General features: G+C 40.8%; 5 protein-coding genes and 2 pseudogenes across 22 annotated transcripts; 1 reads left to right on the plus strand and 6 right to left on the minus strand.

Moving 5' to 3' along the window:
* Positions 1–8,824: 8,824 nt before the first annotated feature.
* LOC138420300 (tripartite motif-containing protein 5-like) lies at positions 8,825–16,202 on the minus strand (annotated as a pseudogene).
* LOC138420299 (tripartite motif-containing protein 5-like) lies at positions 15,780–43,046 on the minus strand. Of its 4 annotated transcripts, none has more exons than XR_011445944.1 (9): positions 42,877–43,044; positions 34,454–34,936; positions 33,794–33,889; positions 32,616–32,846; positions 29,590–29,612; positions 28,288–28,388; positions 22,982–23,208; positions 22,471–22,652; positions 15,780–16,263 (listed from the first exon to the last, which is right to left on the minus strand). XR_011445944.1 is itself a non-coding variant. In XM_069553414.1 (7 exons), the coding sequence occupies exons 2-7, from the start codon at positions 34,874–34,876 to the stop codon at positions 27,922–27,924; spliced, it is 1,041 nt and encodes a 346-aa protein (XP_069409515.1). In that variant the 5' UTR covers positions 34,877–34,936; positions 42,877–43,046; the 3' UTR covers positions 25,957–27,921. The 4 variants fall into 4 exon arrangements, 1 of the variants encoding a protein (XP_069409515.1); XR_011445946.1 differs by having other exon boundaries at positions 29,590–29,846; XR_011445945.1 differs by lacking the exons at positions 15,780–16,263; positions 22,471–22,652; positions 22,982–23,208 and adding an exon at positions 25,957–28,088 and having other exon boundaries at positions 29,590–29,846.
* LOC138929762 (endogenous retrovirus group PABLB member 1 Env polyprotein-like) lies at positions 42,890–51,821 on the plus strand. 9 transcript variants are annotated; one of them, XR_011445948.1, is made up of 4 exons: positions 42,890–43,150; positions 43,820–43,948; positions 50,401–50,445; positions 50,527–51,821. XR_011445948.1 is itself a non-coding variant. In XM_070289331.1 (3 exons), the coding sequence occupies exons 1-3, from the start codon at positions 44,817–44,819 to the stop codon at positions 50,887–50,889; spliced, it is 423 nt and encodes a 140-aa protein (XP_070145432.1). In that variant the 5' UTR covers positions 44,698–44,816; the 3' UTR covers positions 50,890–51,821. The 9 variants fall into 9 exon arrangements, 2 of the variants coding, with proteins under 2 accessions (XP_070145433.1, XP_070145432.1); XR_011445951.1 differs by having other exon boundaries at positions 43,045–43,150; positions 50,401–50,429; XR_011445950.1 differs by having other exon boundaries at positions 43,060–43,150; positions 43,691–43,948.
* Positions 51,822–59,696: 7,875 nt separating this feature from the next.
* On the minus strand, positions 59,697–78,749 carry LOC138420345 (tripartite motif-containing protein 5-like). 3 transcript variants are annotated; one of them, XM_069553536.1, is made up of 7 exons: positions 78,606–78,749; positions 68,483–68,965; positions 67,817–67,912; positions 66,639–66,869; positions 63,265–63,287; positions 61,646–61,672; positions 59,697–61,433 (listed from the first exon to the last, which is right to left on the minus strand). In XM_069553536.1, exons 2-7 carry the CDS (start codon positions 68,903–68,905, stop codon positions 61,343–61,345), a joined length of 891 nt encoding a protein of 296 aa, XP_069409637.1. In that variant the 5' UTR covers positions 68,906–68,965; positions 78,606–78,749; the 3' UTR covers positions 59,697–61,342. The 3 variants fall into 3 exon arrangements, with proteins under 3 accessions (XP_069409637.1, XP_069409635.1, XP_069409636.1); XM_069553534.1 differs by lacking the exon at positions 78,606–78,749 and adding an exon at positions 61,971–62,071 and having other exon boundaries at positions 59,703–61,433; positions 68,483–68,974; XM_069553535.1 differs by lacking the exons at positions 61,646–61,672; positions 78,606–78,749 and adding an exon at positions 61,947–62,071 and having other exon boundaries at positions 59,703–61,433; positions 68,483–68,974.
* Positions 78,750–85,925: 7,176 nt separating this feature from the next.
* LOC138421231 (tripartite motif-containing protein 5-like) lies at positions 85,926–102,894 on the minus strand. Of its 4 annotated transcripts, none has more exons than XM_069555229.1 (8): positions 102,698–102,894; positions 94,699–95,305; positions 94,064–94,159; positions 92,885–93,115; positions 89,510–89,532; positions 88,202–88,302; positions 87,863–87,889; positions 85,926–87,649 (listed from the first exon to the last, which is right to left on the minus strand). In XM_069555229.1, exons 2-8 carry the CDS (start codon positions 95,119–95,121, stop codon positions 87,021–87,023), a joined length of 1,530 nt encoding a protein of 509 aa, XP_069411330.1. In that variant the 5' UTR covers positions 95,122–95,305; positions 102,698–102,894; the 3' UTR covers positions 85,926–87,020. The 4 variants fall into 4 exon arrangements, with proteins under 4 accessions (XP_069411330.1, XP_069411329.1, XP_069411331.1 ...); XM_069555228.1 differs by having other exon boundaries at positions 94,699–95,190; positions 102,698–102,884; XM_069555230.1 differs by lacking the exon at positions 102,698–102,894 and adding an exon at positions 101,433–101,618.
* A 1,794-nt stretch (positions 102,895–104,688) lies between these two features.
* LOC138420999 (tripartite motif-containing protein 5-like) lies at positions 104,689–112,059 on the minus strand (annotated as a pseudogene).
* An 8,002-nt stretch (positions 112,060–120,061) lies between these two features.
* LOC138420009 (E3 ubiquitin-protein ligase TRIM34-like) lies at positions 120,062–140,519 on the minus strand. 2 transcript variants are annotated; one of them, XM_069552975.1, is made up of 8 exons: positions 140,378–140,519; positions 134,533–135,013; positions 133,850–133,945; positions 133,069–133,299; positions 123,894–123,916; positions 122,414–122,514; positions 122,109–122,135; positions 120,062–121,901 (listed from the first exon to the last, which is right to left on the minus strand). In XM_069552975.1, exons 2-8 carry the CDS (start codon positions 134,950–134,952, stop codon positions 121,267–121,269), a joined length of 1,533 nt encoding a protein of 510 aa, XP_069409076.1. In that variant the 5' UTR covers positions 134,953–135,013; positions 140,378–140,519; the 3' UTR covers positions 120,062–121,266. The 2 variants fall into 2 exon arrangements, with proteins under 2 accessions (XP_069409076.1, XP_069409075.1); XM_069552974.1 differs by lacking the exon at positions 140,378–140,519 and adding an exon at positions 139,952–140,128.
* Between the last annotated feature and the right edge of the window lie 3,328 nt (positions 140,520–143,847).

Consider the following 143,847-nt stretch of genomic DNA (forward strand, 5'->3'; position numbering starts at 1 on the left):
GAGAGTCCCTTGGACTGCAAGGAGATCCAACCAGTCCATTATTCTGAAGGAGATCAGCCCTGGGTCTTCTTTGGAAGGAATGATGCTGAAGCTGAAACTCCAGTACATTGGCCACCTCATGCGAAGAGCTGACTTATTGGAAAAGACTGTGATGCTGGGAGGGATTGAGGGCAGGAGGAGAAGGGTTCGAGAGAGGATGAGATGGCTGGCTGGCATCACCAACTTGATGGACATGAGTATGAGTGAACTCCAGGAATTGGTGATGGACAGGTAGGCCTGGCGTGCTGCGATTCATGGGGTCACAAAGAGTCAGACACTACTGAGCGACTGAACTGTACTGTACTGAACTGACTGATTCCTGTGGAAAGAGCCTCATAGGGTTGGATTAAAGCAAAAACGCTCTTGGTGCATAAAGCAGTTGGATCCTTTACATCAGGCAATAGGTTGCAGAAATGCTTTAAAAGTTCATATTGATTGATGTGCGGGAAAGCAAAATTCTATCCAAAATATGCCTGTTGAGCTGATTATTTATTAAAAACAAACAAAAAAAAAAACACACTGCAGACACAGTACAATCTCTGAAAATTGGGTAAAAGTTATCTTGCAGGGAGGAAGCCAATTTTGACTACATGCTGGAAACTGTTTTTTTGACTTGCTTTTATTATTATGATTGTATTCAATGATTTGCCTGAAGGACCCTGCCCCTCTGCTTGACTGTAAATTAAGAGCCTTTGTTCAGCTCTGGGAGATAGCTTGTCCCTGCCCACCTGTGAATAGAAGAAATTAGCACACCCCTTCAAAAGGCTGGGCATTCCCTTGGAGATGTTTTGCAAGACTGAAGACCCTTTAACTTCTCTTCCCCACTGCATCTCCTTCTTTATTCTGCCTTTTGACTTTAGTTCCTCATTGCTTCTTTCTCTCTGATCTATAAAATACTCTGGCATCCAGCCCCCAATAAGATGGTTATTTTGAAGTGCTAGCCTGCCATCTTCTCGGTCTGCTGGCTCCCCAGTTAAAGTCTCTTTCTTACCTCAACACCTTGTCTCTCAGATTCATTGGCCTGGAGCACAGCAAGCAGAGTGAGCTTGGAACAGCTGCACTTCTGGAAGAGATATTTACATTTGTGAGGGACAGTCCATTTGTAACGGTATCTTCCTCTCTGTATGAGAAGAGGAGGATGAGTAAATCTCTGGAAACTCTTATCAATAGACAAGGCTAGGACCTATATCTACATAACAATTTTTGCTGTTGTTGAGTTGCTAAATCATATCCAACTCTTTTTGACCCCTTGGACTGCAGCATCCCATGCCTCCCTGTCCCTCATCATCTTCTGGAGTTCACCCAAGTTCATGTCCATTGAATCTGTGATGCTGTCTAACCATTTCATCCTCTGCCCCATAACCATTTTTGACCTTGTATTCTGATCTTGTTTACTGTGCTTTCCCTGTAACCTATTAACAGACCCCTGGTAATCTTTCTTTGTCTTTAGGTGCAGAGTTATTTAAGGTGATGGCTTATGCCATTTCTATGAATTACTCAGTTTTCCTTGGTGTGTCTCATGTATACAGGATGTATGCATGTTCTTAAACTTGTTTCTTTCTCCCTGTTAATCTGTCTTTTATTACAGAGGAGGTTTTGTCAAGAACCTAGAAGGATAAAGGAAAAAATCATTTTATTCCCCTACAGTTATTTGGATAAACTATTTCATCAGTTTGTTTTATAACATTGCTAGCTGGTAAAACTTTATTTTTTTAGCTGGTAAAACTTTCTTGTGCTTTCTCTAATCTTGCAGTTGAAAAGCTCAAATCTTGCTATTTCAGTCCTCCATCAGAAAGCAAAAATTGGTACTCAGCAATCTCCAAGTGACTGAAGGTCATAATAGATGTTATCTTAACTAATATGAAGACTAGTAGATTGGGGAGGCAGGAAGAGAACAGGAAAGGAAGAAGTCCCAGATGATGGAAGCCAACATCTCTGCAGATTTATTACTATCCTCTCTCTATACTCAGAGGTCCAGCAGCTTTCTCATCATTAATAAATATTTTCTTTGGTGCCCTTCCTCCCAAAATAATGTTACTCATAAAAAATTTCCTTCAGTAATCAGTGCCTTGGTAAAATTTTTATGCATTTGTAGACCATGATCTTCCAAGCTCAGTCATCCCTATTCTTCCTTCACTTATCTCTTTAGTAATGAACCTGAGCAGAACCCTGTGGGCACCATGTGGGTACAAATCCTTTTCATGTCTCTGATTCTTGTTTGTAGGAAATGGACTTCAGGCAGCATCATAAGACCTTCCATGAGTTCCAAAAGGCAAATTCAAGCAGTTGCTAACCAGAACAGTGAGGGACTGAAGAAACAAAGGAGAAATCATAAACAATAGTGCAATGATAAAGCAGGATTGTGGTTCTTCATCAAGGGAGAAACATGACAATATCATTGAGTTATTCGGCAGGAACTAAGGCCCTTACCCAGGTGGAGGATGACAACATCATGCTAAGCATGAGTCCTGGAACACCTCCCTCATCACCAATAAATCTGTGATTTATTGTGTAGAACAAAGTCTGCACACAGTGGAAGATAACAAAGACTCTGATCTCTTTCTCAAATTACTAACTGCAACTAACTTCTTTCTCCCTTTAAAAACTTTTACAGTAAAGTAAAATTTTCAGAGTTCATTCTGAGCTGTGAGTCTAGTCACCTTCTCCCCAGGTGGTCAGCCTCCAGAATAAAGCGAACTTCCCTCTCCATGCAACACTTGTTTCTTGAGTACTGGCTTTTGAGCAAAGAGCAACGAAACCCGAGTTCAGTAATAGTAATACATGCTTGTCCAGTTCATAGAAATAACTCTCCCTCTTTAGTCTTACTTCTATCCCATTTTTCTGGTATTCTATCACTGTGTTATTTTACCTGTGTCTTCTTGCCAGTGCCTTCAGCTTTCTGTACAACTTCTTACCCTGCTGAGTAGGATTTATATAGGTTCCTACAAGTCCTCAAGGAGCTGAATAACATCACTGTTTATAGGAACCCAAGGGACAGAAGAAAAGATTTGTGTGGCATAGACTGCTCTGTATCATGCCTAGGTAAGAAACAAGGAGAAGTACACAAAGATTTCAAGCTGATTCTCTGAGCAAAATCCAAATCAAAACCAAAGCAAAGAAGCAAACAAAAAAGATTTATGTAAATGCTTTCTTTAGTCATGTTTTTGACAGACAACTCCTGGATTTCTTTTAAAAGAGAAAAATTATTGGGAGGGAATTCTCTTTATGAAGTGTTTATCATATAAAAGTCTGGGAAGTAGAAACTTTCCAGAAATTCTATTACATTCTATGTCTTTGTTGTTTTTTGTTTGTCACTAATTGTAAAGATAAATAAACTTAGAGTCGGGGGAGTATAATGATTAAAGGTGAGATTAAGAATCAGCTAACCCTTTAGTCTACATTAGAAAAAAATCAGAATTTTTCTTTACAAAATGGACTTGTTTTCAAACAACTTTATACCCTTCTCTTCAATATAATTAGCAAAGCTTTTTAAAAGACAGTACAAATATTGCTTTTTTCTCCCTAAGTGGTTGTGAGTGAGGTAAATTTCAATTCAAAATCTGATTTGAATGCTCGCTAATTATATGACTTTGGGCTGGTGACCTTAAACTTCCTTTGACTTAATTTTATTTTCACTTTGTCAAGGATAATAATTGCATTTGGGAAGTGCTTTAGAAACTTGTCAAGACATTTCATGGCCTAAATAATCATTGGTTGCCTGTATGAGCAGACTTTCTCTCTGGATTATCCTCTGCTCAACCATTCTACATACATGAATGTACTTTCCTTACATTCTACACACATGACTGATCTTCCTCTTAAACTTAGAGCCTAATCGGTAAAAACCTGTGTACTTCCTTCCCCCTGGCCCTTGTTAGTGATTGTTCTAATCCTTAGATCAGAATGACTCCACCAAAAAAAAAAAAAAAGAATGACTCCACCATGCTAGTTTTTCAAAGGGAAGATTTTACCCCATGAAGGTCTTTAGCCCCTCTGCTGGTTTCTCTGGTAATCGAGAAATCAATATTAGGGATGCTCTATCTTTAAGGCTTCCCTGGTAGCTCAGCTAGTAAAGAATCCACCTGCAATGCAGGAGATCCCAGTTTGATTCCTGGGTGGGGAAGATTCGCTGGAGAAGGGAATGGCTACCCACTCCAGTATTCTTGGTAAGAATCCACCTGCAATGTGGGAAACCTGGGTTAGATCCCTGGGTTGGAAAGATCCCCTGGAGAAGGGAATGTCTACCTACTCCAATATTCTGGCCTGGAGAATTCCATGGACTTTATACTCCATGGGGTCGCAAAGAGTCAGACACACCTCACTTTCACCCCTCAGACAGCTTCCCTAGCCCCTCACACTGCTGTTGGCAGTTCTGTCCAACAGCAAGACTGCTGCTGTGTTCTGTCTTCTATCTGCTACACACAGTGGGAGTTGCCCCAGGACCTTGCTTCACACACAAATGTTTCCTCTGTCTATTGAACATGTCTGTGTCATTGACTTTGGGCTTTCTCTTTGGTCTTGAGACTCAGCAAGTACAAGGCTTGCAGGCTGGAGGATGCAGCCCGATGCTGCTGTAATACTAATTGTTATTATATTGCTATTATTATCCAAACTTCAAACACTCAGTTATTTTAAATACTTTTTCTGAAGTTATCTTTTTTTCAAATCTTTAGGCACTGGGTCAGGATGTTTAATAAGTAAAGAAAATTAGATGATTAAAATGATGTTTTACACTGCTGTGTTCAAAGTGGATAACCAGAGACCCATTGTATAGCACACGGAACTCTACTCAATGTTATATGCCAGCCTAGATGAGAGAAGGTTTTGGGGGAGAATGGATACGTGTACATGTACAGCTAAGTTCCTTTCCCGTTCACCTGAAGTTATCACAACATTGTGATACAAGAAGAGTAGATTAGTGACAGGATAAAAAAAGCTCTGTAATTCTCTGGTTCTGTCTCTTTATCACCTTGCTGAATGTTTTGTGTATTTTTGCCATTTTGATTCTGGTAGATTCTCCTTTTAGCATCTCTTGTAAGGAAGGTCTAGGGTTCATCTACTCTCTTAGCTTTTTCTTGCTTGGGTAAGTATTTCCCTGCCATATCTGGTGCGGGAATACTAACTCTGCTGGATAATAACTGAATAATAGCTGAGTAATAACTCTGCTGGATAGAGTATTCTTGAGTGACAAGTTTTATCTTTGAGTATTTTACAAATGTCATTCTTCTCCCTTCTGGCCTGTTGGGTTTCTGCTGAAAATCTGCTGATGGTCCAGTAAGAGCTCCTTTGTAGGTTGCCATCCCTTTTGCCCTGGCTGCCCTTAAATTCTTTCTTTGCACTGAATTTTGACAATTTTATTATCTTGTCCTGGAAAAGATCTTTTTGCAATGAGGTCTTTAGATGTTCTCTTAACTTCATAGACTTGTATATCAAGTTCTTACTCCCAGTTTGGGAAGTTCACAGCTATTATTTCTTAAATAATATTTCTTCTCCCTTTTCCCTCTCTTCTCCTAAAAGGATACCCATTATGCTAATGATGCCCTTTCTAAAAGTTTCCAGTAATTCTTGTAGGATTTCCTCATTTTTTAAAAATATATCTTATTTCTCTTTCCTCATCTACTTGTATTATTCCTAGATTTCTATTTATGAGCTCACTAATTCTGTCTTCCTATGATCTGGTCTATTTTAAATGCTTTCTAATGAATTCTTCATCCCATTTAATGTGTTCTTCGGCTCTAGAATTTTTGTCTGGCTCTTATTTAGCGTTTCAGTCTTTTCGGTAAAGTATTCTTTCAGGTTCTTTAATTTTATTCCTCAGCTTATTAAATTACTTTTCTGAGTTTTCTTATAACTCTTTGAATTTCTTTATGGCAACTATTCTGAATTCTCCAACAGTTCGATCATACTATTCTTATTTATTTATTTATATTTAACTCTGCTGAGTCTTCCTTGTGGTGCTCGGGCCCTTTGCTGTGGTGTCTGGGCTTTCTCTAGCTGCAGTAGTCAAGTGCTTCTTTTTTCTTGGATCATGGGTTCTACAGCAGGCAAGCTCAGTAGTTGTGGCACACGGGCTCAGTTGCTTCCAGATATATGGGATCCTAGTTCACCTTTCACTTTCATATTGGAGAAGGAAATGGCAACCCACTCCAGTATTCTTGCCTGGAGAATCCCAGGGATGGGGGAGCCTGGTGGGCTGCCGTCTGTGGGGTCGCACAGAGTCGGACACGACTGAAGCGACTTAGCAGCAGCAGCAGCAGTGCCCTGCTGAGCCCAGGGGTTGCACCTGGGACCCCTGAATTAGAAGTCAGATTCTTACCCACTGGACTACCAGTTATTTTAAATTTGGCATCTAGAAAATTATCTTTTTCTTTTTGTGGTGTGGTGTTACTGTAATTCTTCATATTGTTTGATCCATTTTCCCTCTGCTTGCACTTTTGAAATTAAATGACAGATTCAATATAGTCTATTTCTTTTTATTTACCAGTAGGTGGCAACATCACATAAGCTTTTGGCTTCTAGTATCTGCGGTTACTTGTGATTGATTGCATTTGCAAGCTGGCACTTTCCAGCTTCCACCGTCTCTGTAAGAGATGTGGGTAGTTCCACATTTCCATTGCTCTATCTTGTGACAGCCGTGTCATTGCTGCCTTGTTTGTGCCAGAGCTGCTTTCTCCATCAGGATGGCGGGCTCTTTCCTTACATCCGAAATCCCTTGAAACAGGTTCCATTGTGGGGAAGAGGGGCAGAGCTGGAAGGACCTGGACTGAGCTGGACTGAGCAGCCCATCCCCACCTTGACTTTTGTTGTAAAGTTCCAAGGGCCCCACCACCATGGATGAGGGTGCAGGAGCTGGGGTGCTCTACGCCTCAGCAGCAGGAAGGGTGAGGGTGTGGGCCCGGTCTTCACGGACACTATTGTCAGGTTTCTTTGGAAGTGGGGTTTGTGTGTCTATGCATGATGCCAGAGTCCTGTGTGCTGCCTTGCCTGCTGCTGCTGGCTCCTCTGGAGCAGTGGGCTCAGTTTTCATGGTCAGAAGCCTGGGATCTCAGGCCCCACCCCCACCGTTCCCTTGGTTCCACCTACTGAGTCTTCCAGGCCACCCATCTTTCATGTTCAGAATTCTTCAGTGTCACCCTATGTTGGATGGAGGTCCCTTTGTTGAGCTGTGAATGTTTTAATGGTTGTAGATTGAAGGAGAGAGAGAGAAAGGTAGTTTTCCACATGGCTACGTCTCTGACCCACAAGCAAATTTGGAGCATTTCCATCACTTGAAAACAAATCTAATACTATAACAGTCATCCTCATTGTGACCTGAGCCTTAGATGATCACTGATCTTCTTCATATTTTTACAGATTTCCTTTTTGATCAGTCCATAAAAATGAATACCTTAATACACGATATTTGCAGTCCGGATTTGTTCACTTAGCATACTGTTATCTAGCCTGCTCTTTTTCCCCATGGCCATAGCACATACACAGAGTCCACTGCTGCTCACAGATTTTATACCTGCTTACCTCTGCATAGAGTAATTCACCCATGATGTCAATATATACTTCAGTTCCGTTCAGTCGCTCAGTCGTGTCCAACTCTTTGTGACCCCATGAATCGCAGCAGGCCAGGCCGCCCTGTCCATCACCAACTCCCAGAGTTTACACAAACTCATGTCCATCAAGTCGGTGATGCCATCCAGCCATCTCATCCTCTGTCATCCCCTTCTCCTACTGTCCCTAATCCCTCCCAGCATCAGAGTCTTTTCCAATGAGTCAACTCTTTGCATGAGGTGGCCAAAGTACTGGAGTTTCAGCTTTAGCATCAGTCCTTCCAAAGAACACCCAGGACTGATCTCCTTTAGAATGAACTGGTTGGATCTCCTTGCAGTCCAAGGGACTCTCAAGAGTCTTCTCCATCACCACAGTAAAAAGCATCAATTCTTCGGCACTCAGCTTTCCTCACACTACAACTCTCACATCCATACATGACCACTGGAAAAACCATAGCCTTGACTAGATGGACCTTTGTTGGCAAAGTAATGTCTCTGCTTTTCAACATGCTATCTAGGTTGGTCATAACTTTTCTTCCAAGGAGTTAGTGTCCTTTAATTTCATGGCTGCAGTCACCATCTGCAGTGATTTTGGAGCCCCCCAAAATAAAGTCTGACACTGTTTCCACAGTTTCCTCATCTATTTCCCATGAAGTGATGGGACCAGATGCCATGATCTTTGTTTTCTGAATGTTGAGCTTTAAGCCAACTTTTTCACTCTCCTCTTTCACTTTTATCAAGAGGCTTATCAGTTCCTCTTCACTTTCTGCCATGAGGGTGGTGTCATCTGCATATCTGAGGTTCTTGGTATTTCTCCCAGCAATCTTGATTCCAGTTTGTGCTTCTTCCAGCCCAGCGTTTCTCAAGATGTGCTCTGCATATAAGTTAAATAAGCATGCTGACAATATACAGCCTTGACGTACTTCTTTTCCTATTTGGAACCAGTTTGTTATTCCATGTCCAGTTCTAACAGTTGCTTCCTGACCTGCATATAGGTTTCTCAAGAGGCAGGTAAGGTGGTCTGGTATTCCTATTTCTTGAAGAATTTTCCACAGTTTATTATGATCCACACAGTCAAAGGCTTTGGTATAGTCAATAAAGCAGAAATAGATGTTTTTTTGGAACTCTCATGCTTTTTCAACAATCCAGCAGATGTTGGCAATTTGATCTCTGGTTCCTCTGCCTTTTCTATGTCCTTTTGATGAAGTAAGGAGATTTAAATTGAACAAGAAGGAGAGGTGGGGCATTAGTAGATAAGCAAACGTGTCTTCGATGCACATATATCAAGAGAATACAAAGAAGTGAGTGTGAATCTAAGAAAGTTCAAGAGTTTGGCCATCACAGAGTTATGGGAGCACTGCATTGCCCAGGATTGAAATATGGAAACATTTTCTGAGTAAAGGAACATGAAGAGAGTTTATAGATGAGAATTCCTTGCTTTGTGATATTGACAAATAAGACAACATCAGTATTATAGTCTAGGAAATCTCTAATACAATGGGGAGGAACACTCAGAGAGAGGGTTTAGATCAAGGGACCTGAGGAAGAAGACTCATCAAAAGCATCATATTCAAACTGAACATATTTTTTAACCCTCTAATCCAGTAGCTATATTTAGGTTGATATCTCCAGTAAACATATTGACAATTTCCCTTGTTTTCAAACAGAAACTTCATCTTATATCCATGCTGTTTGCCACCATATACACCCAGGATCCAGGTAGCTTTTTCTGACACATCTTCCTCCCAGTGATTATTCTGTGATGTGATGACTGGGGAGCCCAGGACACCATAATCGCCAAAATCATCATTCTTATGTATATTTGGTTCCAAATTGCACAGATATCTCAACTGCTTCTTGTCCTCAGAAATGGCAAGGTCCTAGCAAGAAGGTTCAGGAACATGTGAACTGTGGAGAAATCACAGGGTTGGCTTAGGGCTACGATGTAGGTTTATTTGTAACCCTGTAAAAGGGACCTTTAAAAAAACTTGAATGGAAAGGTAGTATGTTTCTCTGTGTGTGTGTGTGTGTGTGTGTGTGTGTGTGTGTTGGGAGTGGAAACAGACATCTTAAAATATGAGACCTAATAGAAGATGAAAGCATCCAAAAGATGATGAAAACAGGGTGGCTTGATGATCTTGTGATGTTTCCTTACCCCAGTAGCGTTGCACATCTGTCAGCCCTGAAATAATAATAATAAACCATAATGTTACATATAAACAAGGGAGTCAGCTCTGCAATCTGTTTTTTTTGAGGTTAGGGGAAGGGCTGAGGTGAGGTACTGAAGTGATGAAAGAGAAGATGAGCAAACACTTGGTCACTTCCCATAAATAGGACCACATCGTCAGATACAAAGTATCTGGGCTTTGCTGTCTCTATCCACATCTAGAAATTGGAGCCTCCTCCCCGTTTTACCCCCATCACAAGAATTCCACAGACACCCACTTAGGTAACACTCCTCACCGTTATACACTTGCTGAATGTCTGTGAGATCAAGAGCTGAACACATTCTCCTCTGTCCCTTGGGGAGAGTTCTGGGCTTCTTCAGGGTTAAGGTTTCACTCCTAGGGAAGACAAAGATTGACCCCCACACGACTGACTTCTTGTTCCCCTAAAACTAGTGACTTTCACTCCACTGATGCGCTGAACTGTCCTGGGAAAGGAGAGACTGGACACCTGACTTTTGGCGCCAGAAGGAATGTGTTAATGTCCACCTTCCTAGTTACCCTCCGTGCGACCTGGGACTGTAGTGACCTGTCAGAAGGACAGTTTCTTCCTTCTTTAGTGAGGTCATTAACTTCTCCCTCTCTAGCTCCTAGAAAGCATATGAAATTATTTGAAATAATATTTTGGCAACACAAAAACTTAATTTGTGGAAAAATCCCTGCATAGATACATGTTCTAGGGAGGTGTCAGAAAGTTAGGGAGCAGAACCTGGCACCCAAGTGTTTGAGACATACCAGGTATGAAAACACTGTCTAGAGAGTCCCCAGATCTTCAAAGTCTGCTCCCCAAAACAGAGGCTCTCAGAATACCCCGACATCCAGGTTCTTTGGGAATAATGGCAAACCCTTGAGAAACAGGACATTAGGAATACTAAAGCAACAGTGGTTGACATTTCATGTGTTTGTAACAATCTTGCTGTCACCATGTACACGTGCAAATTCAAACACAAGGATGCTACCTTTCCATTCTCCCTTCTAGACTATGTGAGGAAGAAGGAGCAATTGTTTGCAGCACAGCCATAACAGTCTTTGATATTCAAGTCTGTTTTTGGACATCTAATCAGAAAGATATAGAAGGGCCAAGTCTCTTCTATACCCAAGGCAAAATTCAAATATAAAGGAGTTGTCTCCAGTTTGGGTGCTTGAGAAGACATGACTCTCCCAAGGTAATTCAAGCACCTACTAAATATGAAAGCTGAGTTGCATAAGGACACCAAGTGTGCATTAAATATTTGAGGTCACAGGAGTCTGTTATTGCAACGTCTTATTCCGATTATGGTACAGACTAAACTCTATGACTTTCAATGACCGCAATTATCTACAGTAGAAGTTGGTCCATTCTTAATCATTAGGAAAAATTTAGCCTTGATTTGTGAACAGAAATTGAAGGGAAATCTGTATACCATTTTTTCTGCCTTGACCATTATTTTCCTCTAATTGGCCACCAGATAAATCTAGCCAGTGGTTTTAATTATTTTTATTCCATAAATGGACTATCTCTGATCTCCCACACGTACCTTTTCATGATGTCGTTCACATCCTAGTAAGGAAAAAAACATAAGTCAAGAAGTAATAGGTCCTCCCACTTAGAAAGCTTCATTATATTCCCACCAGCCCCTGACTGTGTGAATAGGATGGTCTCAATGTGAGAGCAAAAATAAAGACAAGAGCAAGGCCATTCATTCTAGAAGACCCTTGTAACGGTGTCACATTTTCAACAAAGGTGAAATAACTTTGACACCTGTAAAAGCAGGAGGCTTTTAGTATGTGCTGATGAGAGAACATAAAAACCAACATATTCACTTTCCTGCAAAGGCATAAGATGTCCCATGAGGCTATTTGAATATTTAATGGCTCTTTAACATATTCAACAAAAGTATCAAGTATTATACTATTATTTGCCAAGCTTTAAGTCACGCTTTGGAGAATCAACTATGAATACATAATGCTAATATTCCTAAAGCTATTTACATGGCTTTTATGAGGCTGGAAGTAAACAAATGTCTTAATGTACGTTTTTCATGCGTCTCTAGCCTCATTTTACACACTATCCGTGATCTCTTTCACTCCCTTAACTTCAGCATAACACACACAGTTGATTTCCAAATCTTTACTTTTACTCAGTTTTGACTCTTCAGTTCAGTTCAGTTCAGTTCAATCGCTCAGTCCTGTCTAACTCTTTGCAACCCCATGAATCACAGCACGCCAGGCCTCCCTGTCCATCACCAAATCCCGGAGTTCACTCAGACTCAAGTCCATCAAGTCAGTGATGCCATCCAGCCATCTCATCCTCTGTCGCCCCCTTCTCCTCCAGCCCCCCAGTCCCTCCCAGCATCAGAGTCTTTTCCAATGAGTCAATTCTTCTCATGAGGTGGTCAAAGTATTGGAGTTTCAGCTTTAGCATTGGACCTTCCAAAGAACAACCAGGACTGATCTCCTTCAGAATGGACTGGTTGCGTCTCCTTGCAGTCAAGGGACCATCAAGAGTCTTCTCCAAAACCACAGTTCAAAAGCATCAATTCTTCGGCTCTCAGCCTTCTTCACAGTCTAACTCTCACATCCATACATGACCACAGGAAAAACCATAGACTTGACTAGACGGACCTTTGTTAGCAAAGCAATGTCTCTGATTTTCAATACGCTATCTAGGTTGGTCATAACTTTCCTTCCAAAGAGTAAGCATCTTTTAATCTTATGGCTGCAATCATCATTTGCAGTCATTTTGGAGCCCCCCAAAATAAAGTCTGACATTATTTCCACTGTTTCCCCATCTATTTCCCATGAAGTGATGGGACCAGATGCCATATCTTCGTTTTCTGAATGTTGAGCTTTAAGCCAACTTTTTCACTCTCCTCTTTCACTTTCAGCAAGAGGCTTTTTAGTTCCTCTTCACTTTCTGCCATAAGGGTGGTGTTATCTACATATCTGAGGTTCTTGATATTTCTCCCGGCAATCTTTGTCTCTTAAATGCTTATTTATCTATTCAGTAAAAAATAAGTCACAAGAATCGGTAATTTAGGACCTTTAATCTGTAACTTACTATTCATCAACTAAACTGTCTCCTCTCTTGTATCCCATTTTCATAATGTTACCAATAAGCACTCAATCATTGTCCTATAACTAGAGCATTTATCTGCACTTTAGTTTGTACTGAGTCAGTTTTGTTCAAGTCCTTAACAGTTTGTAGCCATCTAATCTTCTTAATCATCAGAGATGTTGTTTTCTTTGAGCAGATATTTATCAGTATATTTGGTGTCTTTAATATTAGACTTATTTCCATGTTGCCTAAAACTAGTACAGCAGCTGGGTCCACATACAAAAAACAAAAAATAAAAATCTCTCTACTATTTTTTTTGTATATGACAAAAATCAAATAAAACTGCAATAAGTAGAACCTTTTGTGAATACCGTTACAACTTTAATCAATGCTTAATTTTGAAGCTCCAGCCTTGTCATCAGAATCTGGTCTGTGTATTTCTCCAATCCTATTTACTTCACCTATGTTGACTTTTGGAGAAGGAAATGACAGCCCACTCCAGTATTCTTGCCTGGAGAATTCCATGGACAGAGGAGCCTGGTGGGATATAGTCCATGGGGTTGCAAAGAGTCAGACACGACTGAGCAACTATCATTCATATTGACGTTATTCTCAGTTACTGAAGAAAGCAAAAATCTCCTGACAGAAACTCCAGAAGAAAAGAGAATTTTTCTTCCCCTTATTCTGAAAAGTTCAGATGCTTGCAGGCGTTAGCCTGTAGGATTGAGTGCAATATTTAAAACATCATTGTGTTGTTGCTGGAAGGAAATGAAGTAGTGGTACAGGAAGTTCTATTTTTACTGAAATGAAGTTGGTTATAGTCAGGAGTAGATCATGATGGGAGAGGAAACATTCTAATCATTAGAGCAACTATTAGGAAAAAATGAAAAAAATATACATAGTTAGAAAGTAAGAAAACAATATTTTATACCAGAGATATTTAACACAAAAGAAGCTAGTTGAAGTGAATCAGAAGAATGAAAACTAGCCATATGGAATGCAAATAGAAAAATGATAAATTTAAATATAACCAGATCAATGATTGCATTATTAAATGGCATTGTATTAATACCCCTATTAAAAGGAAGATTTTTTGACCTGATAAAAAGTCACAATTGCCATCTACAGGCCATATATTTTACATTCAATGATACAAGAAGAGTGAAGTTAAAAACAGAGAAAGCTATATATCCTATGAACAGTAAAGCTCAAGTGTTCGTATCACAGACGCTGGGGTTTCTTGCCCAGTGTTACCTGCAGCATCTCCATTGTTGACCCTTTCAGACGATGTTCCACATCTGAGATGAGATTTCTCACCAGCTGGCTCTGCTGGATTAGCACATGCTCAGAGCCTGCCAGGTTACGTAAACCAACATCCTCCTTACGCTTCAGTTTTTGCATTTCCTTCACCTCCTCATATTTAAGGTTCTTTCTCAGTTTTTGAAACACTGCCTTGACATTTTGTCTCTCACGTTGTATTTGATCCTTCAGGAGTAAGAGAAAGAGAGAGAGGAAGACAGGGAGAGAGAAAGGAGGGAAGCAGTGATTAGGGAAGCTCACAGGATAGTTCTTTTCTCTCTACATCACATTTCAAAATAATAGTCCCAAGTCTGCATTGTTGAAGACCACTCACAGCCCAATGGAACCCCTGGCTGTGACTCAGTCTTCACACAGCTGTCCAGGATGCTCGTTCCTTCCTGCATTACTCTTGACTCCCTCCCACCACCTTCTGCTAAGGTTGAACACTGAGGACAGGGGTAAGTGGCTAGTAGGGTTTGACAGAACTACGAAAGTGAAAGTGAACGTCACTCAGTTGTGTCCAACACTTTGCGACCCCAAGGTCTATACAGTCCATGGATTCTCCAGGCTAGAATACTGGAGTGAGTAGCCTATCCCTTCTCCAGGGGATCTTTCCAACCAAGGCATCAAACCTAACCCTAACCCTAACCCCAAGACAGAGCCGTGAGCTATTGCCAAATATCTCCTTCCAAAGAGTCAAGGACAGAAGCACGTGGCGGGAATGGAATAGGAAATTCCCTTGGTATCCTCATGAGAGATGCCCTCTGGTAAATACCTCCCTTCCATTATCTATGTTCATGTGTGATACGTTCCCTTTTTAGCCCACCCCATCAGGGATAGGATGAAGGAAAGGACTAATCAAATGACAACTGTAGGGAAACAAAGAGGAAGGCCGCTACTTGTGACCACCCAAGGTCCTGTCCAAGATATCTAACTCCCTGAGGAAGTGCCTTCTCCTACCTTCCAGGCGGCAAGGTCTGCTCGGACTTTAACTTCCAATTCCTCAGCTTCCAGCTGCTTCTCCCTCAGCTTTTCTAGAGCTTCCTGGAGTTTCTTCTGTGAGAAAAGAACCACACCAGAGTCAAGCTATGGGCTTTCTCAGCATCACTGCAGAAGATAAATGAGAGAAATGAGGCTGATTTCCAAAGAGAATCTACTTTACAAAAACTGTAGAGAACAGCTATTAGAATATGTGACCTGGGAGAAAACCCGAGGTGGGGAATGTATTCTTAAGACTCAAGAGATAGGAGTCAGCATTCTCTCTGCAAAGAAGACTGGTTCTCTTTGCTCTAGAGAAACCTGATCCTGCAGCAGGGAAAAAAATTGCACCTCAGTGTCCTCATTACTCTCCTCATTACCCCATGTCCTCATTACCCTTCTGTTCAAAGTCATCATGAGAGCTTCTTTGGGCATCAGATCTCCACCTACTTCTGACCTAAAGTCTGTGTGTAAGATCATTACTTTGTTATTGGGGGGATTCACAGAAACATCCATCAGCATCAGAAGGTGGGCATAGGATGAAAAGAGATCACAGGCCTTGAGTCTATGGTGACCAGGTAAACAAAGTCCAGTGCAAAGTGGAGATTTCCCCTCAAGTAACACTTTGTGGTCTCTCTTTCCTCCATTCTGCTCTCTCACCTGATAGTCCTGGGCAACCTCTTCCATGAGGAATGTGTGGTGGCCATGGTGCTCCTGGGACCGCTCACAAAGCCAGCAAATGACTTCCCTATCCTCCTCACAGAAGAGCATGAGTTTCTCTCCATGGCGCAGACAGAGATTTCTCTCTTGCTCCACCTCTGGGCTCAGCTTGACCTCTCTGAGCCTCTGTACTATGTTGGCCACATGCCTATTAGGCCTCAAGTTCCCAGGCTCATAACTAATTCTGCACACAGGGCACCTTCTGTCCTCATCTGGGTCATTCATGGACACCATGTTGTTTGCAGTGATGCAGGCTTGGCAGAAGCTGTGGCCACAGTCAAGGCTCAGGGGTTCTGTCAGAAGCTCTAGGCAAATGGGGCACGTCACCTCCTCCTGTAGGCTCACCACAATTCCTGAAGCCATAAGAGTTGCTCAACTGGTCCCACTTGTCCTGACTTCTGAGGGTTCTCTTTCTCAAAGATCCCTGTGTGTTGGAAGGTTAAAAGGGGACCGTGTTAGAAAGACAGAAATGCAAGATACCAGTTGTCAATAAATCAAGTACAGTCCAAGACCAGATTATTGAGGGACAAAAATGAACTGTGAAGATACATGATAAGAAGCTTGGTGACCTGGCAAAAAGGATATTTCATGATACTTTAAAATTTTTTATTTATTTTTTTAATTGAATGAGAATTTTCTCTATGATTCAGGGAACACAAACTAGGACTTTATAGTAACCTAGAGGGGTGGGATGGGGAGGGAGGTTCAAAAGGGAAAGGACATATGTATATCTATAGCTGACTTATGTTGATATTTGGCAGAAACATGGAAAAAGCAAGAGAGTCCAAAGAAACATCTATTTCTGCTTTATTGACTATGCCAAAGCCATTGACTGTGTGGATCACAATAAACAGTGGAAAATTCTGAAAGAGATGGGAATACCAGACCACCTGACCTACCTTTTGAAAAACCTATATGCAGGTCAGGAAGCAACTGTTAGAACTGGACATGGAACAAGACACTGGTTCCAAATAGAAAAAGGAGTACATCAAGGCTGTATGCTGTCACCCTGCTTATTTAACTTCTATGCAGAGTACATCATGAGAAACGCTGGACTGGAAGAAACACAAGCTGGAATCAAGATTGCCAGGAGAAATATCAAGAACCTCAGATATGCAGATGACACCACCCTCATGGCAGAAAGTGAAGAGGAGCTATAAAGCCTCTTGATAAAAGTGAAAGAGGAGAGTGAAAAAGTTGGCCTAAATCTCAACATTCAGAAAACGAATATCATGGCATCCAGTCCCATCATTCATGGGAAATAGATGGCCAAACAGTGGAAACAGTGTCAGACTTTATTTTTTGGGGCTCCAAAATCACTGCAGATGGTGACTGTAGCCATGAAATTAAAAGACACTTACTCCTTGGGAGAAAAGTTATGAGCAACCTAGATAGCATATTCAAAAGCATAGACATTACTTGGCCGGCTAAGGTCTGTCTGGTCAAGGGAATGGTTTTTCCTGTGATCATGTATGGATGTGAGAGTTGGACTGCGAAGAAGGCTGAGTGCCGAAGAATTGATGTTTTTGAACTGTGGTGTTGGAGAAGACTCTTGAGAGTCCCTTGGACTGCAAGGAATTCCAACCAGTCCTTTTTGAAGGAGATCAGCCTTGGGTATTCTTTGGAAGGAATGATGCTAAAGCTGAAACTCCAGTACTTTGGCCACCTCATGCGAAGAGTTGACTCATTGGAAAAGACTCTGATGCTGGGAGGGTTTGGGAGCAGGAGGAGAAGGGGATGACCGAGGATGAGATGGCTGGATGGCATCACCGACTCACTGGACGTGAGTCTGAGTGAACTCCGGGAGTTGGTGATGGACAGGGAGGCCTGGCGTGCTGCGATTCACAGGGTCACAAAGAGTCGGACACGACTAAGGGACTGAACTGAAGTGAACTCAATAGAAATCTGTAAAGACATTTCATAATAATTTTAAATACTTTCCTCTTGATTCATGTTACATGACAAATTATATCCTTATATGTGGAATTATTTTTATTCTTTAATTTTACTAAACAAAAGGATGACCTGACACTTTTTCCACTAAGATCCTTATGGGACCCAACATCTTTCCAAGGCCCGTATATCCTCAGTATCAAAATATCAGTATGACTGTCTCTTGTACTTCAGTAAACTCTCCTTAAGTGTTCTCTTATCACATAGACTTGCTCTGAAGACTTATCACAATGTAATCATTGTCATCATTTGTTGGATGTTTGCAGTGATTTCTCTTATTGTCATGACATAATTTTAATATAGGACAAGATTTCCCAGGGGGCTTAGTGGTAAAGAATCTGGCTGCCTGCCAATACAGGCAATGCAGGTGACCCAGGTTCAATCCCTGGGTTAGGAAGATCCTCTGGAGGAGGAATTGGCAACCCACTCCAGTAATCTTGCTGGGAAAATCCCATGGACAGAGGAGTCTGGCGGGCTTCAGTCCATGAGGTTGCAAAGAGGCGATCACAACTGAGCACACACATATAATATTTGATATGTGTGTCTGTACATGGTGAATGCAAACCCATATTCAGATATGTAAAGAGAAATGGTGACTACAAAGATCACATATCTTCAATACACAGAGTGGAACTAAACCTAATGTGTTAGTGGTCCTTCTTCAGGGGCCTGTCTCCTACCCATTGAGCTAATCAAAGACAAACAAAGGCAAATTCATGGACTGAATTAATATCAAATGCACTGGGGGTGTGGAAGTGAAGAAGTGAAGAGCTGCATATCACTTGGGAGGTACTGGGAAGTCTTAGTGGGTAAACAGAGATTTCCCCTTGGCCTGGAAATAGGTCAAGGATACTGATAGGAGCCCAGAGATGTGTGTGTGTAAGAGGATTATAGGGAGGGAGGTAGTATCAATATACTCAACCAATCACACAAATCAGGTATCTGAAAACATACAAACACAGGTGAAATAAATGTCAGTCTTGAAAAAAAAAAAGTCTCAGTATATTGGGCAAGATTATTCGACTAATTATCACTAATAAGTAACATAGGCTAGAAACTAGACTCATATCCATAAAAAGAAATATGAGTCTAAACAGAAGATTTAAACCACTACTAACTTGATATTCACCTAGAAAGTAATCGTAAATAAAAATTCAGCCTTAGGTGCATATATATATATACTTGTATACATACAAAAGAACAAATGTGGAAAACATTACCAAAAAGTTGCAGATGTTGTTTAGAAATGAAATAACTGGAGAAAATAAGGGTTATCCAAGAATTTCAGTTTGAAAACACAACAGAGAAAGTGCAAACTGAAGAAGACAAAGGAAACATGGAATGATAAAGAAGAAGAAACCTACCAAGTAGAGGAAATGAATTGTGTGCAGAAGACACATCTTCTTGTATGAGTTTGAAAAGTCCAGTGTGGCTGGTGTACAGAAGCCTGCTGGGCTTTCTGCAGCACAAGAGGCTGCAGTGACATCAAACATGACACTTCCCAAATGATGTAACGTTCAGGGACCCGTCTCCAAGAGTCAGGAGAAGTTATCAATGTTTTCCCATGAGAGAGGAGTACGGGCATGACAAGCTCTGCCCTTGGGCTGTGAGATGTTGGATGGACCCAGTGTGCAATTGGGAGGATCAGGTAGGACGCAGGCACAGTTGCTCAGTGGAGAGATGATGATAGCTCGAGCGACAGGGTTATGAAGGAAATGCTGGGCAGCAAGTGAGAGTGAGAGATAAGAAGAGGTATAAGGACAAGACTGGGAGTTGGACTAGATGTGTGGGGACAAGGGGCAACATCAGTCCTGGACTCTTTCTTCCTGTAAAGGTAGTATTGGCTTACTCTACGTTTTGTTATTGTTGTTGTTGTTGGTTTTGTGTTGTGCGTGTATGTGTGTGTGTTTTGTTTTTCTGGGAAGTCTACTGGGTTACAATAAAGTGAAAAGTCAGCAGACTTTTGAGAGGGTAACAGGCAGGAAGGCCAGGGATCTCCAAACAGAGGAAATAGGCTGCAAGTGTCAGACATTGTTTATGTCTCCCTTAAGAGGCAGGAGGAAACACACTACACGTGTCAGAATGTTTTCCTTCTCTATACAAAGTTAAAAGAAGGTTTCTCTTAAAATTCTGTTTTGACATGATGACACCTTGTTCCACCTGAACTTGACTTTTCTCAAACCTTGAGTTTTTCTTATGAAAATGTTTTTCATAAACTATGTTAATGAAACTGTATTTGCTTTGGAATTTGCCTTTCTTCAGACTTCCCTGGCTCAGAGGGTAAAAGTATCTGCCTACAATGCGGGAGGGCAGGGTTCAATCCCTGGGTCAGGAAGATCCCCTGGAGAAGGAAATGGCACCCCATTGCAGTACTCTTGCCTGGAAAATCCCATGGACAGAGAAGCCCTGGTAGGCTACAGTCTGTGGGGTCACAAAGAGTCAACATGACTGTGTGACTTCACTTTCACTCTCAATTTGCCTTTCTTCAAAGTGGTTCCACCTTAGACTAACTTTTGTGTTTTTTTTTTTCTCAATTCTAGGGCAGATAATAGCTCAACAAACCAGTATTCGTATCAATTGTTTTATGGCTGGGGGATGATACACCTCATGCCATCCTATCTCAAAAACGCATAGTGTGGGAGAGGGGCCTGGTGAAACTCCCTCAGCCTTGAGGTGTCTCTCTTATCTGACTAATAGCTTTCTAACAGACATAAAACAGCTTGCTAAAACTAGCAAGAGGGGCGCTATTTCTTCTCCCTTCTGATGTCTATGTCTGAAGCTTTGTCTATCTCTTTTATACTTTAATAAAAATTTGTTAAACAAAAGCTCTGAGAGATCAAGCCTTGTACTAGCCCCAGATTGAATTCCCGTCCTCTGGAGGCCAAGAATCAGGGTGTCTTTCATGGCTCAGCAGCAACCTTTCATCTTAAGGCTACATTTTTGACAGTAAAACTAGTCTGGATGTATTAAGTGCCTTTTGGTAGGTGCACAAGAAAACACGTTAATGAATATCAAGGTCAGGGGTAGACATTATATCATTTTATGGCTAAAGCTTTGCTTAAAATATGGTGCGGGGCCTCCAATTATTTCTCATCCTATTCGAGATCCAGCTACTGCTGAGATGCATCAAGAGCCTTTCAAGAAGGGAGGCTCAGAGCATGCATTCAGACATGAAATGGCAAAATGGATTTTCCTTGCAGTGCTCCAAGGACCTAATATCAAAGCAGCTAGATCCACAAGAGACATGAAGGAACTGGACCTCATACCTGAAGGATGACCCCCCACCACTCTCTAAGCAGTGATACAGGCTTTCCTTGGCAACAGGAGGATAGATGTGGGAACAGGAGTGGCATCTGCCTGATGAAACTTCACATCATTTGACTCCCATAATGGCAGAAGGTTGATCCTTACCTTTGATCTTTTGACTTGGAGCTCATGAAAATACAAACTGAAAACACCTCAGATATAACAGCCAAAGATAAGCATAAATGACATAAAAAGACAATATTTGCACAAAAGGGAAAATAGTAAGATCATAGAGATGACTTTCTTCTTTTGTGGCTGCGGTTCAACTGTTTCTCTAAACATAATATAGCCATCACAAGTTGTGAATGTTATATGAGAAAACTTCACTTTTCCTGAATAGAATTGGAATGTGAAGTTGGGCTTTGTAATATTTCCCAGGAAGTCATCTAATATTATTTAATATAAATACCTTACAATACTAGCAAAGTAAAACCTGAAAAACTAAAGTAACAATTCTAAAACAGTTCTAAAGCCTTGTAGCAATTGGCCTGACAGAGGTGAACTGTATGAGTTCAGAAGACAAGGGTCTAACACTGACTATGCCTGAGAGGGCGACAAGAATAGGTAGCAGAGGTGACTGTCTCCAAAGTCAGCCTTGACGAAATAAGACTTGGTCAGAAGAAGGGAAATCGAGGCGAGGAGAAGAATTTGACTCGCGTCATCTTGTGCCTGAGAAAGGTGGGTGCAGATGAAGCTTCTTTAGGAAGGAGGAAAGGGGGGAATGCAGAGACTCCTCTAAATTACTTTCCATGTGGGTCTCAAAGTGTTGTTATGAGAATACTTCTCTGACATCCTTTGAATGAATGAATGAATGAATGAATACCAATCAAGTAAGATTTTAAAAATAAAAGTTAGATATCACTGTTATTAGAAGTTAGATGCTTCCAGATGTCACTTCTAGAAACTCTTCCCATGTGCTCCCTTGCCTCTGATCTCTTAGCTGAGTTGGCTCTAGGTGGCCGATCCGGCTCAAGGAGAAGGATGAACAGGTTAGGGATGTACGGAAGTGCAGCAGTTCCCTGTGTCTGGACAAGAGAATTCACGAGAGGCTGCAGAGCCTGCCAGATGCCATAGCATCCAGGCAAGCCCAGGCAAGCCTAGGGAATGAGAATGAGTCATGCAGATAAAGAACTGTCTTCAGCAAGGTGCAATTCACACTCACAGAATGGGAAGGAGCTGTGGGTAGATTCAGCCTTGAGAAATAAACATCTCTTCCAGGGAAGAAACAATAAAGTCATTTGCTTTATTCCAACCCTGCTTCTTGTAATAGTTCCCCTCCCCAGACATATCTTCAGTCAGCACTCTCAGCAGGAAGTCTGCAAGTTGGCTTTACCCTCCTTAGAACAGCTTTCACACAACAAATAAAACTCACCCAAGAAGATTTAATTGTTTCTACTGTGTCTCTCAAACTCTGTCCTCTACAAGCCACACAGCTTTCCTCAGACACCAGTGGAGAAGTTGTGATTCCTTGGAGAAGAGTGAAGGCAGGACCCGGGCAGATGTTTTCAGGATTCAGTCACCACATCAAAGGCCTGAGCACCCCTAAGAAGAGTCCTAGTAGAAGGTGAGGGGAAATGAAAGTTAAATTCAAGGGTGTGGAATAAGGGCAGGAAAGGACAAGATAAACTGCAGACCAATGGAAGCTCTCCGAATAGGTTCTATGGGGCAATGACAAGGCTTTTGTGCCTGAGCCTGGTGGGGCAGTGATAGGTTTTTCTATCTCAGCTCTCCTCCTGGAAACTCTTCTGTCTCTTCTATCCTTTGGAAAACTAAATTTACCGAGCAAGTTAATTTCATAGACACCCAATTTGTCTTGTTTCCTTACTAAGAAGCTGTCTGGAGGAAAGAGTAAAGTACGCCCCTTTACCCCAGTGAAGACCCACCTGAGGATTTCCCTGAGGCAGCAACACTGCTGTGCTCTCCCCCGGCCCGCGTCCATAAGCTAAAGTAAGTGAATCTGGCCGGTCGATCCTATTAGGTCATGTTAGAGGAACTGGCTCAACATATCTGAAATCACGCAGGTGGTCGGTCAGAGGGGGACCACAGAGCAGTTGTTCACTGATGCCGACTTTCAGGAGATGGATATGATATGACCAGATTGACACTTTTCCTAAACAGGCGGAGAAAGATGAAAGTGTAGGAGTGTCATTTATTGGTCAATGTCATCTAATATTATTTAACATATAATCCCTATGACCTTAACATCATAATGATAAAGTAGGAAAATTAGTGAGATGGTTAATTTTATGTGTCAACAAGGGGCTTTTCAGGTAGCTCAGTGGTAAAGAATCTGTCTGCCTATTCAGGAGACCCAGGAGACATAGGTTCAATGCCTGTATTGGGACGATCCTCTGGAGTAGGAAATGGCAACCCACTTCAGTATTCTTGCCTGGACAATTTCATGGACAGAGAAGCCTGGCAGGCTACCATCCAAAGGGTGGCAAAGAGTCAGACACAAGTGAGCCCACATGTCAGCAAGACTAGTCACTGGGTGCCCAGATTAGACATTCTTTCTGGGTGGGTCTGTGAGTGTGTTGTTTACAGACAAGATTAGAATTGCAGCTGAAGGCTCAGTAGTTTGCTTTCCCCAAGTTGGTTGGACATCATCCAATTTATTGAAGGAATGAGAGCTAAGATATGAGTATGTGCAAACACATACAGACACAGAAACGGGAAAAAATCCTCCTGAGAATCTCTTGTCAAATCAAAGGTTGTCCAAAGTTAAAGAAACTGGGACTTTTGGGGAACAAGTAGGGATGAGAGCAGATATCCCTGATCCACTTTATTTTTGACTTTGATTCTGTTGGAGTGTTTAAATATTAAGAAGAACCTCTGTAGTGTTCTATAAGGCCTACACCAATTACAAATTTCATCCATACTGTACCAGTGTTCCCTGTTTTTCCTTCCTCCTGACCAACATTTGGTATTTGTGCTATTTATTTTCTCTTTATATTTGTGGTGTTTTTTACTATAGTCATTTTGACACATGTTAGGTGATATTTCTTTGTAGGTTTGATTGTCATCAAACCTGATGATTAGCAATGTTAAGAATTTTTTCATGTGCCTGTTAGAAATCTATGTCTTCTTTAGAAGAATGTCTATTCCAGGCTTCTATCGATTTGTTATTGGGGTCTTGGTGTTTTTTTCTATGAGCTATTCATAAATTTTGATATTAACCCCTAGTGGTCATATCATTTGCAAATATTTTCTCCCTTTCCATATGTTGTCCTTTCCTTTGGCCAATTGTTTTGCTTGTTGTGCAGAAGCTTTTAATTAGGTCTCATTCTTTTTTTGTTTTTGATTTTGCCTCTATTTCTTTTGCCTTAGGAGACAGATTCAAAAACATATTGCAAGGATTTTTTATGAAAAACTGTCTTACCTACATTCTCTTTTAGGAGTTTTATGGTTTCAGGGCTTACATTTAGGGCTTTAATCTATTTTTAATTTACTTTTGTATGCGGTCTGAGGAAATGTTCAAATCTATTCTCTTACATATAGCTGTCCAGTTTTCTCAGCATCCGTTATTGATGAAATTTCAGGACACTTTCTTTAGTCTTTTACTGAGAAGAGAATCTGTAACTGGGAGAAACTGATAGATTTCTATTCTTTTCAGCAGAAGGTGGCTTCATTTCTGGGGTCAGGAACCTCTGTGAGAAAGTGAGTGCCACACAGTGAACTGATCTTTTCTTTTGTATATAGACATTCAGATCTTCATTTTCTCATAACTAGGTACTTGATCCTGAACTGGACAATGGGGCATTTCATTAAAAGAAAAGGAATCAATGTCCCTGGACAGTCACTTGTCAGTAATTCAAGAGTAGAGGTTTTCCCTAGTAAGTCAGAACTTTAGTTATAGTAGCAGTGGGCAGACAGGAAGGCAGAGGTCAAAGAGAAAATTTAAAAGCCCAAGTTTTTTCTGTTTTCAAGAATCAGTACTAAGATATTGATTCTGCATACACACACACACACACACACACACACACACAAACACACAGAGAAACACTGGAAAAGTCCTCCTTGATAACCCTTCTCTCATCAAAGGTCTTCCTAAAATGAGAAAGTTGAGAATTCCTGAGAACAAACAGGAATAAAAGCAGTGATAGCTTAAACAAATAATCCGTTTTATTTCTTTAGAAAGGAAAAATGAACTATGATTTGGTTGGAGGAAGACTGGGGAAGAAATTCCAAAAGACATGGGGATTCCCTCAGTCCCTGCAAGAAGATTCATTTCAGAAATAATTCTTTCTCTAATCTCACTAAAGGAAGATAGCAGATTTTTTTCTTCCTTCTTCCTCTTCCTCTTTCTTTCACCTCAATGCAAACGTCGGACCAGGGCTCAGAAAACATTTATCTACACCACTGTTAAGAGATCCCATGACTACTTTTGAGAATTAATGTATCACTGTGAATCCCAGGGATGGGGAAGCCTGGTGGGCTGTGGCCTATGGGATCACACAGAGTCAGGCACGACTGAAGTGACTTAGCAACAGCAGTGAATGTAATCACTGTGAATTTTTTTAAAGCTGAACAACCATACCATGGGTTTCCCTGGTGGCTCAGACAGAAAAGAATCAGCCTACAATGCAGGAGACCTGGGTTTGATCCCTGAATCAGGAAGATCCCCTGGAGAAAGGCTTGCCTACCCACTCCAGTATTCCTGCCTGAAGTATTCCATGGTCAGAGGAGCCTGGCAGGCTATAGTCCATGGGGTTGCAAAGAGTTACACGTAACTGAGCAACTTGCACTTTCAAACAGACCACTTCAATGAAATAGAATTACTACAGAAAATGTTTAACATGTGAGATAATGTGGCTATCCAAAAACATTTATTCAGCAATTAGGTAAGACTCAGAAAAAATTGCAATTTTTTCAATCTATTTATTCTGTTTCTTAAAAGAAAGAAATAATGTGGAAAATAAAGTAACATGCATAAACGATTTATTTCAATCACAGTGAGAAGTAAACAAAAAGGAATAAACATTTATACTGGGCTTCCCCTTATGGCCTCAAAATTACAAAAGTTATGGTAAATGTTGTATTGTTTAATTTTCACAATATTAACCAGGTGATCTTTTAAATGAGAAACTGAACTCCATAGAATTTAGTTTACTTGATAAGAGCTATTATGTAGAAACATAAGAATTATAATAAAATTCTGTGATCTCACACACACACACACACACACAATTTTCTATGGCAGGAAGCACTAGAGTAGCCTTGATGGAGCAAAAAGGAATCTAGGATCTGAAAAATGAGACTTCAGTGAAAAGAGCCATAGTATTCCCGAAGGAACAAATCTGTTTAATGAGACATTGGTGTAGGTTATGTCATTTAATAATTAATAGATAAAATATTTATTATTGAGACAGTTATATGCTTTACACTTAGTTGAATTTATTTTTTCACAATGATCTTGTGTGTGGTACAATTTAATAAAAACGTTATTTTAAGAAAATAAACATATCAGTTAAAATGTTATTCAAGTTTACACTTCTAATATGTAGAGACAGGGCTTGAACTTAGACCCTCTGAACACAAAACTTTCATTCTTAGTACATATCATTTATGATACTTTTTCCTCAATTTCTTAATGAATATGGGCATCATGGATAAACTGAGACACAGCTCAGCACTCACTCTTTTGTGAAGGACTCCTATAGTAGGTCTAATATTCAAACATTGTTGAAAAGCTTTCTGTCATTTTCTCAGTCAGGGGCAGAGTAAATAAGATTGTAAAATTTGGCAAAGGTATTACATCAATACTGCTCTTTCTTTATGGGGCATCCATCATTTTACCATGCAATATGGAAAATTAATAAAGATTTTCTAACACGTACGATATCGGGGAAAATATGACACAAGGGAAACTGTTCACCCTCCTAATGAATGAAGGATGTTCAAATGGAAAAAAAAAGAGGCAGCAAGGAAAACCGGTACGAATGTTGCAGAGAAGCACAGGTGTGTTAGATGCACCTACAGTAAGGGGCACTATAGAGGGGTGGGTGTGAGTGTAAGAAGACTCAACAGCTTGGTGAGCACACAGTCATGGGGGCATCACAGTTCATAGGATTGAAATATGGAACTACTTTCTGAGGAAAGGAACATGAAGAGAATTTATAAATGGGAAACCCATGGTTGGTGACATTGAGAAATAAGGCAGTGCGAGCCTCGTAGTCTAGGAAAACCCAAACACGATGAGGAGAAACACTCAGGGAGAGGGTTAAAATCCCAGGAGTTGAGAAGGAGGACTCAAAGGCATTATATACAGAATCCTGTTTTAACCCTATGACCCAATAGCCATTTTTAGGTTGATACCTTGAAGAAATCTTTTGCCAATTTCCACAATTTCCATTTTTAGGTTCATATCTTGAATAAACATTTTGAAAATTTCCATTCCCACAATTTCCAAGTTCTAATGGTAACTTCACGATATCTTCACATTTTTCACCACATATCTGCAGGATCCTGGAGAAGGCAATGGCAACCCACTCCAGTACTCTTGCCTGGAAAACCCCATGGACAGAGGAGCCTGGAAAGCTGCAGTCCATGGGATCGCTGAGCGTCGGACACAACTGAACGACTTCACATTCACTTTTCACTTTCATGCATTGGAGAAGGAAATGGCAACCCACTCCAGTGTTCTTGCCTGGAGAATCCCAGGTAAAGGGGAGCCTGGTAGGCTGCCGTCTGTGGGGTTGCACAGAGTCAGACACAACTGAAATGACTTAGCAGCAACAGCATCCCCATGATCCAGGCACTTTTCTGTGACACATCTACCTCTTAGTAATGTCTCTCTGATGTGATAACTGGGGAGCCCAGGACATCAAAATCCTGAAAAGGATCCCCATGAACCAAAGCGTTGGAAACTGGATGCATCAGAGAGTTGGCAGCGGGATGCATCATAGGGTTGCCAACTGAATGCATATCCTACTTGTCTCTGATCCGGAGAAATGACATTTGCACTCTTAGAAGAATTCAGGGTCACCTGATCTGTTGAAAAATATAGGCTTGGGTTAGGGTAATGATGTAGTTTTCTTATGACATTTTGAAAGGGCTCTTTAGAATGACCTTACTGGAAAAGTAATATGTTTGCATGTGTTGGGAGGGAAAACATGGGTTAAAGTGCCTCCTACCCATTTTCCCTCCATCAGAGAAGCTCTCCTAGACCCATTTGGGTAGCATTCCTCACCATTAAACACACGCAGTATCTCTCTCAGATCAGGAGCTCGAAACACTCTCCTCTGTTCCTTGGGGAAAGATTTTGGCTTCTTCAGAGCCACGGTTTCACTCCTAGGGAAGACAAATTTGGTGCTCACAAATGTGATTTTTTCCGCCTCTAACCCACTGGCTTGCTATATGTTCACCCTGTTTATGGGCCTGAATTGTCTTTCCTGGAGACCTTGGGAAAGAAGAGAGTGGATGCCTCATCTTGGAGCAAGAAAGAACGTGTTCATGTCTACCTTCCCAGCTACCCTCTGAGTGACCTGGATGGTCTTAAAATGTCAGAAGGGGAGTTTTCTTCCTTCTATAATGAAATCATTAACCCACCACACTCCACCTCCTAGGGATCATATGAAATTATATGAAGCATGGATTCAATAAAACAAAACTTTGGTATCTAAAAACAATAATTTGTGGAACATTCCCTGCACAGATATGTGTTTCTAGGAAGGAGTCAGAAAGTGAGGTTGCCGAATCTGGCTCCTGGGTATTTGAGACATACCAGGTAGGAGAACACTCTCTAGAGCCCCAAGATCTTCAAAGACTGCTGTCCAATAGAGAGGCTCTCAGAATACCCTGAGATTTCATAATCACTAGAAATAATTACAAACCCTTGGAGAAAAAGACATTATGAATAATAAACAAAGTAGTCTGACTTTCCTGTGTTTGCAAAGATCTTGATGCTGCCATGTAGGTACAAATTCAGACACAATGATGTTACCTTCCTGTTCTGGATTCTAAAGTATGTGACCAAGATTGATCAATAGTTTGCTCCAGGGCCAAAATATCCCTTGAGATTCAAATTTGTTTTTGGAAACCTAAGCTGAAAAACATACTAGGACTTTGTCTCTTCTGGGAGCAGAAATTAAAATATAAAGGAGTTGCCTCCAATTCTAGGTGTTTGGTGGGAAAAGAAGACTCAACCTTCACATGACAAGTCAAGCACCTATTAAATATGGGATCCTGAGCTGCATATTGACACACAGTGTGAATTAAATTTATGAAGTCGTGGGGATCTGATACTGTAATGCCTTGTTCTTAATAGTGGTACTGACCCAAACTCTGCAAATTCCCACAATCAGTATTCTTTAATATAGAATCCAGTCCATTATCAATGTTTATAAAACAATCTAGCTCTGATGTATGAACAGAAATTTAAAATAAGACTATCCTCCATTTTTCTGCCTTGAGCATTGGCTATCAGATAACTGTAAGGGATTTATTTTATTTTCACAGCATCAATGGACTATCTCTGGTTTCCCACACATACCTTTTCAGGATAACATTCACATCCTAGTGAGAAAAGAGAAAACATGAGTCAAAAAGTAATAAGTCTCCCCACTTCCCAAGCTTATTCACATCCCCATCAGCCATCAATCGTGGGAATAAAAATGGTCTCATGTGAGAGCCAAAAAGTAGAGACAAGAGTGAAGTCAGTCATTCCAGAAGACACATGCGATGTTGTCAGATTTCCCAAAAGGTAAAAGGCTTTGACCCTTGTAGAAGCATGAGGGAGACTTCCAGTATCTGGAGATGAGACATATTTATGGGAAAAACAAAAAGCTTGTAAGTTTGGTGACCCGTGAGATGATTTGAATAATACAGAGTTCTTCCATTTATTCAACAAAAGTGCACAGTGATGTATTATTATTTGCCAAGCATTCAACCAGGCTTTGGAGAATCAAAGATGAATTCATAATCCTAATATTCCTCAAGCTATTTATACTGCACTTGTTGAGAGTACAAGCAAACAAATGTATGATTGTAGGTGGTTTTTTGGTGTCTCTCATCTCATTTGATACACTATAAGTGATCTCACACTCTCTTAAATCCAGCATACACACAAGTACAGTTGATTTCTAATGCCTTAGTATTACTCAGCTTTGTCTCTTAAATGCTTGTTAACATATTCGGTTAAACATAAGCCACAAGAATCAGTAACTTAGGATGTCTAATATGTAACTTACTATTCATCAACCAGACTGTCTCCTCTCTTGAACCCCATTTGTATACTGTTGCCAGTATGCATTCAGTCACCGTCCAAAAACTAGAGCCTTTGTCTGCACTGTAGTCTATACTGAGTCTGCTTAGTCCATGGCTTAACAGCTTTTAGCCATGGAATCTTAATCATCACATATATTATTAGTTTATTGGTTCAAATAGATATGCACTATTTTATCTGATCTCTTTTTCATGAAGCTTTATTTCCTTCATGTCAAGAGAACTTTCCCTTCCAGTGTAACCAAAAGTTCAGAGGCCTGCAGTGATTATTGAAAATAAGTTACTTTTAGTGTGAAGTAGATCATGGTAGGATAGGAAACACTGTATAATCACTAGAGCAACCACAGGGGGGAAAATTTTTTTTCAAATACAGTTAGAAAATAGGAAAGCTTCAAATTTTATACCAGGAATATTTGTTTAACACAAAAGAAGCTAGTTAGGAAGAAAGAGAAGAATGGAAACTACAAATAGAAAGCAAGTAGTGAAGTTTAAATACAGCTATATCAGTATCTGTATTAAAGCTATCATCTTAATACCCCAATTAAAAAGTTAGAGATTGTTGGATGGGATAACAAGGAAGAATTAGTGATTGTCATTTATAAGAAATGTATTAAAAAAAAAGAGATGTATTTTAGATTTAAAGATACAAATAGGCAAAAGTAAAAAGAGAAAAACTATAGATCATGCAAGCTCTAATGATTTCAAGTTTTTCTATTCTTATTAGAAAAAAATTGACTTTAAAACAATACAAATTATGAACTAATGAGAGGATAATTTTATAATGATAAGAGGTTTAGTACATCAAAAAGATAAACCAATTATATATGTGCATACACCTAACAATAGAGCTTTAAAATTCACCAAGCAAAATTAAAAGGAAAAATGCAGAATTTAACAATAGCAGTTGCAGATTTTAACTCACTCTCAATAATGAGAGAGCAGTTTACATGGAAACCACGCAATTATAGAAGACATGGACAATACAATCTACCAACTTGACCTGACATCCATAGGCCATTTCACCCAATGAATGGAGAATATATAATCTTTTCATATGTACATTTTTCTCGACATACAATATCTGAGGCCATAAAGAATTATCAGTGAATTTAAAAGTTTAAAGGAATAAAATATATACTCTCTGATTACAATTGAATTAAATATGAAATCTACAGCAGAAGTAACATTCAAAAATCACCAAGTATTACTAATTAACAACACATCTTCAAATATCTACATTTTAACAAAAAGAAATTGCATAGGAAATAGGAATAAATATCTGAATAAAAACAAACACTGAATCAAAATGAATGGAAAGAAACTAACACCGCTGCTTATCTTATTAAAATGCTCTCAAATAACTGATCTACTAGGAAAGAAACATTATTAAAAAACAGTGCACACACACACGCACATATCACAGATGCACACGCAAAAGTGTACAAACACACGAAGAAAACAATACAGGTGAGAGCAGAAATAAATGCATAAGAAAATTTACAAAATACACAAAATCAATGAAACAATGGTTTTGAAAAAAATGAACGTAATTGACAAAAATAACTAAAAGGAGTGTGGAAAAAATGAAAGAGCAAATCTGGAATACAAAAAGGGATTTGCTCTGAGTGTTATAGACATTAAAGGTACAATAAGCAATTGTTATAACTAACTTTATGTTTACAAACCAGACAACTTAGGATAGACAACTTCCTACAAAAATACACAATAAAGGACTAACAGGTTGCAAAAATCTAAATAATCTTAATACAAGTAAAAAAGAAAGAAAAAAATATGTATATTTTAAACTTTTCCAATAAGAAAAACCCAGAATGAAATGGCAATGCTGGTAAATTATGTTGCGTATTTAAAGATAAATAACAGTTCTTCATAAACTGTCTTCAAAAACAGAAAAAAGGTAGAGAATCTCAGCACATTGAGGGAAAAAAAAAACTTCTTGGAATGTGAAGTGAATTTGACTGTGATAATCTGAATCATGAAAAGGTACTTGATAAATATTTAGCACTGAATCACAGAAAACAAGGGCTTATGGAAAATCACTGAATACAATAAATCTTCTCTAGACAGTGAAGTGTTTGCAATGAGCTTGACGACAATAAAAATAGAGCTTTCCCTTGTTTTTCCTACATTGAATAATTCACGTATCCTTACAACCTCTGAAACAGATGCAGAGAAGGTATATTGCGGAGTCAAAGCAGCCTCTGCGAGGGCATCAGAAGGATCACAGGAACATATTTCTCTCATGCCTCAGAGGCTGGGGTTCCTTTGCAGTCTTACCTGCAGCAGCTCCATTGTTGATCCCTGCAAACGGCGCTCCACATCTGAGATGTGACTGCTCACCAACAGCTTCTCTTGGACCAGATCATTCTCAGATTCTGCCAGCTCTTTGAGAATAACTCCCAACTCATCCTTCAGTTTTCTCAGTTCCTTCGCCTCCTCACTGTCCAGGATTTGTCTTAGTTTTGTAAACTCTCCCTGGACACTTTGCATCTCAGTTTGTATTTGAGTCTTAGGGAAGGAGAAAAAGACAGAGAGAGGTACTTGGACCAGTAGCCTGGGACTGGGAGCCAGAACAATAACTATTCTGCTTGGGAAGTTCCCACAAGGAGTGAAAGTCTCTCAGTCATGACTGACTCTTTGCAACCCCATGGACTGTATAGTCCGTGGAATTCTCTAGGCCAGAATACTGGAATTGATAGCCTTTCCCTTCTCCAGGGGATCTTCCCAAGCTAGGGATTGAACCCAGGTCTCCCGCATTGCAGGTGGATTCTTTACCAGCTGAGCTATAAGGGAAACCCAAGAATACTGGAGTGGGTAGCCTGTCCCTTCTCCAGGGGACCTTCCCAACCTGGAATTGAAACGAGGTCTCCTGCATTGCAGGCGGATTCATCACCAGTTGAACTATCAGGGAAGCCCATGACGAAGTAAAATAGAAAGAAGAAAGCAATACCTGGGGTAGGTGACTTTTTTAATATACTTTCCTCTACACCATATTTCAAAATAATGGTCCCAAGTCTGCACTGTTGAGGACAACTCAGAGCCAAATGGGATCTCTGGGTGTGGGCAGCCTTCACACATCTGTCCAGGATGCTCATGCCTCCCTCCATTACTCCTGACACTCTCCCACCACCCTCTCCCCGAAAGTTGAACACTGACGACAGAACCAGGAGCCATTGTCAGATATCTCCCTGAGAAGACTAATAAACATGCTAAGAATGGAATATAAATTTCCCTAGCCATCCTCATCAGAGAGATCCTCTCTATATACACTCCCCCTCCAGTAGTTGTGTTTACTTGTGATATGGTCACTTTTTAATACCACACCGATTACGGGAAGGCTGAAGAAAGGATGAGCCAAATGACTGAATTGTCAAAGAAAAAGGCAGCTCCTTGTGACCAACCGAAGGTCCTGCATGGATACCTGTCTAACTTTCTCAGGAAGCGTCTCCTCATACCTTCCAAGTAGACATCTCTTCTCTGACTTTAATTTCCAACTCCTCAGCTTCCTGTTTTTTCCCGTTCAGCCTCTGCAGACATGATTGGAGCATTTTCTGTGAGAAAAGAATCACACCATTGTCAAGATATGGGCTTTCTCAGCATCACTATAGTGGATGAATAAGGCTGATTTTCAAAGAGAATAGACTTTACAAAAAATGTGACTAGAATCTGTGCCTTGGAAGAAGACCTTGATGTTGAATGTGTTCTTGAGACTCAAGATATAGGAGTCACTGCCCCCTCACCAAGAGAAGACTGGATCTCTTTGTTCTGGAAGATACTTGATTCTGTAAAGAAGAAAAACTTGCTCCTCATTTCACCCAGCATCCTAGTTACCGATCATGTTCAAAAGGGTAATGAGAGCTTCTCTCTGCCCCAGATGTCCACGCACTAGCACAAGGTCCATGAATGTCTACTTCTGCCTAAGAGTCCATTTGTTTGCTTATACTTGGGTGGAATGTACAGAAATTTTCTTCACATGTCAGAAGGTAGGCATACGAAGGAAAGAGATCACAGGCCTCAAGTCCCTGGTAGCCAGGTAATTAAAGCCCAATGCAAAGTAGAGATTTCCCTCAAGTACCATCCCCTGCTCTGTTTTTTTCTGTATTCTGGTCTCTTACCTGGTACTGTGGTGCAATCTCCTCCATGAGGAATGTGTTGTGACCTCGGTGCTCCTGAGATCGCTCGCACAGCCAACAAATGACCTTCCCATCCTGCTCACAGAAGAGCTGGAGCTTCTCTCCGTGGTGAGCACAGAGATTTCTCTCTTGCTCCACCTCTGGGCTCACCTTAACCTCTCGGAGCCTCTGCACTATATTGGCCACATGCCTGTTAGGCCGCAGGTTCCCAGGCTCAAAACTAACTCTGCAGACAGGGCAGCTTTTCTTCCCCTCTTGGCCAATTATGGCTTCCTTGTTGTTTGCAGCGATACAGGCTTGACAGAAGGTGTGGCCACAGTCAAGGCTCTGGGGTTCCGTCAGAAGCTCCAGGCAAATGGGGCAGGTCACTTCCTCTTGTATGTTCATCAGGATTCCTGAAGCCATGGCAGTGGCTGACCTGCTCCTCACTGTCTAGATTTCTGACAGTTGTCTCGTTCACAGATCCTTGAATGATTGGAAAGGTTACAAGTGTAGAGTAAGACAAGTAGAAGCAAAATGACACTAGTGATCCAGAAATCAAGGATGACCCAAGAACAAATATGGAAGGATAAAAAAAAAATAAATGGATAAAAAATAAAAAAAAGAGCTTTCTGACCTGGTAAAACGATTCTTTTTAAATAATTCTAAACATTTTATTTCCAGTTCATGTCACATGACAAATTTCATCTCTCCTTATCTACGCATTCATATGTCTAGGAGCGGGATTATAGGATTATACAGTAACTCTATTTTATTTGTTTTATAAAACCTCCATAATTTTTTCCATAGTGGCTGCAAAGATTTACATTCCCACCAAGAGTCTAGAAGGATTCCTTTTCCTCTACACCCTCTCCAGCATTTACTATGGTAGCCTTTTAAATGATCGCCATTCTGACTGGAGTATGACTCTCTCCTACTTGAGGTCACTCTCTCTTTACATGTTCTTTTATCACATAGACCCTTCTGATGACTGATTACACTGTAACTCTTATCACCATCTGTTGAATACTCACAATGATTTCCCTTATTATCATGCCATAATATATGACAATAAGCTTGTGTAGACAGTAAAAAAAATTCCTTTATCAGATGTGAAAATAAAGATAGTGACCTACAGAAATCACATATCATCAATACACAGAATGGGAATTCAGGGTCCTCCTTGAGAGTTCTCCTAACCCACTGAGTTAGTCAAAGACAAACAGAGGTGACTTCATGGACCCAATTAAACCAAGGTACTGAGGATGTAGAAGTAAGGAGACCTAGACCAGCGAAGAGGTCTTGGGTAGTCTCAAGTGTGTAAATATTGATTTCATTTTGGTCCAGAAATATGCCAACCAAGGATGTTGATAGGAGATTAATAACATGAAAGTATGAGGATAGTGAGGTGTGAGATGGTACAAATAGATTCAGAGGATCACATGAGTCAGATACACAAAAAAATAGAAACACAGAAGAAATTAATGTTGCTTTGAGAAAAAAATTCTCAAAATATTAGGCAAGATCATTCAACTAATTATCGTTGACAAAACATTGTGTATTGTCAACTGGACTAATATCCATACATAGAAAATGGAAACAAAGGATTTAAACTACAAGAATGGGCTTACTATTCGCTTGGAAAGTAACAGCAGATTAATATTCAGTTATATATACATATCCCAGGCTTCCCTAGTGTCTCAGATAGTTAAGAATCTATGATCAATGTAGTAGACCCAGTTTCGATCCCTGGGTTGGGAAGATCCCCTGGAGAAGAGAATGGCAGCCCACTCCAGTATTCTTGCCTGAAGAATTCCATGGTCAGAGAAGCGAGGCAGGTTACAGTTCAGGGGATGCAAAGAGTCAGACACAACTGAGCAACTAACTCTTGTGTGTATATATATATTTATATAAAGAGATAGAGAAAATATTACTAGACAGACATATGTGTTGTTCAGAAATCAAAGACTGGGGGGAAACATGGAATTATCCCAAACTTCCAACTTAAAAACTTAAGGATTGAACTGAAAACTGAAGAAGATGAAGGAGACAATAAAAGACAAAGAGAAAAAGTGCATATTAGGTGAAGGAAATGATCTGTTTCTGCAAGATATATCCTCTTGTATGAGTTCTATGGGAAAGACCAGTGATCTCTTCAAGAAAATTAGAGATACCAAGGGAACATTACATGCAAAGATGAGCTCGATAAAGAACAGAAATGGTATGGATCTAACAGAAGCAGAAGATATTAAGAAGAGATGGCAAGAATACACAGAAGAAGTATACAAAAAGGATCTTCACGACCCGGATAATCACGATGGCGTGATTACTCATCTAGAGCCAGACATCCTGGAACGTGAACTCAAGTGGGCCTTAGAAAGCATCACTATGAACAAAGCTAGAAGACGTGGAATTCCAGTAGAGCTATTTGAAATCCTGAAAGATGATGCTGTGAAAGTGCTGCACTCAATATGCCAGCAAATTTGGATAACTCAGCAGTGGCCACAGGACTGGAAAAGGTCAGTTTTCTTTCCAATCCCAAAGAAAGGCAATGCCAAAGAATGCTCAAACTACTGCACAATTGTACTCATCTAGCATGCTAGTAAAGTAATGCTCAAAATTCTCCAAGCCAGGGTTCAGCAATACGTGAACCGTGAACTTCCTGATGTTCAAGCTGGTTTTAGAAAAGGCAGAGGAACCAGAGATCAAAATGCCAACATCCGCTGGATCATGGAAAAAGTGAGAGACTTCCAGAAAAACATCTATTTCTGCTTTATTGACTATGCCAAAGCTTTTGAATGCGTGGATCACAATAAACTGTGGAAAATTCTGAAAGAGATGGGAACACCAGACCACCTGACCTGCCTCTTGAGAAACCTGTACGCAGGCCAGGAAGCAACAGTTAGAACTGGACATGGAATAACAGACTGGTTCCAAATAGGAAAAGGAGTACGTCAAGGCAGTATATTGTCACCCGGCTTATTTAACTTCTATGCAGAGTACATCATCAGAAACTCTGGACTGGAAGAAACACAAGCTGGAATCAAAATTGCCAGGAGAAATATCAATGACCTCAGATCTGCAGATGACACCACCCTTATGGCAGAAAGTGAAGAGGAACTAAAGAGCCCCTTGATGAAAGTAAAAGGGAAGAGTGAAAAAGTTGGCTTAAAGCTCAACATTCAGAGAACGAAGATCATGGCATCTGGTCCCATCACTTCATGGGAAATAGATGGGGAAACAGTGGAAACAGTGTCAGACTTTATTCTTTTGGGCTCCAAAATCACTGCAGATGCTGACTGCAGCCATGAAATTAAAAGATGCCTAGTTCTTGGAAGAAAAGTTAGGACCAATCTAGATAGCATATTCAAAAGCAGAGACGTTACTTTGCCGACTAAGGTCCGTCTAGTCAAGGCTATGGTTTTTCCAGTAATCATGTATGGATGTGAGAGTTGGACTGTGAAGAAGGCTGAGTGCCGAAGAACTGATGCTTTTGAACTGTGGTGTCGGAGAAGACTCTTGAGAGTCCCTTGGACTGCAAGGAGATCCAACCAGTCCATTCTGAAGGAGATCAAACCTGGGATTTTTTGGAAGGAATGATGCTAAAGCTGAAACTCCAGTACTTTGGCCATCTCATATGAAGAGTTTCTCATTGGAAAAGACTCTGATGCTGGGAGGGATTGGGGGCAGAAGGAGAATGAGGCGACCGAGGATGAGATGGCTGGATGGCATCACTGACCAGATGGACGCGAGTCCGAGTGAACTCCGGGAGTTGGTAATGGACAGGGAGGCGTGGCGTGCTGAGATTCATGGGATCGCAGAGTCGGACACGACTGAGCGAATGAACTGAACTGAATTGAATGTGGCTGTATACAAAAGACTGCTAGTCTTGTATTACAAGAAGCTGCAGTGACATTAAATATCACACTTCCCAAACTACGTAACATTTGGGGACCCATTTCTGAGAGTCAGGAGAAGCTATCAATGATTTCCCATCAGAGAAGAGCAAGGGCATGACAAGCTGTGCCTTGGGGTGTGAGATGTTGAATGGACCCAGTGTGGAATTGGGAAGATCAGGTCGGATGCAGGCACAGCTGCTCAGGGGAGAGATGGTGATAGCTTGAGGGATAAGATGATGAAGGAAATTCTGGGCAACAAGTGAGAGTGAGAGATAAGAGGAAGTAAAAGGACAGAACTGGGAGTTGTATTAGATATGTGGGAAAAAGCATTAATATCAGTCCTGGATATTTTCCTCCTATAAAGATCATATTGCCCTTTTTTTTCTAAGGTTTTTTTTTTTTTGTTTTTGTTGTTGTTGCTGTTTTTGTTGCATGTGCTTTGTGTTTCTGGCAAACCTATTAGATTAGAACAGTGGAAAGTCAGCAGCCTTTTATGACCACATTGTTGACAGCAAGACTAGCCTAATGTATGAAATGCATTTGGGCTAGAAAGACTTTGCATGGAATTTAAATGATGATTGACAAAGATACATCTCATTTTTCACAAGGGAATCGTGAGTCTTCTGTCAAATATGTCCATTCTAGGTCCCTAGAAGTTGTGCTCATGGTCATTTACAAAGAGTTCCGATCTTTACAGAACTAAACTTATCTCACCAGTGGTTGGTTCACATACATTCATCTAGTATGGTTCCTTACAAAGCTGAGATGACAGGGATAATGTCCCTCCTGTAAGGAACATCTCTAAGAGCTCAACGAAAGCAGCTGTGCCCAATGCTATGTCTCCTGTAACTCCCAGCGAAGCTTAGCCAACCTGGCAGTTTATATCTTATGAGGTTGTATGGGTAGGATTGGTGATTCAGATTGGAAACCACTGCTTGTGGTCAGTTGGTGGGGGTATTGCAGAGTGGTAGCCCAGTGATGCTCATTCCTCAGCCTGGACTCACTGTGGCCCTGTGGCCATAGTCTAACCTCAGAGGGTCTATCAGAGGTTCCAGGCAAAGGGGACTATGAAGCAACAAACAAGAAAGGGAAGCTCTCAAATGATATTCCTGTCTAAATGGTTGCTAAAGTTTGATGACAAAGGAAAGATCTCCAATGTGAGACAGCTAATGAGTCTCTGTTCACTTTGAACAAGGGGATGAAAGCTATACAGCCTGCACAGAGTTAAATTGAGACTTACTGAAACTCTCCAGCTGTGCCATGTTCATCCTACACGACGGATCCTGATAAAGATGAGGCTGAATCAAAAAGTCTACAAACCATAAATGCTGGAGAGGGTGTGGAGAAAAGGGACCTCTTACATGGTTGGTGGCAATGCAAACTTGTATAACCACTATGGATAACAGTGTGGAGATTCCTTAAAAAGCTGGAAATAGAACTGCCATACTACCCAGCAATCCCACTGCTGGGCATACACATCAGAGAAACCAGAATTGAAAGAAACAAATGTACCCCAGATTTCATTGCAGCACTGTTTACAATAGCTAGGACATGGAAGCAACCTAGAAGTCCATTGGCAGATGAATGGAAAAGGAAGTTGTGATACAATTACACAATGGAATATTACTCAGGTATAAGAAACAATGCATTTCAGTCGGTTCTAATGAGGTGGAGGAAACTGGAGCCTAATCTACAGAGTAAAGTAAGTCAGAAAGAGAAACACCGATACAGTATATTAAGACATGTATATGGAATTTAGAAAGACAGTAACGACTCTATACATAAGACAGACATCCCTCTGGATGGGGTGGGGAGGCTGGTGGGAGCAGGGTTCAAAAGGGGGGAACACATGTGCATCCGTGGCTGATTTATATCGATGTATGGCTAAATCCACCACAAAATTGTAAAGTAATTAGCCTCCAATGATTATATATGTAGAAAAAAAAAAGATGAGGCTGAAAGTGAATCAGAAATATAATCCAGCTAATGTTACAGATACTGAAAATATGCACTTTGCCCCTGGCTGCAAAAATCAAGTACCCCAGATCACTCTCTGATGAATAAAATCAGAGGTCAACATGATTCAAATCTATGACTAAAACTATTATTCAAGTCTGGTGAGGGGCCTCCAGTTATATCTCAGTGCATTCAAGATCCAACCAATGCTCAGCTGCATCAGGAACCTATCGAGAAGGGAGGATCAGAACATGCATTCAGACATGGGGAGGCAGATTTACTTTCTCTGCAGATATAAGAGCTAACGTCAAAGCAGTGATCACCACAGACACAGAAGAAACTAGTGCTCACATATGAAGTATGATACCCCACCACTACCTAAACAGTGACCCAATGTCTCCCCAATAAGCAGGAAGACAGATGTGGGAACATGGGTCACCTCTGCCTGATAAAAACTACAGGTGATTGCATCTTGCAGGTTGGTCATCTGACATTTGAGCTCATGAGAATACAAACGCACAGTATCTCAGATCAACAAAAAAGGACATAAAACTACAATAATTATGTAAAAGTCCAAACAGAAAATTTATAAGCAGAACTTTCTTCTGTGACTGCAGGAAGCTGTTTCTCTTAATGTGAGAGAGCCACAAGTTCCTGATGTTGCATGAGAAACCATCATTTTTGAGAATCAAATTGGAAAGTGAAATTGTGCCTTGTTTTATGTGCCAGGCAGTTTTCTACTATTATATAGTGTAAACTACTTACAACACTTGCAAAATAAAACCTGAAGCAGTAAAGTAACAAATCTATTTGAAAATCAGGTAGTAATGACCGTGACAGGTTCACTGCGAATTCAGAAGCTGTTTCTAACATCTTCTGTGGCTGAGAGGGCGACAAGGAATGTGTAGCAGGATTGATAATGTCCAAAGAAGATTTGGTCAACAGAGAAGAGGTCATGGTGAGAAGAAAGAAGACTTGACTTCTGTTTCTGTGCCTCGAGTAGTGGGTACAGCTGTACCCTTATAAGAAAGAGGAAGATAGATAAACACGTGGTTACTCTAACTTAACTTCCCTCATAAGTCTTATGACTGGTACAAGAATACTTCTCTAACATCTTTTGCTATCCTTAGTAACAATCAAGTAACAAGTCTTTAAAACTTAAAGTTAGATGACCCAGAGAGATGGTATGGGGAGGGAGGTGGGAGGGGTGTTCAGGGCTGGGAACACGTGTACACCCGTAGCGGATTCATGTTGATGTATGGCAAAACCAATACAGTACTGTAAAGTAAAATAAAGCCTAAAAGAAAAAAAAAACGTTAGATGTCACTGTTACTAGAAAGTAGATGCTTCCAGGTGGCACTTCTGGAAGTTTTTCCCAAGTGCTGTCCTTGCCCCAATCTCTCAGCTGAGCGGCTTCTGGGTGGCACATCCCACTGAAGGAGAGGCATGAATGGTTAGGGGATGTAAAGAAGCACAGCATTTCCCCGTGTCTGGACCAGAGAATTCATGAGAGGCTGCAGAACCCGCCAGATGTCACAGCATCTGATAGCTGAGTACAGGAAACCTAGGGAATGAGAAATGATATATACGGCCATCCATGCAGAAATACTGTATTTCTACACTGATAGAAATGAAAATGTCAGGACTGGAAGACACTTCAGCCTTTGACCTGTTATTGAGGAAGGGGACTTTTTAACTCAAGACCAAAGATTCTGGCTGTTCTCAGTATGTTCGATTCGTACTGTCACGCAAGTGTATGTTCCCCGGTTCTTTGTCTCTTCACAACAGAGATTTGGAGTGACGGACATTGAAGCCCCCTTGGCGTGCCACAGGTCTCAGGTCTTCGATAGACCATGTTATAGCTCTCAGGTCTTGAATGGACCATGTTATAGGTGTTAGACAAATCAGTGTTACAGCTCTATTTTATTTAGAAGATAGCAGGAAAATCCATCTTCGAGGCCTGACGGCATGTGGATCCAAAGACAGGAGGAGAAGACCACCCCATCGCATGGGAGAGAGAGAGAGCGAGCTAGCAGGCTTTGGCTCCTCGATTTACATGTTTCTCTCTCCCTGGGCCTGTCCTCTGTAAACTGGGCCACCCAGGAGTGTTGTTTGTTTCACCTGAGCTCCTCACTCCGGTCCTCGGACCTTCTTTTGTTCTGTATTCGCGGGCTTTTCCCTTCCTTGTCTTTTAGCCACCGCCATTTTGGACTCCTTTTCCCTATTCTACCTACCTGACAGTACTTAACACTACTTCTTGCCTGGAGAATCCCACGGACAGAAGAGCCTGGAGGGCTACAGTCCATGGGGTCACAGAGAGTCGGACACGACTCACTGACTAACACACAACACACAACAGTACTTACAGAGTTCAAAATGTCTGTGTGTAGATTCAGCCTACAGAAATAAACAGTCCCTCCAAGGAACAAAGCCTTTCTTTTCTTCCAACCACCCTTCTCGTAACACTTCCTCTCCCCAAGACTGATCTTCTGTCAGCAGTCTAATCAGGAAGCCTGCAAGCTGAACCTTTCCTTCATTTAGAACAGCTTGCAAACAACAAATAATACTCACCTAAGCAGATTCCGTTTTTTTCTTGTGTATCTTTCAAATTCTGCCCTCCACAAACCACTCAGTTATCCTCAGATATGAATGGAGAAGTTGTTGTTCTTGGAGAAGAGGAAAGGATTCACTCCCCTCACCAGGGGCTTGAAGGAAACTGAAAGTTAAATTCTAGTGGGTGGAGTTTGGCCAGGAAAGGATGAGAGAAACTATAACGCCAGAAAGAGGAAGCCAGATAGGGCCTCTGGAAATTAAGGAGGCTTTTGTGCCTGTGCTCCGTGAGTCAGTGAGTGCTTTTTATTCCTATTGGGAGGGTAACAGGCAAGAAGGCCAGGGGTCTCCAAAGGGAGGAAATACCCTGCAACTCTCAGACATTTTTATCTCTCTTAAGCGGCAGGGGGAAAGAAACTAGGGATATTTTTTCCTTATCTATACAAATTTAAAAGAAAATTTCTCTTAAAATTCTGTGTTGCCATAGTGACACCTGGTTTCACCTGAACTTAACAAATGCCTTTTTCTTATGGAAATGTTTATCTTAAGCTATGCTAATGTCCTATGCATTTACCCCAAACTCTGTCTTCAAGTCGGTTCCACCTTTTGGCTCAGAACCTTCTTGCTAAACCAGTATGTTATACTCAGATATTGTTCCTCTAATCTATGTAAATGAAAGTATTTGTATGGTGATCTGCCCTTCTTCAAGATTCAAGTTAATCATTTTATGGCCCAAGGTGAACCATTTGGTGCCAAGATTATCCCAAAATGCATCTTACGGGTGAGGGGCCTGGTGCCATTCTGAGTTTGAAGACATTCCTTTCTTTCATTAAAGACTGCTGGTGACCATATAACATCCAGCTGAAGACTAGCAGGGGGGTACTCTGTCTGCCCCCTTTTGATGCCTATGTCAGAAGCTTTCTCTATCTCCTTTCTACTTTAATAAAACTTTATTACACAAAAGCTCTGAGCGATCAAGCCTCGTCTCTGGCCCCGCATTGAATTCTTCTCCTCCGGGGGCCAAGAATCCTGGCGTTGTGATTCAACAACAACCTTTCATCTTGGGGGCTTGTCCAGGATCCTTCAGGACAAGGTAAGGATGCTTGGAGCTCTAGCTCTTTGTTCTCTTAGGGAACACGTTTTCTGCTGTTTTTTACTAACTCTACGGTGTGCTTGTGTGAATGAATGTCATGCGCTGCGTGAAGCAAGTAAGGAGCCTTGCTCTGCGGTTTCACGGTGATCTCCTATGACTTACGGCAGAAACCTGTCGGGGGTTTCTACTGACCTGCCAATGCAAAGAGGCACCCAGTGACTCCTTTGGGGACCGACTAGAAATGGGCAAAGCGTGTGGACCGAACTCTCCTTTCTCAGTCAAACTTTTCGGTCTCTTTGACCATTTCATAGCTCCTTGGGAATTAGAAGTACTAACCTAATCTATCGGATCATAGACTTTCAAGGGAGTTGTGATCCATACTGTTCCTGTGTACTGTGGCTTAGGTCCCAAACTTGGATTGGTAGTCAGAAAGTGCCTAGCCTTGCTAGGAATTGGAAGTTTAGATTCTAGATGGAGCTCTAGCCCCAAGAACATCTCTGAGGTTAAAGGTTACTCAGATTGGGACTGCAATGGGTTTCTTTTTCCTTTGGTAACGCTGACTCTTAGTGGACGAGAAGAGGCTCTCATACTGGTGTGATGGTGCTTGAAAAAGACACCTCAGCTTTATGTTCATATTGGTCTTATTGTCGTCAGGAATATACGCAGGGTCGTGCACATGGGCTCAGGTGACGAATGTTTCCTCCAGCGGTCTTAGCTTGGGAGGCATTCCGGAAGGTTACACTGATTGCAGCCCGGGTGGCATCAAGCAAGGTTAAAGGTGAAGAGCTGGACATCAGGTAGAGATGCTATCAGGTCTACCCCTGGAACATCCCCACCCCATCTCGGTGGTAGAACCGTGAGGGTCGAGATGGCGCCTGCGTCGGTAAGGGACAGACTAAGTCCTACCAGGAAGGAAAAGCTTTTGGTGTAAAGTCTGTCTACACCCCCGTCTAGAGCAGGGAGGGACGCCTCCGGTAGAAAAATGGCACTGGTCGCTTTTTTTCTCTCTTAGAGATGATGGGTGGTAACAATTTCAGCCTCACTCCTTTGAACTGTATCCTAAAAAACTGGGATAGATTTGATCCTCAGGGCTTAAAGAAGACACACCTGGTCTTCCTATGCGATACCGCATGGCCACGATATCCATTAGAGGACGGGGAACGGTGGCCGGTTGGAGGGTCTTTTAAGTATAATACTGTTTTACAATTAGACCGGTTCTGTAAGGTAGAAGGGAAAAGGGATCTTAGAAGATAGATTGCTCACTCAGTCGGCTCCAGATTCCGCCGTAAGCTCCAAAAATGGGCGTATGGACCAAATCAGTCTTTAAATACTCTGTTGCAACTGGCTCAGACAGTCTGTTATGGTAGGGAATATGAGGAAAAGAAAGAAAGGCAAAAAAAGACAAAGGAAAAGGCAGAAGTCTTTGCAATGACTATGAAAAACACTCTTGAACAGCCCGAGAAAAATGCCCAGAGGGACCCACATGAAAAGGGATGGGCTTGCTATTACTGTGGAAAAGAGGGGCACCTCAAGGGGGATTACCCTCAGGCATCTAAGCCGCCCCTGGATCCATGTCCGGTCTGCAAAGGACCACACTGGAAGAGAGACTGCCCCCAGGCTGAGGTCTCCGGGGTCGGACTCTCAAGACAATCAGGACTGAAAGTGCACAGGGGTCCCCACACAAGCTCCCGTCCTAATTACACCTGAGGAACCCTGGGTATTAATAATTGTGGGGGGCCAATCCGTTGATTTCCTTTTAGATACTGGGACAACTTACTCTGTGCTTACTGAAGCCCCTGGCCCACTTTCTTCCCGATCCGCTTCCGTAATGGGACTGTCTGGATGAGCCAAAAGGCGTTATTTCAGTTATTCTTTATCTTGCAGCTGGGAATCTGTGCTATTTTCACACGAGTTTCTGATTGTGCCAGAATCTCCCTCACCCCTTTTGGGGAGGGATATACTTAGCAAGGTCCATGCCTCTGTTTTTATGAATATGGAGCCCTCCCTTTCTCTCCCTTTTGTTGAACAAAGTTTAATCCTAGAGCATGGCTGATGGAAAATCTGTGGGTCGACCACAAAATGCTATTCCTGTAGTTGTCAAGCTCAAAGACCCGCACTTATTTCCACATAAGGAGCAGTATCCACTGAAACCTGAGATTAAGGAAGGGTTAAAACCCATCATTGAAAATTTAAAGGAACAGGGACTGTTAATTCCCTGTAACTGTCCTTGCAACACTCCTAGTTTGGGTATAAAAAATCAAATGGTAAAAGGAGACTAGTTCAAGATTTACATGCAATCAATGAGGCTGTAGTTCCTTTACACCCCTACACCCCGTGGTGCCTAATCCTTACACTCTATTGTCTGAAATTCCTGACCGAGCCAAATATTTCTCAGTAATTGATTTAAAATATGCCTTCTATTCAGTGCCTTTGGCGGAGGAATGTCAATTTCTATTTGCCTTTGAAGACCCTGTGCAGCCAGCTTCTCAGTTAACCTGGACAGTTTTGCCCCAGGGATTTCATGATAGTGGTCTCTTATTTGGACAAAGTTTGTCACGGGATCTACAAAACTTTAATAGCTCTGAAGCAGTGGTGTTACAATGTAGATGATATTTTGCTCTGTGCTGAGACAGAGGAAGCTTGTTCGTGAGCCTCAGAAGATTTCTTATACTTTATGGCAGGCTGTGGTTACAAGGCATCAAGAGAAAAGCTAAGCTTTGTCATCAATCAGTTAGATATCTGGACCTAATCATATCGGAAGGGACTAGGGCCATAGGCCCTGAGAGAATTAAACCTATACTAAATCATCCCCTACCTATGAGTTTGAGACAATTGAGAGGATTTTTGGGACTCACAGGTTACTGTCACATTTGGATTCCGGGTTATGGGGAACTTGCCCGGTCTTCATATAATATAAACTCACAGCTGAAACTTAGCAGGCCCAAACTGACAAACTGGTTTGGTCTCCAGAAACTCAAAAGGCTTTGAAGGTTCTTCAGACTGCTCTCCTGTAAGCTCCAGCTCTGAGCTTGCCCACAGGGTCAGAATTTAATTTGTTTGTCACTGAAAGGAAAGGTTTGGCCTTGGGAGTTTTGACACAACCCCGAGGGCCTCACCAGCAACCTATTGCTTATCTAAGCAGAGAATTAGGTGAATCTCACGTGGGGGGCCCCACTGCCTAAGAGTAATTGGGGCAGCAGCTTTATTAGCACCTGAAGCTTTAAAAATCATTAATGGCCAAAACCTTGCTGTATTGACTTATTATGATGTGAGTGGAATCTTAAATTCTAAGGTTAATATTTGGATGAAAGTCAGTAGGCTTCTTAAATATCAGTCAGTTCAGTTCATTTCAGTCCCTCAGTCGTGTCCGACTCTTTGCCACCCCATGAATCGCAGCACACCAGACCTCCCCGTCCACCATCTCCCGGAGTTCACTCAGACTCACGTCCATCGAGTCCGTGATACCATCCAGCCATCTCATCCTTGGTCATCCCCTTCTCCTACTGCCCCCAATCCCTCCCAGCATCAGAGTCTTTACCAATGAATCAACTCTTCGCATGAGGTGGCCAAAGTACTGGAGTTTCACCTTCAGCATCATTCGCTCCAAAGAAATCCCAGGGTTGATCTCCTTCAGAATGGACTGGTTGGATCTCCTTGCAGTCCAAGGGACTCTCAAGAGTCTTCTCCAACACCACAGTTCAAAAGCATCAATTCTTCGGTGCTCAGCCTTCTTCACAGTCCAACTCTCACATCCATACATGACCACAGGAAAAACCGTAACCTTGACTAGAAGGACCTTAGTCGGCAAAGTAATGTCCCTGGTTTTGAATATGCTATCTAGGTTGGTCATCACTTTTCTTCCAAGGAGTAAGCGTCTTTTAATTTCATTGCTGCAGTCACTATCTGCAGTGATTTTGGAGCCCAAAAGAATAAAGTCTGACACTGTTTCCACTGTTTCCCCATCTATTTCCCATGAAGTGATGGGACCAGATGCCATGATCTTCGTTCTCTGAATGTTGAGCTTTAAGCCAACGTTTTCACTCTCCTCTTTTACTTTCATCAAGAGGCTTTTTAGCTCCTCTTCACTTTCTGCGATAAGGGTGGGTCATCTGCATATCTGAGGTTCTTGATATTTCTCCTGGCAAACTTGATTCCAGCTTGTGTTTCTTCTAGTCCAGCGTTTCTCATTATGTACTCTGCATATGAGTTAAATAAGCAGGGTGACAATATACAGCCTTGACGTGCTCCTTTTCCTATTTGGAAACAGTCTGTTGTTCCATGTCCACTTCTAACTGTTGCTTCCTGACCTGCATACAGATTTCTCAAGAGGCAGGTCAGGTGGTCTGTTATTCCCATCTCTTTCAGAGTTTTCCTCAGTTTATTGTGATCCACACAGTCAAAAGCTTTGGCATAGTCAATAAAGCAGAAATAGATGTTTTTCTGGAACTCTCTTGCTTTTTCCATGATCCAGTGGATGTTGGCAATTTGATCTCTGGTTCCTCTGCCTTTTCTAAAACCAGCTTGAACATCAGGAAGTTCACGGTTCATGTATTGCTGAACCCTGGCTTGGAGAATTTTGAGCATTTAGTAGCATGTGAGATGAGTGCCATTGTGTCGTAGTTTGAGCATTCTTTGATACTGCCTTTCTTTGGGATTGGAATAAAAACTGACCTTTTCCAGTCCTGTGGCCACAGCTGAGTTTTCCAAATTTGTTGGCATATTGAGTGCAGCACTTTCGCAGCATCATCTTTCAGGATTTGAAATATCAGTCATTGTTGTTAGAAGGACCAGTAACTAAGCTTCAAGTTTGTGGAAATTTAAACCCTGCCACTTTGCTTCCTGAGAAGGAAAATGAAACACCTGATCATGATTGTTCTCAATTCCTAACTTTAAACTAGGCAGCTCAGGAGGATCTAATGGATACCCCATTAGACAATCCTGACATGGAAATATTTACAGATGGCAGTTCTTTTCTTCGGGATGGAAAGCATAAAGCAGGTTATGCCCTGGTGATTGCTGAACAGGTTTTGGAAGCAAAATCTCTCCCCCAGGGAATCAGTGCCCAGTTAGTGGAGCTTGTGGCTCTGACCCGAGCTCTAGAGTTAAGCAAAGGGCAGCGGGTAAATATCTACATGGATTCTAAGTATGCTTATTTGACTTTACATGCTCATGCTGCAGTATGGAAAGGAAGGTGGTTTAAAATGGCAACAGGAGAACCTATTAAGCACTTCAGAGAGAGAAAGAGACTTTTAAATGCTATATATTGTCCTAAAGAAGTAGTTGTTACGCATTGCAAAGGGCACAGCAGAGAGGGGAGTAAAGTAGCTAGCTGAAGGGAATCAGCTGGCTGACTGTCAAGCCAGAAAAGCAGCTCTTTAGGAAACCCCTTCACTGCAGATGCCTTTCATCTGGACAGGTCCTGTGGAACAGGAAAAGCCACAATATACTGAGGAAGAATTAGAAAGATATGAAAAAAGAGGAGCAAAGATTACTGATAAAGGATGGTTACAGTCTGAGGATGGACGATTAATAATTCCTGAAAATGCTCAATGGAAAATTCTTAAGAGTAAATATCACACTTTTCATTTGGGTGCAGAGAGTACTTACCAAATGGCTTCTCATTTGTTTGAAGGTAAAAATGTAATGAAAACTTTAAAAAATATTATCAAAGGTGTGAGGTTTGTCAGAAAAATAACCCAAAGACTGAAAAGCTAACAATATCTGGATTACAACGAAGTGGAAAGTATCCTGGAGAAGACTGGGAAATTGATTTTACTCATATGCCAAAAGCGAATGGATATTCTTGCTTACGAGTTTGGGTACATACTTTTACTGGATGGATTGAGGCTTTTCCCTGTCGTAGTAAACAGGCTAAGGAGGTTATAAAGATTTTAATCCATGAAATTATCCCCAGGTTTGGGCTGCCATGAAGCCTTCTGAGTGACAATGGCTCCACCTTTAAAGCTGCTGTCACTCAGAGGGTATCTAAAGCTCTAGGAATAGAGTATCACTTACACTGTTCCTGGAGACCCCAATCCTCAGGAAAGGTTGAAAAAACTAATGACATAATCAAAAGACATCTGCACAAATTAACTCAAGAGAAGCAGGACAATGGAATTAAAGTCATACTCATACCCTTAATGAGGGCTCGAACTGCCCCAAAAAGGAGGGACTGTCCCCCTTAGAATGTATTTATGGAAGGCCTTTCTTATGCACAGACATTGTTATAGACCCTGAAGCCTTGGAATTAATTAGTTATGTAACTCAGCTCTCAGCTGTTCAACAGACATTAACAAAACTCCTGGAGAGGACTCCTGACCGTGCCTCTGAGTCAAGCAAGCCTCCATTTGAGCCGGGAACTGAGATCCTCATAAAAACTTTGGGATCTGGGGGCCCATCCCTCGAGCCCTCCTGGGAAGGCCCTTACCAGGTTATTCTTTCTTCTCCCACAGCTGTCAAAGTGCCAGGAATTGATTTGCAGGTACATCACACTCGAGGTAAGAGGTGGCGCCCTGACCAAAACTAAGTGACATCTTTTTATGTCTTTACTTTCTATGCTCTGACTTCGTACTTTTCAGATGGGCCTGATAACCTGTGTGAGCTTACTTCTGCTGACTCCAGACATCCTGAGTCTGCCGTTTGATCCTCAAGACAATGGCTTCCTGTTCCGGGCTCACTCCTCCGCTGCATTCCACAATCGGTCTAACTGCTGGGTCTGTGGAGCACTCCCCTCTTCATCAGAGGAAGGCTTCCCGTGGTGGACTTCTCCACTTCAAGAAAAAGACGTTCTCCAGGTCTGTGAACACCTTCGACAGCAATCACATGCGATGCCTCTTCTTCATCTGATGACATCTACCAACCCTAAAATGGACTGGTACCACACGTTGCACCTAAACTATGGACATAATGTGACTTTTAATTTTGATTTTCACTTGTTTTAATGACTATGTTGCCTTGCATCTGTAACTGTATAACTCGATTTGTTTCTAGCCGCATGAAAGCTTTTAAGTTACAAATGGTTGTTGAAACTCCTGGTGCTGCTGCCAATTCCTCCAACTACTATTTGGGGCCCCTGGATCAGATATCCTCAATATGAGGATTAAGAGAATATGTTGCCTTGCCAATTTAGGGACAACGCCCCTTCTCAGCTCGGGAACACTTATGGAACATAAACAATGCCTCTTTCCCTAGACAACATAATTCTCCTAAAAGAAAAGCTGGGAATGAGAGGGTAACAGGCAGGAAGGCCAGGGGTCTCCAAACGGAGGAAATAGCCTGCAGGTGTCAGACATTTTTATCTCACTTAAGCGGCAGGAGGAAACAAACTAGGGATATTTCTTCCTTATCTATACAAATTTAAAAGACAGTTTTTCTTAAAATTCTGTGTTGCCATAGTGACACCTGGTTTCCACCTGAAGTTAACCAATGCCTTTTTCTTATGGAAATATTTATCTTAAGCTATGCTAATGTCCTATGCATTTACCCCAAACTCTGTCTTCAAGTCAGTTCCACCTTTTAGCTCAGAACCTTCTTGCTAAACCAGTATGTTATACTCAGATATTGTTCCTCTAATCTATGTAAATGAAAGTATTTGTATGGTGATCTGCCCTTCTTCAAGATTCAAGTTAATCATTTTATGGCCCAAGGTGAATCATTTGGTGCCAAGATTATCCCAAAGTGCATGTTATGGGTGAGGAGCCTGGTGCCATTCTGAGTTTGAAGACATTCCTTTCTTTCATTAACAGACTGCTGGTGACCATATAACATCCAGCTGAAGACTAGCAGGGGGGTACTCTGTCTGCCCCCTTCTGATGCCTATGTCAGAAGCTTTCTCTACCTCCTTTCTACTTTAATAAAACTTTATTACACAAAAGCTCTGAGCGATCAAGCCTCATCTCTGTCCCTGGATTGAATTCTTCTCCTCCGGGGGCCAAGAATCCAGGCGTCGTGATTCAACATCAACCTTTCACTATCTCAGCTGTTCTCCGAGAAGCTATTCTCAAGTCTCTTCAAAATAATCAGACCTTTGGAAAACTTAGGCTTCCTAAGCAATGCAGTTTCACACACCCAACTTGTCTTGTTTCCTTACTAAAGAGCTATCAGATACAGGAGTAAAGTACCCCCTTTACCCCAGTGAAGACCCACACTGAGGACTCCCTTGAGGCAGCAGCATTGGCTTGCTCTTTACTGGCCTGTGTCCACCAGCTGAAGTAGTGAATCTGGCCAGTCTGTCCTATTAGGTCATGTTAGAGGAAATGGCTCAACAAATCTGAAATCACTCAGGTGGTCAGTTAGAGAGGTGATCACAGAGTGGTCGTTCACTGATGCTGACATTCAGAAGCTGGATGCTATGTTGCAAAATGACGCTTTTACTAAATAGGTTGAGGAAGAGTAAACTGTAGGAGGGTTATTTATTGAGCAATGACATCTAATACTATGTAACATATAATCCTTAGGATCTTATATAATGAAGCTGTAAAATGAGTTTTGTGTGTTAACACCAACTGGTCATTTGTGTCAGCCTGTTTCTAGATGTGCCTGTGTGGGTGTCGTTTCCAGATGAGATTAGAATTAGATCGTCTAAGTTTTGTTATTGTTGTTGTTGGTTTTGTGTTGTGTGTTTATGTGTGTGTATTTTGTTTTTCTGGGAAGCCTACTGGGTTACAATAAAGTGAAAAGTCAGCAGACTTCTGAGAGGGGAACAGGCAGGAAGGCCAGGGATCTCGAAACGGAGGAAATAGGCTGCAAGTGTCAGACATTGTTTAGGTCTCCCTTAAGAGGCAGCAGGAAACACAATACCCATGTCGGAATGTTTTCCTTCTCTATACAATGTTAAAAGAAGGTTTCTCTTAAAATTCTGTTTTGCCATGATGACACCTTTTTCCACCTGAATTTAACTTTTCTCAAACCTTGCATTTTTCTTAGGAAAATGCTTTTCATAAACTATGTTAATGAAACTATGTATTTGCTTTGGAATTTGCCTTTCTTCAGACTTCCCTGGCTCAGATGGTAAAAGCATCTGCCTACAATGTGGGAGGCCAGGGTTCGATCCCTGGGTCAGGAAGATCCCCTGGAGAAGGAAATGGCACCCCCACTCCAGTACTCTTGCCTGGAAAATCCCGTGGACGGAGAAGCCCGGGTAGGCTACAGGCCGTGGACTCACAAAGAGTCGGACACGACTGAACGACTTGAATTTCACTTTTCACTTTCACGCATCTGAGAAGGAAATGACAACCCACTCCAGTGTTCTTGCCTGGAGAATCCCAGGGACGGGGGAGCCTGGTGGGCTGCCGTCTAGACACGACTGAAGCGACTTAGCAGCAGCAGCAGCAGCAGGGCTGTGCTGGATATTTGTGGCCACACAGGCTTTCTCTATTTGTAGCAAGCAGGGTCTGCTCTAGTTGCAATATGCGAGCTTCTCACTGCAGTGGCCTCTCCTTGCAGAGCACACGCTGTAAGGTTAGTTGCTTCGTGGCACGTGGGATCTTCTTGAATCAGGGACCGAACTCCTGTCTCCTGTATTCGCTGAGGGATTCTTTACCACTGAGCTACCAGAGAAGTGTTCCTCATATTTTAGTATCATATTTCTCTTTCTTCTTCTACTTGTATCATTCTTAGATTTCTTTCTGTGAGTTCACAAATTCCCTCTTTCTATGGTTTCCTAATGAATTCTTTACCCCGTTGAGTGTGTGTGTGTGGTGTGTGTGTGTTCTTCAGCTCCGGAATTTGTTTGGCTTTTCCTTAGGTTCAGCCTTTTTGCTAAAGCTCTGTTCTGTAATTTTATTTCCGAGCTCATTCAACTGCTTTTCTTAGTTTTCTTATCTCTTCGAGTTTCTTTAAGATCTATTCTGAATTCTCTATCAGTTAGATCAAAACATTCTGTTACTTTAAGTTTGGTCTCTGAAGAATTGTCATTTTCTCTGTGTTGAATGGTTTTCTGTCCTTCACACTGTTTGAAGAATTGTTCTCTGTGCCTGCGAAATTAGACAGATTTTGAGACAGCCTTTTCCTTTGTTTTCCAGTAGGTGGCGACAAGGTTTTGAGCTCTCTTATCTGCTTTGCCTCTGGTTGTATTTGAGAGGTGGCAATTTCCAGCCTCCACCATCTCTGTAGGACTTCCCAGGTGGCGCTAGTGGTAAAGAACCCGTCTGCCAGTCCAGGAGAGAGGTAAGAGATGCAGGATCGATCCCTGGGTTGGTAAGATCCTCGGGTAGAGGGCATGGCAATCCACTCCAGTGTTCCTCCCTGGATAAGCTCATGGACAGAGGAGCCTGGCATGGGGTTGCAAAGAGTTGGACATGACGGAGGGACATTCGCTTTCTTATGCCACCAAGGTCATTGTTGCCTTGTTTCTGTTAGATTTGCTGTTATCACCAAGATGATGAACTCTTTCATTGAATCCAGGATCCCTTGAGACATAGGCTCTGCTATTGGGGGGTGGGGTGGGGGCAGGTGCATCAAGCAGATCTTCTCAGTATTTAAATTTCAAATATTCAATTTTTAAAATATGAAACTGAAAGTCGCTCAGTTGTGTCCAACTCTTTGTGACCCCATGGACTGTAGTCTGCCAGGCTCCTCTGTCCATGGGATTCTCCAGGCAAGAATACCAGAGTGGATTGCCATGCCCTCCTCCAGAGGATCTTCCCCACCCAGGGGTCAAGCCTGCATCTATTACATCTCTCGTGGATTGGCAGGAGGGTTCTTTACCACTAGCGCCACCTGGGAAGCCCTATGTTTTTATATATTGTAGTCCATTTAAAGTTATTACAAACAACAAGTAGATTTGCCCATGGTATACAATATATTTTTGTACCTTATTTATTTTATACATAGTAGTTTGTATCTCTTAATCCTATATAAATAGCTCACTCCTCCCTGCTTCCCAGTCACCAGTTGTAACCACCAGATTGGTCTCTATATCTGTGATTTGTGTCTCTTTTTTATATAAGTTTGTTTTATTTTTTAGATTCCACATATAAGTGATAACAAATTTGTCTTTCATTATCTGACTTATTTCAATAAGCATGGGAAATAGATGGGGAAACAGTGTCAGACTTAATTTTTTGGGGTTCCAAAATCACTAGAGATGGTGACTGCAGCCATGAAATTAAAAGACGCTTACTCCTTGGAAGAAAAATGATGACCAACCTAGATAGCATATTCATAAGCAGAGACATTACTTTGCCAGCAAAAGTCCATCTTGTCAAGGCTATGGTTTTTCCAGTGGTCATGTATGGATGTGAGAGTTGGACTGTGAAGAAGGCTGAGCACTAAAGTATTGATGCTTTTGAACTGTGGTGTTGGAGAAGACTCTTGAGAGTACCTTGGACTGCAAGGAGATCTAACCCAGTCCATTCTGAAGATCAGCCCTGGGATTTCTTTGGAAGGAATGATGCTAAAGCTGAAACTCCAGTTCTTTGGCCACCTCATGCGAAGAGTTGACTCATTGGGAAAGTCTTTGATGCTGAGTGGGATTGGGCGCAGGAGGAGAAGGGGACGACAGAGGATCAGATGGCTGGATGGTATCACTGACTCAATGGCCGTGAATCTGAGTGAACTCCGGGAGTTGGTGATGGACAGGGAGGCCTGGCGTGCTGCGATCCATGGGGTCACAGAGAGTCAGACATGACGGAGCGACTGAACTGAACTGAACTGAATGCACTTTAGGTCCATGTATGTTGTAAATGGCAGAATTTCACTTTATTTTATAGGTAAGTAATATTCCATTGTGTATGAAAAGTGGAAGTGAAAGTCGCTCAGTCCTGTCCCACTGTTTGAGACCCCATGGACTATCCAGTGCATGGAATTCTCCAGGTCAGAATACTGGAGTGGGTAGCCTCTCCCTTCTCCAGGGAATCTTCCCAACCCAGGGAGCAAACCCAGTCTCTCACATTTTAGGCAGATTGTTTACCAGCGGAGTCAAGGGAAGCCCAAGCATACAGGGGGTGGTAGCCTATTCCTTCTCCAGCAGATCTTCCCGACCTAGGAATCAAACGGGGGGCCCTGCACTGCAGGCAGATTCTTTACCAGCTAAGCTGCCGGGGAAGCCCGCAAATGATGATGCGCACTACGAGCCAGCCAGGAGTCGAACCTGGACCCTTCTGATCCATAGGCAGACTTGTACTGTGTATATACACCACAACTTCATTCATCTGTTTGGACACTTAGGCTGCTTCCCTATCTTGTCCATCTTAAATAATACCGCTGTGAACTTTGGGGTGCATATATCTCTTTGAATTAATATTTTCATTTTCTTCAGACACATACCCAGGAGTGGAATTGCTGAATCATATGCTGTTTTTACTCTTAGCTTTTTGAAGAGCCTCTGTACTGTTCCTATAGGGCCTCCACCAATTAAAAATTTCATCAATACTGTAGCAGTGTTCCCTGTTTTTCCTTCCTCCTCACCAACATTTGGTATTTGTGCTATTTATTTCCTCTTTGTCTTTGTGGTGTTTTTGACGATAGTCATTTTGACAGATGTTAGGTGATATTTCTTTGTAGGTTTGATTTTCATCAAAGCTGATGATTAGCAATGTTAAGAAAATTTTCATGTGCCTCTTAGAAATCTATGTCTTCTTTAGAAGAATGTCTGTTTTCAAGAATCAGTACTAAGATATTGATTGTGCCTACAAACACACATACACACACACACACTCACAGAAACACTGGCAAAGTCCTCCTTGATTACCCTTCTCTCATCAAGTTCTTCCCAAAATGAGAAAGTTGAGAATTCCTGAGAACAAACAAGAATAAAAGCAATGATAGCTTAAATAATCCATTTTATTTCTTTAGGAAGAAAAAATGAACTATGATTTGGTTGGAGGAAGACTGGGGAAAAAATTCCAAAAGACATGGGGATTCCCTCAGTCCCTGCAAGAAGATTCATTTCAGAAATAATTCTTTCTCTAATCTCACTAAAGGAAGATAGCAGACTTTTCTCTTCCTTCTTGTGAACTTTCACCTCAATGCAAAAGTCTGACCAGGGCTCAGAAACATTTATCTACACCACTGTTAAGAGATCCCAGGACTATACTTTTGAGTATTAATGTATCACTGTGAATGTAATCACTGTGAATTTTTTAAAACTGGACAAATAGACCATGGGTTTCCCTCTTGGCTCAGACAGAGAAGTATCAGCCTACAATGCAGAAGACCTGGGTTCGATCCCTGAGTCAAGAAGATCCCCTGGAGAAGGGCATGGCTACCCACTCCAGTGTTCTTGCCTGAAGTATTCCATGGTCAGAGGAGCCTGGCAGGCTATAGTCCATGGGGTCGCAAAGAGTTACACATAACTGAGGGACTTGCACTTTCAAACAGACCACAAAATGAAATTCAACTCAAGTGAAATAGAATTACTACAGAAAATGTTTAAAATGTGAGATAATGTGGCTATCCAAAAACATGTATTTAGCAGTTAGGTAAGATTGAGAACTTTCCACAGTTTATTGTGATCCACACAGTCAAAGGCTTTGGCATAGTCAATACAGCAGATGTTTTGCTGGAACTCTCTTGCTTTTTCCATGATCCAGAGGATATTGGCAATTTGACCTCTGGTGCCTCTGCCTTTTCTAAGTCCGACTTAAACATCTGGGAGTTCACAGTGCACGTATTGCTGAAGCCTGGTTTGGAGAATTTTGAGCATTACTTTACTAGCGTGTGAGATGAGTGCATTTGTGAGGTAGATTGAACATTCTTTGGCATTGCCTTTCTTTGGGATTGGAATGAAAACTGACCTTTTCTGTCCTATGGCCACTGCTGAGTTTTCCAAATGTGTTGGCATATTGAGTGCAGCACTTTCACAGCATCATCTTTCAGGATTTGAAACAGCTCAACTGGAATTCCATCACCTCCACTAGCTTTGTTCCTAGTGATGCTTTCTAAGGCCCACTTGACTTCACATTCCTGGATGTCTGGCTCTAGATGAGTGATCACACCATCGTGATTATCTGGGTCGTGAAGATCTTTTTTGTAGAGATCTGCTGTGTATTCTTGCCACCTCTTCTTAATATCGTCTGTTTCTGTTAGGTCCAGACCATTTCTGTCCTTTATCGAGCTCATCTTTGCATAAAATGTTCTCTTCCTGCTGCTGCTGCTGCTGCTAAGTCGCTTCAGTCATGTCCAACTCTGTGCGACCCCATAGACGGCAGCCCACCATGCTCCGCCGTCCCTGGGATTCTGCAGGCAAGAACACTCGAGTGGGTTGCCATTTCCTTCTCCAATGCATGAAAGTGAAAACTGAAATTGAAGTCATTGAGTCGTGTCCAACTCTCAGCGACCCCATGGACTGCAGCGCACTAGGCTCCTCCGTACATGGGATTTTCCAGGCAAGAGTACTGGAGTGGGGTGTCATTGCCTTCTCTGAAATGTTCTCTTGGTATCTCTAATTTTCTTGAAGACATTGCTAGCCTTTCCCATTCTGTTCTTTTCCTCTATCTCTTTTCATTGATCGCTGAGGAAGGCTTTCTTATCTCTCCTTGCTATTCTTTGGACTCTACATTCAGATGCTTATATCTTTCCTTTTCTCCTTGTTTTTCACTTCTCTTCTTTTCACAGCTATTTGTAAGGCCTCCCCAGATAGCCATTTCCCTTTTTTTCATTTCTTTTCCATGGGGATGATCTTGATCCCTGTCTCCTGTACAATGTCACGAACCTCATTCCATAGTTCATCAGGCACTCTATCTATCAGATCTAGTCCCTTAAATCTATTTCTCACTTCCACTGTAACATCATAAGGGATTTGATTTAGGTCATACCTGAATGGTCTAATGGTTTTCCCTACTTTCTTCAATTTGAGTCCGAATTTGGCTTTAAGGAGTTTATGATCTGAGCTGTATATTGTCACCGTGCTTATTTTACTTCTATGCAGAGAACATCATGAGAAACGCTGGGCTGGAAGAAGCACAAGCTGGAATCAAGATTGCCGGGAGAAATATCAAGAACCTCAGATATGCAGATGACCCCAACCTTATGGCAGAAAGTGAAGAGGAACTCAAAAGCCTCTTGATGAAAGTGAAAGTGGAGAGTCAAAAAGTTGGCTTAAAGCTCAACATTCAGAAAATGAAGATCATGGCATCTCGTCCCATCACTTCATGGGAAATAGATGGGGAAACAGTGGAAACAGTGTCAGACTTTATTTTGGGGGGTTCCAAAATCACTGTAGATGGTGACTGCAGCCATGAAATCAAAAGACGCTTACTCCTTGGAAGAAAAGTGATGACCAACCTAGATAGCATATTCATAAGCAGAGACATTACTTTGCCAGCAAAAGTCCATCTTGTCAAGGCTATGGTTTTTCCAGTGGTCATGTATAGATGTGAGAGTTGGACTGTGAAGAAATCTGAGTGCCGAAGAATTGATGTTTTTGCACTATGTATGTTGGAGAAGTCCCTTGAGAGTCCCTTGGACTGCAAGGAGATCCAACCAGTCCATTCTAAAGGAGATCAGTCCTGGGTGTCCTTTGAAAGGACTGATGCTAAAGCTGAAACTCCAGTAGTTTGGCCACCTCATGTGAAGAGCTGACTCATTGGAAAAGGCTTTGAAGCTGGGAGGGATTGGGGGCAGGAGGAGAAGGGGACGACAGAGGATGAGATGGCTGGATGGCCTCAGCGACTCAATGGAGGTGAGTTTGAGTGAACTCCGGGGGTTGGTGATGGACAGGGAGGCCTCAATTGCAATTCATGGGGTCGCAATTAGTTGGACACAACTGAGCGACTGAACTGAACTGAACTGAAGAGTGAGAAAAAAATTGCAATTCTTCTATCAATTTATTTAGTTTCTTAAAACAAAGAAATACGTGGAAAATAAAGTAACATGTATTTTGAAATAATTTCAATCACAGTGAGAAGGAAACAAAAAGGAATCGACATTTATACTGGGCTACCCCTATGGGCTAGAAATTACAGAAGTTATTGCAAATGTTGTATTGTTTAATTGTCACAATATTAATCAGGTGATTTTTTAAATGAGATACTGAACTCCATAGAATTTCATTTACTTGATAAGAGCTATTATGTAGAACATAAGAATTATAATAAAATTCTCTGATCACACAAACATACACTCACACACTTCTCTATGGCAGGAAGAGCTAGAGTAGTCTTGACAGCAGCACAAAGGAATCTAGGATCTGAAAAATGAGACTTCAGTGAAAAGAACCATAGTATTCCTGAAGGAACAAGTCTGTTTAATGAGACACTGGTATAGGTTATATTGTTTAGTAATTAATAGATAAAGTATTTATTATTGAGACAGTTATATGCTTTACACTTAGTTGCATTTATTTTTTCACAATGATCTTGTGTATGGTACAATTTTATAACAAGATTATTTTAAGAAAATAAACATCACTTAAATATGCTATTCAAGTTTACACTTCTAATATGTAGAGACAGGGCTTGAACTTAGACCCTCTGAACACAAAACTATGATTGTTAGTACATATCATTTATGATATTTTTTCCTCAATTTCTTAATGAATATTGGCATCATGGATAAACTGAGACACAGCTCAGCACTCACTCTTTAGTGAAGGACTCTTATACTAAGTCTAATATACATTGTTGAAAAGCTTTCTTTCATTTTCTCAGTCAGGGGCAGAGTAAATGAGATTGTAAAGTTTGGCAAAGGTGTTACATCAATACTGCTCTTTATGGGGCATCCATCATTTTAGCATGGAGTATGGAAAATTAATTAAAATTTTCTAACACATACATGATATTGGGGAAAATAGGACACAAGGGAAATTGTTCACCCTCCTAATGAATGAAGGATGTTCAAATGGAAAAAAAGAGGCAGCAAGGAAAACGGGTACGAATGTTGCAGAGAAGCACAGGTGTGTTAGATGCACCTATGGTAAGGGGCACTATAGAGGAGTGGTGTGAGTGTAAGAAGACTCAACAGCTTGGTGAGCACACAGTCATGGGGGCATCACAGTTCATAGGATTGAAATATGGAACTATTTTCTGAGGAAAGGAACATGAAGAGAATTTATAAATGGGAAACCCATGGTTGGTGACATTGAGAAATAAGACAGTGCGAGCCTCATAGTCCAGGAAAACCCCAACACGATGGGGAGAAACACCCAGGGAGAGGGTTAAAATCCCAGGACCTAAGAAGGAAGACTCAAAGGCATTATATACAGAATCCTGTTTTAACCCTATGACCCAATAGCCATTTTTAGGTTGATATCTTGAATAACCTTTTCGACAATTTCTATTTCCATAATTTTCACAGTCATATAGGAACTTCATGATATCTTTACATTGTTCACCACATATCCCCAAGATCCAGGCACGTTTCTTTGACACGTCTACCTCCCAGTAATGTCTTCCTGATGTGATAACTGGGGAGCCCAGGACACCAAAATCTTCATAATTATCATTCGAATATGCATTACAATGTTGGTAACGGGATGCATATCTTACTTGTCTTTGTTCCGGAGAAATGACATTGGTACTCTTGGGAGAATTCGGGTTCACCTGAACTGTTGAAAAATATAGGCTTGGGTTAGGGTAAGGATGTAGTTTTCTTGTGATATTTTGAAGGGATCTTTAGAATGACTTGACTGGAAAAGTAATATGTTTGCATGTGTTGGGAGGGAAAACATGGCTTAAAACATGAGACCTACTAGAAAATGAAAAATTCTAAAAGATGATGAGAACAGGGTGGCTTGATTATACGGTGATGTCTCCTTACCCCAGTAGAGTTGCATATCTGTCAGCTCTGAAATGATAAAAAAAAACCACAATATTAAATATAAGCAATAAAAAAATAAATAAGCAATAGAATCAGCCCTGAAATCTGTTTTCTTCCAGATGAGGGGAATGGCTATGATGAGGTAGTGAACTGGCGAAAGACAGGATGAACCAAGCCCCCTGTCACCACCCATAAATATGACCACATCATTAGCACAGAGTGTCTGGCTTTGCTCTCTCCATCCACACATAGAAACTGGAGCCTCCTAACTATTTTCCCTCCATCAGAGAAGCCTTCCTACACCCACTTGGGTAGCATTCCTCACCATTAAACACACACAGTATCTCTCTCAGATCAGGAGCTCGAAACACTCTCCTCTGTTCCTTGGGGAAAGTTTTTGGCTCTTTCAGAGCCACGGTTTTACTCCTAGGGAAGACAAAGTTGGTGCTCACAAATGTGATTCTTTTTCCCCCTAAACCACTGGCTTGCTATATGTTCACCCTGTTTATGGGCTTGAATTGTCTTTCCTGGATGCCTTGGGAAAGAAGAGAGTGGATGCCTGATCTTGGAGCAAGAAAGAACGTGTTCCAGTCTACCTTCCCAGCTACCCTCTGTGTGACTTGGATGGTCTTAAAATGTCAGAAGGGGAGTTTCTTCCTTCTATAATGAAATCATTAACCCACGACACTCTACCTCCTAGGGATCATATGAATTATATGAAGCAATGGATTTAACAAAACAAAACATTGGTATCTAAAAAAAGTAATTTGTGGAACATTCCCTGCACAGATATGTGTTTCCAGGAAGGAGTCAGAAAGTGAGGTTGCCGAATCTGGCTCCTGGGTATTTGAGACATACCAGGTATGAGAACACTCTCTAGAGCCCCAAGATCTTCAAAGACTGCTGTCCAATAGAGAGGCTCTCAGAATACCCTGAGATTTCATAATCACTAGGAATAATTACAAACCTTTGGAGAAAAAGACATTATGAATAATAAACAAAGTAGTCTGACTTTCCTGTGTTTGCAAAGATCTTGATGCTGCCATGTAGCATCAGACACAATGATGTTACCTTTCTGTTCTGAATTCTAAAGTCTGTGACCAAGATTGATCAACAGTTGCTCCAGGGCCAAAACATCCCTTGAGATTTAAAGCTGTTTTTGGAAACCTAAGCCGAAAAACATACAAGGACTTTGTCTCTTCTGGGAGCAGAAATTAAAATATAAAGGAGTTGTCTCCAGTTCTAGGTGTTTGGCGGGAAAAGAAGACTCAACCTTCACATGACAAGTCAAGCACCTATTAAATATGGGAACCTGAGTTGCATATTGATACACAGTGTGAATTAAATTTATGAAGTCGTGGGGATCTAATACTGTAATGCCTTGTTCCTAACAGTGGTACTGACCCACACTCTGCAACTTCCCACAATCAATATTCTCTAATATAGAATCATTATCAATGTTTATAAAACAATCTAGCTCTGATGTATGAACAGAAATTTAAAATAAGACCATCCTCCATTCATCTACCTTGAGCATTGTTTTATGCTAATTGGCTATCAGATAACTGTAAGGGATTTATTTTATTTTCACAGCATCAGTGGACTATCAGTGGACATACCTTTTCAGGATAACATTCACATCCTAGTGAGAAAAGAGAAAACATGAGTCAGAAAGTAATAAGTCTCCCCACTTCCCAAGCTTATTCACATCCCCATCAGCCATCAATCGTGGGAATAAAAATGGTCTCAATGTGAGAGCCAAAAAGTAGAGACAAGAGTGAAGCCAGTCATTCCAGAAGACACATGCAATGTTGTCAGATTTCCAAAAAGGTAAAAGGCTTTGACCCTTGTAGAAGCATGAGGGAGACTTCCAGTATCTGGAGATGAGACATATTTATGGGAAAAACAAAAAGCTTGTAAGTTTGGTGACCCATGAGATGATCTGAATAATTCACAATTCTTCCATTTATTCAACAAAAGTGCACAGTGATGTATTATTATTTGCCAAGCATTCAACCAGGCTTTGGAGAATCAAAGATGAATTCATAATCCTAATATTCCCCAAGCTATTTATACTGCACTTGCTGAGAGAACAAGCAAACAAATGTATGATTGTAGGTGGTTTTTCGGTCTCTCTCATCTCATTTGATACACTATAAGTGATCTCACACTCTCTTAAATCCAGCATACACACAAGTACAGTTGATTTCTAATGCCTTAGTTTTACTCAGCTTTGTCTCTTAAATGCTTGTTAATATATTCGGTTAAACATAAGCCACAGGAATCAGTAACTTAGGATGCCTAATATGTAACTTACTATTCATCAACGAGATTGTCTCCTCTCTTGTACCCCATTTGTATAATGTTACCAATATGCATTCAGTCACCGTCCAAAAAGAAGAGCCTTTGTCTGCACTGTAGTGTATACTGAGTCTGCTTTGTCCATGGCTTAACAGCTTTTAGCCATGGAATCTTCTTAATCATCACATATATTATTAGTTTATTAGTTAGAATAGATATGCACCATTTTATCTGATCTCTTTTTCATGAAGCTTTATTTCCGTCATGTCAACAAAAACAAGAGCAACCAGTGGTTTTTGATAAAAAATTCTCTGTGTTAAAGCTCTTGTGTGTGTGTATCACAAAAATTAAGTAAAATTAGAATAAGTAGAGAGAAAATAAATGATGGTGGGGACGGGGGTCAATTGCAAATTTATTCAAAGTCTCAAACCTCGTTCAGAAGCTGGCTTGTGTCATTCGCCAATTCTATTCATTCCACCTCTACCGACTTTACTCTCAGTTTAAAGAGAAGATGAATCTCCTGATATAAACTCCAGAAGAGAACTTTCCCTTCCAGTGTAACCAAAAGTTCAGAAGTCTGCAGTGATTAGTTTACATAGAATCAGTTATCCATAGTAAAATCATCATTGTGTTGTTGCTGGAAAGAAGTGAAGCAATGTTTCAGGAAGGTTCTATATTTACTGAAAATAAGTTAGTTTTAGTGTGAAGTAGATCATGGTAGGATATGAAACACTGTATAATAACTAGAGCTACCACAGGGGAAAATTTTTTTTTTTTTTAAATACAGTTAGAAAATAGGAAAGCTTCAAATTTTATACCAGGAATATTTGTTTAACACAAAAGAAGCTAGTTAGGAAGAAAGAGAAGAATGGAAACTACAGTAGCCAAATAGAAAGCAAGTAGTGAAGTTTAAATACAGCTATATCAGTATCTGTATTAAAGCCATCATCTTAATTCCCCAAGTAAAATGTTTGAGATTGTTGGATGGGATAACAAGGAAGAATTAGTGATTGTCATTTATAAGAGATGTATTTTAGATGTAAAGATACAAATAGGCAAAAGTAAAAAGAGAAAAACTATGAATCATGCAAACTCTAATGATTTCAAGTTTTTATATTATTATTAGAAAAAAATTGACTTTAAAACAATAAAAATTATGAACGAATGAGAGGATAATTTTATAATGATAAGAGGTTTAGTACATCAAAAAGATAAACCAATTATACATGTGCATACACCTAACAATAGAGCTTTAAAATTCACCAAGGAAATTTAAAAGGAAAAATGCAGAATTGAACAATAGCAGTTGCAACTCACTCTCAATAATGAGAGAGCACTTTACATGGAAACCACCCAGTTATAGAAGACATGGACAATACAATCTACCAACTTGACCTGACATCTATAGACCATTTCACCCAATGAATGGAGAATATACAATCTTTTCATATGTACATTTCTCTCGACATACAATATCTGAGGCCATAAACAATTATCAGTGAATTTAAAAGTTTAAAGGAATAAAATATATACTCTCTGATTACAACTGAATTAAATTTGAAATCTACAGAAGTAAAATTCAACACTCACCAAGTATTACTAATTAACAACACATCTTCAAATACCTACGTTTTAACAGAAAGAAATTGCATAGGAAATAGGAAAATAAGTTTATCTGAATAAAAACAAACACTAAATCAAAATGAATGGAAAGAAACTAACACTGCTGCTTATCTCATTAAGATGTTCTCAAATCAGTGATCTACTAGGAAAGAAAAGTTGTTAAAAAACAATGCACACACGCACACATTACACATGCACACATGCACACGCAAAAGTGTACAAAGCCACAAAGAAAACAATAAAGATGAGAGCAGAAATAAATGCGTAAGGAACTTTACAAAATACACAAAATCAATGAAACAATGGTTTTGAAAAAAAAATAATATAATTGACAAAAATAACTAAAAGGAGTAGGGAAAAAAATGAAAGAGCAAAATCTGGAATACAAAAAGCGACTTTGCTCTGAGTACTATAGACATTAAAGGTACAATAAGCAATTGTTATAAGTAACTTTATGTTTACACACCAGACAACTTAGGATAGACAACTTCCTACAAAAATATACAATAAAGGACTAACAGGTTGCAAAAATCTAAATAATCTTTATACAAGCAAAAAAGAAAGAAAAAATAAGTATATTTTAAACTTTTCCAATAAGAAAAACCCAGAGTGAAATGGCGATGCTGGTAAATTATATTGAGTATTTAAAGATAAATAACAGTTCTTCATAAACTGTCTTAAAAAACAGAAAAAAGGTAGAGAATCTCAGGCACATTGAGGAAAAAAAGCTTCTTGGAAGCTGAAGTGACTTTGTCTGTGATAATCTGAATCATGAAAAGGTACTTGATAAATGTTCAGCACTGGGCCACAGAAAACAAGGGTTTATGAAATCACTGAACAATAAATCTGCTCTGGACAGTGAAGGGTTTGCAATGAGCTTGATGACAATAAAAATAGAGCTTCCCTTGTTATTCCTACATTGAATAATTCAGGTATTCTTACAACCTCTGAAATAGATGCAGAGAAGGTATATTGCGGAGTCAAAGCAGCCTCCGCGAGGGCATCAGAAGGATCACAGGAACATATTTCTCTCCTGCCTCAGATGCTGAGGTTCCTTTCCGGGTCTTACCTGCAGCAGCTCCATTGTTGATCCCTGCAAACGGTGCTCCACATCTGAGATGAGGTTGTTCACCAACAGCTTCTCTTGGACCAGATGATTCTCAGATTCTGCCAGCTTTTTCAGAATAACTCCCAACTCATCCTGCAGTTTTCTCAGTTCCTTCGCCTCCTCACTGTCCAGGATTTCTCTTAGTTGTGTAAACCTTCCCTGGACATTTTGTATCTCATTTTGTATTTGAGTCTTAGGGAATGAGAAAAAGACAGAGAGGTACTTGGACCAGTGGCCTGGGACTAGGAGCCAGAAAAATAACTATTCTGTTTGGGAAGTTCCCACAAGGAGAGAACGTCTCTCAGTCATGTCTGACTCTTTGCAACCCCATGGACTATACAGTCCATGGAATTGTCTACGCCAGAATACAAGAGTGGGTAGCCTATCCCTTCTCCAGGGGATCTTCCCAACCTAGGGATTGAACCCAGGTCTCCTGCCTTGCAGATGATTCTTTTCCAGCTGAGCTATAAGGGAAACCCAAGAATACTGGAGTGGGTAGCCTGTCCCTTTTCCAGGGGACCTTCCCAACCCAGGAACAGAAGTGGGGTCTCCTGCATTGCAGGCGGTTTCTTCACCAATTGAACTATCAGGGAAGCCCACAAGGAAGTAAAATAGAAAGAGGAAAGCAATATTTGGGGTAGCTGACTTTGTGTATAGTTTTTTCCTCTACACCATATTTCAAAATAATGGCTCCAAGTCTGCATTGTTGAAGACAACTCAGAGCCAAATGGGATCTCTGGGTGTGGGCAGCCTTCACACATCTGTCCAGGATGCTCATGCCTCCCTCCATTACTCCTGACCCGCTCCCACCACCCTCTCCCAAAAAGTTGAACACTGAGGACAGAACAATGAGCCATTGTCAGATATCTCCCTGAGAATATAAGGGATAAGAATGGAATATAAACTTCCCTAGCCATCCTCATCAGAGAGACCCTCTCTATAGACACTCCCCCTCCAGTATTTGTGTTTATTTGTGATATGGTCACTTTTTAATACCACACCGATTACGGGAACGCTGAAGAAAGGATGAGCCAAATGACTGAACTGTCATGGTACAAAGAAAAAGGCAGCTCCTTATCAGCAACCCGAGGTCCTGCATAGATACCTGTCTAACTTCCTCACGAAGCATCTCCTCATACCTTCCAAGTAGACATCTCTTCTCTGACTTTAATTTCCAACTCCTCAGCTTCCTGTTTTTTCCCGTTCAGCCTCTGCAGACATGATTGGAGCATTTTCTGTGAGAAAAGAATCACACCATTGTCAAGATAGGGGCTTTCTCAGCATCATTATAGTGGATAAATAAGGCTGATTTTCAAGGAAAATAGACCTTACAAAAAAATGTGAAAGTGACTAGAATCTGTGACTTGTGAGAAGACATTGATGTTGAATGTGTTCTTGAGACTCAAGATATAGGAGTCACCGCCCCCTCACCAAGAGAAGACTGGATCTCTTTGTTCTGGAAGAAACTTGATTTTGTAAGAAAGAAAAACTTACACCTCATTGCACCCAGTGTCCTAGTTACCTATCACGTTCAAAAGAGTAATGAGAGCCTCTCTCGGCCCCAGATGTCCACGCACTAGCACAAGGTCCATGAATGTCTACTTCTGCCTAAGAGTCCATGTGTTTGCTTATACTTGGGTGGAATGCACAGAAATTTTCTTCACATGTCAGAAGGTAGGCATACGAAGAAAAGAGATCACAGGCCTCAAGTCCCTGGTAGCCAGGTAATTAAAGCCCAGTGCAAAGTAGAGATTTCCCTCAAGTACCATCTCCTGCTCTGTTTTTCCTCCATTCTGGTCTCTTACCTGGTACTGTGGTGCAATCTCCTCCATGAGGAATGTGTTGTGACCTCGGTGCTCCTGAGATCGCTCGCAAAGCCAACAAATGACCTTCCCATCCTGCTCACAGAAGAGCTGGAGCTTCTCTCCGTGGTGAGCACAGAGATTTCTCTCTTGCTCCACCTCTGGGCTCACCTTAACCTCTCGGAGCCTCTGCACTATATTGGCCACATGCCTGTTAGGCCGCAGGTTCCCAGGCTCAAAACTAACTCTGCAGACAGGGCAGCTTTTGTGCCCCTCTTGGCCAACTGTGGATTCCTCGTTGTTTGCAGTGATACAGGCTTGACAGAAGGTGTGGCCACAGTCAAGGCTCCGGGGTTCTGACAGAAGCTCCAGGCAAATGGGGCAGGTCACTTCCTCTTGTATGTTCATCAGGATTCCTGAAGCCATGGCAGTAGCTCACGTGCTCGTCACTGTCTAGATTTCTGACAGTTCTCTCGTTCACGGATCCTTGAATGATTGGAAAGGTTACAAGTGTAGAGGAAGACAAGTAGAAGCAAAATGACACTAGTTATCCAGAAATCAAGGATGACCCAAGAGCAAATATGGAAGGAGAAAAAATAAAAAAATAAAAGGATAAAAAGTAAAAAAAGAGCTTTTGGACCTGATAAAGTGGATTTTTTATAATAATTCTAAACATTTTATTTTCAGTTCATGTCACATGACAAATTTTATCTATGTTTATCTATGCATTGATCGTTATTTTTCTTACCAAAACAAAAACTAGTGAGCTTTTCTTACTGAGATCTGTGAGTGACCCACCGTCTGTCTTGCATTTTCTCCTCCATGCTAAAAGCACATCCTCAATGTAAAAAGCCCTAAACCACTGAAGTATTTGGGCTTTTAAACCTGCTCTTTTCTCCTCATGGTGTATCAGTATTACTCACTCTTTTTTTTTTAATTGAAATATAGTTGATCTAGAATGTTGTGTTAGTATTAAGTGTACAGCAAAGTGATTATATATATATATGCTAAGTCGCTTCAGTCATGTCCGACTCTGTGTGACCCCATAGACAGTAGCCCACCAGGCTCCCCTGTCCCTGGGATTCTCCAGGCAAGAACACTGGAGTGGGTTGCTATTTCCTTCTCCAATGCATGAAAGTGAAAAGTGAAAGTGAAGTCGCTCAGTCGTGTCCGACTTGCAGCGATCCCATAGACTGCAGCCTACCAGGCTCCTCCGTCCATGGGATTTTCCAGGCAAGAGTACTGGAGTGGGGTGCCATCACCTTCTCCTATATATATATATATATATATACATATTCTGTGCTGTGCTGTGCTTAGTTGCTCAGTTATGTCTGACTCTGTGACCACATGCACTGTAGCCTGCTAGGCTCTTCTGTCCATGGGGATTTCCCTGGCAAGATGGACTGTGCTGCCATGACCTCCTCCAGGGAATCTTCCCAACCCAGGAATTGAAGCTGGGTCTCCTGCATTGCAGGTGGATTCTTTGCCACCTGAACTACCAGGGAAGCCTATATATAAATAGGCTTCTGGGTTCAGTCCCTGGGTTGGAAAGATCCTCTGGAGGAGGGCATGGCTACCCATGTCACTATTCTTGTCTGGAGAATCCCATAGACAGAGAAATTTGGAGGGCTATAGTCCAAAGGGTCTCAAAGAGTCGAACACAACTGAACTGACTAAGCATGCACACACATGCACGTGTGTGTGTGTGTGTATGTGTGTGTAGGGCTTTCCAAGTGGCACAGTGGTAAAGAATCTGCCTGTCAGTGCAGGAGATATGGGTTTGATCTCTGGGTCAGGAACATTTCTGGGGTAGGAAATGGCAGTCCACTCCACCATTCTTGCCTAGAGAATCCCACGGCCAGAGGAGCCTGACAGGATAGTCCATGGAGTCTGAAAGAATCGGACACAACTGAGAGACTGGGCGTGCATGCATATGTATATGTGTATGTGTATATATATACACACAGACGCATGTATATATATTCTTTCTCTTATTCTTTTCCCATTAAAGTTTATTATAAGACATTGAGTATACTTACCTGTGCTATATAGAAAACCCTTGTTTACCCATTTTAAGTATCATAGATTGTATATGTTAATTCCAACCTCCTTATTTGTTTCCCTTACCCATCCCCTTTGGTAACCATAAGTTTGTTTTCTATGTCTATGAATCTATTTCTGTTTTGTAAGTAAATTTATTTGTATCATTTTTTTAGATTCCAAATATAGGTGATATCACAATATTTCTCTTTCTCTTTCTGTCTTACTTCACTGGATATAATAATCTCTAGGTCCATCCATGTTGCTGCAAATGACTTTATTTCATCCTGTTTTATGACTACTATTCCATTGTGTGTATTCTTTATTTATCTGTTGATGGACATGTAGGTTGCTTCCATGGCTTGGCTATTGTAAATTGTGCAGCAATGAGTACTGGGGTGGTGCATGCATCCTTTTGAATTAGAATTTAATCTGGATATATGTCTAGGATTGGGATTATAGGATTATACACTAACTCTATTTTATTTGTTTTAAAATCCTCCATAAATTTTTCCATAGTGGCTGCAAAAATTTACCCTTCCACCAAGAGTCTAGAAGGATTCCTTTCCCTCTACACCCTCTCCAGCATTTATTATTGATAGCCTTTTAAATGATGGCCATTCTGACTGGAGTATGACTCTCTCATACTTCAGGTCACTCTCTCTTTACATGTTCTTTTATCACATAGACCCTTCTGATGACTTATTTTTTTAAATTTTATTTGTACTTTATTTTACTTTACAATACTGTATTGGTTTTGCCATACACTGACATGAATCCGCCACGGGTGTATACGAGCTCCCAATCCTGAACCCCCGTCCCCCCTCCCACCCTTATCCTCTCTGGATCATCCCCGTACACCAGCCCCAAGCATCCTGTATCCTGTATCGAACATAGACTGGTGCTTCGTTTCTTAAATGATAGTATGCATGTTTCAATGCCATTCTCCCAAATCATCCCACCCTCTCCCTCTCCCTCAGAGTCCAAAACTCTGTTCTATATATCTGTGCCTTTTTTGCTGTCTCGCATACAGAGTCACTTCTGATGACTTATACTGTAACTCTTACCACCATTTGTTGAATATTTGCAATGATTTCCCTTATTATCATGCTGTAATATATGAAAATACATTTGTGTAGATAGCAAAAAAAATTCCTTTATCAGATGTGAAAATAAAGACAGTCATCTACAAAAAGCGTATATCATCAATACACAGAATGGGAATTCAGGGTCCTCCTTGAAAAGTCTCCTAATCCACTGAGTTGTAAAAGACAAACAGAAGTGACTTCATGGACCCAATTAAATCAAGGCACTGAGGGTGTAGAAGTTAGGAGACCTAGACCAGCTAAGAGGCCTTGGGTAGTCTCAAGTCTGTAAATATTGATTTCATTCTGGTCCAGAAATATGCCAACCAAGGACATTGGTAGGAGATTAATAACATGAAAGTATGAGGATGGTGAGGAGTGAGATGGTGCAAATATATTCACAGGATCACATGAGTCAGATACACAAAAAAATAGAAACAGATGAAATTAATGTTGCTTTTGAGAAAAAATTATCAAAATATTAGGCAAGATCATTCAACTAATTATCATTGACAAAACATTGTGTATTGTCAATTGGACTAATATCCATACAGAGAAAGTGGAAACATAGGGTTTAAACTACAATGAATGGGCTTTCTAGTCACTTGGAAAGTAACAGTAAATTAAAATTCAGTTATATATATATATATATATATATATAGATAGATAGATAGATAGATAGATAAATAGATAGATATACATATCCCAGGCTTCCCTAGTGTCTCAGATGGTTAAGAATCTATGATCGATGCAGTAGACACAGTTTTGATCCCTGGGCCAGGAAGATCCCCTGGAGAATAGAATGGCAGCCCACTCCAGTATTCTTGCCTGAAGAATTCCATGGTCAGAGAAGCTAGGCAGGTTACAGTCAATGGGGATGCAGAGTCAGACACAACTGAGCAACTAACACTTGTGTGTATATGTGTGTGTGTGTGTGTGTGTGTGTATAAAGAGATAGAGAAAACACTACTAGAGATACAGATGTGTTGTTCAGAAACCAAAGACTGGGGGGAAATATGGAATTACCCAAAAATTTCTACTTAAAACATAAGGATTGAACTAAAAACTAAAGAAGATGAAGGAGACATGAAAAGAGAAAGAGAAAAAGTGTGTATTAGGTGAAGGAAATGATCTGTTTCTGGAAGACATACCATCCTGTATGAGCTTTAAAAGGCCAATGTGGCTGTACACAGAAGACTGCTAGTCTTGTATTACAAGAGGCTACAGTGACATTAAATATGACACTTCCCAAATTATGTAACATTTGGGGACCCATTTCTGAGAGTCAGGAGAAGCTATCAATGATTTCCCATCAGAGAAGAGTAAGGGCATGACCAGCTGTGCCTTGGGGTGTGAGATGTTGAATGGACCCAGTGTGGAATTGGGAAGATCAGGTAGGATGCAGCCTCAGCTGCTCAGGGGAGAGATGGTGATAGCTTGAGGGACAAGACGATGAAGGAAATCTGGGCAGCAGGTGAGAGTGAGAGATGAGAGGAGGTAAAAGGACAGAACTGGGAGCTGAATTCGATATTTGGGAAGAAGGGTTAATATCAGTCCTGTACATTTTCCTCCTGTAAAGATCATATTGCCCTTATTTTTTTCTAAGGTTTTTGTTGTTGTTGTTGTTGCTGCTGCTGTTATTGTTGCATGTGCTTTGTGTTTCTGGGAAACCTACTGAATTACAACAAAGTGGAAAGTCAACAGCCTTTCATGACCACATTGTTGACAGCAAGACTAGCCTGATGTATGAAATGCATTTGGGCTAGAAAGACTTTGCATGGAATTTAAATGATGATTGATGAACATACATCTCAATTTTTTGTGAGTCTTCTGTCAAATATGTCTGTTTTAGGTCCCTAGAAGTTGTGCTCATGGTCATTTACAAAGAGCTCAGATAACAGAACTAAACTTATCTCACTTGTGGTGGATTCACATCCATCCATCTAGTATGGTTCCTTACAAAGCTGAGATGACAGGGATAATGTCCCTCCTGTAAGGAACATCTCTGAGAGCTCAACGAAAGCAGCTGTGCCCAATGCTATGTCTCCTGTCCTGTAACTCCCAGCTAAGCTTAGCCAACCTGGCAGTTTATATCTCATGAGGTTGTATGGGTAGGATTGGTGATTCAGATTGGAAACCACTGCTTGTGGTCAGTCGGTGGGGGTATCGCAGAGGGGCAGCCCAGTGATGCTCATTCCTCAGCCTGGACTCACTGTGGCCCTGTGGCCATAGTCTAACCTCAGAGGGTCTATCAGAGGTTCCAGGCAAAGGGGACTATGAAGCAACAAACAAGAAAAGGAAGCTCTCAAATGGTATTCCTGTCTTAATGGTTGCCAAAGTTTGATGACGAAAGAAAGATCTCCAATGTGAGACAGCTAATGAATCTCTGTTCACTCTGAACAAAGGGATGAAAGCTATACAGCCTGCACAGGGTTAAATTGAGACTTACTGAAACTCTCCAGCTGTGCCATGTTCATCCTACATGACGGATCCTGATGAAGATGAGGCTGAATCAAAAAGTCTGCAAACCATAAATGCTGGAGACGGTGTGGAGAAAAGGGAATTCTCTTACACAGTTGGTGGAAATGCAAGCTAGTATAACCACTATGGAGAACAGTGTGGAGATTCCTTAAAAAGCTGGAAATAGAACTGCCATACAAACCAGCAATCCCACCGCTGGGCATACACACCACAGAAACCAGAATTGAAAGAAACAAATGTAGCCCAGATTTCACTGCAGCACTGTTTACAATAGCTAGGACATGGAAGCAACCTAGAAGTCCACTGGCAGACGAATGGATAAGGAAGTTGTGATACAATTACACAATGGAATGTTATTCAGGTATAAAAAAGAATGCGTTTCAGTCGATTCTAATGAGGTGGAGGAAACTGAAGCCTAATATACAGAGTGAAGTAAGTCAGAAAGAGAAACACCGATATAGTATATTAACTGTATACATATGGAATTCAGAGGTTCCAGGTACAGGGGACTATGAAGCAACAAACAAGAAATGTATATATATATATATATACACATACAGTTATATATGGAATTCAGAAAGACAGTAACGACTCTATATATAAGACAGACATCCCTCTGGATGGGGTGGGGAGGCAGGTGGGAGGGGGGTTCAAAAGGGGGGGACACATGTGCATCCGTGGCTGATTTATATCTATGTATGGCAAAATCCACCACAAAATTGTAATGTAATTAGCCTCTAATGATTATTTAAAAAAAAAAAAATGAGGCTGAAAGTGAACCAGAAATATAATCCAGCTAATGTTACAGATACTGATAATATGCACTTTGCCCCTGGCTGCAAAGATCAAGTACCCCAGATCACTCTCTGATGAATAAAATCAGAGGTCAACATTATTCAAATCTATGACTAAAACTATTATTTGCCAGGAGCCAGTGTGTGGAATCCCGCCCAAGGCAAAGGTCATGAGGAAGGAAGCCCGACAAAACGCAAAGGCGAGATCTGGCTTCAGGGGTTCCCCCTGAGTTTTCCTGAACATCTACCCGCTAAAAAAAGAAACCAGAGTCAGCCTGATTTTATTGTACTGTGCTTTTCCACTCTTCTGACACTCTCTGGAAAAAGTTAACTTAGGGCTTCAGTCTTCTGCATTTGAAAGGAATGTTTCAGCTCAAACCCCTCTGATGGCTCTCTAACTTGCCTAACCTGGACTTTCACAACTACGCATGTGATTATTTTCAGCCCCCCAACTGTGAGAGGCGCAGAAAGCCTAAAACAAATTCTTTCAAAGAGTTAAAAGTTATTAGAGTAGTGCTGGTGTAAGATTTCATTATTGGGCCAATGCTTGTTGCTAAGTTCCCGTATCTCTTATCCACTGTGCACCTGGGAGTGCATTAGTTAACATAGTTAGGATGTAAGAAAAACAAGTGTAGCCTTGAAACTAATCACATCAGACTTTTGAGCTAATTGGTTCTTTCTTTGTCGTAACTGGCTGCATTGCTTCATGAAAATGTAACTTTGTTTGATACTTTCTGAGGCTGACATAGATTAAAAATATGAAGAAAAAACACTTCAGGGGAAAATAAGTTTTCTGGTTGAGCAGCCTTTATCAAAAGAGGGTCTTTTTCACAAGCCTCCAAGGCCAGAAGATAATGTACACAACATCATTTGTGGGAAAGGTATAAAGTCCTTTAAAAATAATAAAGGTTTGGGGCCTCGCTCACCGAAACAGCTTGGTCTCTCTGTGTCAATCATTCTCTCCTCCCCTTAACGCTCTCTTTCAGGCTAGTTCCCATCTGGAATAGACAGGTCCGCCATGTCTACTCATTTGCCTGGGTTTCTAAGACCTGAACGGGAAGGCGCCCTGCACCTTCACTCCCTCGGGAGACCAGGAGGGCACCTGTGGCCTTACGTAGACGGTGCAAATCTCTTGTCTTGAGACTTTATTGATTTTCTGTATAAACCAAGGAACATCAGCCTCTTTTCTTCTCTCCTCTATTTTCTTATCTACAACATTCTCTCCTTATCTATCTCTCTCTAAATCAGTCACCGACTCCGGCCACCCTTCGAATTCTGTGGATCCTCCGGGGCTGGACCCCGGCAATTATTCAAATCTGGTGAGGGGCCTCCAGTTATATCTCAGTGCATTCAAGATCCAACCAATGCTCAGCTGCATTAAGAACCTATGAAGAAGGGAGGATCAGAACATGCATTCAGACATGGGGAGGCAGATTTATTTTCTCTGCAGAGATAAGAGCTAACGTCAAAGCAGTGATCACAACAGACACAGAAGGAGCTAGTGCTCACATATGAAGGATGATACCCCACCACTACCTAAACAGTGACCCAATTTCTCCCCAATAAGCAGGAGGACAGATGTGGGAACATGAGTCACTTCTGCCTGATAAAAACTTCAAGTGATTGCACCTTACAGGTTGGTCATCTGACATTTGAGCTCAGGAGAATACAAACTCACAATCTCACAGGTACCAACTACAGATCAACAAAAAAGGACACAAAACTACAATAATTATGTAAAAATCCAAACAGGAAATTTATAAGCAGAACTTTCTTCTGTGACTGCAGGAAAGGTGTTTCTCTTAATGTGAGAGGGCCACAAATTCCTGATGTTAGATGGGAAACCATCATTTTTGAGAATCAAATTGGAAAGTGAAATTGTGCTTTGTTTTATGTGCCAGGCAGTTTTCTACTATTATATAGTATAAACTACTGACAACACTTGCAAAATAAAACCTGAAGCAGTAAAGTAACAAATCTATTTGAAAATCAGGTAGTAATTACCATGACAGGTTCACTGGGAATTCAGAAGCTGTTTCTAACATCTTCTGTGGCTGAGAGGGCGACAAGGAATGCGTAACAGGAATGATAATGTCCAAATAAGATATGGTCAACAGAGAAGAGGTCATGGTGAGCAGAAAGATTTGACTTCTGTTTCTGTGCCTCGAGTACAGTGGGTACAGCTGTACGCTTATAAGAAAGAGGAAGGTAGATAAACACGTGGTTCCTCTAACTTAACTTCCCTCATAAGTCTCATGATGTGGTATAAGAATACTTCTCTAACATCTTTTGCTATCCTTAGTAATAATCAAGTAACAAGTCTTTAAAACTGAAATTTAGGTGACCCAGAGAGATGGTATGGGGAGAGAGGTGGGAAGGGGGTTCAGGATTGTGCACGCGTGTACACCTGAGGCGGATTCATGTTGATGTATGGCAAAACCATACAGTATTGTAAAGTAAAATAAAGGTTAAAAAAAAAAAAGTTAGATGTCACTGTTACTAGACGTTAGATGCTTCCAGATGGCACTTCTGGAAGTTTTTCCCAAGCCCCAATCTCTCAGCTGAGCTGCTTCAGGGTGGCACATCCCACTGAAGGAGAGGCATGAACAGGTTAGGGAATGTAAGGAAGTGCAGCATTTCCCTGTGTCTCAACAAGAGAATTCATGAGAGGCTGCAGAGCCCGCCAGATGTCACAGCATCTGATATCTGAGCACAGGAAAATTAGGGAATGAGAAATGGTCTATACAGCCATGCAGAAATACTGTATTTCTACACTGATAGAAATGAAAATGTCAGGACTGGAAGACCCTTCAGTCTTTGACCTGTTATGAGGAAGGGGACTTTTTAACTCTGAAGACCAAAGATTCTGGCTGTTCTCAGTATGTTCGATTCGTACTGTCACGCGAGTGTATGCTCCTCGGTTTTTTGTCTCGTCACAACAGAGATTTGGAGTGGCGGACATTAAAGCCCCCTCGGCGTGTCACAGGTCTCAGGTCTTGGATAGACCATGTTATAGCTGTCAGGTCTCGAATGGACCATGTCATAGCTCTTAGACAAATCAGTGTTACAGCTCTATTTTATTTAGAAGACAGCAGGAAAATCCATCTTCGAAGCCTGAGGGCACGTGGATCCAAAGACACAAGGAGAGGAGTGCCCCAGCGCACAGAAGAGAGAGAGAGAGAAAGAGAGAGATAGCTTTGGCTCCTCGATTTATATGTTTCTCTCTCCCTGGGCCTGTCCTCTGTAAACTGGGCCAGCCAGGAGTGTTGTTTGTTTTACCTGAGGTCCCCATTCCGGTCCTCAGACCTTCTTATATTCTGTATTCGCGGGCTTTTCCCTTCCTTGTCTTCTAGCCACCGCCATTTTGGACTCCTTTTCCCTATTCTACCTACCTGACAGTTCTTAGCAGTACTTCTTGCCTGGAGAATCCCACGGACAGAAGAGCCTGGAGGGCTACAGTCCATGGGGTCACAGAGAGTCGGACACGACTCACTGACTAACACACAAGAGTACTTACAGAAATCAAAATCTCTGTGGGTAGATGCAGCCTACAGAAATACACAGTCCCTCCAAGGAACAAACAAAGCCTTTCTTTTCTTCCAACCACCCTTCTCGTAACACTTCCTCTCCCCAAGACTGATCTTCTGTCAGCAGTCTAATCAGGAAGCCTGCAAGCTGCACCTTTCCTCCATTTAGAACAGCTTGCAAACAACAAATAAAACTCACCTAAGCAGATTCCGTTTTTTCTTGTGTATCCTTCAAATTCTGCCCTCCACAAACCACTTTGTTGTCCTCAGATATGAATGGAGACGATGTCATTCCTTGGAGAAGAGTAAACACTTGTCTTGGACACGATTCACTCACCTCACCAGGGGCCTGAAGGAAACTGAAAGTTAAATTCTAGCGGCTGGAGTTTGGCCAGGAAAGAAAGAGAGAAACTATAAGGCCAGGAAGAGGCAGCCAGGTAGGGTCTTTGGAAAGTAACGAGGTTTTTGTGCCTGTGCTCGGTGAGTCAGTGAGTGCTTTTTATTCCTATTGAGAGGGTAACAGGCAGGAAGGCCAGGGGTCTCCAAATGGAGGAAATAGCCAGCAAGTGTCAGACATTTTTATCTCTCTTAAGCGGCAGTAGTCACGTATGGACATGAGAGTTGGACTGTGAAGAAGGCTGAGCGCCGAAGAATTGATCTTTTGAACTGTGGTGTTGGAGAAGACTCTTGGCAGTCCCTTGGACTGCAAGGAGATCCAATCAGTCCATTCTGAAGGAGATCAGTCCTGGGATTCCTTTGAAAGGAATGATGCTAAAGCTGAAACTCCAGTTCTTTGGCCACCTCATGCGAAGAGTTGACTTATTGGAAATGACTTTGATGCAGGGAGGGATTGCGGGCAGGAGGAGAAGGGGACAACAGATGATGAGATGGCTGGATGGCATCACTGACTCGATGGGCTTGAGTCTGAGTGAACTCCGGGAGTTGGTGATGGACAGGGAGGCCTGGCGTGCTGCGATTCATGGGGTTGCAAAGAGTCGGACACGACTGAGCCACTGAACTGAACTGAAGTGGCAGGAGGAAACAAACTAGGGATATTTTTTCCTTATCTATACAAATTTAAAAGGAAGTTTCTCTTAAAATTCTGTGTTGCCATAGTGACACCTGGTTTCACCTGAAGTTAACAAGTGCCTTTTTCTTATGGAAATGTTTATCTTAAGCTATGCTAATGTCCTATGCATTTACCCCAAACTCTGTCTTCAGGTCAGTTTCACCTTTTGGCTCAGAACCTTCTTCATAAACCAGTATGTTATACTGAGATATTGTACTTCTAATCTATGGAAGTGAAATTATTTGTATAGTGATCTGCCCTTCTTCAAGATTCAAATTAATCATTTTATGGCCCAAGGTGAATCATTTGGTGCCAAGATTATCCCAAAATGCATCTTATGGTGAGGGACCTGGTATCATTCTGAGTTTTAAGATATTACTTTCTTTGATTAACAGACTGCTGGTGACTACATGACATCCAGCTGAAGACTAGCAGCGGGGTACTCTTTCTGCCCTCTTCTGATGCCTATGTCAGAAGCTTTCTCTATCTCCTTTATACTTTAATAAAACTTTATTACACAAAAGCTCTGAGTGATCAAGCCTCGTCTCTGGCCCCGGATTGAATTCTCCTCCGGGGGCCAAGAATCCTGGCGTCGTGATTCCACAACAACCTTTCATCTTGGGGGTTGGTCCGGGATCCTTCAGGACAAGGTAAGGATGCTTGGAGCTCTAGTTCTTTGTTCTCTTGGCGAACACGTTTTCTGCTGTGCTTTACTATACGGTGTGCTTGTGTGAATGAATGACATGCCCTGCGTGAAGCAAATAAGGAGCCTTGCTCTGCAGTTCCACGGTGATCTCATACGGCTTATGGCAGAAACCTGTCGGGGGTTACCAACCTGCCAATGCCAAGGAGCACCCAATGACTCCTTTGGGGACCGACCGGAAATGGGCAAAGCGTGTAGCCCGAACACTCCTTTCTCAGTCAAACTTTTCGGTTTCTTTGACCATTTCATAACTCCTTGGGAATTAGAAGTACTAACTAATCTATCGGATCTTAGACTTTCAGGGGACTTGTGATCTATACTGTTACTTTGTACTGTGGTTTAGGTCCCAAACTTGGATTGGTAGTCAGGAAGCACCTAGCCTCACTAGGAATCGGAAGTTCAGAAGCTAGATGGAGCTCTAGCCCCAAGAACATCTCTGAGGTTAAAGGTTACTCAGATTGGGACTGCAATGGCTTTTTTTTTTCCTTTGGTAACGCTGACTCTTAGTGGACCAGAGGAGACTCTCATACTGGTGTGGTGATGCTTGAAAAGAATATCTCAGCTTTATGTTCATATTGGTCTCATTGTGGTCAGGGTCATGCACAGGCGCTCAGGTGACGAATGTTTCCCCCAGCAGTCTTAGCTCGGGAGGCATTCCGGAAGGTTACTCTGATTGCAACCTGGGTGGCATCAGAGGAAAGCAAGGTTAAAGGTGAAGAGCTGGACATCAGGTAGAGAAGCTATCAGGTCTACCCCTGGTACATCTCCACCCCATCTCGGTGGTAGAACCAGGAGGGTTGAGGACAGCACCTGCATCGGTAAGGGACAGACTAAGTCCGAACAGGAAGGAAAGCTTTTTTGTGTAAAGTCTGTCTACACCCCCATCTAGAGCAGGGAGGGACTCCTCCGGTAGAAAAATGGTGCTGGTCGCTTTTTTTCTCTCTTACAGATGGGAGCTAACAACTCCAGCCTCTCTCCTTTGAACTGTATCCTGAAAAACTGGGATAGGTTTGATCCTCAGGGCTTAAAGGAGACACATCTGGTTTTCCTATGAGATACTGCATGGCCACGGTATCCATTGGAGGACGGGGAACGGTGGCCGGTTGGAGGGTCTCTTAAGTATAATACTGTTTTACAATTAGATTGGTTCTGTAAGGAACAAGGGAAAAGGGATCTTAAAAGATAGATTTCTCACTCAGTCGGCTCCAGATATCCACCATAAGCTAGAAAAACGGGCGTATGGACCAAATCAGTCTTTAGATTCTCTGTTACAACTGGCTCAGACAGTCTATTACAGTAGGGAGTATGAGGAAAAGGAAGAAAGGCAAAAAAAGACAAAGGAAAAGGCGGAAGCCTTCCCAATGGCTATGAAAAACACTCTTAAACAGCCAGAGAAAAATGCCCAGAGGGACCCAGGTGAAAAGGGATGGGCTTGCTATTTCTGTGGAAAGGAGGGGCACCTCAAGTGGGATTGCCCTCAGGCATCTAAGCCGCCCCTGGCTCGATGTCTGGTCTGCAAAGGACCACACTGGAGGAAATACTGCCCTCAGAGGCGGAGGACTCTGGGGTCGGACTCTCAAGAAAGTCAAGACTGAAGGTGCCCCGGGGTCCCCACACAAGCTCCCATCTTAATTACAACTGAGGAACCCTGGGTATTAATAATTGTGGGGGGCCAATCCGTCGATTTCCTTTTAGATACTGGGGCAACTTACTCTGTGCTTACTGAAGCCCCTGGCCCTCTTTCTTCCCGATCCACTTCCGTAATGGGACTGTCTGGACGAGCCAAAAGGTTACTATTTCAGTTATTCTTTATCTTGCAACTGGGATTCTGTGCTATTTTCACACGAGTTTCTGATTGTGCCAGAGTCTCCCTCACACCTTTTGGGGAGGGATATACTGAGCAAGGTCTACGCCTCTGTTTTTATGAATATGGAGCCCTCCCTTTCTCTCCCTTTAGTTGAACAAAATGTAAATCCTAGAGTATGTGGTGATGGAAAATCCGTGTGTCAGGCACAAAATGCTATTCCTGTAGTTGTCAAGCTCAAAGACCCGCACTTATTTCCACATAAGAAAAAGTATCCACTGAAACCTGAGGTTAAGGAAGGGTTAAAACCCATCATTGAAAATTTAAAGGAACAGGGACTATTAATTCCCTGTAACAGTCCTTGCAACACTCCTATTTTGGGTATAAAAAAAAATCAAATGGTAAATGGAGACTAGTTCAAGATTTACATACAATCAATGAGGCTGTAGTTCCTTTACACCCCTACACCCCGTGGTGCCTAATCCTTATACTCTATTTTCTGAAATTTCTGACCGAGCCAAATATTTCTCAGTAATTGATTTGAAAGATGCCTTCTATTCAGTGCCTTTGGTGGAGGAAAGTCAATTTCTATTGCCTTTGAAGACCCTGTGCAGCCAGCTTCTCAGTTAACCTGGACAGTTTTGCCCCAGGGATTTCATGATAGTCCTCACGTATTTGGACAAAGTTTGTCACGGAATCTACAAAACTTCAATAGTTCTGAAGCGGTGATGTTACAATATGTAGATTATATTTCGCTCTGTGCTGTGATAGAGGAAGCTTGTTCACTTTTCCCTGTCGTAGTAAACAGGTAAGGAGGTTATAAAGATTTTGATCCATGAAATTATCCCTAGGTTTGGGCTGCCACAAAGCCTTCAGAGTGACAATGGCTCCACCTTTAAAGCTGCTGTCACTCAGGGTGTATCTGAAGCTCTAGGAATAGAATATCACTTACACTGTTCCTGGAGACCCCAATCCTCAGGAAATGTTGAAAAAGCTAATGACATTATCAAAAGACATCTGCACAAATTAACTCAAGAGAAACAGGACAATTGAATTAAAGTCCTACCCATAGCTTTAATGAGGGCTCGAACTGCCCCAAAAAAGCAGGGACTGTCCCCCTTTGAATGTATTTATGGAAGGCTTTTCTTATGTACAGACATTGTTATAGAGCCTGAAGCCTTGAAATTAATTAGTTATGTAACTTAGCTCTCAGCTTTTCAAAAGACATTAACAAAACTCCGGGAGATGACTCCTGTCCGAGCCTCTGAGTCGAGCAAGCCTCTATTTGAGCCAGGAACTGAGATCCTCATAAAAACTTTGGTATCTGGGGGCCCATCCCTCGAGCCCCTCTGGGAACACCCTTACCAGGTTATTCTTTCTTCTCCCACAGCTGTCAAAGTGCCAGGAATTGATTCGCAGGTACATCACACTCGAGTTAAGAGGTGGCACCCTGACCAAAACTAAGTGACATCTTTTTATGTCTTTACTTTCTATGCTCTGACTTTGTACTTTTCAGATGGGCCTGATAACCTATGTGAGCTTGCTTATTGATAACTTACTTACTTACTGATAACTATGTGAGGCTAAAGCTGAAGCTCCAGTACTTTGGCCACTTCATGCGAAGAGTTGACTCATTGGAAATGACTTTGATGCTGGGAGGGATTGGGGGCAGGAGGAGAAGGGGACAACAGAGGATGAGATGGCTGGATGGCATCACCGACTCGATGGACGTGAGTCTGAGTGAACTCCGGGAGATGGTGATGGACAGGGGGCCTGGCATGCCGCGATTCATGGGGTTGCAGAGTCGGACACAACTGAGCGACTGAACTGAACTGAGTAATTAGGTAAGATTGAGAATTCTCCAGTTTATTGTGATCCACACAGTCAAAGGCTTTGGCATAGTCAATAAAGCAGAAATAGATGTTTTTCTGGAACTCTCTTGCTTTTTCCATGATCCAGAGGATGCTGGCAATTTGATCTCTGGTACCTCTGCCTTTTCTAAGTCCATCTTGAACTTCTGGGAGTTCACAGTTCACGTATTGCTGAAGCCTGGCTTGGGGAATTTTGAGCATTACTTTACTAGTGGGTGAGATGAGTGCAATGTGCTGTAGTCTGAGCATTCTTTGGCATTGCCTTCCTTTGGAATTGGAATAAAAACTGACCTTTTCCAGTCCTGTGGCCACTGCTGAATTTTCCAAATTTGCTGGCATATTGAGTGCAGCACTTTCACAGCATCATCTCTCAGGATTTGAAATAGCTCAAGTGGAATTCCATCACCTCCACTAGCTTTGTTCATAGTGATGCTTTCTAAGGCCCGCTTGACTTCATATTCCAGGATGTCTGGCTCTAGGTGAGAGATCACACCATTGTGGTTATCTGGGTCATGAAGATCGTTTCGTAGAGTTCTTCTGTGTATTCTTGCCACCTCTTCTTAATATCTTCTGCTTCTGTTAGGTCCATATCATTTCTGTCCTTTATCGAGCCCATCTTTGCATGAAATGTTCCCTTGGTATTTCTCATTTTCTTGAAGAGATCTCTCGTCTTTCCCATTCTGTTCTTTTCCTCTGTTTCTTTTCGTTGATCGCTGAGGAAGGCTTTCTTATCTCTCCTTGCTATTCTTTGAAACTCTACATTCAGATGCTTATATCTTTCCTTTTCTTCTCTGCTTTTCACTTCTCTTCTTTTCATAGCTATTTGTAAGGCCTCCCCAGACAGCCATTTTGCTTTTTTACATTTCTTTTCCATGGGGGTGGTCTTGATCCCTGTCTCCTGTACAATGTCATGAACCTCAGTCCATAGTTCATCAGGCACTCTATCTATCAGATCTAGTCCCTTAAATCTATTTCTCACTTTCACTGTAAAGTCATAAGGGATTTGATTTAGGTCATACCTGAATGGACTAGCGGTTTTCTCTACTTTCTTCAATTTAAGTCTGAATTTGGCAATAAGTAGTTTATGATCTGAGCTGTATATTGTCACCCTGCTTATTTAATTTCTATGCAGAGTACATCATGAGAAACGCTGGGCTGGAAGAAGCACAAGCTGGAATCAAGATTGCCGGGAGAAATATCAAGAACCTCAGATATGCAGATGACCCCACCCTTATGGCAGAAAGTGAAGAGGAACTCAAAAGCCTCTTGATGGAAGTGAAAGTGGAGAGTCAAAAAGTTGGCTTAAAGCTCAACATTCAGAAAACGAAGATCATGGCATCTGGTCCAATCACTTCATGGCAAATAGATGAGGAAACAGTGGAAACAGTGTCAGACTTTATTTTTCTGGGCTCCAAAATTACTGTAGATGGTGATTGCAGCCATGAAATCAAAAGACACTTACTCCTTGGAAGGAAAGTCATGACCAACCTAGATAGCATATTCATAAGCAGAGACATTGCTTTGCCAACAAAGGTCCGTCTAGTAGGCTATGGTTTTTCCTGTGGTCATGTATGGATGTGAGAGTTGGACTGTGAAGAAAGCTGAGTGCCAAAGAATAGATGCTTTTGAAACTGTGGTGTTGGAGAAGACTCTTTAGAGTCCCTTGGACTGCAAGGAGATCCAACCAGTCCATTCTAAAGGAGATCAGTCCTGGGTGTTCTTTGAAAGGAATGATGCTAAAGCTGAAACTCCAATACTTTGGTCACCTCATGCAAAGAGTTGACTCATTGGAAAAGGGTCTGGTGCTGGGAAGGATTGGGGCAGGAGAAGTGGACGACAGTGGATGAGATGGCTGGATGGCATCACTGACTCGATGGACGTGATTTTGAGTGAACTCCTGGAGTTGGTGATTGACAGGGAGGCCTGACCTGCTGTGATTTATGGGGTCGCAAAGAGTCGGACACAACATAGTGACTGAACTGAACTGAACTGCAGATTGAGAAAAAAAAATTGCAATTCTTCAATCAATTTATTTTGTTTCTTAAAACAAAGAAATAATGTTGCAAATAAAGTAACATGTTCTGAAAATATTTTATTTCAATACAGTGAGGAGGAATCAAAAAGGAATAGACATTTGTACTGGGCTACCCCTATGAGCTAGAAATTATAGAAGTTATTGCAAATGTTGTATTGTTTAATTGTCACAATATTAATCAGGTGATTTTTTAACTGAGAAACTGAACTCCATAGAATTTCATTTACTTGATAAGAGCTATTATGTAGAAACATAAGAATTATAATAAAATTCTGTGATCACACAAATATACAGTTACACAATTCTCCATGGCAGGGAGGGGTAGAATAGTCTTGACAGCAGCACAAAGGTATCTAGGATCTGAAAAATGAGACTTCAGTGAAAAGAACCGTTGTATTCCTGAAGGAACAAATCTGTTTAATGAAACACTGGTATAGGTCATATTGTTTAGTAATTAACAGATAAAATATTTATTATTGAGACAGTTATATGCTTTACACTTAGTTGCATTTATTTTTTCATAATCTTATGTATGGTACAATTTTATATTAAGATTATTTTAAGAAAATAAACATCACTTAAACATGCTATTCAAGTTTACACTTCTAATATGTAGAGACAGGGCTTGAACTTAGACACTCTGAACACAAAACTATGATTGTTAGTACATGTCATTTATGATATTTTTCCCTCAATTTCTTAATGAATATTGGCATCATGGATAAACTGAGACACAGCTCAGCACTCACTCTTTAGTGAAGGACTCCTATATTAGGTCGAATATACAAACATTTTTGAAAAGCTTTCTTTCATTTTCTCAGTCAGGGGCAGAGTAAATGAGACTGTAAAATTTGGCAAAGGTGTTACATCATACTGCTCTTTCTTTATGGGGCATCCATCATTTTAGCATGGAGTAAGGAAAATTAATTAAGATTTTCTAACACATACATGATATTGGGGAAAATAGGACACAAGGGAAATTGTTCACCCTCCTAATGAATGAAGGATGTTCAAATGGAAAAAAAGAGAGGCAGCAAGGAAAACCGGTAAGAATGTTGCAGAGAAGCACAGGTGTGTTAGATGCACCTACAGTAAGGGGCACTATAGAGGAGTGGTGTGAGTGTAAGAAGACTCAACAGCTTGGTGAGCACACAGTCATGGGGGCATCACAGTTCATAGGATTGAAATATGGAACTATTTTCTGAGGAAAGTAACATGAAGAGAATTTATAAATGGGAAACCCATGGTTGGTGACATTGAGAAATAAGACAGAGCAAGCCTCATAGTCTAGGAAAACCCCAACACGATGGGGAGAAACACCCAGGGAGAGGGTTGAAATCTCAAGATCTAAGAAGGCATTATACACAGAATCCTGTTTTAACCCTATGACCCAATAGCCATTTGTAGGTTGATATCTTGAATAAACATTTTTACCATTTCCACAATTTCCATTTTTAGGTTTATATAATGAGTAAACATTTTGACAATTTCCATTTCCATAATTTCCAAGTTCTAATGGTAACTTCATGATATTTTTACAGTTTTCATCACATATCCCCAGGATCCAGGCACGTTTCTCTGACACGTCTACCTCCCAGTAATGTCTCCCTGATGTGATAACTGGGGAGCCCAGGACACCAAAATCTTCATAATTATCCTTCGAATATGCATTACAGTGTTGGTAACTGGATGCATATCTCACTTGTCTCTGACGCGGAGAAATGACATTTGCATTCTTGGGAGAATTCAGGGTCACCTGAACTGTTGAAAAATATAGGCTTGGGTTAGGATAAGGATGTAGTTTTCATGTGACATTTTGAAAGGGATCTTTAGAATGACTTGACTGGAAAAGTAATATGTTTGTGTCTGTTAGGAGGGAAAACATGGCTTAAAACATGAGACCTACTAGAAAATGAAAAATTCTAAAAGATGATGAGAACAGGGTGGCTTGATTATACGGTGATGTCTCCTTACCCCAGTAGCGTTGCATATCTGTCAGCTCTGAAATGATAAAAAAAAAATCCACAATATTAAATATAAGCAATAAAAAATAATGAAAAAATAAATATAAGCAATAGAATCAGCCCTGAAATCTATTTTCTTCCAGATGAGGGGAATGGCTATGATGAGGTAGTGAAATGCTGAACAACAGGATGAACCAAGCCCCCGTCATCGCCCATAAATACGACCACGTCACTAGCACAGAGTGTCTGGGCTTTGCTGTCTCCATCCACACATAGAAATTGGAGCCTCCTACCCATTTTCCCTCCCTCAAAGAAGCCCTCCTGCACCCACTTGGGTAGCATTCCTCACCAGTAAACACGCGCAGTATCTCTCTCAGATCAGGAGCTCGAAACACTCTCCTCTGTTCCTTGGGGAAAGTTTTTGGCTCTTTCAGAGCCACGGTTTTACTCCTAGGGAAGACAAAGTTGGTGCTCACAAATGTGATTTGTTTCCCCTCTAACCCACTGGCTTGCTACATGTTCACCCTGTTTATGGGCTTGAATTGTCTTTCCTGGAGGCCTTGGGAAAGAAGAGAGTGGATGCTTGATCTCGGCACAAGAGAGAACGTGTTCATGTCTACCTTCCCAGCTACCCTGTGTGTGACTTGGATGGTCTTAAAATGTCAGAAGGGGAGTTTCTTCCTTCTATAATGAAATCATTAACCCACGGCACTCCACCTCCTAGGGATCATATGAAATTATATGAAGCAATGGATTTAACAGAACAAAACGTTGGTATCTAAAAAGAATAATTTGTGGAACATTCCCTGCACAGATATGTTTTTCTAGGAAGGAGTCAGAAAGTGATGTTGCTGAATCTGGCTCCTGGGTATTTGAGACATACCAGGTATGAGAACACTCTCTAGAGGCCCAAGATCTTCAAAGACTGCTATCCAATAGAGAGGCTCTCAGAATACCCTGAGATTTCATAATCAGTAGGAATAATTACAAACCCTTGGAGAAAAAGACATTATGAATAATGAACAAAGTAGTCTGACTTTCCTGTGTTTGCAAAGATCTTGATGCTGCCATGTAGCTTCAGACACAATGATGTTACCTTTCTGTTCTGGATTCTAAAGTCTGTGACCAAGATTGATCAACAGTTGCTCCAGGGCCAAAACATCCCTTGAGATTCAAATCTGTTTTTGGAAACCTAAGCTGGAAAACATACAAGGACTTTGTCTCTTCTGGGAGCAGAAATTAAAATATAAAGGAGTTGTCTCCAATTCTAGGTGTTTGGCAGGAAAACAAGACTCAATCTTCACATGACAAGTCAAGCACCTATTAAATATGGGAACCTGAGTTGCATATTGACACACAGTGTGAATTAAATTTATGAAGTCATGGGGATCTGATACTGTAATGCCTTGTCCTTAATACTGGTACTGACCCAAACTCTGCAACTTCCCACAATCAATATTCTTTAATATAGAATCTAGTCCATTATCAATGTTTATAAAACAATCTAACTCTGATGTATGAACAGAAATTTAAAATAAGACTATCCTCCATTTTTCTGCCTTGAGCATTGTTTTATCTTAATTGGTTATCAGATAACTGTAAGGGATTTATTTTCTTTTCACAGCATAAATAACTATCTCTGGTTTCCCACACATACCTTTTCAGGATAACATTCACATCCTAGTGAGAAAAGAGAAAACATGAGTCAAAAAGTAGTAAGTCTCCCCACTTCCCAAGCTTATTCACATCCCCATCAGCCATCGATCGTGGGAATAAAAATGGTCTCAATGTGAGAGCCAAAAAGTAGAGACAAGAGTGAAGCCAGTCATTCCAGAAGACACATGCAATGTTGTCAGATTTCCAAAAAGGTAAAAGGCTTTGACCCTTGTAGAAGCATGAGGGAGACTTCCAGTATCTGGAGATGAGACATATTTATGGGAAAAACAAAAAGCTTGTAAGTTTCATGACCCATGAGATGATCTGAATAATTCACAGTTCTTCCATTTATTCAACAAAAGTGCACAGTGATGTATTATTATTTGCCAAGCATTCAACCAGGCTTTGGAGAATCAAAGATGAATTCATAATCCTAATATTCTTCAAGCTACGTATACTGCACTTGCTGAGAGTACAAGCAAACAAATGTATGATTGTAGGTGGTTTTTTCATCTCTCTCATCTCATTTTATACACTCTAAGTGATCTACACTCTCTTAAATCCAGCATACACACAAGTACAGTTGATTTCTAATGCCTTAGTTTTACTCAGCTTTGTCTCTTAAATGCTTGTTAATATATTCGGTTAAACATAAGCCACAGGAATCAGTAACTTAGGATGCCTAATATGTAACTTACTATTCATCAACCAGATTGTCTCCTCTCTTGTACCCCATTTGTATAATGTTACCAATATGCATTCAGTCACCGTCCAGAAACTAGAGCATTTGTCTGCACTGCAGTCTATACTGAGTCTGCTTAGTCCGTGGCTTAACAGCTTTTTGCCATGTAATCTTCTTAATCATCACATATATTATTAGTTTTTTAGTTAGAATAGATATGCAACATTTTATCTGATCTCTTTTTCATGAAGCTTTATTTCCTTCATGTCAAAAAAAATTAGAGCAACCAGTGGTTTTTGATAAAAATTCTCTGTGTTAAAGCTCTTGTGTGTTTATCACAAAAATTAAGTAAAATTAGAATATGTAGACAGAAAATAAATGATGGTGGGGGGGAGTCAATTGCAAATTCATTCAAAGTCTAATTCTTAAGCTCAAACCTTGTCATCAGAGGCTGGCTTGTGTCTTTCGCCAGTTCTATTAATTCCGCCTCTACTGACTCTATTCTCAGTTTAAAGAGGAGATGAATCTCCTGATATAGACTCCAGAAGAGAACTTTCCCTTCCAGCGTAACCAAAAGTTCAGAAGCCTGCAGTGATTAGTTTACATAGAATCAGGTGTCTATAGTAAAATCATCATTGTGTTGTTGCTGGAAAGAAGTGAAGCAATGTTACAGGAAGGTTCTGTATTTACTGAAAATGAGTTAGTTTTAGTCGGAAGTAGATCATGGTAGGATAGGAAACACTGTATAATCACTAGAGCAACCACGGGGGGCGGGGAATTTTTTTTTTTTACTACAGTTAGAAAATAGGAAAGCTTCAAATTTTCTACCAGGAATATTTGTTTAATGCAAAAGAAGCTAGTTAAGAAGAAAGAGAAGAATGAAAACTACAGTAGCCAAATAGAAAGCAAATAGTGAAGTTTAAATACAGCTATATCAGTATTTGTATTAAAGCTATCATCTTAATATCCCAATTAAAATGTTAGAGATGGTTGGATGGGATAACAAGGAAGAATTAGTTATTGTCATTTGTAAGAGATGTATTTTAGATGTAAAGATACAAATAGGCAAAAGTAAAAAGAGAAAAACTATGGATCATGCAAGCTCTAATGATTTCAAGTTTTTTTATTATTATTAGAAAAAATTGTCTTTAAAAGAATAAAAATTATGAACAAATGAGAGGATAATTTTATAATGATAAAATGTTTCATACCTCAAAAAGATAAACTAATTATACATGTGCATACACCTAACAATAGAGCTTTAAAACTCACCAAGCAAATTTAAAAGGAAAAATGCAGAATTGAACAATAGCAGTTGCAGATTTCAACTCACTCTCAATAAGGAGAGAAGAGTTTATATGGAAGCCACCCAGTTATAGAAGACATGGACAATACATTCTACCAACTTGACATCTGTAGACCATTTCACCCAATGAATGGAGAATATACAATCTTTTCATATGTACATTTTTCCTGACATATGATATCTGAGGCCATAAACAATTATCAGTGAATTTAAAAGTTTAAAGGAATAAAATATATATTCTCTGATTACAATTGAATTAAATTTGAAATCTACAAAAGTAAAATTCAACACTCACCAAGTATTCCTAATTAACAACACACCTTCAAATATCTACATTTTAACAAAAAGAAATTGCATAGGAAATAGGAAAATAAGTTTATCTGAATAAAAACAAACACTAAATCAAAATAAATGGAAAAAAACTACGACACTGCTGCTTTTCTTATTAAGATGCTCTGAAATCAGTGATCTACTAGGAAAGAAAAGTTATTAAAAAACAGTGCACACACACATGCACACATCACACATGCACATGCAAAAGGGTACAAACACACAACGAAAACAATAAAGGTGAGAGCAGAAATAAATGTGTAAGAAAATTTACAAAATACACAAAATCAATGAAACAATACTTTTAGAAAAAAATAATATAATTGACTAAAGTAACTAAAAGGAGTAGGGGAAAAATGAAAGAGCAAAATCTGGAATACAAAAAGGGACTTTGCTCTGAGTACTGTAGACATTAAAGGTACAATAAGCAATTGTTATAAATAACTTTACGTTTACACACCAGACAACTTAGGATAGACAACTTCCTACAAAAATATACAACAAAGGACTAACTGGTTACAAAAATCTAAATAATCTTAATACAAGTATAAAAGAAAGAAAAAATATGTATATTTTAAACTTTTCCAATAGGAAAAACCCAGAGTGAAATGGCGATGCTGGTAAATTATATTGAGTATTTAAAGATAAATAACAGTTCTTCATAAACTGTCTTCAAAAACAGAAAAAGGTAGAGAATCTCAACATATTGAGGAAAAAAATACGTCTTGGAATCTGAAGTGACTTTGTGATAATCTGAATCATGAAAAGGTACTTGATAAATGTTCAGCACTGGGCCACAGAAAACAAGGGCTTATGGAAAATCACTGAGCACAATAATCTTCTCTAGACAGTGAAGTGTTTGCAATGAGCTTGATGACAATAAAAATAGAACTTCCCTTGTTATTCCTACATTGAATTTAGTTATTCTTACAACCTCTGAAATAGATGCAGAGAAGGTATATTGCAGGGTCAAAGCAGCCTCCGCGAGGGCATCAGAAGGATCACAGGAACATATTTCTCTCCTGCCTCAGATGCTGGGGTTCCTTTCCGGGTCTTACCTGCAGCAGCTCCATTGTTGATCCCTGCAAATGGCGCTCCACATCTGAGATGTGACTGCTCACCAACAGCTTCTCTTGGACCAGATCATTCTCAGATTCTGCCAGGTTTTTCAGAATAACTCCCAACTCATCCTGCAGTTTTCTCAGTTCCTTCGCCTCCTCACTGTCCAGGATTTGTCTTAGTTTTGTAAACTCTCCCTGGACACTTTGCATCTCATTTTCTATTTGAGTCTTAGGGAAGGAGAAAAAGACAGAGAGGGTACTTGGACCAGTGGCCTGGGACTGGGAGCCAGAACAATAACTATTCTGCTTGGGAAGTTCCCACAAGGAGCGAAAGCCTCTCAGTCATGACTGACTCTTTGCAACCTCATGGACTGTATAGTCCATGGAATTCTCTAGGCCAGAATACTGGAGTTGATAGCTTTCCCCTTCTCCAGGGGATCTTCCCAACCTAGGGATTGAACTCAGGTCTCCCGCATTGCAGGTGGATTCTTTACCAGCTGAGCTATAAGGGAAACCCAGGAATACTGGAGTTGGTAGCCTATCCCTTCTCCAGGGGACCTTCCCAACCCAGGAACTGAACTGGGGTCTCTTGCATTGCAGGCGGTTTCTTCATCAATTGAACTATCAGGGAAGCCCACAAGGAAGTAAAATAGAAAGAGGAAAGCAATATTTGGGGTAGCTGACTTTGTGTATAGTTTTTTCCTCTACACCATATTTCAAAATAATGGCCCCAAGTCTGCACTGTTGAGGACAACTCAGAGCCAAATGGGATCTCTGGGTGTGGGCAGCCTTCACACATCTGTCCAGGATGCTCATGCCTCCCTCCATTACTCCTGACCCCCTCCCACCACCCTCTCCCAAAAAGTTGAACACTGAGGACAGAACCATGAGCCACTGTCAGATATCTCCCTGAGAAGATAAGGGATAAGAATGGAATATAAACTTCCCTAGCCATCCTCATCAGAGAGACTCTCTCTATAGACACTCCCCCTCCAGTATTTGTTTATTTGTGATATGGTCACTTTTTAATACTACACCGATTACGGGAAGGCTGAAGAAAAGGATGAGCCAAATGACTGAACTGTCATGGTACAAAGAAAAAGGCAGCTCCCTGTGACCAACCCAAGGTTCTGCATGGATACCTGTCTAACTTCCTCACAAAGCATCTCCTCATACCTTCCAAGTAGACATCTCTTCTCTGACTTTAATTTCCAACTCCTCAGCTTCCTGTTTTTTCCCGTTCAGCCTCTGCAGACATGATTGGAGCATTTTCTGTGAGAAAAGAATCACACCATTGTCAAGATAGGGGCTTTCTCAGCATCTCTATAGTGGATAAATAAGGCTGATTTTCATAGAGAATAGACTTTACAAAAAATCAAAAGTGACTAGAATCTATGACTTGAAAGAAAACCTTGATGTTGAATGTGTTCTTTGAGACTCAGAAGACTGGTTCTCTTTGTTCTGGAAGAAACTTGATTCTGTAAAGAAGAAATACTTACACCTCAACCCACCCAGTGTCCTAGTTACCGATCATGTTCAAAAGAGTAATGAGAGCCTCTCTCGGCCCCAGATGTCCACGCACTAGCACAAGGTCCATGAATGTCTACTTCTGCCTAAGAGTCCATGTGTTTGCTTATACTTGGGTGGAATGCACAGAAATTTTCTTCACATGTCAGAAGGTAGGCATACGAAGAAAAGAGATCACAGGCCTCAAGTCCCTAGTAGCCAGGTAATTAAAGCCCAATGCAATGTAGAGATTTCCCTCAAGTACCATCTCCTGCTCTGTTTTTTTCTGTATTCTGGTCTCTTACCTGGTACTGTGGTGCAATCTCCTCCATGAGGAATGTGTTGTGACCTCGGTGCTCCTGAGATCGCTCGCACAGCCAACAAATGACCTTCCCATCCTGCTCACAGAAGAGCTGGAGCTTCTCTCCATGGTGAGCACAGAGATTTCTCTCTTGCTCCACCTCTGGGCTCACCTTAACCTCTCGGAGCCTCTGCACTATATTGGCCACATGCCTGTTAGGCTGCAGGTTCCCAGGCTCAAAACTAACTCTGCAGACAGGGCAGCTTTTCTGCCCCTCTTGGCCAACTGTGGATTCCTCGTTGTTTGCAGTGATACAGGCTTGACAGAAGGTGTGGCCACAGTCAAGGCTCAGGGGTTCCGTCAGAAGCTCCAGGCAAATGGGGCAGGTCACTTCCTCTTGTATGTTCATCAGGATTCCTGAAGCCATGGCAGTGGCTCACGTGCTCCTCACTGTCTTGATTTCTGACAGTTCTCTCGTTCACGGATCCTTGAATGACTGGAAAGGTTACAAGTGTAGAGGAAGACAAGTAGAAGCAAAATGACACTTCTACTTTAAAATCAAGGATGACCCAAGAACAAACTATTGAAATCAAGGATGACCCAAGAACAAACTATTGAAGGAGAAAAAATAAAGAAATAAAAGGATAAAAATTAAAAAGAGCCTCTTGACCTGGTAAAATGATTCTTTTTATAATAATTCTAAACATTTTATTTCCAGTTCATGTCACATGACAAATTTCATCTATCCTTATCTATGCGTTGATTGCTATTTTTCTTTACCAAAACAAAAACTAGTGAGCTTTTCTTACTGAGATCTGTGAGTGACCCACCATCTATCCTGCTTTTTCTCCTCCATGCTAAAAGCACATCCTCAATGTAAAAAGCCCTAAACCACTGAAGTATTTGGGCTTTTAAACCTGCTCTTTTCTCCTCATGGTGTATCAGTATTACTCACTCTTTTTTTTTTTAATTGAAATATAGTTGATCTAGAATGTTGTGTTAGTATTAAGTGTACAGCAAAATGATTTTATTTATATGTATATATATATATATATATATATATATATATGCTAAGTTACTTTAGTTGTGTCCAACTCTGTGTGACCCCATAAACAGCAGCCCACCAGGCTCCTCCGTCCCTGGGATATACCAGGCAAGAACACTGGAGTGGGTTGCCATTTCTTTCTCCAATGCATGAAAGTGAAAAGTGAAAGTGAAGTCGCTCAGTCGTGTCTGACTCTTCGCGACCCCATGGACTGCAGCCTGCCAGCCTCTCCATCCATGCGATTTGCCAGGCAAGAGTACTGGAGTGGGGTGCCATCGCATTCTCTGATATATATATATTCTGTGCTGTGCTATGCTTAGTTGCTCAGTTGTGTCCGATTCTGCGACCACATGGACTGTAGCCTGCTAGGCTCCTCTGTCCATGGGGATTCTCCAAGCAAGCATACTGGAGTGGGTTGCCATGACCTCCTCCAGAGAATCTTCCCAACCCAGGAATTGAACCTGGGTCTCCTATATTGCAGGTGGATTCTTTACCACCTGAACTACCAGGGAAGCCTATATATAAATAGGCTTCTGTGTTCAGTCACTGGGTTGGGAAGATCCTCTGGAGGAGGGCATGGCAACCCATGCCATTATTCTTGTCTGGAGAATCCCATAGACAGAGAAAGTTGGAGGGCTATAGTGCAAAGGTTCTCAAAGAGTCAGACACAACTCAAATGACTAAGCGTGCACACACATACATGTGCATGTCTCTGTGTGTGTATGTGTGTGTAGGGCTTTCCAGGTGGTACAGTGGTAAAGAATCTGCCTGCCAGTGCAGGAGATATGGGTTTGATCTCTGGGTCAGGAACATTTCTGGGGTAGGAAATGGCAGCCCACTCCAGCATTCTTGCCTAGAAAATTCCATGGTCAGAGGATCCTGACAGGAGAGTCCATGGAGTCTGAAAGAATCGGACACAACTGAGAGACTGGGCATGCATCCATATGTATATGTGTATGTATATATATATACACACACACACACACAGATATATATATATGCAGATATATGTATATATATTCTGTCTCATATTCTTTTCCCATTAAAATTTATTACAAGACGTTGAGTATACTTACCTGTGCTATATAGAAAACCCTTGTTTACCCATTTTAAGTATAGTAGATTGTATACGTTAATACCAAACTCCTAATTTGTTTCCATTACCCATTCCCTTTGGTAACCATAAGTTTGTTTACTAGGTCTATGAGTTTAATTCTGTTTTGTAAATTTATTTATTTGTATCTTTTTTTTAAGATTCCAAATATAGGTGATATCACAATATTTCTCTTTCTCTTTCTGTCTTACTTCACTGGATATAATAATCTCTAGGTCCATCCATGTTGCTGCAAATGACAGTATTTCATCCTTTTTATGACTAGTATTCCATTGTATGTATTCTTTATTTATCTGTTGATGGACATGTAGGTTGCTTCCATGGCTTGGCTATTGTAAATAGTACAGCAGTGAGTACTGGGGTGGTGCATGCATCTTTCTGAATTAGAATTTAATCTCGATATATGTCTAGGAGTGGGATTATAGGATTATACAGTAACTCTATTTTATTTGTTTTAAAATCCTCCATAATTTTTTCCATAGTGGCTGCAAAACTTTACACTCCCACCAAGAGTCTAGAAGGATTCCTTTTCCTCTACACCCTCCCCAACATTTATTATTGGTAGCCTTTTAAATGATAGCCATTCTGACTGGGGTACGACTCTCTCATACCTCAGTACACTGTCTCTTTACATGTTCTTTTATCACATAGACCCTTCTGATGACTTATTATACTATAACTCTTACCACATGTGTTGAATATTTACAATGATTTCCCTTATTATCATGCCATAATATATGAGAATAGTTTTGTGTAGATAGTAAAAAAAATTCCTTTATCAGATGTGAATATAAAGATAGTGACCTACAGAAATCATATATCATCAATACACAGAATGGGAATTCAGAGTCCTCCTTGACAGGTCTCTTAACCCACTGAGTTAGTCAAAGACAAACAGAGGTGACTTCATGGCCCCAATTAAATCAAGGCACTGAGGATGTAGAAGTAAGGAGACCTAGCCCAGCTAAGAGGTCTTGGGTAGTCTCAAGTGTGTAAATATTGATTTCATTTTGGTCCAGAAATGTGCCAACCAAGGACATTGATAGGAGATTAATAACATGAAAGTATGAGGATGGTGAGGTGTGAGATGGTGCAAATAGATTCATAGGATCACATGAGTCAGATACATAAAAGAATAGAAACACAGATGAAATTAATGTTGCTTTTGAGAAAAAAATCTCAAAATATTAGGCAAGATCATTCAACTAATTATTATTGCCAAAAAAATTGTGTATTGTCAATTGGACTAATATCCACACATAGAAAGTGGAAATAGAGTGTTTAAACTAAAATGAATGGGCTTACTAGTCACTTGGAAAGTAATAGCAAATTAAAATTCAGTTATATATATATATATATATATATGCATCCCAGGCTTCCCTAGTGTCTCAGATGGTTAAGAGTCTATGATCAATGCAGGAGACCCAGTTTCAATCCCTGGGCCAGGAAGATCCCCTGGAGAATAGAATGGCAGCCCACTCCAGTATTCTTGCCTGAAGAATTCCATGGTCAGAGAAGCTAGGCAGGTTACAGTCCATGGGGATGAAAGAGTCAAACACAACTGAGCAACTAACACTTGCATATATATATAAAGAGATAGAGAAAACACGACTAGAGAGACATATGTGTTGTTCAGAAATCAAAGACTGGTGGGAAAGATGGAATTATCCAAAACTTCCAACTTAAAACCACAAGGATTGAACTGAAAACTGAAGATGAAGGAGACATTAAAAGAGAAAGAGAAAAAGTGCGTATTAGGTGAAGGAAATGATCTGTTTCTGGAAGACATACCATCCTGTATGAGCTTTAAAAGGCCACTGTGGCTGTACACAGAAGACTGCTAGTCTTGTATTATAAGAGGCTACAGTGACATTAAATATGACACTTCCCAAATTATGTAACATTTGGGGACCCATTTGTGAGAGTCAGGAGAAGTTATTAATGTTTTCCCATCAGAGAAGAGTAAGGGCATGACCAGCTGTGCCTTGGGGTGTGAGATGTTGAATGGACCCAGTGTGGAATTGGGAAGATCAGGTCGGATGCAGGCTCAGCTGCTCAGGGGAGAGATGGTGATAGCTTGAGGGACAAGATCATGAAGGAAATTCTGGGCAGCAGGTGAGAGTGAGAGATGAGAGGAGGTAAAAGGACAGAACTGGGAGCTGAATTAGATATTTGGGAAGAAGGGTTAATATCAGTCCTGAACATTTTCCTCCTGTAAAGATCATATTGCCCTTTTTTATTCCTAAGGTTTTTTGTTGTTGTTGCTGTTTTTGTTGCTTGTGCTTTGTGTTTCTGGGAAACCTACTGAATTACAACAAAGTGGAAAGTCAGCAGCCTTTCATGACCACATTGTTGACAGCAAGACTAGCCTGATGTATGAAATGCATCTGGGCTAGAAAGACTTTGCATGGAATTTAAATGATGATTGATGAACATACATCTCATTTTTCACAACGGAATTGTGAGTCTTCTGTCAAATATGTCTGTTTTAGGTCCCTAGAAGTTGTGCTCATGGTCATTTACAATGGGTTCAGATCTTTACAGAACTAAACTTATCTCACCTGTGGTGGGTTCACATACATCCATCTAGTACGGTTCCTTACAAAGCTGAGATGACAGGGATAATGTCCCTCCTGTAAGGAACATCTCTGAGAGCTCAACTAAAGCAGCTGTGCCCAAAGCTATGTCTCCCATCCTGTAACTCCCAGCTAAGCTTAGCCCACCTGGCAGTTTATATCTCATGAGGCTGTATGGGTAGGATTGGTGATTCAGATTGGAAACCACTGCTTGTGGTCAGTCGGTGGGGGTATCGCAGAGGGGCAGCCCAGTGATGCTCATTCCTCAGCCTGGACTCACTGTGGCCCTGTGGCCATAGTCTAACCTCAGAGGGTCTATCAGAGGTTCCAGGCAAAGGGGACTATGAAGCAACAAACAAGAAAGGGAAGCTCTCAAATGATATTCCTGTCTTAATGGTTGCCAAAGTTTGATGACAAAAGAAAGCTCTCCAGTGTGAGACAGCTAATGAGTCTCTGTTCACTCTGAACAAGGGGATGAAAGCTATACAGCCTGCACAGAGTTAAATTGAGACTTACTGAAACTCTCCAGCTGTGCCATGTTCATCCTACATGACGGATCCTGATGAAGATGAGGCTGAATCAAAAAGTCTACAAACCATAAATGCTGGACAGGGTGTAAAAGGGAACCCTCTTACATGGTTGGTGGCAATGCAAGCTAGCATAACCACTATGGAGAACAGTGTGGAGATTCCTTAAAAAACTGGAAATAGAACTGCCATACCACCCAGCAATCCCACCGCTGGGCATACACACCATGGAAGCCAGAATTGAAAGAAACACATGTACCCCAGTGTTCATTGCAGCACTGTTTACAATAGCTAGGACATGGAAGCAACCTAGAAGTCCATTGGCAAACGAATGGAAAAGGAAGTTGTGATATAATTAATACAATTAATTAATGGAATATTACTCAGGTATAAAAAAGAATGCATTTCAGTCGGTTCTAATGAGGTGGAGGAAACTGGAGCCTAATATACAGAGTGAAGTAAGTCAGAAAGAGAAACACCAATACAGTATATTAACACATGTATATGGAATTTAGAAAGACAGTAACGACTCTATATATAAGACAGACATCCCTCTGGGGTGGGGAGGCAGGTGGGAGGGGGGTTCAAAAGTGGGGTGGACACATGCATCCGTGGCCAATTTATATTGATGTATGGCAAAATCCACCACAAAATTGTAATGTAATTAGCCTCCAATGATTATATATATAGAAAAAAAAAATGAGGCTGAAAGTGAACCAGAAATATAATCCACCTAATGTTACAGATACTGAAAATATTCACTTTGCCCCTGGCTGCAAAGATCAAGTACCCCAGATCACTCTCTGATGAATAAAATCAGACGTCAACATGATTCAAATCTATGACTAAAACTATTATTCAAGTCTGGTGAGGGGCCTCCAGTTATATTTCAATGCATTCAAGATCCAACCAATGCTCAGCTGCATCAAAACCTATCGAGAAAGGAGGATCAGAACATGCATTCAGACATGGGGAGGCAGATTTAGTTTCTCTGCAGAGATAAGAGCTAACGTCAAAGCAGTGATCACCACAGACACAGAAGAAACTAGTGCTCACATATGATGTATGATACCCCACCACTACCTAAACAGTGACCCAATGTCTCCCTGGTAAGGAGGACAGATGTGGGAACATAAGTCACCTCTGCCTGATAAAAACTTCAGGTGATTGCACCTTGCAGGTTGGTCATCTGACATTTGAGCTCAGGAGAATACAAACTCACAGTATCTCAGAGGTACCAACTACAGATCAACAAAAAAGGACATAAAACTACAATAATGTGAGAGAGCCACAAATTCCTGATGTTAGATGGGAAACCATCATTTTTGATAATCAAATTGGAAAGTGAAATTGTGCTTTGTTTTATGTGCCAGGCAGTTTTCTATTATTATATAGTATAAACTACTTACAACACTTGCAAAATAAAACCTGAAGCAGTAAAGTAACAAATCTATTTGAAAATCAGGTAGTAATTACCATGACAGTTTCACTGGGAATTCAGAAGCTGTTTCTAACATCTTCTGTGGCTGAGAGGGCGACAAGGAATGTGTAGCAGGAGCGATAACATCCAAATAAGATTTGGTCAACAGAGAAGAGGTCATGCTGAGAAAAAATATTTGACTTCTGTTTCTGTGCCTTGAGTACAGTGGGTACAGCTGTACGCTTATAAGAAAGAGGAAGGTAGATAAACACGTGGTTCCTCTAACTTATCTTCCCTCATAAGTCTCATGATGTAGTATAAGAATACTTCTCTAACGTCTTTTGCTATCCTTAGTAACAATCAAGTAACAAGTCTTTAAAACTTAAACTTAGATGTCACTGTTACTAGACATTAGATGCTTCCAGATGGCACTTCTGGAAGTTTTTCCCATGTGCTCTCCTTGCCCCAATCTCTCAGCTGAGCTGCTTATGGGTGGCACATCCCACTGAAGAAGCATGAACAGGTTAGGGAATGTAAGGAAGTGCAGCATTTCCCTGTGTCTGGACAAGAGAATTCATGAGAGGCTGCAGAGCCTGCCAGATGTCACAGCATCTGATTCCTGAACACAGGAAAACCTCGGGAATGAGAAATGATCTATACAGCCGTCCAGAAATACTCTATTTCTACACTGATAGAAATGAAAATATCAGGACTGGAAGACCCTTCAGCCTTTGACCTGTTATTGAGGAAAGGGACTGTCTAACTCTGAAAGACCAAAGATTCTCACTGTTCTCAGTATGTTTGATTCTTACTTACAGAATTCAAAGTCTCTGTGGGCAGATTCAGCCTACAGAAATAAACAGTCCCTCCAAGGAACAAAAAAGCCTTTCTTTTCTTCCAATCACCTTTCTCTTAAGACTTTTTCTCTCCGAGACTGATCTTCAGCCAGCAGTCTAACCAGGAAGCCTGCAAGCTGAATCTTTCCCCCGTTTAGAACAGCTTCAGTTCAGTTCAGTTCAGTCGCTCAGTCATGTCTGACTCTTTGCAACCCCGTGAATTGCAGCACGCCAGGCCTCCCTGTCCATCACCAACTCCTGGAGTTCACTCAGATTCACGTCCATCGAGTCAGTGATGCCATCCAGCCATCTCATTCTCTGTCGTCCCCCTCTCCTCCTGCCCCCAATCCCTCCCAGCATCAAAGTCTTTTCCAATGAGTCAACTCTTTGCATAAGGTGGCCAAAGTACTGGAGTTTCAGCTTAAGCATCATTCTTTCCAAAGAAATCCCAGGGCTACAGCTTACAGACAACAAATAAAACTCACCTAAGCAGATTCCGTTTTTTTCTTGTGTATCTTTCAAATTCTGCCCTCCACAAACCACTTAGTTATTCTCAGATATGAATGGAGACGTTGTCGTTCCTTGGAGAAGAGTAAACACGTGTCTTGATCAGGATTCACTCGCCTCACCAAGAGCCTGAAGGAAACTGAAAGTTAAATTCTACTGTGTGGAGTTTGGCTCCACCCACTAGAAAGTTAAATTCTAGTGGGTGGAATTTGGAGGAGAGAAACTATAAGGCCAGTAAGAGGCATCCACATAGGGCCTCTGGAAACTAACGAGGCTTTTGTGCCTGTACTTGGTGAGTCAGTGAGTGCTTTTTATTCTTAGCTCTTCTCCGAGAAGCTATTCTCAAGTCTCTTCAAAATAATCAGACCTTTGGAAAACTTAGGCTTCCTAAGCAATGCAATTTCACACACCCACCTTGTCTTGTTTCCTTACTAAAGAGCTGTCAGATGCAGGAGTAAAGTACCCTCTTTATCCCAGTGAAGACCCACACTGAGGACTCCCTTGAGGCAGCAGCACTGGCTTGCTCTTTACTGGCCTGTTCACCATCTGAAGTAGTGAATCTGACCAGTCTGTCCTATTAGGTCATGTTAGAGGAAATGGCTCAACAAATCTGAAATCACTCAGGTGGTCAGTTAGAGAGGTGATCACAGAGTGGTCGTTCACTGATGCTGACATTCAGAAGCTGGATGCTATGTGGCAAAAGGACACTTTTACTAAATAGTTTGAGGAAGAGTAAACTGTAGGAGGGTTATTTGTTGAGCAATGACATCTGCTGCTAAGTCACTTCAGTCATGTCAGACTCTGTGCGACCCCATGGACGGCAGCCTACCAGGCTCCCCTGTCCCTGGGACTCTCCAGGCAAGAACACTGGAGTGGGTTGCCGTTTCCTTCTCCAATGCAGGAAAATGAAAAGTGAAAGTGAAGTTTCTCAGTCATGTCCAACTCTTCCCAACCCCATGGACTGCAGCCCACCAGGCTCCTTCGTCCATGGGATTTTCCAGGCAAGAGTACTACTGTTTAACATATAATCCTTAGGATCTTATATAATGAAGCTGTAAAATTTATTTTGTGTGTTAACACCAACTGGTCATTTGTGTCAGACTGTTTCTAGATGTGTCTGTGTGGGTGTCGTTTCCAGATGATATTAGAATTAGATCTGTGGACTCAGTAAAGTAGTTTGCTTTTTCCAGGGTGGGTGAGCATCATCATTCAATTTGTTGCGGGATCTGGAAAGAACAAACTTGTGGAAGAAGGAAGAATTTGTTCTTCCTGCTCCAGTCTGGCTACTTGAGCTGAGGTGCACTCTTCTACCGCGTTTAGACTAGACTGTACTGTGGCCCCAAGCTTCGGACTTGGACTGAGTTACATAGATTTCCAGGTTGCAGACGGCAGGACTGGAATTTCTCAGGGTCTGTAATTATGTGAGCCAATACCTTACATTAAAGAATCTTCAAATGAATATTCACAATGAAAACAGATATTATAAACAGATATATACAGATATATAAACAGATATAAACAGAAATATAGACAGATATTCTGTTTCTCTGACGTACCTTGAATAATACACTAAGGAAGGAATTCTGTGTTTTTTCCTGGCAGAGGTGAACTATAATAAAGATAATGACACCGATAAGCAGCAATTTCCAGACATGAGCCAAACAGTGATATTTTGTGTTTGTTTGTTTGTTTTTGATATTGAGTTGTATGAACTGTTTAAAATTTAGGGTATTAACCCAGTATTATTCATCTCAGTTGCAAATTTTCTCCCATTCAGTATATCTTATTTTGTCAAATGTTTCTTTCACTGTGTGAATGCTTTTAATTCAGTCTTATTTGTTTACTTCTGCTTTTATTCCCTTGCCTTTGGATATAAATTCAAAAATATATTGCCGTGATTTATGTGAAACAGTGTCTGATTATGTTCTCGTCTATGAGCTTTGTGGTTTCAGGACTTACATTTAGGCCTTTAATCTATCTTGAGTTTGCCTTTGTATATGGTGAGAGGAAATGTACGGTTCTCGTGCTCATGTGTGCAGTTCCACAGTTTTCCCATCACCAGTGACTGAGGAGCTTCCAGGGCACCTTCTTCAATCTTTAACCAAGAAAAGAACATGTGACTGGGAAAGACTTATATGTGTCATATTCTTTTTGGGAAAGGACTTCACTTCTGGGGCCAGTGAAAGTCACTTATTCATGGCTGACTCTTTGCAACCCCATGGACTGTAGCCTGCCAGGCTTCTCTGTCCATGGAATTCTCCAGGCCAGAATACTAGAGTGGGTAGCCATTCCATTCTCTGGGGGATCTTCCCAAATGAACCAAGGTCTCCTGCATTGCAGGTGGATTCTTTACCAGCCATGCTACCAGGGAAACCCAGGAGTCCTGGTTAAAAGGGAATGCCCCTCTGTGTGCAGATCTTTTCTGTTGTATACAAAAATCCAGCTCCTCAGTTTCTCATAACTAGGTACTTCCTCTTGAACTGGAGAACTGAGCATTCCAGTAAATGAAACAGCATCAGTGGCCCTGGAGAGTCGTTTGTCAATAATTAAAGAGTACAGAATTTTCCTAGTGAGCCAGAACGCCAGTCATTGTAGCATTGGGAAGATAGGAAGTCAGAGATCAAAGGAAGTATTTAAAACACCAATATTCCCTTGTTTCCAAGGGTGAGTGCTAAGACATAGATGTGTGCATACACACACAGACACAAAAACTGGAAAAATTCCTCTTTGGAAACCCTTGTCAAGTCAAAGTTCATCCAAAGGTAGAAAGTTGAGAATTCTTCGGGATGAGTATGGATAAGAGAAAATAAACTGGATCCACTTTAAAAACAAATAATTTTGACTCCATAGGGATTAAAAATTCCAAAAGACATGAGGATCCCACCAAGCCCTGAATGAACATCCAGTGCAGAAGTGATTCCCCTCTTATCTCACTGAAGAAAGATATCATACTTTTTCCTTCATTCCTGAGAACTTTTAACTCATTAAAAAAGTAAGGCTGACCAGGACACACAAATACCTACCTAAATCAGTGTTAAGAAATCTCACAATTATACTTCTGAGTCTTAATGTATCACTGTGAATGGTAACTTTGGGGCAAACAGAGCCTAACTTGAAATTTGAATTCAAAGAAATAGCATTATTGTACAATATTTTGAAAAAATAAAATAAGGCACTATCCAGAAACATTTATTTTACAATTAGGTAAGATTTAAATAAAATTGTAATTCTTTCATCAATGTATGCTGTTTCTAAAACATAGAAAGGGTTATCATGTTGAATATAGTCTAATATTTATTCTGAAGATGACTTATTTTAGTCACAGTGAGAGGGAAGCAGAAAATGAATACACATTATATACAGTACCACTTTTAAGCTAGAAGTTACAGAAGTTATTACAAATGTTGTATTGTTTAATACACATAATGATAACTAGGTAAATTCTGTATATATATATTTTACAAATAAGATCCTGGATCTCACAGAATCTCGTTTACTTAGTAGGACTTCTCTAGTGGCTCAGTTGGTAAAGAATCTGTTTATTTAATAAGAGCAGTTCAGTTCAGTTCAGTTGCTCAGTTGTGTCCGACTCTCTGCGACCCCATGAATCGTAGCACGCCAGGCCTCCCTGTCCATCACCAACTGCTGGAGTTCACTCAGACTCACGCCCATTAAGTCAGTGATGCCATCCAGCCATCTCATCCTTGGTCGTCCCCTTCTCCTGCCCCCAATCCCTCCCAGCATCAGAGTCTTTTCCAGTGAGTCAACTCTTCGCATGAGGTGGCCAAAGTACTGGAGCTTCAGCTTTAGCATCAGTCCTTCCAAAGAAATCCCAGGGTTGATCTCCTTCAGAATGGACTGATTTGATCTCCTAGCAGTCCAAGGGACTCTCAAGAGTCTTCTCCAACACCACAGTTCAAAAGCATCAATTCTTCGGCACTCAGCTTTGTTCACAGTCCAACTTTCACATCCATATCTGACCACTGGGGAAATCATAGCCTTGACTAGATAGACCCTTGTTGGCAAAGTAATGTCTCTGCCTTTCAATATGCTGTCTAAGTTGGTCATAGCTTTCTTTCCAAGGAGTAAGCATCTTTTAATTTAATGGCTACAATCACCATCTGCAGTGATTTTGTAGCCCAAAAAATAAATTCTGACACTGTTTCCACTGTTTCCCCATCTATTTCCCATGAAGTGATGAGACCAGATGCCATGATCTTCATTTTCTGAATGCTGAGCTTTAAGCCAACTTTTTCACTCTCCTCTTTCACTTTCATCAAGAGGCTTTTTAGTTCCTCTTCATATTCTGCCATAAGGGTGGTGTCATCTGCATATCTGAGATTATTGATATTTCTCCCGGCATTTTGATTCCAGCTTGTGCTTCTTCCAGCCCAATGTTTCTCATGATGTACTCTGCATAGAAGTTAAATGAGCAGGATGACAATATACAGCCTTGACGTACTCCTTTTCCTACTTGGAACCAGTCTATTGTTCTATATCCAGTTCTAACTGCTGTTTCCTGACCTGCATATAGCTTTTTCAAGAGGCAGGTCAGGTGGTCTGCAGAGTTCCAAAGAATAGCAAGAAGAGATAAGAAAGCCTTCCTCAGCGATCAATGGAAAGAAATAGAGGAAAACAACAGAATGGGAAAGACTAGAGATCTCTTCAAGAAAATTAGAGATACCAAGGGAACATTTCATGCAAAGATGGGTACAATAAAGGACAGAAATGATATGGACCTAACAGAAGCAGAATATATTAAGAAGAGGTAGCAAGAATACACAGAAGAACTGTACAAAAAGGGCTTCATGACCAAGATAATCAAGATGGTATGATCACTCACCTAGAGCCAGACATCCTGGAATGTGAAGTCAAGTGGGTCTTAGAAAGCATCACTATGAACAAAGCTAGTGGACGTGATGGAATTCCAGTTGTGCTGTTTCAAATCCTGAAAGATGATGCTGTGAAAGTGCTGCACTCAATATGACAGCAAATTTGGAAAACTCAGCAGTGGCCACAGGACTGGAAAACATCAGTTTTCATTCCAATCCCACAGAAAGGCAGTGCCAAAGAATGCTCAAACTACCTCACAATTGCACTCATCTCACGTGCTAGTAAAGTAATGCTCAAAATTCTCCAAGCCAGGCTTCAGCAGTACGTGAACTCTGAACTTTCAGATGTTCAAGCTGGTTTTAGAATAGGCAGAGGAACCAGAGATCAAATTGCCAACATCTGTTAGATCATGGATAAAGCAAGAGAGTTCCAGAAGAACATTTCTGCTTTATTGACTATGCCAAAGCCTTTGACTGTGTGGATCACAATAATAAGAGCAAGTATGTAGCAATTTTGAAATTATATGAAAACTGTAATCCCACAACCACAGAGACATACATGCCTAGGCACACATGCTTTTCCATGACAGGCAGAGCTGGAATAGTCTTGACAGCAGCACAAAGGTGATCTAGGATCTGGAAAATGATGCATCAGTAAAAAGAATCCATGTGTCCCTGAAAGCACAAACCTGTTTAATGAGACACTGACAGGTTGTATTTTTTGGTATTCAATAGGTCAAATACTTGTTATTGAGACACTTAGATACTTCTCACTTAGTATCATTTTGTTGTTGTTAAGTCACTCAATCATGTCTGACTTTATGATTCTATGGACTGCAGCATACCAGGCTTCCTTGACCTTCAGCATCTCCCAGAGTTTGCACAAACTCATGTCCATTGAGTCAGTGATGACATCCAGCCATCTCAACCTCTGTCGTCCCCTTCTCTTCCCGCCCTCAGTCTTTCCCAGCATCAGGGTCTTTCCAAGGAGAAAATATCATGTATCATCTGACAATAATATTATGTATGGCACAGTTTTTATATCATGATTACATTAACAAATAAACACAGCAGTTAAGGATGTTATTCTAGGTCACACTGCTAATATGTGAAGACACTTCTTGAAATAAGATACTCCAGGCATAAAACTCCACTCAGGTTTGCAGAACCTGGGTGTTTGAGATATATTAGTGTTTGTCAAGAGTCTCCATGCTTTCAAAGGCTACTCCCCAAAATGGTGAGTGTCAAAATACCCTGAGATTTCATGATACCTGGGAATAATTACAAACCCCAGGAAAAGATGACATTAAGAATACTAAATGAAGAGTGGTCTGAATTTCATGTGCTTGTAAAGATCTTAACGCTGACATGTAGGTGTGCAAATACAAACACAAAGATGCTGTCTTTCCATTCTGACTTCTTCTTGCGTATGTGACCAAATGGATCAGTGATTTGCAGCAAGGTAAAAATATTCCTTAAAATAAAGTCTGTTTCTGGAAATCTATACAAAAAGATACAGGCTCTCTTCTATACTCAGGGGAAAATTAAAATGTAAGGGAATTGTCTCCAATTCTATGTCTCTGGCAGGTAAAGAAGATTCCACTTTCCCATAAGTCAAGCATCTATGAAATATGAGAACCTGAGCTGCATGAGAGTAAGAGTGAAAGTCACTCAGTCGTGTCTGACTCTTTGCAAAGCCATGGGCTACACACATAGTTCATGGAATTCTCCAGGCTGGAATGCTGGAGTGGGTAGCCTTTTCCTTCTCCAGGGGATCTTCCCGACCCAGGGATTGAACCCAGGACTCTCGCATTGCAGACGGATTTTTTACCAGCTGAGCCACAAGGGAAGCCCAAGAATACTGGAGTGGGTACCCTATCCCTTCTGCAGCGGATCTTCCCAACCCAGAAAGTGAACCGGGTTCTTGTGCACTGCAGGAGGATCCTTTATCAATGGAGCTATGAGGGAAGGGGGCTGCAGGGTACAAAGCAACCTTAGTGACAACACCAGAAAGAGCACAGCCACACAGAAGAGATGAAATTTTGTCTTCATTTTTCTTAGGTCTCAAATGCAGGGCCTTCTTCCTCAGTTTTACCTGCAGCATCTCGTTTTTTGGTTCCTGAAAATGATGCTCCACATCTGAGATGAGATCTCTCACCAACTGGCTCTGCTGGACCAGCTCGTTCTCAGAGTCACCCAGGTTACATAGACCAACCTCTTCCTCAGGCTTTAGATTTTGCTGTTCCTTCAACTCCTCACTGTTCAGGATCTCTCTCAGGTTTAAAAAATCTGCCTGGATATTTTCTCTCTCATGTTGTATTTCATTCTTCAGGAATGAGAGAAAGAGGAGGAGGAAAGCAATGCTTAAGGAAACTGACTTTTCCTGTTTTTTTTTCTCTCCGTCACTTTTCAAAGGTTTCCCTAGCAGCTCAGTTGGTAAAGAATCAGCCTGCAATGCAGGAGACCCGGATACTATTCCTGGGTCAGGAAGATCCCCTGGAGAAGGAAATGCCACCCCACTCCAGTATTCTTGCCTGAAGAATCCCATGGACAGATGAGCCTGGCCGGCTACACAGTCCATAGGGTCTCAAGAGTCAGACACGACTTAGCGACTAAACCGCTACCACCAGCCCATTTCACATTTATGGCCTCAAGTCTGCATTACCGAGGCTAACCCTCAGCTAAAAGGGGATCCTCATGAGTATAGCTCGGCCATGACACATCTGTCCAGGATACTCATGCCTCCCTGCATTACTCCTGACCCCCTCCCTCCTTCCTCTGCCAAAAAGTTGAGCACTGAGGACAGAACCATGAGACATTGCCAAATGGATTCCAAGAAGAGTTAAAGGCTAATAAACATGGCAGGAATGGAATGTGAAATTCACCAGTTATCCTCACCAGAAAGTCCCTCTCTATGAACACCTCCCTCCCAATATCTGTATTCTTTTGTGATATATTCCCTATTCAGCACCCACTCCTATCATGGAAATGGTGAAGAAGAGGACTAGCCAAGTGACTAATTGTCAGTGAACAAAGAAGAAGGCAGCTCCTTGTGATCAACCCAAGGTCCTGCTCAGATATCTAACTCCTTCAGGAAGTGCCTCCTCCTACCTTCCAAGTATTCATCTCTCCTCTGACTTGAGCCTTCAGCTTCTGAGCTTCCTGCTGCTCCCTCCTCAGCCTCTTCAAAAGTTCCTGGAGTTTTCACTGTGAATAAAGAATCCCATCAGAGTCAAGCTATGGTTTTCTCAACATCAATGTAGAAAATAAATGGTAGACAAATGAAGATGTTTTCCAAAGTGAATAGACTTTACAGAACTGAGAACAGCAATTAGAATCCGTGACTTTTTTTTTTTTTTTCCGTGACTTTGGGGGGAAAAAATCAGATAGGTTATGTGTTCTTTACAACTCAAGCAATAGAAGTCACCATACACTAGCCAAGAGAAGACTGGTTCTCTTTGTTCTCGGAGAAACCTGATCCTATAGCAAGGAAACAATTTCTAACTCTTCCACCTAGTGTCCTAGGTACCCTCCTGTTCAAAGGGGTAATGTTCTCTTGAACATCAGATCTCCACCTATTAGCGCAAGGTACATGAATGTCTACTTCTGGCTAAGTGTCTGTGTGTAGGGTCGAAGTGTCCAAGTGTTGGTCACTCTCTGACATGTCGGACTCTTTGCAACCCCATGGACTATAGCCTGCCAGGCTTCTCTGTCCATGGAATTCTCCAGGCAAGAATACTGAAGAGGGTAGCCAATCCCTTCTCCAGAGGATCTTCCCAACACAAGGAGGGAATCTGCATCGCAGGCAGATTCTTTACTGTCTGAGCCGTGTGTAGGGTTATTACTTTATGATTGGAGGAATGCACTGAAATGTCCCTCAGGCATCAGAAATTGAGCATATGAAGAAGAGAGATCACAAGCCCCAGGTTCATGGTGAACAAGTTATCAAAGTCCAGTGCAAAGTAGACATTTCCCCTCAAGTACCATTTCTGCCTTGTGTTTCCTCCATTCTGGTCTCTTACCTGGCACTTCTGGGCAACCTCCTCCATAAGGAATGTGTGGTGACCATGGTGTTCCTGAGACCGCTTGCAAAGCCAGCAAATGACCTTGTCATCCTCCTCACAGAAGAGCAGGACTTTCTCTCCATGGCACAGATAGATTTCTCTCTTGCTCCTCCAGGTTCACCTTGACCTCCCTGAGCCACTCCACTATGCTGGCCAGGTTCCAATGAGGCTGCAGGTTCCCAGGTTCATACTTGATTCTGAATACAGGGCACCTGCTCTCCCCATCTAGGCCAATCACGGACTCATTGTTGTTTGCAGTGTTGCAGGCTTGACAGAAGCTGTGGTCACAGTCATGGCTCAGAGTTCTGTCAGAAGCTCCAGGAAAGTGGGGCAGGTCAACTTCTCCTGTAGGTTCACTGATTTTCCTGAAGCCATGGCAACTTGTCCCCTCCTCCTTCCTGTCCTGAATTCTGAGGATTCTCTTGTTGACAGATATTTGCATTATTGGGCAAGATAAAAGGGGCAGATTAAGAAAGGTAGAAGTACATGATCATAGTCGCTTATAAATGTTATACAGGCCAAGAAATATGGAGGACCTAAAAGAAACTGTAGAGAAAACAGGAAAGGGAAAATGAGGGAAACAAGGGACCTGACCAAAACAAGATTTCATCATAATTTTAAGCACTTTACTATCAGTTCTTGATTCATATCATATCAAATTCCATCCTTATCTGTGCAGTGATTCTTGCTATTTAAATTTTACCGAAGAAAAGTTGCCTTGATACTTTTTCTACTAAGATACTTATATGACGCACCATCCATCCTGCTTTTTCTTTCCAGTGCCCAGGAAGCAGTCTCAGTATCAAAAGACTGAAACCACTTAAAGCCATGGGGCTTTTAGATCCACTCTTCTCTCAGCACCGGATGCTGCCACTGACATCCATATGACTCTCTCTTATAGTTCAGTAAACTGTCTTCTGACATAGTCTCTCATCATAAAGACCTGCTCTATCTAAAGTATTTACAGTGTAACCATGCCATCATTTGCTATGCACTGACAATGATTTCCCATATCATCATGACCTCATATATGACAATGTGTTTGTATGTATAAGAGGAAACTCTTCATCTAATGTATAAATGGAGACAATGACTTACAAAGATCATGTGTATTCAGTTTACAGAATGAGGCTGAACTTAATATGTTAGGGGTCTTCCTTCAGAGACCTGTCTCCTATCCCACTGAGTGAAGGAAAGAAACTTCACGGACCCGATTAACACTCAGAGCAATGAGTGAACTCTGCTACGTTCTGTCTATATAAATAGTGATTTCACCTTGGCCTAAAAAGATTCATTGAATTATAGAAGTCTGATATCTAAAAGCATATAAACATAGATAAAATGAATGTCAGTCTTGAGAAAAAACATCTCAAAATATTAGTCCAGGTCATTAAACTAATTATCATTGATGAATTGTGTGCTGGTAGTAGGGCTAATATCTATATGAAGTAAGATGAATGTAAAAAGAAGACTTAGATCCAAGACGACAGAGGAGTATGTGGATGTGAAGCACATCTCTCTCCATGGATACATCAGGAATACACCTCCAGACACAGAAGATTTTGCAGAACACCAGCTAAGAATGGACAGGAATACCTGACCAGCAGAAAAGAATATATAAAACCATGCAAAACTCAAGAGGACAAAGGAAGAAGGGTGAAAAAGAGGAGAGTAGGACTGGATTTACCCCTGGAGGGTGGAGGAACTGAAGCAGGGGTCAGATCCACACATTGGGACAACTGTTTCGGGTAGAGGTGAAGCATTTGAGGCTGTTGAGAGTGAAGCAGCTGGTCTGTTGCGAGTGAAGCAGCTGGTCTGTTGCAGTCTGAATGGAATGATAATCACACAGACAACCCTTGCTGCAGCCATATATACTCCGGACAGGGACAGAAGTCCCCTAGAAAGTGCAGCAACTGGGAGCTGGAGCACAGAGCTTGGAGAGCAATCCCAGGGCAAGCTTTGCTGTTGACTGCAGGGAGACAGCCCAAGGGGATTGTGGGAGGAGATGCAGTGGGAAATGTTTGTGAAGGAAAGCCAAGCAAACATGGAGTCAGGGTGATACTGCTGAGTCACACAGAGGAGACAGAGCCATCTCCATAGCCTCTCTCTCCCCGCACATCATCACTGGACAGCGAGGACCCTGTCTAGAGACAGAGACAAAGAAAGACCCCAGAGAGATTGACCCTATAAGTGCCTGATGCACCAAGCAGCAGAAAAGGACCCCAGTCAGGGTGGCCCTTTAAGTGCTTGATGTGCTGAGAAACAGAAAAGGCCTCCAAAGTGGGGGAGGGTCCTGTAAGTCCCCGAGGTCCCAAGAAACAGGGAAGGACCCCAACTGGAGCAGGGGGGGGGAGGGGTCCTGTAAATGCCTGAATGGGTCAGGCAATAGAGAAGGCCTAGTCAAAGAGGCCCTCTAATTGCCAGCTGCCAGAGGCTTCCCTGGTGGCTCAGACGGTAAAGCATCTGCCTGCAATGTGGGAGATCTGGGTTCAGTCCCTGGGCCAGCAAGATCCTCTGGAGAAAGGAATGCCAACCCACTCTAGTACTCTTGCCTGGAAAATTCCATGGATGGAGGAACCTAATAGGCTATGGTCCATAGGTTCACAAAGAGTAGGACACAACTGAGCGACTTCTCTTAGAGGCTAGGAGAAGACTCTAATAGGACTGTAGCTCTTGCGGCTGAGGCAGTTGGTGACCCTGTGCACTTTGCACCACCAGAGTTCCCATGATCCAAGCAGCTGTGTTGTCTCCATGCTCAATTCTCACTGGGCAGAGCTGCCAGAAACAAGTTGTGGGCCTCCCTGGTGGCTCAGACAGTAAAGAATCTGCCTGTATTGCAGGAGACCTGGGTTTGATCCCTGGTTCAGGAAGATCCCCTGGAGAAGGGAATGGCAGCTCACTCCAGTGTTCTTGCCTGGAGAACTCCGTGGAGAGAGAAACCCAGCAAAACCCTAATAGCACCATGTCTTCTGTGACAGTTGCCACTGGCACCTCTATGTGTCCAGCATCGCCATGGGTCCAAGCTCCTATGCCACCCCCTCGAATGATCCCCACTTGGACAGAGCAGCTAGAGGCTAGGAAAAACCCTAAGGGCCCCTTATTCCCTGTTGTCCTAGCTGCTGGTTCCTCTTAGTACCTGGTACTGCCAGGGCCCCTGCGATCCAAGCAGCTGCACTGCCCCCATACCAGGTCCTCCCTGGGGCAAACCCAAGTCCTCCAGAGCAGCCTCAGGAGCAAAGCCCTATAGACCACTCACAGGCAGAGGTGCAGATAAAACCACCGTTGAAATCCAGGGGTAGTGTGGCTAAGGAAGAGAACCCAGAACCTTCCCACAAGTGGTAAAAGCTGCAGATTAAATTCACGTGATCAACTAGTCAGACTTTGCGTCTACGGAATATGTATAAGGACAACGAGAGGTCCTGCAAAAGAAAACGAGCTAGCACAGGCCGATGCAGACATTAGAGACAAGAAAATGCAGGAGTAGGGCCAGATTAGAATCAGGTCTAGAGACTAGCCCAGGATTGGAGGGCATTCTAGGGAGGTGAGCTGGACTATGACAGCGAGGGAAAAGACGCTAACAGATAATATCCAAGAAAAACGTTTATTATTCTTATATTTTAACTTGTTCTGTCATTGTTTCTGGATTTTTTTTTTCTCTTTTCCTTATTTTCCCTCTGTTGCTGTAGTTGTTGATTTTATTAATGCTATTAAATCTATTTACACTTTGGAGAATTTTTGTTGTTGTTAGTCTTCTCATTTCCTTTATTTTATCTGCCTCTACATTGACCTTTTGCAGTTGTGAAGGTTTTTTCCCCCCATTTTTTTAAATTAAAAAATTTATTATTATTATTTTTCTACATATATATTTTGCTTGCTTTTCTTATTCTTTTCCTGTTGTAGTTATTCTTTAGTACATATAAATCTTCTTTACCTACTTCTATTTAACTTTTCTTTTCATTTCTTTCTTCCTTTTCTCTCTTTTTCTCACCATGTTTATTAGTCTGTTTTGCTTTCATTGCTTTATTCCCCAGCTGTCAAATTGCTTTAGTTTTGTTTTCCAGCTTAGGTTTTAGTTTTGTTTTTAACTGGTTGATATCATTTTTGCTTTCCTTTGCTCACCAGATCAATCTCTTCTACTTTCTTAATTTCTTTTTCGACTGTTTTGGTTTTGGTTATGTGTGTATACAAGTGTACACATATAAAGTTCAGATAGGAAATTTATAGACAGAATTTTCTTCTTTTGTGATTGCAGTAAAACTGTTTCTACTAAGTACGATAAAACCACAAATTATGGATATTGTATGGAAAGAGTCTTTCTTCTTAAATAGAACTGTAAAGTGAAATTGTGCTTTATTTCCAAGGTAGTCATCTACTATTATTTAATATAAATTCCTTGCAATGCTGGTAAAATAAAACCCGAAACAGTAAACTAACAACTCAGTTCTAAGACCCTATAGCAACTGGCCTGACAGAGGTGAACTGTATGAGCTCAGAAGACAAAGGTCTAAAACCAACTATGGTTGAGAAGGAATGAGGAATATGTAGCAGAGATAATAATCTCCAAAGTTAGCACTGATGAAGAAAGATTTGATCAGAAAGGGGGAACTCCTGGTGAGGAAAGAGATTTGACTTGTGTCTGTACTTGAGTCACTGGGTCAGGAAGATCCCTTGAGAAGGGAATGGCAACAAACTCTAGTATTCTTGCCTGAAGAATTCCATGGACAGAGGAACCTGGTGGGCTACAGTCCATAGAATCGCAAAGAACTGGACTTGACTAAGTGACTGGCACTTTCCAATTTCACATTCTGTGCCTGAGTACAGTGGGTACAGCTGGACATTCTATAAGGAGGAAGGGAAATAAATGCAGAGGCTGCACTAACTTATTTCCATTTCGGGTCTAATGATGTGGATCTAATAATGCTTCTCTGACATCTTTTTATATCATGAACAGCAATCAAGTAAGTAGATTTTAAAAGTAAAACTTTGATGTCATTGTTACTAGAAGTTAGATGCTTCCAGATGTCACTTTTAGACATTTTTCCCGGGTGCTCATCTTGCTCCTGATCTCTCAGCTGAGCTGGTTCTGAGTGGCAAATCCAGCTCATAGAGAAGCTTGAGCAGGATAGGGATGTAAGGAAGTGCAGTAGTTCCATGCCTGGCCCAGTGAATACCACAGAGGAGAGCCTGCCAGCTGTCACATCATCAAGCTCCTGAGCATAGACAGGCCTAAGGAATGAGAATTTATTGATACGATCCTGCAGAAATACTACAGTGATACCCTGAATGAAATAAAAATAATAGTACTCAAGACCCGTTGGCCTTTGTTCTTGTTGATAGAAGGGATTTTCTACCTCTTGAAAAATGAGGGATCCTGACTGACCTCAGCAAGTTGCAACTGAAACTTAACAGAATGGGAAGGAGTTGCGGGTAGATTTTAGTCTTGAGAAACAAATAGTCCCTCCAAGGAACAAACCAAGCCTTTCTCTTCTTCCAAACCCGCTTTTCCTAAGACTTCCCCTCCCTGAGACTGCTCTTTAGTCAGCACTCTCAGCAGGAAGCCTGCAGGCTAGGCCATTTCCCCCTTTAAACAGCTTCCAGACATCTAATTAAACTCACTCAAGCAGATTTCATTTTTTTCTTCTGTGTCTCTCAGACTCTGCCCTCTAGAAACCAGCCGGCTAGCCTCACATCCTAATGGAGAAGTTGTGATTCCTTGGAGAACAGTGAAGACAGGCCCTGGGCAGGAGTGTTCAGGATTCACTCACTTCACCAGGGGCCTGACCTCCACTATGATGATCCAAAGTAGAAGATGAGGGGAAATGAAAGTTAAATTCCAGGGGGTGGAGTTTGGACAGGAAAGGAGAAGAGAAATTATAGACCAATAAGAGGTATCCACATAGAGCTTTGGGGAAGTGACAAGGCTTTTGTGCCTGAGTTTGCTGAGTCAGTGAGGCTGAGTACTGAAGAACTGATGCTTTTGAACTGTGGTGTAGGGGAGGACTCTTGAGAGTCCCTTGGACTGCAAGGAGATCCAACCAGTCCATTCTGAAGGAGATCAACCCTGAGATTTCTTTGGAAAGAATGATGCTAAAGCTGAAACTCCAGTACTTTGGCCACCTCATGTGAAGAGTTGACTCATTGGAAAAGACTTTGATGCTGGGAGGGATTGGGGCAGGAGAAGAAGGGGACGACAGAGGATGAGATGGCTGGATGGCATCACTGACTCAATGGACGTGAGCCTGAGTGAACTCCGGGAGCTGGTGACGGGCAGGGAGGCCTGGCGTGCTGCGATTCATGGGGTTGCCAAGAGTCAGACACAACTGAGTGACTGAACTGAACTGGACTCAGCTCTTCTCCTGGAAACTGTTGTCATGTTTCTCCAAACTAACCCATCGTTTGGAAAACTAGGCTTCCTGAGCAATGTAATTTCACAGACCCACCTTGCCTCATTTCCTTACAAATGTGCTATCAAGAGGAGGGAGTAAAGTATCCTCTTTTCCCCAGTGAGGACCCACACTGAGGGCTCCCTTGAGGCAGCAACACTGGCATGCTCTCCCCTGGCCTGTGTCCACCAGCTGAAGTAAGTGAATGTGGACAGTCTGTCCTATTAGGTCATGTTAGAGGAAACTGCCCAACAAATCTGAAATCACAGAGGTGGTCAGTCAGAGGGGTGATCACAGAGTGGGAGTTCACTGATGCTGACTTTCAGAAGTTGGGTGCAATATAGCCAAAATGACACTTTTCATATAGACTAAGAAGATGAAAGTGTATGAAGTATCATTTGTTGCACAATGTCATCTAATACTATGTAACATAGAATTCCTATAATTTCAACATGATAAAAATGAATTAAAAAAATTAGTGAGATGGTTAATTTTATGTGTTAACTTGACCGGTCACTGGGTGACCAGATTAGGCATTCTTTCTGGGTGTGTCTGTGTGGGTGTTGTCTCCAGATGAGATTAGAATTGGATGTGTTCTTGGTAAAGTAGTTTGCTTTTCCCAGTGTGGGTGGACATCATCCAATCTGTTGAGGGCCTGCAAAGAACAAAGATCTTCCCTGTAGCTCAGATGGTAAAGAATCTGCCTACAAAGCAGAACACCTGGGTTCAATCCCTGGGTCAGGAAGATCCTCTGGAGAAGGGAATGGCAATCCACTCCAGTATTCTTGCCTGGAGAGTCCCATGGACAGAGGAGCCTGGCAGGCTATGGTTCGTGAGGTCGCAAAGAGGTGGACACGACTGAGCGACTAACACTGCTACTGCAAAGAACAAAAATTTTGTGTGAGATAATGTTTAATTCTCATTTTCTCACATGTAACTGTCCTGTTTTCTGAGCACCAATTACTGAAGAGGTTCCAGGACACCTACTTTGTCCTTTCTCTGAGAAGAGCATATCTGACTGGAAGCTACTTATCAATGTTATACACCTTCAGCAGAGGGCTTTATTTCTGGGGCCAGGAGCCACTACTAGAAAATGAATGCCCCTCAGGGTGCAGATCTTTTCTTTTTAAATACAAAAATTCAGGTCTTCATTCTCTTTTAACTAGTTGCTTCATCCTGAACTGGAAGATTGGGCTCCCAGTAAGTGAAAAGTTATCAATGACCCTGGAGAGTCATTTGTCAATAATTCAAGAGTATGGATTTTTCCTAGTGTATCAGAGCATCACTCATTGTAGCAACGGGATGAAAGGAAGGCAAAGGATAAATTTTAAAGACCAGTTTCCCCCTGTTTCCAAGGATGAGTTTTAAGATGTGGATGTGTGCATACACACCAGAGAGGCAGAAACTGAAAAAAAAAAAATTATCTTTAGAATCCCTTGTGAATTCAAAGATTGTCCAAAGTTAAAGAAGCTGGGAATTTGGGGGAACTAGCAGAAATGAGAGCAGGTACACTTGATCCACTTTGGCATTTGTTTTTAAACTTTAACTGAATTGGAGGCTGAATTGGGATTAAAAATTTGAAAAGACTTGGGGATCCCACCAAACCCTGAATGAACATCCCCTGCAGAAATAATTCCCCTCTTATCTCACTAAAGGAAGATAACACTCTTTTCTTCATTCCTGACAACTTATGTCTCACTGTAAAACTAAAGTTGACCAGGGCACACAAAACACCTACCTACGCCATTGTTAAGAAATTCTACAATTACACTTCTGAGTCCTAATGTATCACGATAAACGATAGCTTTGTAAAGCTGGGGAAAGGGAAAGTGAAAGTTGTTCAGTTGTGTCCAACTCTGTGACCCCATGGACTATATAGTCCATGGAATTCTCTAGGCCAGAATACTGGAGTGGATAGCCTTTCCCTTCTTCAGGGGATCTTCCCAACCCAGGGATCAAATCCAGGTCTCCCACATTGCAGGCGGATTTTTTATCAGCTGAACCACCAGGGAAGCAAAGCTGGGGAAACAGAGCCCAAATTAAAATCCAATTTCAAGGAAAAAGGATTAGTGCAGAACTTTAAAAAATAATAAAACAAAGCAGCTACACAGAAACATTTTACAATTTGGCAAAATTTAAAGAAAATGTCATTCTTTAATTAGTTTATTGTATTTCTTTAAATTGGAAGGATAATAATGTTGAAAATAAAGCAGCATGTATCCTGAAAATGATTTATTTTAGTTACAGTGAGAGAGAATCAGAAAAAATATATGACACATTTTACTGCCACTTTTGTCCTAGGAGTTACAGAACTTATTACAAAGATTTTATGATTTCATGTTCACAATAGTAATTACATAAATTCTGTATAATCTTTTGTAAGTGAGGAACTGGATTCCATATAATTCAGTTTGCTTTATAAAAGCCTGAATGTAGCAACACCAAAATCATAATAAAATTTTAACTGTGATCACACACACATATGTATGTGCTTTTCTATGACAGAAAAGCTAGAGTGGTCTTAACAGCAACAAAGAGGTACCTAGGATATGAAAATTTAGATATTAGTAGAAAGAACCCTTGTGTCCCTGAAGACCCAAATCTGTTGAATGAGACACTGAAATAAAAGTTATATTTTTCATTAATTAATAAAGTATTTATTATTAAGTTGAGACACTTAGATGTTCTTTATGTGATAGCATTTATCTTCTGACAATGATCTTATGTATGGTGCAGCTTTTTAAATCAAGATTACTTTAAGAAAATAAAGACAGCTTTTAGGGATGTTATTCTAGGTTATGCTGCTAATAATATAAAGAGAAAGGAGTTGAACTCAGACACTCTGGACACAAAACTTACACTCTTAGTACATGTGAGCTATGATATTGTCTAGTTAATTTCTTGATGAATAAGAAACATGATAGTTAAACAGTGACACTGCTTAAGATGCATCTGTTTATGAATGACTCCTACAATAGGTCCTCAATAATATGCAACAGTTATTGAGAAGCTTTTCTTCATCATCTCAATCAGTGGCAGAGGAAATGAGACTGTGAAAATTTGTCAGAAGTGCTGCCTTGATACTCCCTTGGTGGAGGAAAAATGATAAATTCACATTTTCTTCTAATGCAAATATGAAACTGTGGAAAATATGACACAATGCAAACTGTAAACCCTGTTGATGAACGAAAGACATTTGAATGGAAGAAAGGGCAGGAAGTAAGGAAAAACGGTAAGAATGGTGCAGATAAGCTCAGATGTGTTAAACTCACACATAGTAAGGGTCACTACAGAGAGACGGATGTGAGAAGGTTTGAGTGCTTGGCGAGCACAGATTCATGGGGACTTTACAGGTCATAGGATTGAAATACGGAAATGTTTTTTGAGAAAAGGAACATGAAGAGAATTTATAGATGAGAAACCCATGGTTTGTGATATTGAGAAATAAGAGAATGCCAGCAATATAGTCTAGGAAAATTCCAATACGACGAGGATGAACACTCAGGGAGAGAGTTAAGATCATGGGATCTGAGGAGGAAGACTCATCAAAAGCATTATATACAGAATCATAATTTAAACCTATGACCCAGTAGCCATTTTTAGGTTGGTATCTCGAGTAAACATTTTGATGATTTCCATCAGCTGTAAGTGGTAACTTTGTATTATATTCAGCTTGTTTTTCACCATATACCCCCAGGATCCAGGCACGTTTTTCTGACACGTCTACCTCCCAGTAATGTCTCCCTGATGTGATAACTGGGGATCCCAGGACACCATAATCGTAATCAACTTCTTCCCAACATCGATTATTTCTTTGGTCTTTGTGCACATATGTCACTTGTCTTCGATCAGCAGAAATGGCAATGTTTCGATTACCTGTTGTATGACTCAGGGTCACGTCAACTGTTGAAAAATGAGAGGGTTATGTGAGGGCCATGATGTAGTTTTATTTCAGACATTTAGAAAACTATATTGAGAATAACTTTAGTGGAAAGACAATACATTTGTATATATTGAGAGGGAAAACGGATCTTAAAACATGAGGTCTACTAGACAATGAAAATTTCGAAAAGATAATGAGAAAGGGTGGTTTGATGAAAATGTCCTTACCCCAATAGTGTTGCATATATCTCAGCCCTGAAATGTTAAAAATCCACAATATTAAATATAAGCAAAAGATTCAGTCCTATAATCTATTTTCTTTCAAATTAGGGGAAGGGCTCTGGTGAGGTAGCAAACTGGTGAAAGATAGGATAAAACCACATCTCTTGTCACTCACCATAAAATGACCACATCATAAGCACATAGTATCTGGGTTTCGTTGTCTCTATCCATACCGAGAAACTGGAGCCTCCTCTCCATTTTCCCTCCATCACAAGAAACCCAAAGACACCCACTTGGGTAGCACTCCTCACCACTAAATACTCGCAGTATGTCTCTCAGATCAGGAGCTCGAAACACACTTCTCTGTTCCTTGAGAACCGGTTTTGGCTTCTTCAGAGTCAAAGTGTTACTCCTAGGGATGACAAAAATTGATGTCCACATCTCTCACTATCTATCCCTCTAAAACCACAGACTCAAAAGTTTCACCCCATTGATGCACTTGAACAGTCTTCCCTGCAGACCTTGGGGAGGTAGAGAATGGATGCATGAACTTGGAGACAGAAGAAATGCTGCTCATGTCCATCTTTTCAGTTACCTTCTGTGTGACTTGGGATGGTCTTGACCTCTCAGAAAGACAGTCTCTTTCTTCTATAATGAAGTCATTGACCTCTCCCTCTCTATTTCCTAGAAATCATGTGAAATTATGGGATACCCAGGTGGGAACAGTGGTAAAGAACCCTCCTGCCAATGCAGGAGACATAAGAGACCTGGGTTTGATCTCTGGATCAGGAAGATCCCCTGGAGAAGGGCATGGCAACCCACTCCAGTATTCTTGCCTGGAGAATCCCATGGACAGAGGAGCCTAGTGGGCTACAGCCCATGGGGTTTCAAAATTTGGACACGACTGAAGTGGCTTAGCATGCACACACATAGGAAATTATATGAAATAATGAATTTAACAAGATAAATATTTGGTATCTCAAAAAAATCAGTTTGTGGAAAAGTCACTACGTAGATATGTATTTCCAAGAAAATGTCAGAAAGTTGAGGTAACAGGACCTGGCTCCTGGGTGTTCTAGACAAATCAAGAATAAGAATACTGTCTAGAATCCCCAAATCTTCAAAGGCTGTTTCTTGATAAGGAGAATATGCTGAGATTTCAGGTTCTCCAGAGACAAATAACCTTGAAGAAAAAGCCATTATGAATACCAAACTAATAGTGACCTGATTTTCACATGTTTGTAAACAGCTTGAGGCTATCATGTAGGAGTGCAAATTCAGACACAAAGATGCTGACTTTCAATTCTAGCTTAAGGCCCACATGTGCTTTTGGAAATCTAAACAGAAAGATATACAAGGACCTGTTCTAACATACCCAGGGAAGAAATTCAAATATAAAGAAGTTGTTTCCAGTTCTGGGTACTTGGCAAATAAAGAAGACTCAAACCTCCCCTGAGAAGCATAACTAAATATGGGAACCTGAGTTGCATAGTGACATAGTGTGAATGAAATATTTGTGGAGTCTGACAGTGCAATTCCTTAACCTAATATTACTATTCACCCTAACTCTGCAACTTTCCACAAGCAAAATTCCCTACTGTAGAATCTTTTTCACTCTCAGTATTTATAGAACAATCTAGCCATGATTTGTGAATAAAAATTTAAGGTAAATCTACACCCCATTTTTTCAGCCCTCAACATTGTTTTATTCTAACTGGTCACCAGCTATGTCTAAGGTTTTTATTTCATTTTCACAGCATGAATGGACCATCTCTGGTCTGTCACACATACCTTTTCAAGATGTCATTTACATCCTAGTGAGAAAAGAGAAAACATGAGTCAAGAAGTATAGGTTCCCCCACATACAAAGCTTATTCACATCCCCATCAACCCCTCGTTTTGGGAACAGAGATGATCTCAATATAAGAGCCAAAAAATAAAGACAAAAGTGAGGCCCCATAATTCCAGGAGATTCATGTGATGTTGTCAGGTTTCCAAAAATGTAAAAAAGCTTCAACCTTTGTGGAAGTATGAGGCTTCTAGTATCTGGAGATGAGATATATTTATGGCAAAAACAAGAGATCTGTAATTCTGGTTCCCCATGAGGTGATCTGAATAATTCATTGTTCTTTCATTTATTCAACTGGACTGTGAAGTGACACTATTGTACACCAAGCATTAAACCAAGCTTTGGAGAATCAGGAATGAAATCATAATCTTAATATTCCAAGCTACGTAGATGGCTTTTGTTGAGAGTACAAGCAAACATATATATTAATATATCTTTTCTCATTTTATAATCTGTCTTTTAGTGATCTCTTCTATTCCCTAAAGTCAGCATCTGTATATGTGCAGTTGATTTCCAACTCTTTCTTTTTCACTCAACTTTGTCTCTTATATTAATTTATTCAGTAGTAAATAAGCTACAGAAATCAATAATATAGGATGTCTAATATGTAACTTATTATTCACCAACCAAATTGTCTTCTCTCTTGTACCCCATTTTCATAATGCTATCCATATACACTTACTGTTCAAGTACTCGTGCATTTATCTGCAATTGAGTCTCTGCTGAGTCTGTTCAGTCCAGGTCCTTAACAGTTTTTAGCCATCTAATTGTCTTAATCATCACTTTTACTGTTTTATTTGTTTGAACAGGAATCTGCCACTTTATTTGATCTCTTTTACTAAAGATTTATTTCTATGTCACCAAAAACTAGAATAGCTGAGTTTCCAAAAAAAACCTTTGTATTAGTGCTCTTTTGTGTATATGACAAAGAAATCAAATAAAACTACAATAAGTAGAGAAAGAATAAGGAATTAGGGTGGCAGTTGCAACTTTAATCATAGTTTAATTCTGAAGCTCAAACATTATTCTCAGAATCTGGTCTGTGTCTTTCTTTAATTCTATTTGTTCAACCCCTAAAGACTTCTTTTCCCGGTTTATGAAGGAAACACAAACCTCCTGATATAAACTCTAGAAGAAAAGAGAGTTTTTTCTCCCAGTTATAACAATGCTTGAATGCAGTTACCCACATTAAAGAGAAAATATTTTTGTGTTGTTGCTGGAAGGTAATGAAACAGTTTAGGTTAGTATCAGTCTGAAGTAGATCATATCAGGCAGGAAACATATTGTATATATTATACCAACCATTAGGAAAAAAACTAAAAAAATACAGTCAGACCTAAAATTTTATACTAGAAATATATGTTTAAGACAAAACAAACTAGCTAAAGAGAATGACAAGAATGAAACTTACAATATCCATATAGTAATAGAAAGCAAATGGCAAAAGAGCAAATTTAAATATAAGCATATTAGTAATTGCTTTAAATTTCATGTATTAATGCAGCAATTGAAATCAGAGATTGTCAACCTGTATAAAAAGCAAAATTCACCTGTTGCTATTTTCATGAGACACAGTCAAAGCACAAAAAGGGCAAATGTAAAAAGATAGAAAAATATATACCATGCAAGCCGTAGTAAAAAAATGGTCAAATATTTATGCTAATATTAAACAAAATATACTTTAAGATATATTATGAAAAGACATGAGGGTGATCTTATAATTATAAAAGATTCAGTTTATCAAAAAAACACAACAGTTATAAATGTGTATGTGCCTAACAGCAGAGCTTCAAAATACTCAAAGCAAAACCAAAAGGAAAAACACACAATTCAATAATAACAGTTGCAGATGTTAATAACTCACTCTCATTAACGAAAGAACAGCTTATATGGAAACATTCAAATTTACAGAAGACATGAACAATGCTACCAACCAACTAGACCTAACTGATGTCTGCAGCCCATTTTACCCTATAAATGAGAAACACATAATCTTTTAAAATTCATAGTAAAAATTTTTCTAGATATACAATTTTTTAGGCCATAAAAAGTAACAATAAACATGAACGTTTAAAATACTAAAGATGTGTGTTCTTTGATTTTGACAAGATTAAATTTGAAATCCTCAGAGAAGTGAAACTCAGAAATCACCAAGCATTTTCTCATTTACAACACACTTTAAAATACCCTAGGTTTAACACAGAATCAAAATTTTAAAAAGAAAATTAGAAAAAAAAACTGAAAAGGAAATTTGAGAATAAGTCAAACTGAAAGAAAACGAACATTAAATAATCAAAATGTATGAAATACAATTAATTAATTAAATGCAGTTTGCCATTAAACACTATATCAAAAGAGCTTGTCTCAAATCAGTGGTCTAAATTTTCACTTCAAGAAAGGAAGAGTAAATTGAATCAGCAGCTCCCCCTGCACACATGTGCACAAATATATACACACATACAAATAAAGAAAACAATATATCGGCCCAAGAAACTATTTCTAGGAGATTGGTCTCAAGATGGTGGAGTAGAAGGATATGAACTCACCCCATTCTTGAGAGACCATCCAAATCACAACTGCTGAACAGCCATTGATTAAAAAAATGCTGGAACCTACCAGAAAAGATACTCTACATTCAAAGACAAAAGAGAAAACAGTGAGACGGGAGGAGGGGTGCTATTGCAACGAAATCAAATCTGATACACAACAGGTGAGCAAACTACAAACTGGGGGAAAAAAAAAAAAACAACTACAGAAGTTAGCCTACCGGAGAGAAAATTCTGAGCCCAAGTCAGGCTTCCCAGCCTTGGGGTCCAGCAATGGAGGAGTCACCAGAGAATCTGACTTTGAAAGCCAAAGGAGTCTCATCACAGAAATTCCACAGGACTGAGGGAAACAGAAATTCCACTCTTGGTGTGTACGCACAAGGTCTTGTATGCACCAGGACTAAAGGGAGAAAAGCAGTGATCCCATAAGAGATTGGGTGAGGTCTACTTGCTAGGCCTCCTGCAGAAGCACGGGATGGCTTTTCATTGTGGCAAAGACACTGGCACTCATTGGAGTGGGCTCTCCTGGGGGCCACCATTATCCCTAGCCCTGATCACAAGAGGGATGAGACTCAGTTCCACACACCAGCAGTCTCTCCCATAAGAAAGCCTGCACAAAGCACTTAGATAACTTCATCCACCAGAAGACAGACAGCAAAAGCAAGACTACAATCCATCAGCCTATAGAATGGAAACAACAATCAGAGGTAGTTAGAAAAACAAAAAATAAAACAACAGAAGAATATGTCCCAGATGAAGGAACAAGAGTAAAACCCCAGAGAAGGAGCTTGGAGACATGGAGATAGGCAACCTCTAGAAAAAGAATTTGGAATAATGATAGCAAAGATGATCCAGGATCTTGGAAAAGGAATGGAGGCAAGGATGAAGGTGCAAGAAATGTTCAACAAAGACCTAGAAGAACTAAAAAACAAACAAGGGTGAATAATACAATACCTGAAATGACACCTATACTAAAAGGAATCAATAGCAGAATAACTGAGGCAGAAGATTGAATAAGCAACCTGGAAGACAGGGTGGTGGAAATCACTGCTGCAGAACAGAATAAAGAAAAACAGCAACAACAAAAAATGACTATTGGGGCAACATTAAATGCACAGATGACTTTTGGGGCAACATTAAATGCACAAATGTTCGCATTTTAAGGGTCCCAGATAGAGAAGAGAAAAATAAAGGATTTGAGAAAATATTTGAAGAGATAATTGCTGAAAAGTTCCCTAACATGGGAAAGGAAACTGCCACCCAAGTCCAGGAAGCAGAGAGTCCCAGGCAGGATAAACACAAAGAGGAACATGCCAAGGCACATAGTAATCAAAGTGACAAAAATTAAAAGCAAGAAAAAATATTAAAAGCAACAATAGAAAAATGACAAATAGCATATGAGGTGATTCCCATAATGTTATCAACTGAGTTTTCAACAGAAACTCTGAAGGCTAGTAGAAAGTAGCATATTTACAACCAAAAACACTCTACTCAGCAAGGATCTCATTCAGATTTTCCAGAGATATAAAGAGCTTCACAGAAAAGCAGAAGCTAAGGGAATTTAGCATCACCAGACCAGCTTTGCAACAAATGCTAAAGGAACTTGTCTAGGCAGGAAAGAGACCAGCAATCTGAAAAGTCTTGTAAGTATATATACTGCTGTATGAAGATGTCTCTAGAACAGCAAATGCCAAAACTATAATAGATATGTACACAAAAAGGAAAAAGCAAGCCAAACACACTAAAGTGTTCATCAAGCCACAGAAGAAGAGAACAAGAGAGAAAGGGAAGAAAAAAGACCTACAAAAACAAAACCAATTAAGAAAATGGCCATGGGAACTTGCATACCAATAATTACCTTAAGTGTAAATGGATTAAACTCTCCGAACAAAAGGAATAACCTGGCTGAATGGATACAAAAAAAGACCCATATGTATGCTGTCTACAAGAAACTCACTTTAAATCTAGGGACACATACAGATTGAAAGCGAGGTGATGGGAAAAGATTGTTGTTGATATTCAGTTGCTAAATGATGTCTGACTCTTTGGGACCCCATGGACTACAGCACACCAAGCTCCTTTGTCCTCCACAATTTCCCAGAGTTTGCTCAAATTCATGTCCACCAAGTCAATGATGTTACCTAACTATCTCATCTTCTGCCACTCCCCTTCTCACTTTGCCTTCAATCTTTCTCAGCATCGGGGTCTTTCCCAATGAGTTGGCTCTTTGTATCAGGTGGCCAAAATATTGGAGCTTCAGCATCAGTCTTTCCAATGAATATTCAGGGTTGATTTCCTATATGACTGACTGGTTTGATCTCCTTGCAGTCCGAGGGACTCTCAAGAGTCTTCTCCAACACCACAATTCAAAAGCATCAATTCCTCAGCACTCAGTCTTCTTTACGGTCCAACTCTTGCATTTGTACATGACTACTGCAAGGAAATCCAACCCAGTCCATTCTAAAGGAGATCAGCCCTGGGATTTCTTTGGAAGGAATGATGCTAAAGCTGAAACTCCAGTACTTTGGCCACCTCATGAGAAAAGTTGACTCATTGGAAAAAACCCTGATGCTGGGAGGGATTGGGGGCAGGAGGAGAAGGAGACGACCGAGGATGAGATGGCTGGATGACATCACGGACTCGATGGACATGAGTCTGAGTGAACTCTGGGAGATGGTGATGAACAGGGAGGTCTGGCGTGCTGCAATTCATGGGGTCGCAAAGAGTCGGACACGACTGAGTGACTGAACTGAGCTGAACTGGAAAAACCATAGCTTTGACCTTATGGACCTTTGTTGGCAAAGTGATGTCTCTGTTTTTTAATACACTGCCTGAGTTTGTCATAGCTTTCTTTCCAAGGAATAAGTATCTTTTAATTTCATGACTGCAGTCACTGTCCACAATGATTTTGGAGCCCATGAAAATGCAATCTGTTATTGCTTCCATTTTTTCTGCTTTTATTTGCCATGAAGTGATGATGAGGTGGCTGTGATGATCTTAGTTTTTTGAATGTTGAGTTTCAAGCCAACTTTTTCACTCTCCTCTTTCACCTTCATCAAGAGGATCTTTAGTTTCCCTTCACTTTCTGCTTTAGAGTGGTATCATCTGCAAATCTGAGATTGTTGATATTTCTCTCTGCAATCTTGATTTTAGCTTGTGAGTGATACAGACCAGCATTTTGCATGATGTACTCTGCGTGTAAGTTGAATAAGCAGGGTGATAATATACAGCCTTGATGTACTCCGTTCCCATTTTTGAACCAGTCTGTTTTTCCATGCTTGGTCCTAACTATTGTTTCTTGACTTGCATACAGGTTTCTCAGGAGGTAGGTAAGGTGGTCTGGTATTCCATATAATTAAAGATTTTTTCAAATTTTGTTGTGATCCACAGAGCCAAAGGCTTTAGCACAGTCAATGAAGCAGAAGTAAATGTTTTTCTGGAATTCCATCATTTTCTCTGTAATCCAATGAATGTTGGAAATTTGATTTCTGGTTCCTCTGCCTTTTCTAAACCCAGCTACTATATCTGGAACCTCTCAGTTTGTGGAAAAAGGTATTCCATGGAAGTGGAAATTAAAAAAAAAAAAAAGCTGTAGTAGTAATACTCATGTTAGACAAAATAGAAGTTAAAATAAATATTGTTATAAGAGATGTATGAAGACACTACATAATGATCAAGGGATCAATCCAAGAAGTTGATATTACAATTTTTAAAATATATTGACCCAACATAGGAACACCTCAATATATAAGGCAAATACTAATAGCCAAAAAGGGAGAAACTGACAATTAACACAATAATATCAGGGGACTTTAACATCCCTCTTTCATCAATGGACAGATCATTCAGGCAGAAAATCAACAAGGAAACACAGGTTTTAAATCACACATTAGGCCAGATGGACTTAATTGATATTTATAGAGCATTCCATCCAAAACAGCAAAATACACCTTCTTCTCAAGTGCACATGAAACATTCTTCAGGATTGATCACATACTGTGCCACAAAGTGAGCCTCAGTAAATTCAAGAAAATTGAAATCATATCAAGCATCTTTTCCAACCGCAATGCTATGAGATTAGAAATAAACTATAAGGAGGCAAAAAAATACAATATTGTAAAGTAATTAGCCTCCAACTAAAATAAATAAATTTATATTAAAAAATAAACTATAAGAAAAAAATGCAAAAAAAAATGTCTGTGGAGGTTAAGCAATATGCTACTAAACAACCAATGGTACCACTGAAGAAATCAAAGGGGAAATAAAAAAGTACCCAGAGACTAATGAAAATAAAAGCACAATAATGATCCAAAACCTACAGGATTCAGCAAAAGAAGTTCTAAGAAAGAAGTTTATAGCAATTCAATCGTACATCAAGAAACAAGAAAACTCTCAAATGTACAACATAACCTGATGCGTAAAGAAACTAGAGAAAGAAGAACAAACAAAACCTCAAGTTAGTAAAAGGAAAGAAATCGTAAAGGTCAGAGCAGAAATAAATGAAGTTGAGGCAAAGAAAACAATAACAAAGATCAATAAAACTAAAAGCTGGTTCTTTGAAAAGAGAAACAAAATTGATAAACGTTTAGCCAGACACATCAAGAAAAAAAGGGAAAGGATTCAAATAAATAAAATTAGAAATAAAAAAAAGGAGAAGTTACAACTGAAAGTGAAAATGAAGTCACTCAGTTGTGTCCAAATCTTTGGGACCCCACGGAGTGTAGCCTACCACGCTCCTCCGTCCATGGGATTTTCCAGGCAAGAGTACTGAAGTGAGATGTCATTTCCTTCTCCAGAGGATCTTCCCAATCCAGGGATTGAACCTGGGTCTCCCACATTGTAGGCAGACGCTTTACCGTCTGGGCCACCAAGGAAGTTACAACTGATACCATAGAAATACAAAGAATCATATGAGATTACTACAGAACTGTATGCCAATAGAATGGACCACCTCAAAGAAGTGGATGAATTCTTAGAAAGGTATCTCCCAAGGCTTAACCAGAAAGAAATAGAAAAGATGAGCAGACCAGTCACAAGTATTGAAATTGAAGCTGTGACTGAAAAAATCCAATGCACAGAAGTCCAGGACCGGATGTGCTCACGTGTGAATTCTATCATGGGGAAAAGTTATCAACAATTCTTCTGAAGCTGTTCCAAAAAATTGCAGAGGAAGGGAAACCACCAAACTGGGAAAACTGGACAACTACATGTAAAAATGAAATTAAAACACTTCTTAACACCACACACACACAAAAACTCAAAATGTACTAAGGATGTACATATGAGATGAAACACTATAAAACACTTAGAGGAAAACGTCGGCAGACCACTCTCTGGCAAAAATCACAGCAATATGTTTTTTGGATCTATCTCCCAGAGTACTGGAAATAAAAACAAAAATAAACAAATGGGACCTAATCAAATTCAATAGTTTTAAATAAAATGAAAAGACAAGCTACAGATTGGAAGAAAATATTTGCAAATGATGTGAATTATATGGGATTTGTCTCCATGTGGCTTAATATCATCAAGACAAATAACCAAACCAAAAAACAGGCAGAAGACCTAAATAGACATTTCTCCAAAGAAGACATACAGATAGCCAAGAGGTATTTGAAAAGATGTTCAACATCACTAATTATTAGAGAAATGCAAATCAAAATTATTAGAGAAATGCAAATCACCTCACACCAGTTGGAATGGCCAGTATCTAAAAACCCACAAACAATAAATGTTGGAGACTGAGTGGAGAGAAGGGAACCCTTCTGCACAGTTGATGGGAATGTAAATAGGTGAAGCCAATAAAGGTTCCTTAAGAAACAAAATAGAACTACCATATGATCCAAGGCAACCCACTCCAGTACTCTTGCCTGGAAAATCCCATAGATGGAGGAGCCTGGTAGGCTGCAGTCCATGGGGTCGCTACGAGTCGGACATAACTGAATGACTTCACTTTCATTATTCACTTTCATGCATTGGAGAAGAAAATGGCAACCCACTGCAGTATTCTTGCCTGGAGAATCCCAGGGACAATGGAGCCTCGTGGGCTGTGGTCTCTGGGGTCACACAGCAGCATTATCCTGCAAGGCCACTCCTAGGGATATGCCTGGAGAAAAACATGATCTGAAAGGATACATACCCCAACATTCACTGCAGTGCTATTTACAATAGTCAAGACATGGAAACAACTTAAATGTCCATTAACCAAGGAATAAATAAAGATGTGATACATATGTGCAATGCAATATTAGCCATTAAAAAGAATGAAACAAGGCTATTTGCAGCAACATGGATGGAAGTAGAGATGGTCATACTGAGTGAAGTCAGACATATCATATAGTGTATATTATAGGTATCATTTACATGCAGAATCTTTTCAAAAAGATACAAATGAACTTATTTACACAACAGAAGCAGACTCACAGACTTAGAGAACAAACTTATAGTTTCAAGGAGTGAAGGACGCGGGGGGAGTGACAGCACCAGAAGGAGCTCCGCAACTTGAAAGCAATGGACGCTTTGCTTCGTTTCTCTTGTGTCTCAGATGCTCGGGCTTCTTCCCAACTCTTACCTGCAGCATCTGCATTGTTGACCCCCGCAGACAATGCTCTATTTCTGAGATGAGATTTCTCACCAACTGGCTCTGCTGGGCCAGCTCATTCTCAGAGTTTGCCATGGTACACAGAGTGGCTGTCTCCTCAACCTTCAGCTTTTGTAGTTCCTTCGTCTCCTCACTGTCCAGGATTGCTCTCAGTTTTTCAAACTCTGCCTGGACATTTTGTATCTCATATTGTGTTTGACTCTTCAGTAATGAGAGAGAGAGAGAGAGAGGAAGAAAACAATTTTTGGAGAAGCTGACTTTGCTTTTTTTTTTTTTTTCTCTCTCAAATTTCAAAATAATGCCTCCAAGTCTGCATTGTTAAGGACAATCAAGAGCCAAAAGGATTCCAGCCTTCACACATCTATTCAGAATTCTCATGCTTCCTTGCATTGCTTCTGACCCCCACCAACAACCTTTGCCAAAAAGGTGAACACTGAGGACAGAACCATGAGCCATTGTCAGAGGTCTTTTTCAGAAGAGTGAAAGGCTAATGAATATGTCAAGAATGGAACATGAAATTCCCTAGTCATCCCCACCAGAGAGTCCCTCTAAAAGAATACCTCCCTTCCAATATCTGTGTTCATTTGCTTTATGTTCACTTTTCAGCACCCACTCTTATCAGGGAAACAGTGAAGAAAAGGATTAGTCAAATGGCTTAACTGTCTGGGAACAAATAGGAAGGTAGCTCCTTGTGATCAACCTAAGGTCTTGCCCAGATATCTGTCTAATTCCTTCAGGAAGTTTCTCCTACCTTCCAGGCAGCAATCTCTTCTCTGAAGTCAGACTCCAACTCCTCAGCTTCCTGCTGCTCCTGCTTCAGCCTCTCCAGAGCTGTCTGGAGTTTCTTCTGTTGAGAAAAGAATCACATCACAGTCAAGCTATAGATTTTCCTAACATCACTGAAGAGGATAAATGGAGGAGAAATGAGCCTGATTTCCAAAGAGAATATGCTTTACAGAAACTGAGAACAGCAATTAGACTCTATTACTTGGAAGAAGACCTGAGGTGGGGAAGGTGTTCTATAAGACTGAAGAGATTAAAGTCATCATCCTCTCACCTAGAGAAGACTGATTGTTTAAGAAGAAACCTGATCCTGCAACAAGGAAATAGCTTACATTTCAATCCACCCGGTGTCCTAGTTACCTCTCCTGTTCAAAGAGTTAAGGAAGCTTCTCTTGGGCACCAATCTCTACGTATTGGCACAAGGTACATGGATGTATACTTCTAGGCTAAGAGTCTGTGTATAGGGTTATTACTTTGTAATTGTAAAAATGCACATTTATGCCCTTCAGACATCAGAAGGTGAGCATAGGAAGAAAAAAAATCACAGGCCCCAGGTTCATGGTGATTAGGTAATTAAAGTCCAATGTAAAGTAGACAGTTCTCATCAACTACAATTTTCTGCCCTGTTTTCTCTCCACTGTGGTCTCTTACCTGGTATTCCTGGGCAACCTCCTCCATGAGAACTGTAGGGTGACCACGGTGCTCCTGGGACCGCTCACAAAGCCAGCAAATGACCTTCCCATCCTCTTCACAGAAGAGCACGAGTTTTTCTCCATGGTGAGCACAGAGATGTTTCTCTTGCTCTTGCAGGCTCAGTTTGACCTCCCTGACCCTCTGCACTATGTTGGCCAGGTGCCAGTTAGGCCTCAGTTTCCCAGATTCATAGTTGATTCTGCACACAGGGCACTTTCTCTCCTCCTCTTGGCCAGTCACGGACTCTTTGCTGTTTGCAGTGATGCAGATTTGGCAGAAACTGTGGCCACAGTCAAGGCTCAGGGGCTCTGTTAGAAGCTCCAGGCAAATGGGGCAGGTCACCTCCTCCTGTAGGTTCACCAATTTTTCTGAAGCCATAGCATCTGCTCACTTTCTCCTACCTGTCCTGACTTCTGTGGTTTCTCTTGCTCACAGATTGCTACAGAATTGGGAAGGATAAAAAGGAGCAGAGTAAGAAAGGTAGAAAAACATGGTACTAACTGCTTATAAATCAAGTACAGGCCAAGATCAAATTATTGAAGGACAGAAAAGAAAACATGGAGAAACAAGGAAAGGATCTTGGTTGCCAAGTCAAAAGGACATTTCATAATTTAATGCTTTACTATCAGCTCAGTAAATTTTATGATTCTTATTATTTAATGTTACTTAACAAAATACAGGAGAAGGCAATGGCACTCCACTCCAGTACTCTTGCCTGGAAAATCCCACGGACAGAGGAGCCTGGTAGGCTGCAGTCCATGGGGTTGCTAAGAGTTGGACATGACTGAGCGACTTCACTTTCACTTTTTACTTTTATGCATTGGAGAAGGAAATGGCAACCCACTCCAGTGTTATTACTTGGAGAATCCCAGGGATGGGGGAGCCTGGTGGGCTGCCATCTATGGGGTCGCACAGAGCCAAACACGACTGAAGCGACTTAGCAGCAGCAGCAGCAACAAAAGTATGACCTGAAGCCTTTTTTACTAAGATACTTGTATGACACACCATTTAACCTGATTTTTCTTTCCTATGCCCAAGAAGTATCTTCAGTATCAAAAGGCTGAAATCACTTAATGTCTTTGGGATTTTATATCCACTCTTCTCTCAATATGAAATGCTTCCCCTAATATCAGTATGACTCTCTCTTATGCTTTGGTAAACTCTTTCCTGATGCTTTTTCATCACAAAGAACTGCTCTAACGAAAGTATTTATGTGTAACCACTGCCATTAATTGCTGGACATTTGCAATGATTTCCCATATTATTATGACATAGTATATTACAATGTGTTTATACATATGATTAGAGCAAATCCTTCATCAGATGAGTAAATAGATCCAGTGACTTACAAAGATCATGCATCTTTAATACACTGAATGGGTTGACCCTAATATATTGATGGCACTCCTTCAGAGGCCTGTCTTCTATCCCACTGAGTTAATCTGAGACTAACAGAAGTTACTACATGGACCCAATTATTCAGAGCAATGTGAAGGGTTGTGTGGAAATGAAGAAATCCAAACCAGCTGGATAGTTCTACAAAGTTTTGAGTGTGTACATATTGATTTCCCTTTGGCCCAGAAATATTCCTAGGATCATTGACAGGAGTCTAAAAGAAGTATGCGTATGCTGGTGAGGAGGGAGTTAGTATAAACAGACTCATAGAATAATAGAAGTCAAATATATAAAAACATATAAACATAGATGAAATGAATATCAGTCTTGAGAAGAAAAATCTCAAAATATTAGGTCATATTATTCAACTAATTATTGTTGATGAAGAATTATGTGCTGGCAATGGGATTAATATCCATATACAGTAAGATGAGTTCAAAAAGATGATTTAGACCACTGTAAACTTGATATTCACCTGGAAAGTAGTAGTAAATAAAAATTCAGTCTTATATATACAAAAGATCATATATAAAGGTACCACTATAGAGACATATATGTTCATCAGAGATCAAATAATAAGGGTAAAAAAAAGGGGGTTATACAAGAATTCCAATTTGAAAACATAAGGGCTGAACTCAAGGAAGATGAAGGAAACATGGAAGGAAAGGGAGTATAAATATTTTAGGTGTAGGAAATTAAGACACAACCTCGTATATAGGTTTCAAAAGGCCACTGTGACAGGAGCACAGAAAAGTGCCAGGCCCTTGATATCACAAGAGGCTGCAGTGACATTAATTATGATACTTCCTAGCATTCATAACCTTTGCAGACCCACCTCCAAGAGTCAGGAGAAGTTATCAATGTTTTCCCATCAGAGAAGAGTAGGGGCATGACCAGGTGGGACCTTGGGCTGTGAAGTGCTGGATAGATCCAGTGTGGAATTGGGAAGATCAGGTAGGATGCAGCTGCTCAGGAGAGAGATGATGATAGTTTGAGAGCAGGGTGATGAGGGGAATGTAGGGCAGCATATGACAGTGAGAGATAAAAAGGCAGGATTCTGTTTTAGATTAGATATGTAGTAACAACGGTTAACATCAGGTCTGGGCTCTTTCTTCCTATAATATGATACTGGCTACAATTCTCCTAAGTCTGTGTGAGTGTGTGTGTGTGTTGTTTTCTGGGAAACCTATTGGATTACAGCTGAGTAGAAGTTCTGCAGCCTTTCAAGAAAGGATTATGGATAACACAATTAGTCTGATATAAACTGCATTTGGGAGTAGGAGGGCATTATATAGTTCTTAAATAAACACAGTTGGTTAGAATATATCTCATTTTTCATAAGGAGATTGTGACTATCATCATCAAATATATCTCTTTTAGGTACCTGACAACTGGTGCTCGTGGTCTTTTTACAAGGTAATCAGCTCACTAGGCTTATCTCACCTGTGGTGGGTTCACACACATCCATCTAGTGCGGTTCCTTACAAAGCTGAGATGATGGGGATAATGCACCTCCTGTAAGGATTATCTCTGAGAGCTCACCTGAGGCACTTATGCCCAGTGTCTCCTGTCCTGATACCTCCAGCTAAGCTTAGTAAACTCGGTGGTGAGAGTATCAATAGCCTTGATAGGGAGGCCAAAGGGCCTCAAGTGGCAGGAGGAAATAAAACTTCAATGGCAGGCTTTTTTTTTTTTTTCTTTTCTCTTCTAATCCTGTGCAGTCATGGTGATACCTAGCTCCCTCTGAACTTGACCTTATCTCAAACCTTGAGCTAACCAATGCATTTTTCTCATGTAAATGTCTTTCTTAAGCTATGTTAATGATCTGTGTTCATTGGAAAAGACCCTGATGCTGGGAAAGATTGAAGGCAGGAGAAGGGGACGACAGAGGGTGAGATGGTTGGATGGCATCACCGACTCAATAGACATGAGTTTGAGCAAGCTCTGGGAGTTGGTGGTGGACAGGGAACCCTGGTGTGCTGCAGTGTGTGGGGTTGCAAAGAGTCAGACATGACAGAGCAACTGAACTGAACTGACTGAATGAACTATGCATTTGTTGGAAATCTGCCTTTCTTCAAGATTCATGTCATTTGCTTTATGGCCAAGGATGACTCACTTTGTGCCAATGCTATCTCACAATGCATGCTGTGGGGAAGAGGTCTGGTGAAACTCTCTCAGTTTTGAGGCATTTCCTTTCTCTAATTAGCAGCTTGCTAATCGGTATATAACTCCTTCTAAGACTGTCAAGGGGGCACTCTTTCTGTCCCCTTCTGATGTCTATGTCAGAAACTTTCCCTCTTTCATACTTTAATAAAACGTTTTTATACAAAAATCTCTGAGTGATCAAGCCACATCACTGGCCCCAGATTGAATTCCTCTCCTCCAGAGGCCAAGAATCCTGCATCATTCTCAGCTCATAGCAGCAACCTTTCAGTAGCTTATGTGCTATGAGATTGTGTAAGTGGGATTTGTGATCCAGATTTGAAACCACTGCTAGTGGGCAGTCAAAGGAGGCAGCACAAAGTGACAGCACAGAGAGGCTCGCTCTTCAACCTGGAATCACTGTGGCTCTCTGGCCATGGTCTAGTCTCAGATGTTCTGTGGGGGCTTCAAGTGGATGGGGCTATGAAACAACAGACGAGGAAAGGGAACATCTCAGATGATAGTCCCTATCTCGATGGTTGCCAGAGTTTGCTGGTGAAAGAAAGATCTCCAGTATGAAGCAGCTAATAAATTTCCCTTTGCTCTGCCCAAGGGATGTGGAACTTATAAAGGCTGAATAGAGATAAATTGAGACCTATTGAAATTCCATCTGTGCCATGTTCATCTTACATGAAGGAAACCTAATAAAGAATGAGGCTGAAAGTGAAGCAGAAATGCTATCCAGTTAAAGGTACAGATACCCAAATAGCTCAGAAGCCATATGCAGTTTGCCCATGGCTGCAAAGATTATGACCCAACCAGACTCTGATGAAGAACAAGATCAGAGGTGGACATTATATCAATTCAAGTTCATTTTATCAACTCAAGCTGAGTTCCAAATGGTAACAGAGCATCCAACTATTTCTCTTCAATCCAACCAATTTTGAGATGCACCAAAAGTGTATAGAGACAGGAGATACAGAGCAAGCATTCAGCCATGAGGCTGCAGAATTTATATTCCCTTCAGGGCTCCAAAGAGCTAATACGTCAAAGTTGATGCGGCACAACTGACATGGAAGGAACTAGTCTCTATACACGAAGGCTGAACCCACCCCTCGACTTCTCCCTAAGCAGTGGCCCAAGGGCTCCAATGCAATGAGAGAGATAGATGTGGGGACGTGATGGCATTTGCCTGATAAAACTGTAGGCCACTTGGCTGTCATGGTGTCAGGTGATTGAATCTTACATGTTGTTTTTCTCACATCTGAGCACAGAGTTAAAATACCTCAGAGGAAACAGCTATAGATAAGTAAAAAGGACAGAAAAAGAAAATAATTATGCAAAATTCCTCGAAGTAAGTTTATATATAGAACTTTCTTCTTTTGTGATTCCAGTAAAACTGTTTCTCTAAGTAGGGTAAAGCCACAGATTATGGATGTTATATGTTACTTGGAAAATGAAATTTTGCTTTATTTCCCCGGCAGTCATCTATTATTATACACCATAAACTCCTTGTGATACTAGCAAAATAAAACCTGAAACAGTAAACTAACAAATCAATTCTAAAATTCTGTAGTTTTTGGCCTGACAGAGGTGAACTGTGTGAGCTCAGAAGACAAGATTCTAACACTGACTATAGCTGAGAGAGTGACAAGTAATATGTAGTAGAGATGATAATTTCCAAAGTCAACGTTGAAGAAATAAGATTGGTCAAAAGCTTCCAACATCCCTTATTGTAAGACTCTACCTCCCACAGACTGATCTTTAGTCAGCACTCTAACCAGGAAGCCTGCAGGCTGGGCCATTTCCTCTTTTAGAACAGACAACAAATGAAACTCACCCAAGCAGATTTTTTTTTTCTTCTGTGTGTCTTTCAAACTCTTCCCTCCACAAACCACTCAGCAACCCTCACATCCTAATGCAAAAGTTGTGCAGACAGGCAATGGGCAGATGTGTTCCAGATTCACTCACCACACCAGCACCTGACCTCCAATAAGATCTCTAATGGATGACAAGTGAAAATGAAAGCTAAATTCTAGAGGGTGGAGTATGGGCGAGAAAGGAGGAGAGAAACTATAGACTAGTAAGAGGTGTTTACCTAGGACACTGTGAGGAAACAAGGCTTTTATTCCTGAGCCTGGTGGGTCAGTGAGTATATTTTATTCTTTTCTCAGCTTTTCTCCTAGAAGCTGTTCTCAAGTCTCTTCAAAATAATAAATCGTTTGGAAAATCAGGCTTCATAAGCAATGCAATTTCAGACACTCACCATGTATTGTTCCATATTAAGGAGCTGTCAGGAGGAGGGAGTAAAGTACCCTCTTTTCCCCAGTGAGAACCCACACTGAGGGCTCCCCTGAGGCAGCAACACTGGCATGCTCTCCTCTGGCCTGTGTCCACCAGCTGAAGTAAGTGAATGTGGACAGTCTGTCTTATTAGGTCATGTTGGAGGAAATGGCTCAACAAATCTGAAATCACTCAGGGTGGTCAGTCAGAGGGGTGATCACAGAGTGGGTGGTTCATTGACACAGACATTCAGAAGCTGGATGCCGTATGGCTAAAATGAGACTTTTCCTAAATAGGTGGAAAAAGAGGAAACTGTAGGAGGGTTATTTGTTGGACAATGGCATCTAATGCTGTTTATCATATAATCCTTAGAGTCTTATAAAATGAAGCAGGAAAATTAGTTTGATGGCTAATTTTGTGTGTTAACACTGACTGGTCTTTTGTGTCAGACATTGTTTCTGGGTGTGTCTGTGTGGGTGTCATTTCCAGATGAGAACAGAATTAGATCTGTGGACTCAGTAGGCTACCTTCCCCAGGGTGGGTGAATATTATCATTCAATTTGTTGAGGGACCTGAAAAGAACAAACATGTGGAAGAAGGAAGAATTTGCTCTTCCTGTTCCTGCCTGAATGCTTGAGCTGAGATGCAGCTTTTCCATGGTCTTCAGACTAGACTATACTGTGGCCCCAAGCTTCAGACTTGGACTGAGTTACATAGATTTCCAGTCTGCAGATGGCAGGACTGGGATTTCTCAAAGTCTATAATTATGTGAGCCAATTCCTTATAATTAAGCACTTTCAAATAAATATTTATGATGAAAATAGATAGATATATAGATACATATTCTACTTCTCTGAAGTACCCTGACTAATACAGTGAAGAAAAAATTCTGTGTTTTTTCTTCGGAGAGACAAACTGTAATAATGATAATGATACAGATCAACAGCAATTTCAAAACACATGAGCCAAAGAGTGTTATTTTTCGGGTTTGTGTGTGTGTGTGTATGATATGGAGTTGTATGAACTGTTTAAAAATTTTGAACACTCAGTTCAGTTCAGTCAGTTGCTCAGTTGTGTCCAACTCTTTGAGACCCCATGGACTGCAGCACGCCAGTTCAAGGTCCATCAAAATTCCAAAAACTTACTCAAACTCATGTCCATCGAGTCAGTGATGCCATCCAACCATCTCATCCTCTGTTGCCTCCTTCTCCTCTTTCCTTCATCTTTGCCAGCATTAGGGTCTTTTCAAATGAGTCAGCTCTTCACATTAGGTGGCCAAAATATTGGAGTTTCAGCTTCAACATCGGTCCTTCCAATGAATATTCAAGACTGATTGCCATTAGGATTGACCGGGTTGATCTCTTTGCAGTCCAAGGGACTGTCAAGAGTTTTCTCCAACACCACAGTTCAAAAGCATCAATTCTTCTGTGCTCAGCTTTTTTTATAGTCCAACTCTCACATGCATACATGACTACTGGAAAAACCATAGCCTTGACTAGACAGAGCTTTGTTGACAAAGTAATGTCTCTGCTTTTTAATATGCTGTCTAGATTGGTCATAACTTTCCTTCCAAAGAGTAAGCATCTTTTACTTTCATGGCTGCAATAACCATCTGCAGTGATTTTGGAGCCCAAAAAAATAAAGTCAGCCACTGTTTCCACTGTTTCCCCATCTATCTGCCATGAGGTGATGGGACCAGATGCCATGATTTTAATTTTCTGAACGTTGAGTTTTAAGCCAGCTTTTTCACTCTCCTGTTTCACTTTCATCAAGAGGCTTTTCAGTTCTTCTTCAGTTTCTGCCATAAGGGTGGTGTCATCTGCATATCTGAGATTATTGATATTTTTCCCGGCAATCTTGATTCCAGCTTGTGCTTCATCCAGCCTGGCATTTCGCACGATGTACTCTGAATATAAGTTAAATAAACAGGGTGACAATATACAGCCTTGATATACTCATTTCCCAATTTGGAACCAGTCTATTGTTCCATGTCCAGTTCTAACTATTGATTTTTGACCTACATATACATTTCTCAGTAGGCAGGTCCAGCAGTCTGGTATGCCCATCTCTTTAAGAATTTTCCACACTTTGTGATGATCCACACAGTCAAAGGCTTTGGCATAGTCAATAAAGCAGAAATAGGTGTTTTTCTGGAACTCTCTTGCTTTTTCAATGATCCAGTGGATGTTGGCAATTTGATCGCTGGTTCCTCTGCCTGTTTTAAATCCAACTTGAACACCTGGAAATTCACAATTCACATACTGTTGAAGCCTGACTTGGAGAATTTTGAGCATTACTTTACTAGTGTGTGAGATGAGTGCAATTGTGTGGTAGTTTGAACATTCTTTGGCATTGTCTTTCTTTGGGATTGGAATGAAAATGGATCTTTTCCAATTCTGTGGCCACTGCTGAGTTTTCCAAATTTGTTGGCTTTTTGAGTGCAGCTCTTTAACAGCATCATCTTTTAGGATTTGAAATAGCTCAACTGGAATTCTATCACCTTCACTAGCTTTGTTCACAGTGATACTTCCTAATGCCCACTTGACTTTGCATTCCAGGGTTTGGCTTTAGGTGAACAATCACACCACCATGTTTAGCTGGGTCATGAAGATCTTTTTTGTATAGTTCTTCTGTGTATTCTTGCCACTTCTTCTTAATATCTTCTGCTTCTGTTAGGTCCATACCATTTCTGTCCTTTATTTGCATGTGTCCATATTTGCATGAAGTGTTCCCTTGGTATCTCTAATTTTCTTGAAGAGATCTCTCGTCTTTCCCATTCTATTGTTTTCCTCTATTTCTTTGCATTGATCACTGAGGAAGGCTTTCTTATCCCTCCTTGCTATTCTTTGGAACTCTGCATTCAAATGGATGTATCTTTCCTTTTCTCCTTTGCCTTTTGCTTCTCTTCTTTTCTCAGCTATTTGTAAGGCCTCCTCAGACAACCATTTTGCCTTTTTGCATTTCTTTTTCTTGGGGATGGTCTTGATCACTGCCTCCTGTACAATGTCATGAACCTCCATCCATAGTTCTGTTTTATCAATGCATTCTGTTTCTAAAGCAGAGAAAGGATCATAATGTTAAAAATAAGCTCATATATATTCTGAAAATAACTTATTTCAGTTACAATGAGAAGGAAAAATAAAATGAGTAAACATTATGTTAGGTTACCTTTTGTGCTAAAAGTTATAGAAACAAACATTGTATTGTTTAATATGCAATACTAATTAGGTAAATTCCATATAACTTTTTTTTTTGGTAGAAATAATATCCTAGATCTCATAGAATCTAGTTTACTTAATAAGAGCAAGTATGTAGCAATACTGAAATTATAATAAAACTGTAACTATAATCCCACAAACACAGATAGACACACACATAGGCCCGCATGCTTTTCTATGACACGCAGAGTTGAAATAGTCTTGACAGCATCACAATGGTGATCTAGGATCTCAA

This window comes from Ovis canadensis, chromosome 15 (genome assembly GCF_042477335.2).
Source record: "Ovis canadensis isolate MfBH-ARS-UI-01 breed Bighorn chromosome 15, ARS-UI_OviCan_v2, whole genome shotgun sequence".
NCBI classification, from domain to species: domain Eukaryota; kingdom Metazoa; phylum Chordata; class Mammalia; order Artiodactyla; family Bovidae; genus Ovis; species Ovis canadensis.

What these genes read in the sequence shown, in the direction of transcription:
- LOC138420299 (XM_069553414.1), bottom strand. Translation starts at nt 34,876, where the DNA reads ATGGCTTCAGGAATCCTGATGAACATACAAGAGGAAGTGACCTGCCCC. An exon ending in AAGAGATGTCTACTTGGAAG is followed by an intron (nt 32,847 to 33,793) that starts GTATGAGGAGAC and finishes TCCTTCCCTAAG; the next exon opens with ACTCAAATACAAACTGAGAT. An exon ending in GATACTGCGTGTGTTTAATG is followed by an intron (nt 28,089 to 28,287) that starts GTGAGGAATGCT and finishes ATTTTTCAACAG; the next exon opens with ATCAGGTGACCCTGAATTCT.
- LOC138929762 (XM_070289331.1), top strand. An exon ending in GCAGGTACATCACACTCGAG is followed by an intron (nt 50,446 to 50,526) that starts GTAAGAGGTGGC and finishes CGTACTTTTCAG; the next exon opens with ATGGGCCTGATAACCTGTGT.
- LOC138420345 (XM_069553534.1), bottom strand. Translation starts at nt 68,905, where the DNA reads ATGGCTTCAGGAATCCTGATGAACATACAAGAGGAAGTGACCTGCCCC. An exon ending in AGATTGCACCACAGTACCAG is followed by an intron (nt 67,913 to 68,482) that starts GTAAGAGACCAG and finishes CTTTTCTCACAG; the next exon opens with AAAATGCTCCAATCATGTCT. An exon ending in GATACTGTGTGTGTTTAATG is followed by an intron (nt 61,673 to 61,970) that starts GTGAGGAATGCT and finishes TTATCATTTCAG; the next exon opens with AGCTGACAGATATGCAACTC.
- LOC138421231 (XM_069555229.1), bottom strand. Translation starts at nt 95,121, where the DNA reads ATGGCTTCAGGAATCCTGATGAACATACAAGAGGAAGTGACCTGCCCC. An exon ending in GTGAATGTTATCCTGAAAAG is followed by an intron (nt 88,303 to 89,509) that starts GTATGTGTGGGA and finishes TGTCTTCCCTAG; the next exon opens with GAGTAAAACCGTGGCTCTGA. An exon ending in GATACTGCGCGTGTTTACTG is followed by an intron (nt 87,890 to 88,201) that starts GTGAGGAATGCT and finishes TTATCATTTCAG; the next exon opens with AGCTGACAGATATGCAACGC.
- LOC138420009 (XM_069552975.1), bottom strand. Translation starts at nt 134,952, where the DNA reads ATGGCTTCAGAAAAATTGGTGAACCTACAGGAGGAGGTGACCTGCCCC. An exon ending in CAACAATGCAGATGCTGCAG is followed by an intron (nt 123,917 to 133,068) that starts GTAAGAGTTGGG and finishes TTTTCTCACTAG; the next exon opens with GATGTAAATGACATCTTGAA. An exon ending in GTAAATGACATCTTGAAAAG is followed by an intron (nt 122,515 to 123,893) that starts GTATGTGTGACA and finishes TGTCATCCCTAG; the next exon opens with GAGTAACACTTTGACTCTGA.